The sequence below is a fragment of the Ostrinia furnacalis genome, unplaced genomic scaffold (genome assembly GCF_004193835.3).
Source record: "Ostrinia furnacalis isolate ACB-3 unplaced genomic scaffold, ASM419383v2 OfSCF7556, whole genome shotgun sequence".
NCBI lineage: Eukaryota > Metazoa > Arthropoda > Insecta > Lepidoptera > Crambidae > Ostrinia > Ostrinia furnacalis.
This window is the reverse complement of record NW_021137795.1, coordinates 122,078-239,378: the sequence shown is the minus strand read 5'-3', so window position 1 is coordinate 239,378 and position 117,301 is coordinate 122,078. Positions and strand designations below refer to the sequence as shown.

Below are 117,301 nucleotides of genomic sequence, written 5' to 3'. Positions count from 1 at the left end.
AAGGTAACACTAGTGTTGGTATTGGCAGATCTTCTTCAGAAGCAGACAGTAACTCTGAAGAAGATTCTGATATAGAGATTGAAAATGAAAATGGGTTTATAATTGATACTGACGACCGTGGAAGTATTCCCAAACCAGTCTACAAAGATTTAATAAATAAAGTGCGTAAAACAGTAAGATTTCTCAAATGCTCGCCTACACGAATGGATTTATTTAATTTATACCTAGAGACCAAATATAAAGACACCACATTGATTCTCGATTGCAAGACTCGTTGGAGCAGCCTAGCTGATATGGTTACAAGATTTTTGCAATTCAAAGACGCAATCCAAAAAACTTTAATTGATCTCAAAGAAAAAACTACTTTTTCTGATGCTGAAATTTTAGTATTGAATGATCTGTCTAGTTCTCTTAATATCATAAAGGCTACTGTTGAATTGATTTGCGAGCGTAAATCAAACTTATTATCAGCTGAAATAGCACTTCAATTTATGATGCAGAAGTTGGCATTGAAACCAGATAATTATAATCAGTAGCCAACTTATTGAAGCCCTAAATAGAAGAATTTTGCAGAGGAGAAACTCCACATTGATAAATACATTAAAATACTTACACGATCCAACAAAATATTACGAGGAAAGGGATACATATGCATTTCCAAAAGCATCTAATACAGAAATTATTGCCTTAGTAGTTAAAATTAATGAGAGGTATTTCTGCAAAGATAAAACTACTACACCAATTGAATTTGATTTTGAAGATAACCTGCCTTTGGGAGAAATACAAAGACAGCGGTTTGAAGATGAAAGAGCACAGGCGACGAAGACGTTTAAGGAACAGTTGATAACAAAAATTCATGAATCTCTGCAAGGTGCTGCTGAGGTATCAACCAAACATTTGGCCGATAACGATGACTTGGAAACGTCTGTTAGGGTGGAAATGGCGTTATTAGATCAAGGCGGTCCAAAAAGCATTCACCTACAGCGTGTTTATGATTTTCTACTAACAATTCCACCTACGAGTGTCGAAGCTGAACGTGTTTTTTCAGCGAATAGATTCTTTTGTAATCATTTGAGATGTTCAATGAATGATGATACGTTAGATTCAGTTTCTTACGTTCTTATTTTCTAAACACAAGAAAGTAATATTTTTCTTTTTTTATTTTCAAGTAGTTATTAAAGTTAGATGATTGTATTAAGCAAAAATTGTTCCTTATTAAAATTATTACAGACAAAAAAGTGTTTCTTTTAATTTACATTATATTGAAAAAAAACGGTATTCGAAAAAATCGTTTTATCCGAAGTATTCGGATACCATAAATTTTAGTATTCGAAATATTCGAATACCAATATCGAACGAATAATGCATACCCTAGGTACGTCCAATTTAATGGATATCATGGTACGTCCAATTTAATGGATATCAGGGTACATCCAAATTAATGAATATCAGAGTACATTTGATTAAATAGATATCAGGGGTACGTCCAATTTAATGAAAATCAGGGTACATACAATTTAATGGATATCGGGGGTACGTCCAATTTAATTGATATCATGTGTACATCAAATTTAATGGATATCAGTGTACATCAAATTTAATGGATATCAGTGAAACCTACCAAATCTATGTAAGACCACTTATGTGCCTGGAATTACGCAAATAAAGAAATTTGATTTGATTTGATCCAATTGAATGGATATCAGGGTACATCCAATTTAATAGATATCACGGGTACATCCAATTGAATGGATATCAGGGTACATTAAGTCCGCCACTGTACATATGCATTAGGGTGGAGCGAAAATTTTTTTTTCAGATAACTGTAATGTAATAGTCAAAATTTTGTGCCTTTAGGGCTTAAATGAAGTCATGCAAAATATTAATCAATTCGGTTTGGAGTAACTGCCTCCGCATCGACACTGAATTTATAAAAAAAGTTGGTTTTAGACCTCACTTAGGCGCCACATATCTGTGCAATATTTAAATAAAAATACTAATTTTTTTACCACAAATCATTTACTGATATGCTNAATCTTAAATAATAATACTTGGCTTGTTTGATTTCAAAAAGCATTTGATCCTTAGAATTCAAAAACTGTATTAACGAGTCATCTATCCCTGCATCAGGCATCTATCCTTTGAAGCAATCATACAGTGAGTCTTCTATCCCCCACATTAGGCGTCTATCCCACTTTTTAGAGGTCAATTAAAATGCTATTTACTCAGAATCGGTATAACTTAAACTAAAATAATTATAGTAATATCATAGACGAAAGACCAAAGTTTACAGATACTAAGATCAAATTGTTGATAAAAACTTACTGACTGAGTTACAGAGCTGTTTCAAAAAGTGGGGCATCTATCCTGGACTTACCCTACTGTAAAGTCTGATACCTTTGCTACCTTTATTGTTTACTAGTCAAATGCTTGGCGGAAAAAGTACTAAACAGATTTTGATGAAACAAAAAAGTTGACTGGAAGATAGTGATTAGTTTTTAAGCAATGTAAATTTTTAGGCAATGTATAAGTAATAATTTTAATAAAAGTAGTAATGATTCTGTTAATAAATATTCATTACAACAGCATTAAGCTCCCACTAGCTCCCACTAGGTGGACCGACGATCTGGTGAAGGTCGCGGGAGGTGCCTGGATGCAAGCGGCGCAGGACCGGTCTTTGTGGAGATCCTTGGGGGAGGCCTTTGTCCAGCAGTGGACGTCTTTCGGCTGAAACGAACGAACGAAAGAACGAACATGTCATTGTGTTTGTTTGTAACTTTTTCAAGCTTAAGGCTGAGTTGCACCATTAACTGTGACTTTAACCACACAAATCTTTTTAGGGACACATTGGCTAAATTTTGGTTCGACGGTTCATTAATTGCTTAGTGTAGATAGATCTTATCAGTTTTGTTACACATAAAATATGCGAATACCTGTAAATGGATGGTGTAGTTTCTTAAGCAGTTGTTATTTGTCTGTTATTGTTTCACTGTATGTTTTCCGAATAAATTATAATAATAAATAAAATAACCGGTGTTTTATAAGGCTGTGTTGCAACACCTTATTTTAAACGTGCCTATAACAGTGTTTTTGTATAGAGTTTGACAGACTTTTAGTGTTTGTTACAGTTAAAGTGCAACCCAGCCTTAATCACTGAAGTGTTTTGGTAAGTAAGTGACTCGAGTTTAGGGAAGGACACCTCGTTTCTTGTCACAACAAAACACTCTTGAAGAGGCTGAAACGGAGTAAAATTAAATATTGGTATAGGAAACCCATCTTGTCTGAAGTTTGAGATAGGTACGGATATTGATATTGGTTAGAAATAAGATTTTTTTGTGACAGACCAATTTCTGAGGTGGAAACTAGTTGAAACTGATAAGTAAATTAAAATAATTATTATTTAAGTTTTTTTATTTTTCTTAGGGTCCCGTACATATGGGTGGGTAACTATTACAGGTAACGACAGTTACCTACCAGCAGAACCATGCAATATGCATCTGCAAAGGATAAGACCTAGTGTGGGCAAGCCTCCCACTAGGTGGACCGACGATCTGGTGAAGGACGCGGGAGTTGCCTGGATGCGGGCTGCGCAGGACCGGTCTTTGTGGAAAACCTTGGGGAAGACCTTTGTCCAGCAGTGGACGTCATTTGGCTGAAACGATGACGACGATATAACAATAACCGGTGTTTTTGTATAGAGTTTGACAGATGTTTGACGTTTGTTAAAGTAAGATAAAGCAACACAAGTCCATCGCCATCAACAAATGAAGAAAAAGAAGAACTCATACTAAGTCCGATCCGAATTCGTCAAACTACGAATCTAAAAATTATCTAAAGAAATCGGATGACGGAAAACAGATCTATGCTAGATTTCTATTCGTTCGTTTGTTTCAGCCAAATGGCGTCCACTGTGCAGTGCTGGACAAAGGCCTCCTCCAAGGTTTTCCACAATGCACGGTCTGAATTCAATTTCTATATTATGAATAGATTTCTATATTCAATCCTAATCCAAATCCGTCCTTAACGGACAAATTTCAATATGTTTTTGGTCAAAATATACGGTTTTCGATGTTTTTACATTTTCATTGTTTATAAGACTACCTATTTCAACAATATTAAAGTGTTAACGTATACAAAAAATAAGGATATTTGATCGAAAACAGATTGGAAAGTTGCAATCCGGATTTGGACAAGGATTGATTATGGGAAACGGCCGCTAGTGCGTATACATTCTACCATACAAATATGTAGTTCTACGACTACAGTCTCTGGACCGTAATTTCACGGATTCGGTCACGTAGCGCGAAACCGCTCTTAGGCATTGTTCTTAGACCTGAGGGAAGGTCTGGGCTATAATAATATTAATTTATTATCAATTTGCTCTCACACAGGTGCTATAATGAAAAGAAATCGATTGAGCTATGATCTCGTAATTAAATTTTGGTTGATTTCATTGAGTTTCACTCTAAGATTCTAGAGCATATTTTTGTTGATTTGGTGTTGAGAACATTGTAGGAGGGCCCAGTTGTTGGAAGAAAAATATTTAAAATTCAATTCAGCGACTTGGCCCGTGGACCAAGCTAACAATGGGCCAAGTCACTGGAACAGAGGTAAAAGCGAGGTGAAGTGGTAAAAATACTGTTTATTTTGTTTGTAATAATTAATTTTGCTTTCTATCGCATAATATATTACTTAACTCATCCTTTAAATTAGGTACAAGAAATTAAGACAATATGTACTGCAATAAAATTTTCTGCTAGTCAATAGGTACCACTAAGATCGACATTATAACTATCAGAGGTGAAACAAAATAAATGGATTCAGTTTTAACTTAAATTATTTATTTATTAAACTTATAATACTATTTACAGATTCTTTATATGGCAGCTTTATTATAAAATATTTTTTTTTTATTTTGAACATACAATAAAATTTAACAATGATATTATCATAATTTCATTAAGCCTCTTTAACGGGTTTTTGTGTAGCCTCGGAAAATGTAAGTTGCCATTATCCACAATATCAATTCCATACTTAAACCAGTTTACATTTTAAAAATTACACAGTGTTTTATTTTGTCAGAAAAAAAGTGATGTCCCTATTCGATTTTTAAACTAGACGATGTTTGCTATGTGGTAAATTATTTACCACCTCTGTATATGGTAGCCGCTTCTCCCACTACTTGGATAGCTGGTTGTGCCTTCACGATGCCGTCTCGGATGTTCTGGCCAACTCGCTCCTGGAAAATAAAAAAAAATTATAAATAAGTTGTTTAATTGTAGCAGGAAGGCGCTGGATGCAGGCCGCTACCAACCGTGCTATGTGGAAGTCATTGGGGGAGGCTTATGTTCAGCAGTGGACGTCCTATGGCTGAAATGATGATGATGATGAAGTTGTTTAATCACGTCATTCATAGACTTCGTAGGTCTAACTAATCAGAGTTGGTTTATGGCTACCAAATAAAGGATAAATATACATAAATAGACTCTATTAATATCTAAGTTCAGGTATAAACGTAATAACATTCACTGTCACTTGCACCCTGTAGGATTTGAACCCAGTGGCGCTGTAATCCGACACGACAGCCGTCATTTAAAAGGACTACGAAGGACCAACCATTTTCTGTTTATATTAAGAATAATAAAAAATAATAAAATTATAATTGTATCGTTTTATCGAGCTGAGATGAGAATTTCTCCTTTAGTGGTGAAATTAAATATTATCTTACTAAATGAGAAATGAGAAAGTTTAGGTGTATAGATCATTATTTGTTGCTCTTTCACGCAGTAATAATGACACTTTACATTATTATGTTATCAGGTACCTATCAGAATAACTTATAGGTCATGTTTTAAAAACGATATTGAGTTAATTATAACGATACGCGTCAAGTAAAGTCAATATTTCTAAAGTAACTGAACTTCATGTGGGCTAAGCTGCGGTAAAAGTGAAATGTTATTATAAAACTATACATAATAAAGAAAATGTTATTAAAAAAACTTACAAGTTTCTTAAACGGGTTCCATCTTGGTTCAGGAGCAGCTGACACGGCGGCGAACGCCATGAAACAAGCGAAGATCGCGAAAAGAATTTTGGAGAAATTCATTTTTAAAATAAATTAATTCGATTTTCAAATTTGACGTTTACAACGCAAATGGCTGGAGATGACTGATGCTCTAAGTTCGCAGTCACTTGTTTTTATATGCGGTTGATAACAGTTAATTATAACTATTTGTTATGAACTTTAATGCTTACCAGATAAGAGTCATGCGTTTAAATATAGTTGGGAATCGGGGAGCTCCCTGGATTGGCGTGCGGTTTTGATATGAACATTTGTTTAGGGATAGGGTATTTTAGTAATTAACCGACATTATAAAATGTTGGTAATGTTTTTTGGGAAATAAGAAACAGGTGACCGTACTAAAATTACGGATTTTGATTAAGCCAATTGTTTTCCACGTTTTTAAAATACAAGTTTTTTTTATTTAAATTAGCCCGTAGCTTCAACGGCATACATTACACGGCTTGTATCTTTTTCGATCATTCAAGGTTACAATAAATCTTATTTATTACTATTTTCCTATGTATTTCTTACCAAAAGAACAAAGTAATATGTTTGGTCCCTGAATGACATTCATCATACTTCCTATTCCCAATTTTACGAATCATTTTCTTCCAAAGAGACAAATTTTTCGTAGATACCAAGACAAAACAAAGAAAGAATGTTTGAAATGAATCTGAAATGAAAGGGTATGCAGAGTGAATTTGACAAGTTCTTATTGATTTCGCGCCAATGGACTATGGTAAGTTAATAAAATATAAATAAAGCTGTCCACACAAAGAGCGCTATTTCAGAAATACATAATATACCGAATCGCAAATTTCAACAGACATAGTGTAAGGTTTATCTATCAAAATCTACCATATCATTTTCAACGTATGAAGTCTATAAAGCATTAAAAAGACTTGATCGTAACAAGGGTGCTGGAGCTGATGGACTACCGGCATTGTTTGTGGTCAATTGTGCTGACTCTCTAGCATATCCTCTGAGCATTATAATAAATAGATCACTAAAAGATGGCATTTTTTCCAATGGCTTGGAAACAATCTCTAATATTACCACTGCACAAGTCAGGTGACAATAGCTCGGTCAGGAACTATAGGCCCATTTCTATTATTCCAGTGTTTGCTAAAATTATTGAATCCCTCTTGTATCCTGTGATCACACATCAATTCAAGCAAATAATTGTATCCGAACAGCATGGCTTCGTCAAGGCGCGGTCAACCACGACTAATCTGGTATCTTTTGTCGAAGATCTAATTCAGGCTATGGACCGCGGTGAAACTGTGGACGCCCTGTATACTGATTTCAGCAAAGCGTTCGACAAGGTGAACCATGAGATGCTATTGCACAAATTGGAGAGTATTGGAGTGTCCGGATCACTCTTGAGTTGGTGTCGGTCATACCTAGCGAATAGAACATCTGTCGTTGTTGTGAGTGGCTATTCATCGTCTCCATTTTCTGTACCTTCAGGCGTTCCTCAAGGTTCCCATTTGGGTCCCTTACTGTTCAATATCTATATCAACGACATAGCTGGGTATCTTGTTGGCTCCAAACATTATCTCTTTGCCGATGACTTGAAGCTCTTCCGCTCCATTCGCACACCTGCTGATTCAGCGCTACTACAAAATGACCTGAACAACTTGAATTCATGGTGCTCTAGAAACGGCATGTGCTTAAACGTCGATAAGTGCTTTGTTGTTAGGTTTACCAGGAAGAAGAAGCTAACCCCCACTGCATATTTCCTCAATGGGAATCAGCTGTCGGAAGTGGAGCATGCGCGTGACCTAGGTGTTATTCTCGATAACAAATTACGCTTCCATAAGCACATAGAGAATATTGTGAATGCGAGTTTCAGGATGCTTGGTTTTGTCCTGAGAAATTGCAAAGAATTTAGAAATCCATCCACAAAAATAGCTATTTATTCAGCCCTGGTACGAAGTAAGCTAGAATACTGTAGCATCGTATGGAACCCCTACTATGACGTGTATCGGAAAAATATAGAAAGAGTTCAAAAGCGCTTCCTTTGGCATTTATCATACAGCTGTAACATGGCTAAAAAGCTCCCAAGCTACTCCGACAGGTTAAAGCATTTTAAGCTTCAGTCTTTGGAAGATCGAAGAAATCTGATGGATCACTTGTTTCTCCATAAGCTGGTTAATGGTGTCCTTGATGCGCCTAACCTTCTGTCGCAGATCAATATTCGTGCTCCCTCGCGTGGTATTCGTCTAGCTTCTTACATGCCCTTCGTTCAGAGAAATTCATCTTCGCGTCAGGGACTCCAGGCACCACTTAATAGGCTAGTGACTAATTATAATAAAGTACACAAACATGTCACAAACAACATGGGTTCGCTCAGTGACTCATCAAGCGAACTGATTAATGTGGATATATTTTCAAGCAATATATCAAAATTCCGTAAAGGACTAATTTTGCTGCCTTGATTGTCTTTTCTAATTTATATATTTAACGCACTATAGTATGATCATAATTTAATTTCATAAAAGTATTTTTTTTTGCAAAATTATTGTAAAATTACTAATTTATTGTTATTTAACTTATTTCAATTTAAAATTTACTAATGTTCTGTGCTACGTTAATTCAATTTCTTTTGTGTAACGCCTATAATTAAGATAGCACTTAACCTATTATATAAGCATGTATAATATTGTCTAAAATGGTGTATGTCTTGTTGGTGTTAATAAATAAATAAATAAATAAATAAATAAATAAATAAAATAATACCTAAATCCCAAATTTGATCATTTTTGAAGCAAGGGTTCAATGAGTGCCAATTTATGGGTTAAAGAAGAAGATGGCAGATGGCTGGATGAAAAAGTTCATCGTGCTTTATGACACTTCTTGAAGGCTTAATACGTACAATAGTCGTAGACTGCCATTGAAATAATGATGATACTAACTTGAAAAAATCGATTTGCTTAAGAGAAGGGAAGAAGGGAATAGAACCTATGCCTATGGCGCATCGCTTGCTGGGTGACTGCTCTTCTATTTTGAATCAGAAATTGGGTGAATCCGTCTAATTACATGTTACGGCCAGCGTTGATGATGATGATGGTTTAGAAATATTTATTTGCAATATTGTTTGGCAGTTTCTATGGGCGCAAACAAGATTGAACTGTCTAGATGTCTAGTCTAGCTCGGGCAGTTCATTCAACTCTTTTGCATAGCATAGATAATCTCCTCAATAGTTTTGAAACTTTTTATAGTTATACAAAAAAGATTAACGCTATTGCAGCCAGTTTTTACAATAAACATTAAATTAAACAATGTATAACCTTAAATTAAACATATTGCATGTTGAAGCAAGTTTAAGGCTGGGTTGCACCATCTTACTTTGAGTGTCATAAACGTCAAAAATCCATACAAAAACACCGTTTAGTGTCAAAGATACGGTCAAAGATTGGTGGTGCAACTCAGCCTAAAATGACCATACTAAAATGATTGACGAACTTTTTACCTTTTTAATTTAGGGGGTTTTTATCTTATTTCCTAAACGATATTTAACTTCTAAAAGAATCTAAAAGAGGTAGCTAATCTAAATTCCTGTTTACGTTTTGACAACCTGTCACTTACATTTCGTTAACCCTTGAGACTCAGGAAATTGAGTTAAAAGAAAAAAGGAAGAAAAGCTAATATACTTTTTATATTTTTTGCTTTCAATCTTACGCCCGTATTCACGAACAGAACTATGAGATCTTATTGCAGTGCTTGTAGATGCACGGGTGACACACGAACCAATCACAGAGCTCTATTCAACGCTATGCGTTCGATTTGCTGCTTCAAGCAAGCATCGTTTGTGAATACGAGCGTAAATCCCCACTGCAGGTACATGATTCTATATTTAATAATGTTATTCTAATATCAAAAGATATTATTTTTCCCTTTAAAGTCTCTTCAAGGTCTAGAGTGAATAGATAGGCATTTAGGAAGATAAAATGAAACCCTAGACACACTGACATCACATTCTCACTTAACGAAAAGTGTGATTGCGGTCAAACACCTTCCTACCTCGCATAAATATTTATAACTTTGTACATTTTAAAGCATGTAAACCTTTGAAAAAGAGGCTGACAATAGTGACTGAGTTTCTTGCGCTGCTTCTTCTCAGCACTGGCCCATTTATTGACCTGAAGCAGTGGTAGGGTTAATACTGGGACGTGTAAAAGTGCTTTTTTAAGCCTATTTACAGAAATAAATGAGTTTTAATGAGTTTTTTACCTTGTTTTGCATGAAAAACACAGTAAAAAAACCATTAAACACGGGTGGTATACGACTGTAAACATTACCCTCCTTTTTATCTCGGGAGAAAGGAAATGGGGTTTCCCATCTTCCGAAAGACTCATCGCTTACGGTTAGACACCTCTAACTTTACTTTCTCACGCACGCACGATCCCGGGGGTTCCCTTAAACCACACACAAAACTTCACTCTTATTTTAATACCGATAGAGTTTAAAATAAACAGTTAAACAGTTATCAATGAAGCGTATATAAGCGGGTTACTTCAAACTTAGCGTCAGTTAACTTCTAACTGTTGTTTGAACGTGAAGAAAGAAAGAAATAAGAAAAAACTCAAAAAATGAACTTCTCCAAAATTTTGTTCGCTGTGTTCGCTATCTTCATGGCTTTTGCCGCGGTATCCGCTGCACCCAACCCTAGATGGAACCCTTTTAAGAAACTGGTAAGTTATTTAACCTCTTATTAATGTAATTATACTAATAGGTTTAGGCAACACAATAGAATTAGAAAAAAAAAATAGGTTAAGTATTTAGAATCCTATTTTTTATGTTTCAGATAAGTAAAGATCATTTTGAACTTGTCATGTCCCAAAGGGTTAAATAATTTTAATTTTACATATCACTAAAAAGTTCTCAGGCAGTATTTTTTAGAGGATTTTCCTGAAAATGTACATAAGCATGCACAGTGCCAAATGTACAGTCGCGGAATGAAAAGGTTCGTCACCTTAGTGTCGGTTTTCGCTTGCACTAGGTACTGTAAGAGTCAAACCTGCCAACATAACCGTGCAAGAAACAGTGCTGCTAACATTTAAATAAATATGACGTTTGCTGACGAATAAGGTTTTGCTTGTTTATTTTTCTATCCCATCAGTGCAATGTTACAAAATTTAGTTTTTTTTATTTAATAGATAATGGCAGGTTGAACCAACAAGAAGGTTGTAGTTTATCAATCATAATAATCTTCTTGACAAGTTAAATCGTCAAACAACTTTGATCTGAATAATTTTGAACTTTACTGACGAACAGTTAAAGATTATTTTCTCTAATTCGAGATTATTCTGTAACATAGTTTCAAAAGGTAATATTATGTGCTCGCGATTCGTTGAAGGAATCAATTTGAAAACTGACGAACCTTTTCATTCCGTGACTGTACCTTGCCGTAATGTCGCCTCTAATTTCTTTTTTTATAGCTAAATTAAATTGAATGTTTTTAGCCGCGGTAGCTCGCGTACAATACCACTGCTGCGGTTTGAGTAGTAAAATGAATACGAGCTTTAAAATCCTTTAAAAGTGTAGTTAAGTAAATATTTTATAGCATCTACTATCAATATATTCAGCGCAAGTCCTGTTCAAGTTAGTTAAAAGTATGATAAGTGAATAGGCACTTACAGGGCAGATATGTACCATCCTAGACTGCATCTCACTTAACACCAGGTGCGATTGCGGTCAAATACCTGCCTTGTCTAGCATAAAAAAAAGATACAAAAACAACTAATTTATTTACTTCTTTTCCCAGGAGCGTGTGGGCCAGAACATCCGTGATGGAATCATCAAAGCAGCCCCAGCTGTTGCTGTAGTGGGCCAAGCTGCCACCATATACAAGGGCGGGAAATAAATAACTACATCATCATCATCGTCATCATCATCATCATCTGTGACGCCAAAAGATGTCTATAATCTGCTGGGATATGACTTCATGTGGACAGCATCTTTACTAACTTTTGTATAATAATTTTGTACCAAAAATGTATGTAAAGTTATGAAACGTGACGTGGACAAATGCTCTCTGCTAGAACTACATGATTAAGGACAAAGCACACATAACAATCTAAATAGGGATCGTAACCGTATCAACTCGAGGTGGTCAGTATTCTTTGTATGAAACTTCATACTGCAACGCATAGTTATCCGCACCGTACGTAAACGCCTCGCCTCGCGGTTGACAGCGGAAGGCGATGACAGTTCGCTAAAGGCGATGCGGTGGTGATCCCTTTCCAAGTTGACAAGTTTGCTATGACCTTTAGAATCATCGAAAATTATCCCAAATTATGTCCACTGCTGATCAGAATTCTGTCCAAAACATAGAAATATTTTATTATTTATTCGTATTGTGTATTAACAACGACTGATACTAATTTAAATGTGAATAACAATAATTAAAATTAAGTTTTTATAATAAATAAGTGTTCTAAACCATATTTTGTACTTATTTCATGAAAAATCCCCCTGAAAACTTTAATACACTTGTAAAAGGTAATAAAGGCAAGCTTTAGACCTCAAAGTATACACTTCCAGTCAACCTAGAGCTACTGAAAAATAAGTATACTAAATTGCCAGTTATTATTAAAAAAATCATAGGTAGGTATCCAATCCAATATCCATTTACTCTAAGAACTTTTAATGTAGGTAAGCAATAAGCATCAAACCTACGACTTAGCCTAGGCGCAGACCACCGACTTTTGGTTGGCCAATAGTTGGGCCCGATTCTAATTTGTATGAAGAATCGGCCGATATCAAATCGGTGTAATGTGCGCACTTTCATACATCTCCATACTGATCAACAGCCCGACCCAACTATCGGCCAACTAAAATGGGTGGTCTGCGTCTAGGCTTATCCTATAGTCAAAATTACCATTCTGGGATTGGGTAGTCAATGCGAAAAAACGCTCAACGGTTGGAATGTGCCGGTGTCAAAATGTCCATACGGATCGGCTGTTAGTGTGGCAAAAAGTATGAACGTCAAAAAGTCCCAGTGTCAAAATGTACATTATTACCATGGTTACAATGGTTTAGTGACAAATGGTACACATCACAAAATACAAGTACAACAAAAGGTGTGATAGATAAAATGATCAACTGATATATTGTGCTCATGATTAAATTAATAAAATTAAATGTCAAAATGTTCAATGTTCTTGTAGTCCAGTCAATAGAGATTTTTTGGTCAGATCATTTTAACCATTGCTCATTTCGACGTTCATACTTTTTTCCACACTAACAGCCGGTCCGTATGGACATTTTGACACCTGCACATTCCAACCGTTGAGCGTTTTTTCGCATTGACTACCCACTCCCAGAATGAAAATTACCAAGTAACAAAACACTTCGTCCTTTGTCAAATGGTCGGATATCGTCAAGCATAGCAAAGTCTACTTTGCAATACCATTATCCTATGAAAGCAAAACCAGGCTATCACTTAGGCAAATCTTGCCCTAGCCTAGGTCTAAGGGCCCTCGCCCACTGCGACTTTTTTTAGGCGACAGCATCGCTACTAATGCGCGTTAGTCGCATTTGCAACGCACTACAGAAGTGATGCCAACGCGCTACTAACGCGCTACAGCAGCGCAACTGCATCGCTACAAAAAGTCGCCGTGGGTGAGGGCCCTAACTAAACTAGCCATAGAGCCATGGAGTCATAGAGGTGAGGTTGATAGTGATGGAGAAGACGTACATTTATTTATTCAAACTTTTGCACATGAAATTAATGTACAGAGGTGGACTTAATGCCAGGTGACTGGTAGATAATGCCAGTCAACCACATTTTTACAAGTTCCGATAAAAACTGCCTTTATCAGAAAGAGCTATTTCGGTGTTTCTTTACGAGATCGAATCAGAAATGAGGAGATCAGTAACTAAAGTCGCTGACATAGCCCGATGGATTAGTAAGTTGAAGTGGCAATGGACAGGGCACATAGGTAGTATGCAAAACTGACGGCTAATGGGGCAGAAGGATCTGGAGTGGAGGCCACCACGTACCGGAAAACGCAGCGTGGGACGTCCATCCATAAGGTGGACCGACGACCTGATTATTTTATTGCATATATTAAATGATGACATTATTAAACCAAAGACTAGTATTTTACTTAAAAAATGCACATGAATATGGTCATGGTCACTTATTTGCGAGAAGGTTATCCATCAATAACTACTCCTTATGCACGATCGAAGAATATAGGTCGTCAATAATGACGTCACTGACGCGGCGGTGCGGCCATTATGCCTATGACGTCATCGGTATTCTAACTCTTTGAGATGGTAATTTTTCAGTCTGCGACACAATGTCTGATTTTGCATAGAATGCTATTTTTAGAATTTTATTATCGTTTTATGGTTTTTCAGTTGAAAAACATTTATTTTTTCCTCCTAATAAAAATATTTTTTATTTGAAATAAAACTATTTTCTTTTTCAGCATTTCAACTACAGTGTAGCCACAGGTTCTAACAGCTTTATAGCCTATTACAATTAATGTGTTCTTTTTAGGCCTTTTTAGGGCACCTAAACAGATCCAAAATATAGCTATGGTTGGGTTTTTATTGGCTTTCAAGATGTAGATCCAGGCTACACAGGAGTTGCAGCGGTGGGTACGAGAGGTAGGAATAGTCCCGTTTCCTCTAACTATTATCAGAGTAAATACAAATGAGTAGTAGACAAAATTCGGCGCAACTCCCCGCTAATCCACGCTAAGTTTTGTCAGCGTGTGCGTGCGCGCCGCATACGTATTGGCGCGCTCACATACAAACCGCACTCGGTGCGTTTCTATGAAGAAAACCTACTCATTTGTATTTGCTCTGGTAGGTACCTCTGTCTCGTTAGTGTCAATTTAATTAAAAAATAAAATCAAGACTTTTGTTTTCATGTTTTTATTACAAACAAAATACGGAATAATAAATGCATGACAATGTTCGCTTTATCTTACAAAAGAAGACTAAATCATTTTTATATTACAATTTATACAATATTTTGGCATCAGTGGTAACTCCTACGTACTGCTTAGGGTAAATGGTTCCCTAATCATCATCATCATCATCGCCCCCTTTGAAAATTTTCTGGGCTTCCAAGATGGTGTCCACGGCTGGGCGAGCGCTGATGATGCTGTCACGCACTCTCTGGCCTATTCCTTCCTGAAAAAGGAAACAAAATTAATTAGTAATAATTCCAGACCGTACCGGAAAACGCAGCGTGGGACGTCCACTCACAAGGTGGACCGACGACATTTTATAGTTAGCAGGAAGGCGCTGGACGCAGGCCGCTACCAACCGGGCAACATGGAAAGCATTGGGCGATGCCTATGTTTAGCAGAGCACGTCCTATGGCTGAGATGATGATGATGATGAATCCCAGACTGATTTCAGCTAGGTACATCATCATCATAATCATCATTTCAGCCACAGGACGTCCACTGCTGAACATAGGCCTCGCCCAATGCTTTCCATAATGACCAGTTGGTAGCGGCCTGCATCCAGCGCCTTCATGCTACCTTTATGAGCTACCATTCCTATTCAATTCTACAATTTCCTGACTGATACAGCTAATGGACATCTGATGTTATTATTTGTGATAGCCGCCATCATGGGTAATGTGTAATAATGTCGGATGCCTTTTTAATTATTATTAAAGGATACGGTAGAACTTTATTATTGCACTTAGGTAAGGAAATGTAGAGCTACGAATATTATTCGATATTATGCGTTACACAAATGATAGTAGGATTATTAGTTTTAGTTTTATTCGTATATTTTCAAGTCTTATAGCTTTTTCAAATGCCGTACATTATTTAAATTAAATGACTCATAATAAAGGATTTACGTAGATATATTACGCATCACAGCTTCACTTCACTGAAGTTTTGAAATAAACATAGAACCTCCTCCTTTTTTTGAAGTCAGTTAAAAATTTTGTCACTTCCATATATCTAGGTAAAAAAAACCTGTGTGAGATGAAACGATTAAATTGTCTGCAATTTTCCTCAAAAAATTACTCCCCGCGTCTTTATTTTCCCTGGTAGGAAATACACCCCATTTTTTAAATTGGATGGACTTGCAAGATTACAATCTCACCTGAGGGTAGCAGATTGTGATCTATGACAGAGCGAGTCACAAAGTTATATGACCTATTTAGCGTTTATACTATAGCTCTAGGACTATAAGGCTGAATAAAATTAGCAAAGAAATCCTAATTTATTTTTGTTGCTTCCACATTTCAAATAATAGTGTACTTTCCTTAATATAAGTTAACCTAAAGAATTAACCTAAATATTTTGTCTTTTTAAAGGCATTCCCGGTTGGTAGCGGCCTGCGTCCAGCGCCTTCCTGCTACCTTTACGATGTCGTTGGTCCACTTTGTGCATATATTGCACATGGAAAGCATTGGGGAGGCCTATGTTCGGGTTTCAACATAGACGTCGTGTGGCAGAGATGACGATGATGATGAAAGGCAAATCCCCTTAGTTTTTGCGCAGAAACTTGTTTTGTTTATTTAATTAAACTAAAGTGATAGTGATTAATATCAAGCCTTTCGTTTATCTTTCAAATAATACTGTTATACCTTTAGGACTTCTAACAGCTAGGGACTGATATTCGCTGCCTGCTACTGTCTTTCCTGAACACTAATCCGGGCCTTTTCAAGGCGAGAGTAAATAAGCACTTACAGGGCAGATCATATTATTATTATGTACCATGTATGAAACTGAATCTCACTAAACACCAGGTGCGATTGCGGTCAAATACGGGTGGTACCTATTTGTCTACTATATAAAAATAAGTCGGGTTTTCCTCCCTGACGCTATAACTCCAGAACGCACGAACTGATTTCCACGGTTTTGCATTCGTTGGAAAGGTCTCGGGCTCCGTGAGGTTTATAGCAAAGAAAATTCGGGAAAAGGGGGTAAAACGGGATCCACGCGTACGAAGTCGCGGGCGGCCGCTAGTTATGCATAAAAAAACTCATACTACAAAAATAAGGTTAATTCGATTGAGCAGTTCAGGCTTGTAACCGTGCCTGTTAAAGGACCTTCTTTTTTGAAGTCGGTTAAAAAACTCACCAGTTCCTTCCCCAGATTCCATGGGGTGGCCGAGACCGTAGCGAAAACCGCTACAAACACAACGACGACGAAGAAAATCGTAGTGTATTTCATTTTAACTTTTAATGTATTTACACCTTACGAACTTGCGTTCACTTAAAATGTTCCTTACAAAGTGATACTTGTACCCTTGTCTGTGTGTTTATATACGCAAAAAGCTACTCGACTGCTTAGATGGGTTGGCAAGAATGTTATCTTTTTGAACCTTAATTGCATAGCCTTAAGAGTGTCGATATCAGCCTTAATGCAATGGTACATTGACAGCTGTGCGTGTCGTTGATCGGATAGAGTTATTCCCCATTAAAATTGGCCAATAAAAACGGTATTCTAATTTCAAAATGATAAATATTCAAGTTATGATAAAACGTAAGGAAAAACTAACTTTGCAGTGATTGCTTAAGAGCGTTTACGCCGTTTGGCGCAAAAACAATACTTTTTCAACCCGTTACAATCATTAACTAGTTACATTACAAATATGTTATAGGCATTAATAATTAGGCAATTTCGTCGTCTAAATAGTTAGTTGAGAAAATATTTCGAGTATTTAAGAATTCTATCAAGATAAGTCCACACAGGTTTTCAAATTTCCACTTTAGCGTCAGTTTACAAGCTGATTTTTTTTATAAAAATACTGTGAAAACGATATAACAAACATTTATATCCTATAGCATAGGTCCTTAGGCAAATAGTTAGTTGAGCAAATTCTTAGATTTAAGCATTTTACAATAAGAAATCACAAATTCACAGAACGTGAAATACCCAAAAATCAAAGTGATTTTTACACCATTATTCTTCTTTAATTCAACATAAAAATAGCTTAATATAATAAAATAACATCTTCTTTAATATATTTACTTTGAAACGATATATAATTCATTGTTATTGTTTTGCTATAAACATTTGAAAACTATTAAAAAACGCCGCGCGCGAATCATTTCCAATGATGCCCCTTGAAACGCCGCGCTTCGCATAAACGCTCTTAATCAGTAAGAAAATCAGTGGTAAATATTAAAGTCTTTGTAACGAAGAAATTAGGTCAAACGCTTAACTCAGTCAGGTATGGGAGAGGCACGGGAGGGGTGGCATTGACATTATGACGTCATAGAGCATACAAATCTGAAGTCTCGCTGACATTTTGACATAAACAAAAAGGAGAAGGTTTCTCACAAAAAAAATTGATAACTAACAACAAATTTTTATTTATTTATTTCCAAACTTAAGTCTATTTTTAAAGAAATCCAATAATAGACAGGCGAAATATAACAATATTCTATTAATGCTTTTAGTCTTAGTTTTAACAGTCATCATCATCATCATCATTTCTGCCATACGTCCACTGCGTCCATACATAAGCCTCCCCTAATGATTTCCACAATGGCCGGTTAGTGCCTTCCAGCTACCTTTTTAGGGTTCCGTACCTCAAAAGAAAAAAACGAAACCCTTATAGGATCACTTTGTTGTCCGTCTGTCTGTCTTTCAAGACCCTTTATCTCAAGAACGCGTGAACGTATCAAGCTGAAATTCACATGAAATACTCAGGTCTATTGTCCCTTTAAGCTGTGAAAATATCAAACTTCTAAGCCAAGCCAATCAAAAGATACAGCCGATTATGTCGATATTTTTTACGGCTTTTAACAGTAAAATAAATATACCAACAAGGAAGAATTAGTAGCTTTACTAGGCACAGAAATCATCTACATATTCATAGTTTATGTCACAGTGTATGGCATCGTATTGCTTTGCAAGTTTTATGATTATTGGAAAATAATATTATAACATTACAACGATCGGTAATCTTAAATCGAGTCGTAATGTTACGCAACCCAGCCATACTGGTTTGTTTTTGTAAGTAAAATTTTAGTTTAGTCTAATTTTTAATTCTAAAAGAATACGTACCTATTGGCTATCAGCCTAGGCGCAGGCCACCGATTTTTCGTCGGCCGATAGTTTAGTCGGGCAGTTGATCAGTATGGGCATGTATGGAAGTGCGCACATTACGCCGATTCGATTTGGCCGATTCTTCATACAAATTAAAATCGGGCCCAACTATTGGCCAACTAAAAATCGGTGGTCTGCGCCTAGTCTTAGGATTGTAGAAAGCGCAGCGTTGGACGTCCACCCACAAGGTGAACCGACGACCTCATAAAGGTAGCAGGAAGGCGCTGGATGCCGGCCGCTACCAACCGGTCATGGAAATCATTGCGGGAGGCCTATATTCAGCAGTGGATGTCCTATGGCTGAAATGATGAGGTAGTAAAATTACCCATTTATCCGTCTCTTTGGCCTAGTGGTATGTACTTACGTACACCAGAGGTCCCGGGTTCGATTTCCAGTGGGTACAGATTTTTTGATTGGTGGTAGGGCTTGTTCTAAGTCCGCTTCGGTAGATACCATCCCGGGAACCTGAAAGTCTGTCACTATAACAACAGTGTTAACAGCATTGTTGTGTTCCGGCAGTTGGAGGTAAGATAGCCAGTTTCTCTGTGGTTGAGCCTGATCATCACTTTCCATTTGGTGAGATGCAGGCCAAGAACTTCCTCGTAGTAAATAAGAAAATGTTTTTACTGATAATAGGTAATAAACGTATGGTGAAAACGTCATATAAAATACTTTAGCCGAAGGTGGGCGGCAATATTAGTGATTTAAGCAGAACTCTTTTCAGAATTTCAAGATTGATGTTTGATTATTTTCCATGTAGGTATTATACCTGAGGTCCTAAGTAAATATTTTTCTTTCTTCTTTTTTAATACCTAGGCTTTTCACTCGAAGACCTTTAGAGTGGGCGCACACCGTTGATTTTTAGTTGGCCGATAGTTGTGCCCGATTTCAAATTGTATGAAGAATCGGCCAAATCGAATCGGCGTAGTGTGCGCACTCCCATACATGCCCATACTGATCAACTGCCCGACTAAACTATCGGCCGACGAAAAATCAACGGTGTGCGCCTACTCTAGACGCATTGTGCTTTCACAACCTTTCACGTTTTATGCTGAGTAGTTTGAAAGGTAAATCTTTTCAGTTTTTATAGCTACCTCCATGGCAGCAGACTACGTGAACAAAAGTCACACGAAGCCGTGGAAAGTGCGGTTTTACCCGAAAAGGTCGCTTTTCAGGAAGGCCGATCTGATTGATAAGGGATGTACTGTATTTATCAATGATTGTCCGCGTTCTTACAAGTAAGTTTTAATTCATCAAAAATTTTAACTATTTCTCGCAGCCTTGCACTGTCAGAAAGTTAAGGTTTAGGATGCACGCCGTGATTAGATTTTATCGTGCCATTTTATCGATTTAACGCGACGAGCCTATACATTTGTCATCTACAAGTAAAATCATCAATAATAATGTTATTAAGATTCAGTCAAACCAACGCGATCACACGCGATCAGCCGGAGTGCAGCGATGGCGATCAATGCATTTAAGGCTTGGTATTTCTTCTAAAGTAGGTATTTCGCGCTGTCAAAATCTGCGCGCGCAATTCTTCGCCGAAAACAGNATTATTATACTGTGACTCATCAAAGTCATCATTGTCAAAAATATTGACAAATCGAGAACTGTCACGACCAAAAAACTGGCACGCGTCCGTCCTCCGTAAGCGCCACCGCGCGACTGATTGAGATTGTCCAAGCCGTCATGGGCGATTTTTTCCACATTTTTTAACATAGTAACTAAATAAGACGCAATATAAAAATTTCATCCGTTAAAAGCCCTCAAGTTATTTCTGAACTTTAGTTTAGTAAAAGATTCAGAATCTCAAATCGCTTATCTATACTTATAATAAATCTGTAGAGAGGTCAATTCTGTACATGAAATATATATTCAAAATAACTATCAGGGGGTGATTAGTGATCGATACTGATGCCAAAAATGCAATCAGTAAAATTTTTGTCTGTCTGTCTGTCTGTCTGTCTGTCTGTCTGTTTTTAAAAATAAAACCATTATTAGAAAACGAATAGAGGTAACTTTGGGAATTTATTCTATCGAGTCAACTTCATCAAATCGTGTTTCCATCCGTTAATAGCCCTAGAAAATATCCTCACCTATGCCCAAAAAAAATCTTAGCCTTTTATTTTACTGTTTAGTACCTCAAAAATGAAAAATGAAAACCTCATTTTCGCCATTTTCTCTGTTACCCGGCCTTAAGTAGTAATATTTAACCTTTAGCCCGGCAGATTTCATGTACGAGGGAAATAATTAGAAAATGGGTATTTTACACCATTTATCAATAAATTCATTTTGATTTTACACTAAAATTTATTTAATTTTAATTTTTTAGGCAAAACCACATCTGCGCAAGGCATTACGACGGCCAATACAAAACATTCAACAACTACTGCGAAATGGAGTTTGAGAACTGCAATAGTTGGAGAAGTAAGTCATCGCCATCATCATCATCATCAACTGGTCATTTAGTCTCACTGCAGGAACACGACCCTCTCCAATTTAGCATAGTCAAATGGAGGATTTGACTACCTCATGAAGGTAGCAGGAAGGCGCTGGATGCAGGCCGCTACCAACTGGGCGATGTGGAAGTCATTGGGGGAGGCATATGTTCAGCAGTGGACGTCCTGTGGCTGAAATGATGATGATGATGAAATGGAGGGTTTGATTTGTTCCCACGCTGGCCAGAAGGGTTAGGGAGGCAAACTTTTTTTAATAATTTCAAATACATAGGTACATTATTATTATCTAAGTATGAAAACCACAGAACAACTATTGATCTTCTTTTGTTTTCTTTTTTTCAGAATGGAGTATGGTCAAAAGGGAAAGATGCTAACATTATTTTAATCCATTCAACTTTATTGATTTTTTTCATGTTTTACAAAAAAATATAATATTTTGCTAATTACAAGATGATCAATGGTATTTATCATAAAAAAAACTTTTTATTGAGTTTGTATGGTGAATTTTATTTATTTTGTACCCATGATTTCGTAACAGTCCCATGTATATTATTTATTATGGCCATTCAGTTGATTGGTAGGACTGTCATTATTTAGCATAACACTGGCAGCTGAGAAAATATTCATGCCATGTCAAAGTAAATAAAAATAAATCTGTCAAATCACTTTGCGCGGGAAAGTAAGAACTAATTTTCTCTTCCACCCATTAGTTAGTAAACTCATTTATTGTCATTATGGCATAATGAATACACAAGCCATTTGTAACCGTAATAGCAGTGACCAACGCTTATTATTCCTTAATTCTGTAATTAATGTCATTTTCTTGGCCAATGTTTATACAGGTGCTGAAAATTTAATGAAAACTATTAATAAAAAAAGTAAATTAAAATAGGAATGTTTTGCGAGTCATACATTATCAATTTGTCTGTTGTAAAAAACCTATTTGCAGAAAGTAAATAAATGTTCTTTTTAATCAATAACATGTCAAAGAATTAAAATTTAACAGATTTAATTATTGTTTTGCACTAAAAATTTTAGGTTCATATAATTGTATCAAATCATTAATTATTTTAGCTGGCCGATAGTTGGGTCGAGCTGTTCATCAGTATTGAGATATTGTAAAAAGTGCGCACATTACACCGATTTGTTATTGGCCGATTCTTCATACAAATTAAAATCGGGCCCAACTATTAGGCTAACTAAAAGTCGGTGGTCTGCTCCTAGGCTAAAAAAAGTTGATTTAAACTGGCCAGTCAAAACCGAAGACAAAAAATTGGTATCCTTCCGTTTGGCCAAATTACTTTTCGCCAAATTTCACTTCGCAAACAACTTATCGCCAAAGTTTCATTTCCCAAATGAACTTTTAGCAACTGTACTTTTCGCAACTAATTCATTTGGTCAAATTATCATTTGGCCAAATTTTACTTGGCAAATGTTTATATAGCAAATGTTTTATGTTGCCAAATATTATATCCCAAATAATTTGTTTGGTCAAATTGACACTTCACATACTTACCCACCGTTACCCACAAATCAAAGTATAAGGCACATGATCATGATTCTCACATTTCTCACATGGTTTTCACAAGAATTTTATGTAAAACATTGCAGGAAATAATATGTAGATATGGTTGCAAAAAGTAGGTAGGTATTACAGAAAAAAGTAGGTTAGGTTAGGTTAGAACAGTGACCCTTAATGCGCGAAGGCGAGCGAAGCGTGCCGCGGCAGCGGCCGCCGAGCGCTAGAATCACCTCTATTGTTACTTAATGAATCGTTTGGAAATTTCGATAAAAAGAATGAAATAAGGAAATTAATGTAGAACAAATTTTATATTAACTACCCACTAAACAAAATAATAACCACAAGCTAATTTGTATCCATTCTATGCACCAATCAAATTATTTTGTAAATAGTTTATCGTGAAATATTTTAGCCTAATGAAACATTTGGCAAACCATACTTTGCCAAACAATAATTTGCTTAACAATAATATGCCAAAAACAACATTTGCGAATTAAAAGTTTGCAATAAGTTGCTTTGCCAAATGAGAATTTGCCAAATGAAAATTTGCGAAACGTTGTTTGCGATGTGATAATGTGGGAAACGTTTTTTGGCCAAACATTAGTAATCCCAAAAAATTCGTACCTATCGTACATTATTCAAATTTGAATTCGAAAAATCGAACGCACGTTCAATTTTATTAGCTGTCAGAAACAAATGACTCACGATATATTTTTTGAACGTTTGCGATTCTCCTGCCAGTGTAATATCGGCTTTATGCCTTTAAAGATAAAGTATTGACCTGATGTCATGAACTTGCAACTGCGCGATAAAGAGTTCAAGAGGTTGTGAGGGACTCCCGCTTGTTAATCCCCTCCTGAGGGAAAACCACACATTATTATTAATATTATTGCTTTTAAATATTCATTGATAACGGAAGTGCAGTGGCCAATTAATTTACCGTTCTAATTATAATAAGACAAAGCTTGTGACTAATTTCATAATTGTGACTCTACCTACGTCTGTCATAGTTCCATGATGAGCCGATTTTGAATAGAGACGTGTTAGGAGCTTTTAGGACGCAGGAGAATCAAAGTGACCGACATAGCCCGCAGAATTGCTAAAATCAAGTGACAGTGGGCGGGACACATAGCTCGCAGAGCTGATGGCTGTTAGTGCAGAAAAGTTCTCGAGTGGCGACCATGGGCTGGAAGAAGTAGTGAGGGATAGGTCCACTAGGTGGACCGACGATCTGGTGAAGGTCGCGGGAGGTGCCTGGATGCGGGCGGCGCAGGACCGGTCTTTGTGGAAATTAAATCTTTGGGGGAGGCCTTTGTCCAGCAGTGGACGTCATTTGGCTCAGACGAACTATTAGTTTTTACGTTAATGCTAGAATTATTTGTGGATGAACAATAAAAAGTGTGTTTTATTAATCTCAGTGTAGTAAAAACTGCAGGAAAATAGTTACAGTTTTTTCTTGTTTTGCAAAAAATATGTGTGCCTGACATTTGTCATAGACAAATGATAGGGTTATAAAATACAAATTGCATTTCTGTTGACTTATTTCACAAATTAATGCTATAAAAAGATAGTGTGTGTCAATGTATGTATAGGCATAGAGTTCACTATTTTAGTAATAGTACAACATAGTTTTGAGATGTTATTCATCATAGTGCAAGTTCTACTAAATCTTCAGTTCTTACGTTGTGACCATATAATTGGAAGACGTAGTTTAGGCAGGCCTCCTACATAGTGGACATACGATCTTATGAAGGTCGCGGGAAGCACCTAATATAGCTGGGACCGGTCGTTGTGCCTTTGGCCAGCAGTGGACGTCTTTTGCTTGAAACAAACCAGTTACACTTCATAATAACTTACCTGGTATTCTACTTAACCAAAACAAATCGACTATAGTAGTAAAGAGTATGACGACAGCCTTAGAATTTGCTAAAAGAATGTCTTCATAATGAGTCACCATTTCGAAAAAATACTGAAATGCAATTTAAATATTTAAATTGTTTTTCTTTGTATCTCCGAGGGGAAGAACTCACTCACACGTTGGTACTGGCATATTTTCCTGTCCTTAACCACCTTGAAATAAAGTTCACAATACCTGACTTTATTACGTCGATAATGGTAGTGTTTCTAGTATATAAACTTGGTGCAAGTAGGTTCAAGCATCATACGCTTTTGAGCATTCTTCAAGAACACAACCAGAAGAAGAATAAAGAGTAAAAATGAAATTCTCAAAGGTTTTCTTCGTTTTCTTCGCATTCGTGGCTGCGTTTGCGACCGTCACCGCTTCGCCATTCAACTTAGGGAAGGAACTGGTAAGTGATTATAAACCTTACAATGATTCCCTTAAAGTTTAATTTTACGCGGTAACGTAGAGCTGTCAGAAGAATTTTTTTTCTATTTGCGATCGCTAGTTTGAATTACTGGCCAGTAGCAGCGCCTACTCGCTAGTGGCGGCAACTAGTCATAGATTAAAAAGAGTATTTCGAACGCCTAGTTTTTACCCATAGTTAAAATAAGCAATTGTCAAATTTTATATTCAATGTTTAATATTAACATCATATTGTAATCTAATATTAAAAATTGTACTAAAAGTCAATCTCTAAAACACAATTTTACTGATATTAATTTAACCTCTGTCATTAAACAGAATTGGTTATTTTAACTATGGATCATGAAACTGGGCCTTACATTGCCGCGAAAACGAATTTAGAAAATAAACAAAAGAAAGCCCAGCCTTTATGTTTTCTTTACCAAAGAGCTGGCCAGTTTAAATCTGTTTAAAAAGTAATATTAATATCAATCAACAAAAACGCCCATCCTTCGATTTTCAAATTTCAAACAAAACTTTTTTTTAAGTACTCACCAAAGACCATAGCCACTCAATGGCCAGTTTGTTTTATAATAAAAGAAATTAACATAAATTATTGTTTTTCTTTACAGGAAGGAATCGGCCAAAGAGTCAGAGACAGCATCATCAGTGCCCGACCGGCTGTTGACACCATCTTGGAAGCCCAGAAGATTTTCAAGGGAGGCGACAAAGACTGAACGAAATGATGTCATAATTTAAAGATCATTTTTTATACCTAAGTTTGTTTTACAACATAAAACGTTACGTACGTTCGAGGAAAAACTCATTAGATTATATTCATGTAAATTATGTAAATTAGCAAAAGAGAATTTCAAATTACCTTTTCTTGGAACTCGGATTCTGTGATATAATAAATGTTTATTTTAAAGTATTTAGTTGTGTCTATTTTCATTTTCACAGTCAGCACATTTCCTAAATAATTTTGAACTTAGAATTAGAGTTAGAAGGATCATAATCATCTGTACAATTTACTTATTTAAGGTTTCATGCCATACAAATTAGTGCCTATCTACATAAATTGAACTTAATGCCACGAGGCATTCTCTGCCAGTTACAAATTACTTGCAACGTTATTTTAGCTGTAGACAAGTAAATTATTTTTATTCATTGAGTTGTAGTTAACCCGGCGAGCGTAAGGTTGGGTGTGACACACCCAGACCTTGAAAAATCGATTAATATTTTAATAATGAATTGTTGTTATGCTTCGTGCGCTTGAGTAGCTGCGCGGAGGGACATACGGAAGCGTCCCTTGCCACTGTTTCAGGCGACCGCCGCCCGGGGTATGCTGAGGACGAGGTTGAAGCAGTCCGCGGGTGCGTGACACCCGCCTTACGCTACTTGTAACGAATTTCATCAAACACATTTTATTTTATTTTTATTATTTTATGGATTTTATTGGTTTTTCTTCAGGCTAAAGATCTAGAATGTCTTAAGAAGATAATCAAATAGATTATCAGGTCTTTTCAAACAAACTGAAGTCAGTTCTTCCGACAAGTCTGGTAGTGACCAAAATATTGATAATGTCAACGAAAGAAATTTTGAAAGTGACAGGAGTAGGAAATGTATGACGAAGGGCAGCATGAAGGATTGATAGAGAATAATGGCGAAGGCAATGGTAGTTATTTGTTGGGAAAACATGGAACAAATTGGTTCACGGTACCAAAAATTCGTCTGTAAAAACTGCACAATATCTCAAAACGAATTAAGTATTTTTTATTAGTTTTATTATCCATTTTTAGTGTTATTTTGTTCTTATGTTGAGTCTATTTTAAGAAAAAATAGTCTTTATTGTTTTTGTTTTCATATTTTTGCCAAAAAATCATAAACATGTGCCATTACTAATAATTGTAAGTTCAAATTGTTAATTTTCTTAATTTCTTAAATAAATAACATTGCTAAATTATTTACTGTAATTTGTTTCTTAAATAAGTTCAAAATATAACTAAATATCAGTTTAATATCAAAGAAAATAGATGTTTAAAATAATAGTGTATAATAACCACACAATCACGATCTGGGTGTGCTACACCCACCTAGCGCTTTTTGTTACTTTTTCCAACCTTACGCTCGGCGGGTTAACATTCCATAGTATCGTAATTATTTTCTCAATGAAATTAAGTTGGTAATGTTGGTATACCTAATTTAGTCTAAGAATTATGACAGTTTTTACAATCAATCACTAATTTTTAAGTGGCCCTTATGGTAACATTAGGCACTTTGTTTTCATAGGGGTCACTTAAAAATTAGGGATTGATGGTGAAAACGGGCATTAGACTCTAAACTGAAAGAAAACAGTGTATTTACGCGAGCGAAGTCGCAGGAAAAAACTAGTAACAATCAAAAATGGTTTCTTCTAATCTTTACAGTTGTAATTACAGTCCATTGTACTCTTCTAAGAGCTTTTGAGGGTAGATCTATTGTCCTGTGACTATTACGCGACTCGTTAAGTATCTACCCACCTATTATTATTAGGAAGGATTTTTTGGGAGGCGTTTAAAATGAAACAAAGGATAGAAGAGATTAAAAATCGTTTTAGCAATATTATTAAGTAAATCTTAATACGCAATGTAGACCTCCACGGGCTGGAAGACGTAGCGTGGGCAGGCCTCCTACTAGGTGGACCGACGATCTGGTAAAGGTCGCGGGAAGAGCCTGGATGCGGGCAGCGCAGGACCGTTCATTGTGGAAAACCTTGGGGGAGGCCTTTGTCCAGCAGTGGACGTCATTTGGCTGAAAAGAAAGAAAAGACCTCCCACTTGGTGCACCGACGAGTAAATTCTTCGAAATAACCAATATCACTTACCAAATCATAAGTTAAACAAATAAATAATTAAATATTTGAACTACGATTACCTAGTTGAATTAAAAATCACAAAATCGTCGGCCATTTAGGTTTAATGTGTTGGCGAATCAGGGAATTACAATCCCAATTCCTGGGGAATCGGTACCATGTGGCAACATCGGCCCAATCCGGCCCATCATGGCGGTTGTTTACTATTTTGTTTATTATGCAGTTAATTTCGTTTGAGATTGTTTACAGGAAATAATCATTGTTTTATCACAAGAAATGATGCAAAATTTTGTAGTGCGTGGTTGCGGTAGTACGTGGTGTCCTGGAAGTGACATAAGATTCCACGCGTAAGTGTTTATCTCGTGATTTCCGACATTGGATCATTGTAAACATTTTTCACATTTTTTACAGTAATTTCTTCTTAACGTTTTACCAGTATTTACACTTATCATTTTTAATGATACCTATGTCAAGAAATAAAGATTTTACATTGAGTTTCATTGAATTTGAACAAATTTATATTTTTTATTTATTTAGAAAGAGAGAGTCTGCCCACAGAGAGCGAGATAGTGATACTTAGTTTATACTTCAAGTAGGTATTCGGAGTGTGGCCTCCATTTTTATCTGTAGCTTCATGGTTTAAACTGAGTTACTTTGAAGAGCGCCTGTCAAATTAGTTCCATCGCGTATGCTCAGTTACGCAAGATTGCTTTTAAATAGATGAAGGGTTTTTTTTTATCCACAACTAACGAAGAAACTTGACCTGGAACTCATCTGATGGAAAGTGATGATCAGGTCAGGTGGAAGCGAGCTGCACCCGGAATAGACAGTTATTGCGACAGACTTATGTAAGATGGTGGTAACTAGTCAGGCGAACTTAGAACAAACCCTAACACCAACCAAACCGAGCAGAAAATTTTCTCCCCACTGGAAATTAATCCCAGGATCTCTAGAGATCTGAAGCAGGTGGTCTTACCATTACAACACAGACGTGGTTAACTATTATGCGGATACTTATTAAAACACTGCCTTATTCATCATCATCATCATCATTTCAGCCACAGGACGTCCACTGCTGAACATAGGCCTCTCCCAATGACTTTCACATCACTCGTTTGGTAGCGCTCTGCATCCAGCGCCTTTCTACCTTTATGAGGTCGTCAGTCCATCTTGTGGGTTCGCTATTAAGGTGAAATAAAATTCCAAAAACTATTCATCTTATTTATTTTTAAAACAGTAGCGTTTTAGATTCAGCAGAGCTTGTCACTGTGATAATGCCAATAATCTGAAAAAGATATGATACGGTTAGCTAAAATGATAAACTGGAACGTTTTAACAATGTAATTTGCTATGCAACTTCAGATAGAGGTGAGATACCCAACATTTTAATGCTGGAGTATGTTTCTAGACTATTCATTGATTAGATACTCGTTTCAGTCACCTATGATTAAACACACAAACATTACTATGAGGTCTCACAGTGCGCGTGAACGCACAGGGTGACATACGAATCAATCACAGAGCTCTATTCAACGCTGTGCGTTCGATTTGCTGCTTCACTTAAGCAAGCATCGTTTGTGAATACGGGCGTAAAGGTTTTACCTTCGTTGACAAGATACAAAGAAAAAGAAAAGTGATAGAATTTTAAAAATATCATTATCAATATTAATATCAAAAATCAATTTGCCTTTATTAATTTTGCAGTTGTCATAATTCATTTCGCACAGGCCGAGATACAATTTCTTGGTCCCCTCCCCGTTGATCGCACAAAATGGCCGCTCTCTGAAAATAATGAAAAATTAATTTAAACAATATTCAGGCAAGATGATATTCAGGCTGAGAGACTGTTTGATTACGATAAAAAGTTAAGAAAGTTGAGACACGAGTCCATTGACATACTTCTTTGAGCTGTCAAACAGTGACTTGCAGATTTTGTGTGGAAATCCAAGGGATTGACTTATGAGCTTTTACTCCATTGAAAACTTACTCGGATTTCAGGGCGATTTTGAAGTAGAGGAGAGTTCGGTATATTGTACCGCCGGGTAAATTGTACCACCCTTATATTTTATTTCGTAAAGTATTTATTGAATGTCTGTAATTGCATCACTCAGCGATACACAACTAAAATCAATTAATATCGGCCATGTGGTTTTTGCCGTGACAACAAACACATGTGTTTTATTTTGAAAAGTATTTTTTCATTGTTTTCAAGTAACTTTTGACAATACATGTTAAGTTTGTAATTTTGTTAAATTTAATCACAGGGTGTTTCTAATATATTATTTAGAAGCGTAAATTAGTGTGGATTACAATTATTTGAAACATTTTTGGGTATTTATAAGCTATATTTTTTACCGATTTTTTAAAAGCACTATCACCTAGTCGGCTAAATTGTACCACATCAAGTTGTATGGAACTTTACCAAAGGATTTTGAAATTTTTTTTAGTAAATCATATTTTGAAGATATAATAGCGTAGTTATGTTTGACTAACAATAAATGAAAGCAAAAGACTGGCAAAGTAGATTAGGTACAAGTGTGCGTTACGATAATTGGAATTACAAAACTTGTACTCAAAATCGTGATAACGTGTAAAACAATATCGATTGTCTATGTTATTAACTACTGTTCCTTTTCGTTTCCTAATTTGTTAAGAATGTATCGTATAATATTTTGCCATAGTTTTTTTATAGGCTTGAAATTTATTGGAATCCAATTTAGTAACCCTGTGGTACAAATTATCGAACCGGTTGGCTAAATTGGACCGAAGCTCTGAACTCGTACTTTGTTGATTTGTGCTAAATATACAACAATCATGTTAATTAATACTTATGAAATAGTAAGTTGAATAATGTATCTTTTATTATATACCATGGACATTAGCAAAAACAAAAGAAAACTATGTGTAAAATGGGATTGAAAAAAACTGGTCCAAATAAGCGGACTCTCCCTTATATTTAAAAAGAAGTTGTATCTTAAAATCTTTTATTATTGATGTCAGCTACGGTATTTTTTACATGTGCTAATTGTTGTGTCTTAAGCTCACTTGCACCATCTTACTTTAGCTTTAACAAACGTCAAAAATCTGTCAAACTCCATGCAAATAGCACCGGTTATTGTCATAGTTACAACAGTAGTTACCGTTAAAGTTAGTTGGTGCAACTCGGCCTTAATGTTATTACTTTACTTGTATTTGTGTAATGCCTTACTGTGTCTTTCTTTCAAGAAAAGAATTATCTGTAGAGTTAAGAGTTTAATGCCCGTTTTCACCATCAATCCCTATTTTTTAAGTGACCCCTGTGGTAACAAATAATAGGAATTTTGTTTACATAGGAGTCACCTAAAATTAGAGATTGATGGTGAAAACGGGCATAAGGTCTCTTGCATATACAGGGTGTTAGGTAAATGGGTATATGAGCCGACACTAGCCCATGTTAACATGGCTATATAAATGGTATGGTGAAGTCAGAAATTTGATATCATCGTTTGTTTTTTTATTTGTCATACAAAATAAATTTTATAAAATCCGATTTGTATGAAAATTTAAATAATTAAAATGAAAATATCAATCTTCTGACTTCACCATACCATTTATATGCCCATGTTAACATGGGCTAGTGTCGGCTCATATACCCATTTACCTAACACCCTGTAGATAGCCGAATAAAAAAAACTCAGTAAAACTCATTTATTTCTGTAAGTAGGCTTTAAAAAACACTTTTAAACGTCCTAGTATTAACCCTACCACTGCTTCAGGACAATAAATGGGCCAGTGCTGAGAAGCTATGTGATAGAATAGACTATGTGCCAGCTATAGGGATTAAAAGTCTAACTCTTCCGTTGTATACGAGTATTAATTATTTAATTAATTTCGAGATTATTTCGCATCCATTAATATAAAGAGGATTAAAACAAACACAAATATTTTCGTAGGACTTATCTAAACGGAAGTTCCAAAGCTTTAGAACTTTCCGATTCGAAACGGTTGGAAGTTCCCACTTCCTCTCCAAAAGTGTGAAATCCTTTTACTAAAATTTAACTACGGGAAGCTTGCATGCGGGTAAAATGGAATACTTAGGATGTGGGAAATGCTTGTAATAGAGAATAACCGCGAACTTGTAATGAGTATGAAAGGACAATGGAAAATGGAGGCACTATTTTGAAAGGGATGTTGTTCGTGTATTTAATATTAATTGTACAGTAGATCAGGCTACAGGTTTTTGTTGGAAAATGTCCTCTATTACAATTAAATAAGATGCTTGCAGCCTTAAGAAGCCGTGTGGTGACGGCAGAGTAGAATACATTTGTCACCAACCCCTACTCTTCCCGCGGGTGTCGTAAGAGGCGACTTAGGGACTGCACATCAAACAGAGAATGGGCAGCAGCGCTCTCTGAAAAACATCAATCTTTTAAACTGCGATCTCCAACCCGCCTGCCAAGCGTGGAGATTATGGCAAAACCCTCCACTATAGTGGAGGAGGCTCATAGTCCAGCAGTGGACTGTAAAGGGCTGTTGATGAAGATGCTTGAAGTACTATCGTCTCCACCTTTGGCCGTCTTTTTTGTCTTCTGTTTTTATTCTTTTTACGATAAAGGTGTATTATTAATGCGGGCTGAGCAAAAGCGAGTGTGTTTCTTATACTTAGCACTGCGTTATGCGTGGTACTAGTATGTATTAACTTCGTTGTACTATAGGCCTTATAACTAAGCCCAAAGTTGCATAGCGTGCTCAAAATTATAGAAATTATATTAACACCATGCTCCTTTTGATATTACACTAAACTTACCTGTTTTACCCGTTTACAGCAGTCCTACTAATATTATAAATCTGTCTAGATGTTAACATGTTTGTTACTCTTTCACGCAAAAACTACTGAACGGATTTGATGAAACTTTACAGTATTATTTTTTATAACCCAGAATTACATATAGGCTATACATTTATGACGATCTGTGACAAACTAAATTTCACGCGGGTGAAGCCGCGGGCAAAAGCTAGTCTATTATATTATTGTTTGTGTTTACGTAAGTTCCTCCGTAGCGCATCGGATTTTGATGATTATTAATATGATGTCGTGCCCTGCGTGTCAAAACAACGGCACGCAGGAAGATTCAGATTCAGTCAACGACACTCTTGTAGCGGAGTTTTGGGCCAACACTGTATAGGTTTGTAGTCGACACAACAATAAGAAGAAGAATATGACAAAAGTATATACCACAGATCACAGAAACTAATGGCAGATATGACAAGGGGGCGTGGCCGGTGTCGCAGCAATATGCCCAAAAACAGAACCTATGATCTGAGAACAGCCCCCCTAGACAAAACGCACTTTTTGATCGAATCGAAAATCGAATCCGTCAAAACTCCATACAAAAAAGGGGCTTTTCGACCACTTTTCGACTGGTTTGCGATTATAATTTGCACTTTGTCTAGACCCACAGAACACATTGCTCGTGTAAGCAATGATGACAGCAGCGACGTCATAATGTAAATAGTTTACATTGCGTTTACATTGCTTGCGCAGTACTAAAGATTATTCGAACGTTGAGTACACATACCGCAGTGGATAATGAGTACATATTTTGATTACTTTGTGTGTGTGAATTTCTAATGCGACATTGAGTTTCGAACTCAGATAGATGGAGTAATAGATGGATCATCTCTCTACATCTCTATGGTACATACCCATTGACATAAGTGGCGCAGTTGATGAACTCGTCCATACACTCCTCCATGTCCCGGTCGTACTCGGTCTTGTTCCCGGACAGCAGGTCCAGCGGCATCGGTCGCGCCGTTACGTCGGCGTATATAGCGTCGTCGTATATGCGCCCGATTTGAGCATAGCATGATGATAGTAGAATTATAATTGCTGTAATAATTCAAATTCAAACCGTTTATTCGGGAAGTCGAACCTTAGCTTAGATTTCCTCTTATGTTCTTCTGATTGATTTCGTTGCGGGTCCAATGACAGTTTAACCTTCTCACGGGACAAACTTGATCTTCGCTAGTTGGGTTTTTATTGGCGGTCAAGCTGTAGATCCTGGCTACACAGGAGTTGCAGTGGTGGGAACGAGAGGTGGGAATAGTCCCGAGTCAAAGCATAGACGTTTATTTTACACGAACTTTTCTTGAATTGAATTTGTCCACACGGAGCAGCCTATGCAGGCCAAATAAAAGGTAATGTCGGAGTACCCACACCTTCTTTTTAATTCATGATTTTTGGTCTTGATAGTTTTTGCCACTTAATTTTCATGATACTAATAAAATCCTTAATTCTGAACTCTAATTTCAGAAAAAAATTACTCACTTACTACTATTACTGAAAATGGCTTACCTGTTATTATACAATCTATTTTTGGGAGTATCCTTCTCATTGCAATCAAATATTTCTAAAAACAAAATTGAAGAAATAATAGTCTAACATTTTCAATATCACTAGTTAATTCTAATATTGGAAAAATGGCTTCTCATTATCACGAACACTGAAATCAAATCTATCTTTCTGTTTCATCTCATAGAGTATTCTCGAATACTTAATTATGTGGCTGAAATTGATTATGAAGACTTATTAAAACCTGACGCGCTTGAAATTTTAATTAGTTTTCTTCTATTATTTATACGTAGTTTAGATAGTTATATGTCCTCAAAGACTTGCCCATTATTTATTTCTAACAGCCTAGATGTTGATATATCGATAAAAATAACTATTTTCTGGAGTTTTATAAAAATAACCCTGCATTGTAGTCAACGTGCTCTCTACGTTACAAAATGTAGGTACCTATCATAATATTTTTATTATGAACTTTTTACTAAACTTTGAGAATGAAGTCTTCGCCGTGTGGTGACGGCAGAGTAGAATACATTTGTCACCAACCCCTACTCTTCCCGCGGGTGTCGTAAGAGGCGACTTAGGGACTACACAACAAACAGAGAATGGGCAGCAGCGCTCTCTGAAAAACATCAATCTTTTAAACTGCGATCTCCAACCCGCCTGCCAAGCGTGGAGATTATGGCAAATCCCTCCACCATAGTGGAGGAGGCTCATAGTCCAGCAGTGGACTGTAAAGGGCTGTTGATGATGAAAAATCTAAACCGCTTAAGTTAGACGCTTGAAATTTGGCATGCAGGTACCTTAGTGAACGTAAAGCTTAGTTACAACAGGATATTGCAAAATTCCCACGGGAACGGGAGTTAGCGGGAAAAAACATTTGTATGAAAAAATCTAAACCGCGTAAGATAGATGAAGGGGGTAAAACGGGATCCACGCGTACGAAGTCGCGGGCGGCCGCTAGTGTTTTATATAATGTTGATTGTACATAAACATAATACGTGACTGAAGATTAATTTTATCTTGAGATTACGACATGATCTCAGTGGACATTTCATTCTCAAAGTTTATATCGTTTCTTATCACCAAAATTGATTGTCTATCTTTTGTAGCCTGACTAAACAAAAACTCAATAAAATTCTTATAATTTGTAGTCAAATTGTTGACTTTTAGAACAATTTCGTGAATACTATGAATTTAATGGTAAATAATTCAATTTAAATCTATTGATGTTTGTCTCTTTCTTTATTGTTTAAATTTCAATGAATCAAAGTAAGGTGACTCTGATTTTAGGTTGATAACCTAAAACGTTTTAACTATAAGTTCTAATTAAACGGCTCTTTTATTGATCAAAGTAAAAAGATAATTACTCCGAATTCTCGTTGAGATTTCAAATCAATTATTGAAGATTTTCTTGAATGATAAAAAGCAAAGTGTAATTAGGTATTTAAAAAGGTATGTTTGCCCTAAAGCTACAACTCAGCGAAGAATTTAATTTCATGCGCCTTCCTTTAGGGTAACATTTTTAAGCAAATTTATTTAATCTCACTCAGATGTTGCACAGCTCAGTATTAGCGTTAGTAGGTCAAGACAAAAACCTTTCATTTCCATATTTCGTTTAATTAAAAAACCTACATCTATCTTACAATATATTACAGCAGTACTTCGCGTTTTGGGCTCAGAAAAACGCAAAGTACAAACTACAACTATCCTTATTCAAAACAGTTCGTAGAATTTACATTTACAATGATATCGTCAACATAGAAAACATAACAAAGGAACTTTATACACAGCACGGCGTCTTAACTAAAAGAGTCACTGGAATTGACACTGAGAGTTTCAAATATTGTGCATCTCGACACTGCTGGTCTCATGCTATTTGAAACATGTCTTTAGTCAGAAAATCTGAGAGCACTGGGACGTCTTCGTGTTCGCTGTCACCGTGTGTTCCAGTTGTGCCAACGCCGTTAGTTCTGTATCCATCTTTCTATTCTTTGCTCTTCCTATGTTCTTTTTCAATTGGCCTTTTTTTTGACAGCAGCAAAGAATCTCTTCAAACTCCTTTCTGAAGTTGTCGTTCAGCCATCCATATAACAGCGGATTCGAGACAGCACTGGACATGCCAAACATGTGGCAGATTGCGTATGTTATTGTCATGGCTTTCTCGTCTAGAAATGGTTCTGAACTAAAGTCTGCTACTATATTGAAGACGTTTAGCGGCAGCCAGCTGATCACATACGTAGCTGCTATAGCTATTAGGATTGCTGGTGTCTTCCTCGTGGTCCTTCTTCTCCCTCTTAATCTCCTGTGAATCTGTACATGTGCTAACACTACAACTAGAACGGGTAAAAGGTATTGGAAGATCAAACTTAATAATGAGTAGATTGCCCTGCCATTCTTGATGGGCCAGTCTTCTATGCAGAAGCTTAACGAGTCCATCCCGATTAAGCCCAGCTTGTGAGTCTTGAGGTTTCGGAATATGTACAGAGGGGAGGCGAGGGTGAAGGCGGTGGCCCAGATGAAGAACATCGTGATGAGTGCCCCCATGGTCTGGAGACCAGGCCGCGTTGGGTACACGATGAGCTGTGGACAAGAAAACACAGGTGAGTTACGTAGAATAAAAATACTCTGGTCTGCTCTGGACAGGTAATTTTAAGATGTAGCTCTTTCGTGAAGTAGTCAGGGTTTTGATATCCTTTAAATCATAAAATTATGGCTCTGATCATATTTATAAGGGTGTGAGCTTTTCTAAATTATTGTTAAAGAATTGTATTAGCAATCGTTTATGATCAAAAGGAAAAATTCTGAAAATATCGAAATTCGTGGGACTTTTCCTTGTTTGCTTCATCATAATATTTAGTTAATATTACTCACTATTCCACCACTCTATACCCTTTTTAATGCCATAAGCTTTTAGACTACCACTACAGCACTCAATTTAAAAATATTTCCATTGAAGTGCAAATATGCAGCTCTCACATAGTTTATTGATTTTGTGTTAACTCCATTATCTATGATTTTATCATTCGAGAGTAATGAACCAAGGGTACAGTCGACAACACTATAGTATCTTATGTCGTTGCAATAGACACTATTTTGCAACAAACATTTACAATTTGATGTGCGGTCGACTGTAGATACCACTACAAAATTGATAAAGCTACTTAATATATTGATAACAGATGCTATAAAACATAGATGAATTCAATATCTGTCTGTTTTGATAGTTGTGAATCATGTCGCTATAAATTATGTTAAGTATGAGTACCATACATACAACATACATGTGTATAGATATAGTATCTTCATAGATTATCATGCCGATAGAGATTAGAACAGATGAAATTGTTGTCCAAATATAGTGAAAAATTTATAATATTACACTGGTCAACAGTGGTTTTGGTGCCAATGAACTGTATATATTTTTTGATTAAGGACCTTATACTGGTTGCTTTAGTAGCAAATTTGTTGATTTCCTACGTGTGGTTTTCTAGATTTTGACGTGTATAGAAAAATACAAAATTTCACCAAAATCAGCGTTTTTAATATTTTGAAGTGCTTAAAAACTTTCTTTTCCACGACTTTTGTGAATGAGGTGTAATGGAACTATCACGTTACATCCTCCAGCAGTAATCAGCCATCATATAGCTATCCCATCTGCCTTGGTACCTCTCTTCCAATGGTTTTTAGGTCTTGATAGCATCGCTCTCCCTGTTCTTAGCTATAGCATGCTATAGTGACCCAAGATTCTCTGGGAATTGGTCAAGATGACTGTGGAGGTAGTGCCCTTTGATGAAAATTATTACATCCTGAGTTTTTAGGGCATGTCTCACAATTTCATAGTAGTTACTAGTCCTGTGATTTCCGAAAAAACTTTTAGTAACTTCAACGAAATAAGTCCACGTAAATCGTTCCAAACGTCCATCAAACTTAAGAAATCAGTATCTTTTATTAATATTCTTATTTGTGGGCCATAAAAAATTTACTGCTTTAACCTTTTTTTATGCTCAAACCAGGATTTTTTTTTGTTCTTTCCTCACTTTTTCCACTCTGAACTTCATGTTATGGCTTCTTTGACCATTAAAACATTGCCTCAGTGTTCACAGCAGATTATACAAACAATTTCGGGTATCCACGGCTTGAATACAACCACAATTTCCGACTTAAAGTAAGAAAAATAAGCACTTTTTATTAAAATTTTGTCTAAATTTTTGAAATTCTTAACTGTGTGCACATCACAAATGTAACAAATTACATTTGGATCGTTGAGGCAACTTCTTGGCAATGCAGACATGATATTAAAATAAATTTCGTTATAAAAATATACCGATAACATTACAAACTGTGCAACCAAAGTACCAATTAAAGCTAAAATTTAAAACTGAGGGTAGATCAAAAACTACACGTAGGAAAAAAAAAAGAAAAATGTTTTTATTATTACTAATACACACCTAATAATAAACTATCAACAGAATCTCGGCACCATTTTAATTTTGATTTTTTGTTGACCAGTGTTATAGTTTATCTATAATATTATAAATGCGAAAGTAACTCTGTCTCTCTGTCCGTCTGTCTGTCTGTCTGTCTGTCTCGCTTTCACGCCTAAACCACTAAACCGATTTTGATGAAATTTGGCATAAAGATAGGTTGAGTCCCGGGAAAGGACATAGGATAGTTTTTTATCCCGGTTTTTGAAACAGGGACGCGCGCGATAATGTTTTTCTGTGACAGACAAAATTCCACGCGGGCTAAAACGCGGGCGGAAAGCCAGTACAAAATAATGACACATTACATACACACATAAGCGCTGCTATAGGTGTAGGTAGAGTTTAACTAAGTTAGTGCCTGAGGTATGGGAGCGGCACGGGGAGTGTTTTTGTGATGTCAAACGTCAGCGAGATTTCAAATGTGCTTCAGTGGGTCTAGACCACAGATATGGATTAGAGTAGATACAGCAAGTTGCTAGTCAAAGCGTGCCATTCCGATATGTCCAAATGGACATACATGGTCGAGTGATGTTCATGTAATCCGATTACAACAATCGGATACGATGATTTTACGAGGACAGTAGTACGAACACGGTAGAGAGAAGAAATTATTTACGGATTGAGAATTGTAATTAACAGCAACGAGTAACAAATATGTAATTAATTAGAATAAAGTAGCAGTAGAAGAATTATAAAACAAGTTAGATCAGTGATCGCGGAAGACAGAGTGCACTGTATAACGTCGAAATATACAAATCGAGAAGTTAGGTCAGTGATCGCAGTATACACTATTACTAGTCTATGTATACGACGTCCGAGATTTTGTCGTTTAGAAATATCTTCAAAACTAGGTACCTGACTTAGCTTTATGAAAGAAAACGTATTGGCAAAACTACGCATTTTCACATTTATTAAAAATAAAAAGCTTGAGTAAAATAGTCTTTATTTTATGAAACTAGGTCATTTACTTACTAGGATATTTAAAAGTATGGAATTAAGTAAGAATTACTAGTAGTACTATTTAACATAATGGAATAACGATCATTACTTTCATAAACATTAGGCACAACAAAAATATTATTTGCAAATTAATAATGTAGAATTGTAGAATAACGTCTACCGCTACATAATTATTTTAATCCACAGTCAGACTAGCTATAAATTTAACAAAATATCAGTTTTATCGGAATTAATTAATTTTTGAATCGAGTCACACGATATCATTCGATGACTTTGCGAATGCAGTACGATGATACGATTACTTTTACGTTGCGGCAATCACTAAAATTCGCTAAAATGACACTAATGACGTTTAAAAAGTGGCACGCTCGGCTTCATACAATTTTTGACACATGCTGCATCTATCCATATCTGTGCGGCAATCACTAAAATTCGCTAAAATGACACTAATGACGTTTAAAAAGTGGCACGCTCGGCTTCATACAATTTTTGACACATGCTGCATCTATCCATATCTGTGGTCTAGACAAAGTGCAAATTATAATCGCAAACCAGTCGAAAAGTGGTCGAAAAGCCCCTTTTTTGTATGGAGTTTTGACGGATTCGATTTTCGATTCGATCAAAAATTGCGTTTTGTCTAGGGGGGCTGATTTGTATGCTCTGTCACGTCATAATATGTCAATATCACCCCTTCTGTGCTGCAAACCTCAGGCATTGACTCAGTTAAGCGCCAGACTTTGTACAACGACAGCACATTAACCGTACCAGTTGCTTATAAAAGTAGCCCTCATTTTGAGAAGATTAGAGGCTATGTCAAGGTCATGTCTAGGTTAGTGTAATAAAATATACAAGTACTTATGGGCCTCATAAGAAGGCTCAAGGTCACCCAAAGGGCGATGGAGCGGGCTATGCTCGGAGTTTCCCTGCGTGATCGAATCAGAAATGAGGAGATCCGCAGGAGAACCAAAGTGACCGACCATAGCTCGCAGAATTGCTAAATCAAGTGGCAGTGGGCGGGGCACATAGCTCGTAGAGACGATGGCCGTTGGGGTTGGAAAGTTCTCGAGTGGCGACCACGGACTGGAAGATGTATCGTGGACAGGCCTCCTACTAGGTGGACCGACGATCTGGTGAAGGTCGCGGGAAGAGCCTGGATGCGGGCAGTGCAGGACCGTTCATTATGGCCTTATATGGATAACGAACGACCGTTATTTGGCATTAGGCCTTTGTCCAGCAGTGGACGTCATTTGGCTGAAACAACGACGACGACTTAGACCTAGTTCTCGTGACAAACAATTAATTTTGTATTGATTTTTTTCTTAAAATTGTAATTATCGATGAAAATTTCACAGCAAGTTTTGATTTCAAAGGTTTTGTTTAACAGAAACTTTATATAGAAACACAAAATTTCTAAGATTATATTGGGAGTTTGGGATTTAAATAACTTTGGTTTGTGTACTTTGTTAATTGGACTACGACTGGCGTTATAATTGAAATTAATTATTTTGCTAGAAAATTCTTGTTAGAAGTTTTTTGTTTTAAAAAGTCCAGTGTCTTTGGAAGACAATTAGGTAATGCTATAAAGCTGATTTCAAAACCATAATTTATGGATTAACATTATGCACCATAATACAGTTGAAACTTAAGTATTTTGTGTAAGAAAAAGCCAAATTATATTTCTTTCATCATCATCAACAGCCTTTTACAGTCCACTGCTGGACTGGAGTGGAGGGTTTTGCCATAATCCCCACGCTTGGCAGGCGGGTTGGAGATCGCAGTTTAAAAGATTGATGTTTTTCAGAGAGCGCTGCTGCCCGTTCTCCGTATTTCTTTACAATCATCATTTTATTTCTTCATGTTTTTTTATCATCCGTTGATAAAGCAACAATGGAAATATGCTTTTATTAACACTAGAGTACACGCGCGGACTACTATAGTAGACCAGGGTAACATTTTACGCTATAACTTTTTGAAAACTTGCGCCAGAGAGCTGGCATTCCAGGAAAGCCTCGTTTACTAAATTTGTCAGTAAGCCAGTAAAGCTTGGGTCGCTAGAGTCTGCGCACTTTTTTAAAATTGGCCGTCAAAACTGCGGGTCTGCTCAAAAGCCCGAAATCACTCGACAAAAAAATTATGTAAGACTTGCAACAAATGGATTTACATCGTGTACCAGGCATTAGAAAGTCATAAATACTATGACAGATAAAAAACTAATCATATTTTGTCAGTCAATTTTTTTTTGTTAACATTGGTCTCAGAGTGCAATTTTGGTCCAAAAAATTTACAACTTTTAAATCTGTTTATAATGTTTGATCCCAAATAGTTATATAAAGAAACTTTGTTTATAAAATAACTATAATAAACACTTTTATCATTTACACAATAATTCTATTCATAAATTGCTTACAAACTGATTTACAGTGATTTTAAATTGGCTTACCAGAGTAGGCCGCGCGTGTATTCGTGTAAAAAAAGGGGCGCGTGTACTGCAGTGTTAAATGAATTTTAAAAGTATAAACTGCCTGTAAATTACCAACCCGATGACAGATAGGACAAATAAAATAAAAATAGAGTTCCTTTGCACAATAATAACCCACAGAACCTAAAGTAAACCGACCTTAATTATTATATTTAACTAGCTGACCCGGCGAACTTCGTACCGCCTTAGCGTAGAGATTTTCTTAATATTTTTTTCCGTAAGAACCATCCTTGGACTTCCACAAACATTTAAAAAAAAGAATTATCGAAATCGGTTCAGCCGTTCACACGTGATGCCGTGACAACGCGAAACGGGTTTCATTTTTATATATATAGATAATTGTTTGCGTGTTCAGAGTGTGTTCCTAGGCTTCTAATTTCTAGCTATTGTCTGTGACTCCTAATCTTCTTGTGTGTATGGATCAACACGGGTAAATCAGGCGACTTTGAAGATATACTGGGATTTATTACTTTACAATAAAGCGTTTACAATATTTCAGTTGAAAGTTCAAATGAGAATGAGAGACGTTAAGCGTCCGTGCAATCGTTTTTATAGGTGTGCTTCAGCGCCATCTGTTGTGGTTTCTTGACATCGCGTGACGTAATCGATGCGGTGTGCTCGGTGATAGTATTGCCATTGATCTTTGGTTGGAGCTTCTCACGCGCTCCAATAGATGGCTCTTCTTAACAATAATAATCATTAACAATAACTTTCAATTATATCCGACACGAGTGTCCTAAAATAACAAAGTCAAATCAATAATCCTTTCACGGACCCAATTAACAGTTTCGCCGATACAAAAGGCATTGTTACTCCGAAATTAACTGAGTTTACTCAATAAACAACTAAATAAGCCCTTCGACCTTCGTTTGAGGGGACACATTGGTTCTAGTCTCGTGTTGCCGGTTACCTAACTGCAAAATGCTTGCTTGAAAATACAAATAGTTAAAATAAGCTCCTTTTTTGTCAGGACAATCGTTCGTTCGTTCAGCCAAATGACGTCCATGGCTGGACAAAGGCCTCCCCCAAGGTTTTCCACAATGAACGGTCCTGCGCTGCCCGCATCCAGGCTCTTCCTGCGACCTTTACCAGATCGTCGGTCCACCTAGTAATAGGAGGCCTGCCCACGCTACGTCTTCCAGCCCGTCAGGACAATGCATGAATTGATATATCCACTACCTACATCCTACTTCATGGGGCCAAGCCTGATGTTTTTGGAGCCTATTGAGCCATCCTGTTCGACTTGTAATATCACTGTGATTGTAGTTCCATAACTCTGTGTGCTTAGGCGGCCTGTACATTTTTTCATAGCTTCACCTCATAGAACATTGTTTAAGTAAAATATTTTATATTGAATCAAGATACCAAAAATAACGCAAGTTTTGAATTTGCTGTAATTTTTGTAATAAGTTTTTGGTAATCCTGAAAAAAAAAAGAACAATATGACAGATAAGAGCTTGGGGTTTACAAAAATGGAGCGTTTCACGATACTAAAACGTAAAAAAGATTAGTCATCTACTTTGAGATAATGTCTGGTTTTGCTTTTTTATTTTTGTCATTGTATTGCTTGGATATTGTCCTGTTTCGTATACGTAATAAATAAATAAATTAGTCAAAAAGAGAACCCACTGGATTTGCCTGTATTTTGGTCCAGCCCAGAGCTCTTGAAACCGCTGAGATCGGAGAATACTCGTATGATTTAACCAATACCGTTGTCAGCAATTAGATTGTACAATTAAACGTGAGAATATTCAACTATAGGTACCTATAATGTAATTGTTTTAATTTAAATATTATATTTTCAGTGGTATTTAACAATAAAGTGTTTACTAATTTGACTTTTGTTTGCTTATTTCTACTTCTAGACATCATTTATTACATACATATTACTACTACTAGAAGTTACATTACTAGAAGTAAGCTAAACTTATAAAACTTATAAGATTAACTATTTGACACTTTTAGCAAAAAAGAATCTTAATCTTACTATTCTTTGAATACCTACCGTCTCAAGTGATGCCTATTGAGACATTTAAGTACCCCAATAGCTACAAGCAAGGTTACTCCGACAAACGTTATCAGTGTGCCTACCATGAGTTTACGTTAGGTGTGCTCGCTAGCGACTTCGTAAAAAAATGACATTTAAATGTATGATATATTGTGCAGCGCTCCTAGCGGCTACTTTCAAGAAATAAAATCTTCATAGAATTTTTTGACGTATTCGCTAGCGAGCTCACCTAACGTTAACTCATGGTAGGCACACTGACGTTTCAAATTCTGCCATCGCTCACTCGCAAAGCGAGTTCTAGAATAAGCGAAGTACGGGACTATTCCCACCTCTCGTTCCCACCGCTGCAACTCCTGTGTAGCCAAGATTTACAGCTTGACCACCAATAAACACCCATCCAGTGAAGTTAAAGTTCGTCCCAAGGGAAAGTTATACGGTTATTGGCCCGAAATTAAATTAATCAGAAGAACTTTGAGGAGTTCGAAGTTAGGGTTCGACTTCCCTCCAGTGCAAAGCCAAAGAAAGGATGTCAAGTGACAAAACAAAGGTTTAATGAATGAACGACAGTGACAGATAGACCCAAAGCGTTTCGGAGCACCCCTGAAGGTGACAATGTTTATTTTCAATTCCCAGTCGTCCCTTGTGGTAGAGTCACTTAAGGCGGCAACTGGGAAACCCATCCAATCCAGGAGTACCCTAACCAAACATGTCCCATACCCTCTAAATATACATGTTGCAGTCAAAACTCATAGTCGGTCAAAACCACTTTTGACTGATTTTTCCAGTTCCATCTTTTACCAGAAGAATACTTAAATGTCTTAAAATTTTAAATCAGTCAAAAATGGTTTAGCCTGATTTAAAATGTTACCAATCTGTAGCCTTTGGTCAAAACCACTCTTAATTTATTTTTTAAGTCAAAAGTGGTTTTGACTGATTATCAGTTTTGACTGTAACATACAAATCCCTTTGCTTAGAAGTCGAGCGCGTTTCGATTAGAATCTGACGTCAAGCTCCTTTATTTATAGAAATTATTGATAATACATATTATTATAAACATGTTAACGCTAGTATAAATTTATTTGCAGGCTAACTATATCCAGGAAGTTTGTAAGTTTGTACATCAAAGGGAGTTTGCGGGAATTGAGAACGTGAGGGCTTCTGCATGAGTTAGATAACAGCTTCTTAAAGATACATTTCGAGATATTAGATTTTAACGAAAAGTACGTTACTACGTACAGAAGGTTTTCTTCGCAAAGGTATGTACAAAAAAATTTATGAGTTGTAGTATTCAACGCTGTGCGTTCGATTTGCTGCTTTACTTGAGCAAGCATCGTTTGTGAATACGGGCGTGAGTTTTGTCAGATATTTACCGTTGCAGTGATTTAGTTAGTTTTTGACTTTTACTTGTATAAAGGTACAAATTAATTGGGGGATGCCTTTGTCTAGCAATGGAGGTCATTATTTTAGCTGAAACGAATGAACAAACTTTCTACTTAGGTTTTAGGATTTGCTAGTACTTAAGTTATTTACAGTTAAATGGTTAAGTGGTCGGTTAGACGAAAATGGCCTAAGTTTGGACTAAGTGACGTAATATACGATAAGGGAGGCCTGTATTTTTCAACTTTGTGTGATTTTTACTTGAAAGGACAATGGGCAAAATGGTACCCGGCTCCAATAGATATGTGTCTAGTATCGTTTGAGAGGTCTTACCAAGATGAACAACTTTTACTATGACCACCAGCCTCAGATCTGGTTGTGTACGAAGATATACATACTTTTTTGCAGAATGGTACCCGGCTCCAATAGTTATGTTTGTAGTGTCATTTGAAAGGTCTTACCAAGACGAACAACATTTACTATGGCCACCAGCCTCAGATCTGGTTGCGTTCGAAGATAAAGATACTTTTTGTGTAACCTAAGTATCATACAGTATGAAGGGGGACGCGCTCGGGGCAGGGCACCGACGAGATGGTCGGACGCGGTGAGGAAGACGGTGGGCGGGAGTTTGCATCGTGCGGTCCACACAGGTTATGACCGCAGTCTGTGGAGGAACACTATCTGTGGTCGCGATCCTCATCAGTGAGGGACCGAGGAAGAAGAAGAAGAAGTATCATACGTGTCCATCGTATGGTACTTAGGTTATGCGAAGCAGGAAGGGTTTACTGCTCCAGCATCCTTCCTTAACTCTATAATTATTGATAGGGATAATTGTGAAATAAATATTTTTATTTAAAGAAGTACTACCCCCTTATTAATAAAAAGTTACACCTAGGAAGAACCTTGGATTAAAATGACATTTCCATACCAAATGACAATTTAAGCCAGAGTTCAACTAGGGTGTAACTTTTATTAATAAAGGGGTTAAAGTTTTATTACTTCTTAAGGGTTTTATTATGGGTTGCTAAAGCGAATAAACCCACAAGACCCAATAAGTCCACCCACAAGATGGACCGACGACCTCATAAAGGTAGCGGGAAGGCGCTGGATGCAGGCCGCCACCAACCGGCCATTGTGGAAATCATTGGGGGAGGCCTATGTTCAACTGGACGTCCTATGGCTAAAATGATCATGATGATGATGATGAAAGCGAATAAAGGGCTAATAGCTTGGGTAGTTCATCGTAGGTATAATCCTTTCCTTTTCAATGCTTCTTTTAGTTATATTAATAGATTGTAGTCATAATACATACTCGTATACATGGATGATTGTGTTATACTTTCATTATAATACTTAGTGGAATTACTGCTTTCAAAACGTGAATTAGAACTGGCCCCATAGCAGACATTTTCCTACATCTAAAGGCCTTTTAAAATATATATTGGTTATGGCTATTGGAGCGGGTACCACTTTCCATACATTTGTGCCCATCATCCTTTTCACTTTATATTAAGAAACTGGGGTCTTTGTGCTTTAAATAAGGTTTGGAAATCTAAGGGTATAAAGTAGTGAGGAATTAATTAATTACAAGCTTAAACGAAGTATATTTTTTATGTTAAAAATAATAAACTTTACATTATAGAAAAAGTATTTTTACTTTTCTAGGCTTTAAGTCTATTTTATGAAAGAAAACGTATTTAATACTAGCGGTCGCCCGCGACTTCGAATGCGTGGATCCCGTTTTACCCCCTTCATCTATGTTACGCGGTTAAGATTTTTTCATACAAATGTTTTTGTCCCGCTAACTCCCGTTCCCGTGGGAATTTTGCAATATCCTGTTGTAACTAAGCTTTAAGTTTACTAAGGTGCCAAATTTCAAGCGTCTAACAGCTTAAGCGGTTTAAATTTTTCATACAAAAGGATTTTCCTGCTAATTCCCGTTCCCGTGGGAATTCCTAAGTATACTATAACCTGCCCAGGAGTATAAAGAATAATTGTACCAAGTTTCGTTAAAATAGTTTTCGTTAGAGTAGTTTTTTTTTCCATAAGGAACATACAGACAGACAGACAAAAAATTTACTGATTGCATTTTTGCCATCAGTATTGATCACTAAAATCACCCCCTGATAGTTATTTTGAAAATATATTTCATGTACAGAATTGACCTCTCTACAGATTTATTATAAGTACCTACAGATGAAATATTGTTTTACAAACGTACACGTGTGTTTAACTTTTCGTAATATTAAATTCTTTATCAAAACATAATCGCTTGTTTGTTTGCGAATGAATAGCTGTTTTTCATTTATCACAATAGAATACCGTTTTATAAGCAGCCGTATTGTATTTCCAAGATTATTTTTCCAAGAAAAAACAAGACAATAAGATCTGCAAACGTTGACCCTACTGGGAGTTGAACTGAGACTTAAATACATTATGTTAACGAGCGAGCTTTGTGTCCTATTGATTCATTTAGGCTGAGCTGAAAAAGCAAAAGATTGCAAAAGGTTTGAGTAATTTTACCCGACTGTCGAGAGGAGGGTAATGTGTTTATCAGCATATAAGTATGTGTATAAGTTAGTTTCTTTTGAGGTAATCTAGCTAGAGACTAAACGTGGGCCGATTTAATTATGATAATCACCAGACTCCATAGGATCTATTTATAATTTACAAAAGTTCAGCAACCGTGTTTCTAACTAAAAAGTGTAAAATGAAAAAGGTATCTTTTTTTTTTGAGTCATCGGTTATTTTTAAATGTTAATTGCTAATAATTTCTTTTCCCTTTTCGTTCTATTATTTTTATGTAATGCATGGGTCTTACTTTTTGGCAACCGTAAAAAAAATTCTAAAATAAAATAAAATCGACTTCACAATCACAAATAAGGCGCAAAGCTTCTCAATGTAAACTCACCCTTAAACAAACATAAACCACTCAAACTAATCTCTACATTCAAACCACTAATCCCTTTATCAATAGAGTTTATTTTACCTGGTATCTGTCCAGGGTAATAGCGGTGATAAAGATCGTGGCGACGAATATCGGGATGGCCTGGATGGCCCCACAGGCCTTGCAGAGGCTAGGCCAGTGCTTGGTGAAGAGTTCCATGAGGGTTAAAGGGGTGCTACGTCGGAAGCAATAAATTCTAAACACTAATTCAAAATTCATAGAGTACACTTTACCTGGTATCTGTCCAGAGCAATAGCGGTGAGCGATATGGTTGAGACAAAAATCGAGATGACATGGATGGTCCCATAGGCCTTGCAGAGGCTAGGCCAGTGTTTGGTCAGCAGTTCCACGAGGATTAAGCTAATTTCTACATACAGACCTCTACTTCTTTATCAATAGAGTTCACTTTACCTGATATCTGTCCAGGGCAATAGCGGTGATGGAGATCGTGGAGACAAATATCGAGATGGCCTGGATGGCCCCACAGGCCTTGCAGAGGCTAGGCCAGTGCTTGGTGAAGAGTTCCATGAGGGTTAAAGGGGTGCCAACGCAACCATTCAAGCAAATTTCTACATTCAAAACACTAATCTAAAATTAATAGAGTCCACTTTACCTGGTATCTGTCCAGGGCAATAGCTGTGATGGAGATCGTGGAGACGAATATAGAGATGGCCTGGATGGCCCCACAGGCCTTGCAGAGGCTAGGCCAGTCGGGCAGCGGCCAGTGCTTGGTCAGCAGTTCCATGAGGGTCAGAGGAGTACCGACGCAGCAGACCAGGGCATCGGAGACGGCAAGGTTGACTATGAACATGTTGCGGGCTGTTCGCATTACCGGTTTTCTGACTACCTGGAAGAAATTTGCGGTTATCAGGGTATGCTGGTGTTATTTAGTTAAACCTAGTGAAACATTCAAGAGATCTAACCCATCAAAAATTTCTTAAGTTAAAAATGCCTCAAGTCTCATAATAATTCGTTATTAAAATTTGTGGGGTCATATGAAAAGCCACGTTGATTATTTTAGATATCTTTCACACTTCGTCAACACAAAAGTTTTTTATCTGACTTTATTTAATAATTTTAATAACAATGATACTTTGTGACTTGTGGCAATGAATGAGGTGAGCTTGTAAGTTTATCAACAATAATGAAGCAAACAAAATTATTCGAGATTAGGGGGTCGAAAATGTCCTAAGTTGCTCCGAGAGAGGTTATCCAATTTGACCATAGCTCGAAAATGAGGGGTTGAAAATCTTAATTTGCTTCATGAAAATAATATAAGTACTACAACTGTGCCTTTTTGCTCAACTTGGGGAAAGCACTGCCATGTACCCGAATTCAAGACGCTCACTTAAGACCACTTGAGTGAGCGCCACTTTATTTATTCGATTGTAATGTAAATAGTATAAAGATACGAGTAAATCTACTAAGAGTGCTATGCTCGAAGTTTCCCTGCGTGATCGAATCAGAAATGAGGAGATCAGCAGGAGAACCAAAGTAACTGACAGCCCACAGAATCGCTAAAATCAAGTGGCAGTGGGCGGGGCACATATCTCGTAAAGCTGATGGCCGCTGGGGCAGAGAAGTTCTTGAGTGGCGACCACGAGCCGGAAGACGTAGCATGGGCAGGCTTCCCACTATGTGGACCGACGATCTGGAGAAGGTCGCGGGAGGTGCCTGGATGCGAGCGGCGCAAGACCGGTCTTTGTGGAAATCCTTGGGGGAGGCCTTTGTCCAGCAGTGGACGTCTTTCGGCTGAAACGAACGAACGAGTAAAATGAAGTTAAAAAGCAAATTCACTTACGGAAATAACAACCAGCGCATTGCCAACAGCTCCAATAACTACCAGGATGCCATAAAACGCCAGCAGGAGGGATCTGGTCGGGTCATCAACCTTTCTGTTTTGGGAGAACTTTTCAAGGAGCACGTTTGGGTCCTGTATGCCTCGGGAAGCTTCGATTATCCATTTTGCGGACGCATTGAAGGTCAGGTTCATACTGGCGTCCGGGGTCTGGAACAAACAAATGAACGTTAATAGGGTTAGGGTTCCGTTGTTTATACACCAATAATTTTTTATCACCGAAAAAAAAATCTGGATAATGAGTTATTGATACTGATCCCATTTGTGCAAAAAAAAGTTAAATAAAGTGACTCAAAATTTCCTCCTAAAATTGGTAATTTATGGACACACGCGTCGCTAGCACTATTTACGTACGGTAATGTAACACTTATTAGAATTAAAAATGGTCTAAGTTAGCTAAGTATGTAATAATAACACTGGAAGCGTGGTCGAGGCATGAGCGAGATAGACAGATCGATGCAACGTGCGAGCGCGTACGACTACTCTAGCGAGCAGCGGAGTGACAAAGCTGTGACGCGTAAAAAACGGACTAAAGAAAATTTAATAAAAAAAATAACTTTATGACATTTCTTTTTCTTTTGCTTTAAATTTTTCACACGTTTCTACATAACCTGTTAAAATTTTTTCGGTGATACAAATTTAGTGGTGTATAGAATATGAACCTTTTAGAGGCCTTCCGGCGGCCACCAACTCTAGTGGTGGCCACGGGAAGGGCTTACAAAAGACAGTATAGTTTTAGGGTTCCGATATTTGTGCAGAAAAGGAACCTTTTAGTGGCCTTATAGGGTTGGTGGTCGCCGGAAGGGTTTATAAAAGTGATTAATATCTAAGTAGGTCGTTTCCTGGTAATAACAGTATAAGCTTTGCTTAGTTTGTAACTTAAAACAAATGAGCGTTAATAGGTTTAGGGGTCCGTTATTTGTACAGAAAAGGAAGCTTTTAGGACCCTAGTAGGGTCACCGGAAGGGTTTAAAAAGGATCTAAGTACGTCGTTGTGTGGTACTGCCGGAAGCTTAGTTTGGGACTAAAAAATAAAAAAATCATCACAATAATATCTCTTCGTTGACTATCCGTTTGATAAGACCCTTCTTTCAGGAAGGTGAAGAGTAAATTTATCATCAAAAAACTTCATGGTTCTAGTATCTCTTGAAAATATCAGAAATCAAACTTCTTACGCAAAGAGAAGAATTCAAAAAGCCAGTTTAAATCACATATTTAGAAGGATAATATCAATTCTAAAATAGTAAGACACGGGTCTTAATGCGACGTTTATTAATGAGTTACGTTATGTACTCACGGCTTGACGTTTCGGCTGCGATGCTGCAGCTGTGGTCACAATGCATAATGTAACTCATTAATAAACGTCGCGTTAAGACCCGTGTCTTACTATTTTAGTTGAAATGGTACGCGAAAGTTTAAAATCTTATAATATCAATTCTTTTGATAGGTTTCTTTTGTAATGCTAATCATGAAAGGTAAGAACTAAAACCATCATAAAAAACAAGACCATCAATCAGTGCGTCGCCGCGTCGTCCATCTATTGGCCCCTGCCAATATGATAACACACAAGGAAATGAGTTTGACATTTAAAGCAGAAGGATCTTTCACTTGCCTTTTGCATTAAAAATATTTTTACCTCTTTTGTTGATCTGGCTATGAACAAAATAAGAAGAGACTCAATAACCTCCCTTCAAAGGTAATATAAAGAATTTCTTAACCCTTTGGTTTATCTAGAACCATACCAGACTCTAATAAGTAAAACTACCGTTTCAGCTTAATTACTAGCACTAAAGAAATCTTAAGGCTTTGTAAGGTTAACGCGTAGGCTGCTAAGCCAGGGCTTGTAATTAAAATAGACAATGCTTTATTAAACAAATTATAGGTCAAAACTTTAACTCAGTCAGTGCTTGAGGTATATAAACGGTACGGGAGGGTGACATTAACATTATTATTTATTTTATTTATTTATACTGCAATGCCAAAAATATTAACACTAGGCGAACTTAATGCCATAAGGCATTCTCATCCAGTTTACCTTTGGGTTATGCAGAAAAATTACACTCGCGAGCAAAACTATGGAATCACTTACATGAAGTTTTTTCCACGCGATCTTGTGTACTAACGAATTTGTTAGTAACAAAAAAAGTGGCACCATTTTAAAGATTAAACTTTTACCTTTAAATTGATACCAAATTCATTTAAATCACACCAGTATTTAAAAAGATATCGCGGCTGATGTGAAGAAGTAAGGAAAAAGACATGTATCAACTGTTTGATACGTCGCGAGTTGCAGCCCATTTACCCCCTATAAAAGCACGTGTTTTCGGATTTTTGCTTTCACACGTTGATCCATACACATCTCAGCTTCTTTTGACACTTTACCTGGGATTCTACACCTTCAGAAGCAGCACAAATCCTTGCACTATTGCAAGCAGGGCTCAACCAGCGGGCTGTCGCATGTCAGCTGCACATAAGCCAGTCCTGGGTTTCGAAAGTTTTAAGACGCTTTCGGGAGACTAGTGGCTTTATCCCGAGACCAAGTTCTGAACAGCGCCAGTGCACATCGCAGAAGGATGACCGTTTTTTCATGTCAACCTCTCTATGAAATCGTCATTTGACTGGTATCGACGTCCAGCAAGAGCTCAGAAATGTTCGTAGGATAGCTGTTAGCGTGTGGACAGTTCGTCTAAGATATAAGCAATAGAATTTGACTCCAAAAAGGCCTGCTACAGGCTCAAAACTGACGGCAGGTCACCGATAAGCACGCTTTCAATTTGCTCGTACACATCTCGATGGGAAGTCGAGCAAGCCACCCCCATAAGCCACTGTTTCAGCGAACCAGCACTGCACAAATCGCTCCCCAGGCTGCCTATAGACCCGACCTCTTCAACTGCTGCACTGCAAACACAGTCTGCATTCATCGGAGAACAAAACTCGCCTCCATTACTCGCCTACCCATCAAAATAAGTGCGAGTTAATTGAAAGCGTGCTTGTCGGTGACCTACCGTCAGTTTCGAGCCTGTGGCAGGCCTTTTTGGAGTCAAATTCTATTGCTTATATCTTAGACGATCTGTCCACACGCTAACAGCTATCCTACGAACATTTCTGAGCTCTTGCTGGACGTCGATACCAGTCAAATGACGATTTCATAGAGAGGTTGACATGAAAAAACGGTCATCCTTCTGCGATGTGCACTGGCGCTGTTCAGAACTTGGTCTCGGGATAAAGCCACTAGTCTCCCGAAAGCGTCTTAAAACTTTCGAAACCCAGGACTGGCTTATGTGGAGCTGACGTGCGACAGCCCGCTGGCTGAGCCCTTCTTGCAATAGTGCAACGATTTGTGCTGCTTCTGTAGGTGTAGAATCCCAGGTAAAGTGTCAAAAAAAGCTGAGATGTGTATGGATCAACGTGTGAAAGCAAAAATCCGAAAACACGTGTTTTTATAGAGGGTAAATGGGCCGCAACTCGCGACGTATCAAACAGTTGATACATGTCTTTTTCCTTACTTCTTCACATCAGTCGGGATATCTTTTTAAATACCGGTGTGATTTAAATGAATTTGGTATCAATTAAAAGGTAAAAGTTTAATCTTTAAAATGGTGCCACTTTTTTTGTTACTAACAAATTCGTTAGTACACAAGATCGCGTGGAAACAACTTCATGTAAGTGATTCCATAGTTTTGCTCGCGAGTGTAGTTTGGCGGTATAACAAATTTTTTTTTTAAATAAAACAAAGCGACGGCAAAACAAATATGCTACATATACTCATACATAAATAATATAAAATATATAATAAATAAATACATACTAAGATGATAGATATAATGATGGATGACGATAAGTTAAAACAGAAACCATTCATGAAGATGATAACATTTGGAGAAAGTGGTTATGGACAGATTTTTTGAACGAAAACTTGCTAGAGGCTTGCTTGATATCTTCAGGCAGAGAATTCCAGAGCCTTATGGCCTGGAGACGGAAGAAGTCGGAGAGAAAACCAGTTCGGTGAAGAGGAGTGGAAAGGACAGACTTATTAGAAGAACGTAGCTGACGTGAGTGCGTTGAACTGAGAAGAGTGAACTGTGACTTGAGATAAGACGGGGAATTTGGATCATTCAGGATTACATATTATGACGTGACAGAGCATACAAATCTGAAAGAAAGCTCGATTCACACATTAGTGAAGTCACAGTTCCGTCACAGTGTCCGCTCAGTTCAGTATCAGTGCTACAGTGTTGAGTCAGTGAAATATTTTGAATATTTTAAAATGTCAGAGAGCTGTTTCAATATTCTTGTTCAGACACTATGAAGTAAGTTATTTGGTTTTGATGCCGCGGCGGCGTCCGTGATCCGACAAAAATATCGTCGTCAACGAATACGTCCGTGATTGCCGGTGTCGGTACTGACACTGAGAGCACTGTGTCGTCACTGACACTGACAAGTGGGGATGCGTTCATAGAAACTGTAAAAGAATATTTCGCACTGTGCCGGTATTGTGTGAATCGGCCTGAAACCTAAAGTCTCACTGACGTTTTACGTCCCACCCGTGCCGCTCCCGGGTTAACTACGCCATATCGAATGACAAATGATCGAAAATCAAAATATCGAATACGTTTCATCGAACGATCAAAATATCGAATGATCAAAATATCGAATGCTCAAAATATCGAACGTTCAGAATATCGAACGATCAAAATATCGAACGATCAAAATATCGAACGACCAAAATATCGAAAGTCGATATAGACGTTTTTATTTAATTCATCTACCTTGCTCGGCTCCGGTGCATGGTTGTGTTTGGTCGTACAGTTTTGTTTTGCCAGTTAATGTGTGCCTTAAGTATTTTTGTGCCTGAAAAGTTTATAAATTTGGAGAATAATGTCCGTAGGGACCTATTATAAGCCTAGCCTATCCCAAAAAGGAAAAACAGTCCTTATTTTGGAGGGCTTTGTAATGGCAATGAACAAAAATGTTGATGAAACATTCTATTGGTATTGTACACAAAAATATAAATTTAATTGTAGCAGTACGGCAATAACAACGCTTCAGCAAGGAGCCGAGGAAGGTAGATGAAAAATAAAAACGTCTATATCGACTTTCGATATTTTGATCGTTCGCTATTTTGATCGTTCGATATTTTGATCGTTCGATATTCTGAACGTTCGATATTTTGAGCATTCGATATTTTGATCGTTCGATATTTTGATCGTTCGATGAAACGTATTCGATATTTTGATTTTCGATCATTTGTCATTCGATATGGCGTAGGTAACCCGCCGCTCCCATACCTCAGACACTGACTGAGTTAAGCGCTAGACCTTAGATACAACTTAGATCTTAGATCCAACGCGATTTGAAACTTAATTTGGCGCTAAATCTGAACAAAATTCCAAGCAAAGAAAATTTCTGTGTATATTTATTAGGGAGATGTAGAACTAGCTTTTGCTCCTGACATCATCCGCCTTATTACCGCCCTGTCACAGAAAGACTATCGGCCGCTTCATCCTCTCTACAACCGGGATAAATTTTTTTTCTTGACAAATTTTACACCTTAACCTTCCCCATGAATGACTGTATCTATCGACGAAAACCGTACAAAAATCTATAGAGTATTTTCTGAGTTTATCATGAACAAACAAACGTGGCGGACTTGATTTTATATAGTGAAAAAGGCGGTAAGCTTCGAATAAGCCGTGTTTTTCCATAATTCGAGGAAACGCCCGTCTATTTTCAGGCGGGAGTCATCCAGTGATCAATCAATCATGGCGACACACGCCACCCAAGCACTTGGGTTTATTCTAAAAAATGACGGCCTGAATTGTCTCCATAAAAGGACTTTTTATTACCGCACGATGGGCTCATTTTTAACGCGAGATGTTGTTTACACTTGTGATGGACCCGGCAAATTAATGTACTCTCGCACATTACAATGTGGTTTCACAGTGTGCGTGGACGCACAGGTTACACACGAATCAATCACAGAGCTCTATTCAACGCTGTGCGTTTGATTTACTGCTTCATGGTTCATGCACTTAAGCAAGCATCGTTTGTGAATATGGGTTTAAGGCCTCAGCCTCGAGTTTAGCGGGCAGCGGGGCGGGAGCGGCGGCGGCGCGGGAGCTGGGCGGGTAACGCAGACCCGTTCTCGAAACAAGCGGGCAGCTCGCGCGGCGCTTTAGCGGCGAAGTGTTGTGTTCGGGGTTGTGTTGTCGAGATATTTGTTTTTATTCGCAAACGAAATGTTTGAACAACGGCGACAATTTTATTTCGATTCTATTCCTAACGCTCGATTTATTGTGGGCAAAAGAAGGAGTGCGGTGCCCGCTCGTTGCCCGCTCTCGCGCCGCTGTTTTCGAGAACCGGTCTATTTGATTTTACGCATAAGATCCTGCCGCTCCCGCGCCGCCGCCGCTCCCGCCCCGCTGCCCGCTAAGTTCGAGGCTGAGGCGAGGCCTAAGAGTCAAATCACACGACGCGTGGCAGCGCCTAACCGCAAATATTTTGCCGTTTCGTGCGACGTGGCGCCGCACAGCTCGTGAGCCCGCCGCAGATATTTCTATGTAAGACGACGCAGCGACACCGCTCCGTAACAGATATTCCTGTCATTGATTCAATAACACTGACGTCTTATATAGATCGACAAAATCGATTATTAGCGCAAGTATCCTTATCTTGGAACGTACGTTAAATTTTGCATTTTTTAAAGGTACTAATAATCTATCTTATCTGTACTTTAGGTAATCAGTAAAGAAGTTTTACAAAAGTAAAGTTGAAAAAGGAGGATTTATAAAAGTAGCGTGGAATTCTAAAAGAAAAAGAAAAAAAGAAAGCCATTTCCATGATGCTGATTAAAATAGTCTATAGGTGGTTCGTTTTACGCAATACTTAATTCAATTCACTCTTCGCTCATTTGTAAGAGAAACCCACTTAAAGTAAGCACCTAATTAGTTTTTTAGCTAAAGCCTTACTTTTTCATCCAGAATTTCAAGCCTCTAAGGCTCTATAGTATACTAGATTTTTCGGTTTTTTATATAACCTATGAGCTATGACACTCAGCAATAATGTGGCTTTAAAATTGGTGAAATAATTTTTAAAATCGGTTCAGTAGATCCCGAGATTACCCCTTACAATTTAACAAATATACATATAAACACAGAAACTTTACTATTGCGTGCGTGATAGCTACGCGACTGAATAGTGATTCTTTGGTTCGTTTCAACCAAAAGAAATTACTGCTAGATAAAGGCCTCCCCCAAAAATTTCCGCAATAGACCGGTCCTGCGCTCTCCGCATCCAGATTCTTCCCGTGGCCCTGACCAGATCGTCGGTGTACCGAAGGAAGCCTGACTACACTGTGTCTTCTAGTTAGTAGTAGTTAGCTGGCGCTGTGTGAAATTGTCCAAAGATTTATTTATTTATTTATTAGTTGTCGCCACTGGAGAAATTTTCAGCCTCAATGGCCATCAGTTCTTTGAGCTATGCGCACTACCCACTGCCACTCGAGTTTGTAAATTCTATGGCCTGCCAAGCTAGGTTGCGCGCCATGATATAATCTTATCGATGTTAGACGTCAAATATTTGTGCGCGTAAAATCGATATAATGGCGCGATAAACGCTTATCGTGCCGAGCACCCAGGCCTACTGGTATAGCGATTACTTACGCCACTGCTTTAGTAGTGTATCTATAAAGGTAGATGATTCGCTACTGTATCATAAAAAAAACTCATAAAACTCATATATTTTTGCAAATAGACTTTTAAAAAGCTTTTCCAAATATCCTAGCTATATTGAGACTGAACTGAATATTCCCTTGAATCGCTACAAAAATCGCAATGTATAAAGGGCCTTAACATAGTGGTTTACTTAAGTCAGAAGATGTGCAAGCACTTAGTGTGAGCGGGGTCAGGTTTCCATGGAATTGACAGCCATAAAGGTAAAAAAAATAATTAAAACCGACTCCATGAATCCACGAATTATTAATATTTATGTAGGTATACCATGATTGATACTTTTGGAGTCGGTGCAGGCAAACTTTACATGTTTCATAATCTTGGCACCGACTCCAGAAGTATCAATCATGGTATACCTACATAAATATTAATAATTCGTCCTAATAAATAAGTAGGTAATTAGTAATTATTTTTCTACGTTTTAGTGTAGGTTTTTTGGAGTCGGTTTTAATTTTTTTTATAAAATTTTACTTATTTCTTGCTTTTTAGTTAACTAATTATTACCTTGATGTTACTACTGAAGGTAGGCAGTACACTGAGACCAAAAAAAAATGGTTCATAATCGGCGGAGATATTGCGTATAAAAAAGTTCATCCCCAATTTTCCACCCTTGGGGGTAAAATATTTTCTTCAAATTCGCATGAAACCACCCTTTTGATAATACCTATTCAACAAAAAAATAATCGTTCAAATTGGTTTATAATCGGCGGAGATATTGCGTATAAAAAAGTTCATCCCCAATTTTCCACCCTTGGGGGTTGTTTCTTTTATTATTAAATTTAAATGGGACCATCCTTGAGGTATTACCTATACGCCGAAAAAAGATTTGTTCAAATCGGTTCATAATTGGCGGAGTTATCGCGTAACAAACATAGAAAAACTCCTCCTTTTTTTGAAGTCGGTTGAAAATCGCTCCAATATATATTGTCAGGTTTTGGTTGTTTCTAGAAGCCAAGGTGCTGACCACAACGAAGTATGGTTGTTGCGATTCACGAGGGCGAGTGAGCTATATGCTATATGTGTGGTGGCTCGCTACTGTTCGTTTTTCAAAAGTTTTGATATTCATTACACCATCGTCACGGTAACCGTGCCATCGTTATGTGAATGTACACGTACTCGTACACACACAAGTAAAGCTCACTCACCTTCGTGAGTTGCAAGAACTTTAGCAGAGAACACCTTAGGTCGTTAGGGGTTCGCGACTCGGTGTCATGTATGACTTAGCCATTTTCTTGGGTTAGGATCTGTGTTATGAGTGAACTTATTTTTTATAAGAAAGTGAGTCCCAAAAATGTCGCTGAAAACCATTTTACCAACTAATGGATCCTATTATTTCACATCATTGACCTTATTGAGTCGATACTTTTCATACAATTGACTCTATTTGCATGGAACAAAAGCTACCGTGCATCGCAGCCATTATATCCAAAAAACATGTGCTAATACAGTACCCATATAAAAATGTATGGTGCCGCTTCCCTGGGTGCCACGGAAGCGGCCAATAAATGCATTAAGGTGTATTCATACCTAAACTTACGTGACATACGCAGGGTATAGTCAAAAGCTTATGAGGGCTCTTTCCCATGGCGATATCCCGTTTCTTTTTCAAGACTGTTTTATGCAAGATCTCACTAAGTAAATGAACAACCTGTTTGCAGTGTCCTGACAAAAACTGATCCTTTGGAATTTTAAGCACACACTTGTATCCCTGCATTACTGAATCCTGCAATGCTGGATTGCTGTAGGAAAGGCCCTAAGACTTCTCACTCTTCTCGTGGATGGTCATCAGTAGACCTAGGATGCGCGCCGCGATAAGCGTTTATCACGCCATCTTATCTATTTTACGCGATTGGCCTATACATTTGTCGTCCATAATGGTCGATAAGATTTTATCACGTGCATCCTAGCCCGGTAGGTCTCCCTACTGGCCGGTCGTGGGTAAAATTCAAATCCACACTCTTGAATTTGATAATGAATTACACCCGTATTCACAAACGATGCTTGCTTAAGTGAAGTAGCAAATCGAACGCTCAGCCCTTATAGAGCTCTGTGATTGGTTCGTGTGTCACCCTGTGCGTCCACGCGCACTGTGAGACCTCATAGTAATGTTTGTAAATACAGGCGCTAGAGAGCGACCTCTTGAATAGTAATGAATTAGAGAATGGACCTCCTGCAGTAAAGGCTAAACGACTTCATAATAATAAAACTTTAAAAGTAATTAAACGGTGACCAACTGTTTATTTGCTAACAAAAAAGCTTAAAGTTTCTCGTCACGTTATCTACTTAAGTACGTCTTACGTAATTAGTAGCTAAGCTGTAATTAACGACTTAAATTACGTATTCTAAGCAAGGAGCTGGCACATTTTATCACTTGCTAGTTTTATCGTTGAAGTTCTTTTGTTTGTACAGTCAGCAACACATTAGACTGTGTATATTTTTAATGGAAAATTACTATTATTACAACTGCCTACGAGGGTATCCTTCCGTTTGGCCAAATTACTTTTCGCCAAATTTCACTTCGCAAACAACTTATCGCCAAAGTTTCATTTCCCAAATTAACTTTTAGCAACTGTACTTTTCGCAACTAATTCATTTGGTCAAATTATCATTTGGCCAAATTTTACTTGGCAAATGTTTATATAGCAAATGTTTTATTTTGCCAAATATTATATCCCAAATAATTTGTTTGGTCAAATTGACACTTCACATACTTACCCACCGTTACCCACAAATCAAACCATAAGGCAGATGATCATGGTTTTCACAAGAATTTTATGTAAAACAAAGAGATTGCAGAAAATAGTATGGTTGCAGAAAGTAGGTATTGCATAAAGTAGTAGGTTAGGTTAGGTTAGAACAGTGACCCTTAACGCGCGAAGGCGAGCGAAGCAGCCGCCGAGCGCTAGAATCACCTCTATTGTTAATGAATCATTTGGAAATTTCGATAAAAAGAATGAAATATGAAAATTAATTTAGAACAAATTTTATATTAACTGCCCACTAAACAAAATAATAACCACAAGTTAATTTGTATTCCATTCTATGCACCAATCAAATTGTTTTGTAAATAGTGTATCGTGAAATATTTTTGCCAAATGAAACATTTGCCAAAACATACTTTGCCAAACAATAATTTGCTAAACAATAATATGCCAAAAACGGCATTTGCGAATTAAAAGTTTGCTGTAAGTTGTTTTGCCAAATGAGAATTTGCCAAATGAAAATTTGCGAAACGTTGTTTGCGATGTGATAATTTGGGAAACGTTTTTTGGCCAAACATTAGTAATCCGCCTACGAGCCAAAGCACACGATGCGTTGCGGCGCCACTCTGCAAGCCATTTCGCAGCCCCCCTCCGGTGTCGTGTGGCTACAAAACGAAATGTATTGTATGTAGAAAACCGAAGCGGTAACGCTCTGGCGCCGTACCACACCGTGTGATTTAGTTCTAAGAGTCAAAGCACACGACGCGTTGCGGCGCCGCACCGCAAAGATTTCGCCGTATCGCATGACGCGGCGCCGCACCGCTCGTGGGCACACGACACAGATATTTCTATGTAACGGCCGGTTCACACATGTCTCCATTTTACTGTTCCGTTTTATCGTGTAAGTTTTTTTTCGTCGATGGCGTATGTAGTTGTATGAGCGACTTCACACATGACACAGTATTCTGTATACAGTAATACATAAATCGACGAAAAAAAAACGTACACGATAAAACGGAGACATGTGTGAACCGGCGGCCGTAAGACGACGCAGCGACACCGCTCCGGCGTCGCACTACAACAGCAACGCATCGTGTGCACATACTAAAATATAAGATACCGCAGTATGTATCTGGATTTGGTGTCAAATGTACTTAATCTTGGCGCTTGCTTTCATTGAAGATGAGGTTGATGTCAACTGATTAACTTTACAAGGCTGTATCCCGTTTCTCGGAACTGTTTGCTAGTTAGACTTATGTAACAAGAGCGTCCAGAAAATATTACATTTAGTTTCTTGAGAAATTAAAAGAAAATATGATGTAAAACTTTCTTTCAGTAAAGACAAAATATTTTGCACATTTATTTTTAGAAATATAATTTTTACAGAAGAAAAAAGTTAAGTATAATTTACATATCTCAGTGTTTGCCCGAATTAGAAAGACCCGCACATGCCCCGGAGTAATTTAATGTGATTAGTAATTAATTAGGTAAGTAGTGTGTGCGGTACATGGCTTGTAGAACTGATGACCGTTGCGACAGAAAAATTCTCGAGTGGCGACCACGGGCCAGAGTGTGGGCATGCCTCCCGTTCAGTGGACCGAGGATCTGGTGAAGATCAAGGAATGTACCAGGATGCAAGCAGCGCAATTACGTCGTTATGAAAATCATTGTACAGCAGTGGACGTCATTTGCCTGGAACGGACGAACTCCTTAACGCCTCTATATGTAGTTAAATTTATCTGCAGCTAGAATTTCAATTTGCTGGAAACACTTGAAACTTCGTTTAACGTTGTAAGAATTAGCCCCGCTGCACCAGATCCGAATTCGATGAAACGCGAAAGCGAATATTGTGCTGATAACTTGGAATATTGCTCTAAGGCTTCTAAGCTATGGAATGTAATTGAATTTACATCCAAGTAGTGCAAACGTAGTTTCACAACTTAGATTGCCTAACTGAAAGTTATTATTCAGCTCTCATACTACTGGAAATAGTTTGATAAACGGTTAAAACATAGATTAATTTCCGTTTCCATAAGTTCATATATTCATAACTTGATTGGTCAAATCGTATGACTAGATTCGTTCGATCGTGGCTACCTATTCAAACGAAGGCGTTACGTTACTTAACTTTGGTGAACACCAAAAAACATTACTGTCGCGTGCGTGACACTGGCCACCGAGAAAAGTGTATCCGCGAAAAAAAAATTGCATTCTTTTTTCCATCGACGATTAACGTTTTTCTTTTATTTTTCTCTTGATGCTATTTTTCTCACGTAATTTTCTCCACAACTCGTAATATTAACTTTTTTTACCACATACAAACCTGCGTGGTTTCAATTTTTAGAAAATACACACAAAATTTTGGTTCTACGCGAGCCACTACAGAAGTGATCGCCTTACTTTTTATTGCTTATTTCTTATAAGACACTAGACAATCAGCACTTTCCATTTTCATGGTTTGGTTTCGTAAGCCACACAAAAAAGCCTTTGTTTCTACCCTCATGTACCTCCTCAATGACAACGAGTAACCAAAGAAGGCCTCTTACAAAATAGTTATCCGTGAAAAAGGAAATTTTCCATCTTCGTCAAATCAAACCCTCGTAAGGATGTCTCGAGAAACGCAAGGTTTGCTCTTTATGAAAGGAACTTGAGTGTCATCAGCCCCCGAATATAATAGTAAGTGCCAGAAGTGGCCGGTGCTTTTATGAGTTGCCAATTTTGGCACATAGTACCTAGATCGGGGAATTTGATACGCATTGAGTGTGTTAGCATGGAAATAGGTAATATTGGATAGTTGACCTGGAAATGTTCAACAAATTTTGTATAGTAACAGAACCTGCGGTAATATTCGGGGTCCGAAAATAAGGAGACCTAAAAAGAGCTTATGGGCGACCTTTTTTATTTCTTGACTTTCATTCTTATGTGCCAAATCTAGGTCAAAATTGAATTTTCAGCTTACTATGACCTACTTATTTTGTTATTTCCACAACATCTCTTCGCTCAGATTCGATTTGAAAATCTAACCAAGATAGATAAGGATTAGGATTTATCCTTTCTAGAGAAGAATCTCTGCACTTTGGTGAAAACAGGATAATATTTTTTATCATGCTAAGAAGAAATGAACTAAGAGCCAAAACACACAATACGTTACCGCGCCATACCGCAAAGATGTGTGGCAGCTACAGATTTCTATACACCGTGAAAATTTAGTGGTTGTTTTCCCGCAGTAAAATGATTTTATCTTAGTGGTACAATAGATTAAGGAAGTTTTTTTTTAATTCAAATCAATAAATAGCCTGTACGGAGCGTGTGCGATTCAGTCTATGCGGTAGGTATTATGGTATTACTTGGTGCGGGTGCTTCTTTTACTTTAAAAATTGATTTCTTGAGGCAGCCAGTACCCTACGTTACATTTTGTAAAAAAAAAACTAGGTACCATTTCTTACGCCTTCGAGTAGATGATTATTTTTTTGATTAGTTGACTCTATTTTTTTTGTCTAAAATAACTCTCGAGATTCGGTAAGTAGTACTACTAAAGATAAATCGTTCTGCCGCGGGAAAACAACCACTAAAATTTCACGGTGTATAAGACGACGCTCCGGCGTCGCACCGCCACCGCAACGTATCGTGTGCTTTGGCTCTACCTAATGAATGCCTCTAAAACGGTATCCTTCCGTTTGGCCAAATTACTTTTCGCCAAATTTCACTTCGCAAACAACTTATCGCCAAAGTTTCATTTCCCAAATGAACTTTTAGCAACTGTACTTTTCGCAAGTAATTCATTTGGTCCAATTATCATTTGGCCAAATTTTACTTGGCAAATGTTTATATAGCAAATGTTTTATGTTGCCAAATATTATATCCCAAATAATTTGTTTGGTCAAATTGACACTTCACATACTTACCCACCGTTACCCACAAAATAAAATTATAAGGCACATGATCATGGTTTTCACAAGAATTTTATGTAAAACATTGCAGGAAATAGTATGGTTGCAAAAAGTAGGTATTACAGAAAAAAGTAGGTTAGGTTAGGTTAGAACAGTGACCCTTAATGCGCGAAGGCGAGCGAAGCGTGCCGCGGCAGCGGCCGCCGAGCGCTAGAATCACCTCTATTGTTAATTAATCGTTTGGAAATTTCGATAAAAAGAATGAAATAAGGAAATTAATGTAGAACAAATTTTATATTAACTACCCACTAAACAAAATAATAACCACAAGCTAATTTGTATCCATTCTATGCACCAATCAAATTATTTTGTAAATAGTTTATCGTGAAATATTTTTGCCTAATGAAACATTTGGCAAACCATACTTTACCAAACAATAATTTGCTAAACAATAATATGCCAAAAACAACATTTGCGAATTAAAAGTTTGCAATAAGTTGCTTTGCCAAATGAGAATTTGCCAAATGAAAATTTGCGAAACGTTGTTTGCGATGTGATAATTTGGGAAACGTTTTTTGGCCAAACATTAGTAATCCCTCTAAAACTGCATTCAGATCCACGTGTGCATATGCCCTTACGTGTCAAGTAAAAGCAAAACAAAAGCGCTACTTACGAGAGCTGTCATTTTTATTCTTGACATGACAAACAGTAATAAATAGCCGTCATTTATACAGGGTTATGGCAACCCCACGCGTGTCGTATCCTGCATAATGACATCCACTTTGTGTTGTGGCAACCCGCCATGCTTCTCTTGAAGCGTAATGAAATAAGCTAGAAGCATCTATTGCCTTTATAAATTAAAGTAATTTGTATTTCTAGCCTAGCTTTTATTAAGAGCATATAAGGTATCCACGTATTATTGTATTAAAATTCCTAAAAATATTGAAGGTTTCTTCTCAAAATATTTCATATTAAAACTGTTACGAGAATTGGATTACGAAGGACCAAAAGATTCCAAAAATATAGTCTAAATATATGTATAATATTTATCTTAAAGGTGACTGACTGACTGACTGACATAGTGATCTATCAACGCACAGCCCAAACCACTGGACGGATCGGGCTGAAATGTGGCATGCAGATAAAGCCTGGTCCGTGAGCACGTAGAATCCCGTCCAATGATCCCAAGCTGCCCATCCTTATCGCTCGCACGTAATTATGTTGCTGTCGCGCTCGCACACTCACTGCGGGCGCGCGTCGCACAGTCGCGACAGCAATATAATTACGCGCGAGCGATAAGGATGGGTAGCTTGGGGTCATTGGACGGGATTCTACGTGCTCACGGACCAGGCTTTAGATGTTATGACGTAGGCATCCGCTAAGAAAGGATTTTACGAAATACACCCCTAAGGGGTAAAACGGGATCCACGCGTACGAAGTCGCGGGCGGCCGCTTGTACTAAATATAATATCAGCAGACTACATTTGTGTAGCAAAATATTAATTTCCAGAAAAATATAGTACGTATTGTAATTATTAGGTCTGGCACTTAATTAGGTATGGCAGCGGTACGGGAGGGGTGACATTGACAAATTATGACGTGACTGAGCATACAAAATCTTATTTATTTAGTAGGTGGATTCTTACTCACTACACCTAGTCACACCTACCTAGTCCTGACTGAGTAAATGATAGTTAGTTTGAGGGCCATTATTTCTGTGTCAACGGAGTTGCAGATCTGATGTTTACTTATTCGAAATAATGTTAATAATTATTTATGTACCTACATTATTTTTTGTTTGTGGGCTTTGCGCATGCTTCGTCACAAGACAATTATTGTAAATTATTATAATCTCATGTAAGTGAACTACCCTGTTCATATGAGAATAAAGATTCTTTAAACCGAAACGCAGAAGAGCGTTATTGAAGTCTCGCTGTTTGACGCCCCAAAAACACCATCCTGGTTGCCAGGTTAAAAAAAAACTTTGTGCTTCATTTGGCCGCACATATTTTTACCCTAAAAGCCGGACATGTCACGGCCCCGCAATTATTAGTGTCATAGCTCACTCACGAGTGCGTACTGTCATCGTCGGTTGCTGAAGCGCGCGTTTTATTCTGTGGCTCGACTTTCAAATGCACATAAAAAGTCTAACAAAAGCCAGACTGGCCGGACAAGACCGTAAAAAGCCGTGTGAACACCTGGCAACCAAAAAAAAATGTACCCCTACTCCTCTGCCACTCCTATATCTCAGGCACTGACCGAGTTAAGACAGCTTTAGACCCCGTGTCTATTTTATTTATTTTATTTATTTATTTATACTTCAGCACAAAAAGTAACAAATGCACTGTGGCGGACTTAATGCCGGATGGCATTCTCTGCCAGTCAACCACGGGTCATGCAGAAAGAGTAAGGCGGTGCAAAAAATTTACATTTTTTGATAATAAACCTACTTACATAAGATTACATAAATATTTAACATAATACAAATAAATATAATAGACATACACATAAATACATAAACATAATAATAATATAGATGTACACATCACTCATGTCTGAGATAGCGAGAAAATGGAGAAAAAAAGGTCATTCCTTGAAATGTTTGCGCAGAGCCTTTTTGAAAGTAAATTTGGAAGAAGGTTTGCGTAATTTGGCCGGAAGGCCGTTCCAGAGCCGTACAGCGGAGACTAAGAAAGAGTTGGACATGAAGCCAGTGCTATGATGAGGGGTGGCAAGCTGAAGAGACTGACTAGAGCGAAGATTTCTATTGTGAGTGGAGTGGAGGTACTGAAATTTATCTTTTAAATAAGATGGAGAGTCGGGATTGAAAAGAATTGAATGAAGCATACAAAGTGAACGAAGATATCTACGCTGTCTGATGGGAAGCCAACCAAGCTGCGAGCGAAAAGGTGAGATGTGGTCAAACTTGCGGAGACCGAAGATAAATCTGATGCAGTTGTTCAAAAGGCGGTCCAGCTTGTTTAAAAGTTCCTGTGAGATGTCCGTACAGCATACATCACCATAGTCGAGGATAGGCAGGATCAGAGACTGAGCAAGTCTAACATCTATTATGGATCTTAGACCAAATCCAAAAGAAATTAGTATAGCCAATTTAAGCGCTTCAGGCTAAGAACTCTTGGCGCGATTTTCTCCCGCGCCCGCGGCGGTTGCGGGCCCGCAGATTCTGTAGAATGCAGATACTTATGTAAAAACTAATGCATAACTCACGACGCGGTTTTCGCCCGCAGCTTTTGATTGTATGCGGGTCCCGCATGCAGGCAGGCGACTATTTTGTACCAGTGACTTAGCGCGCGTGAGTTCTTAGAATAACCGCGCAAATAACCGCTCCCGTGAGTTTTGAAATAAAACCGCAATTCCGCAACCGCCGCGGGTGCGGGTGAAAATCGCGCCGTGAGTTCTTAGCCTAACCCAACTCCTGAAGGTTGTCTGGGACAGATCGCATAGCGATAAGAACTCAAATTAGGTTTTGTAACTGTACGCGGACAATAAAGTGTGGTTATCTATATACAAATCTGATGGGGCAATCATGGCGCGTTTTCTTAGAATGTTTGTTTGTATGTAAACCCATTATCCATACGTTTTGTGGAGATAAGTCTGTTTAAATAATACTTACAGAACTGTTTTAATTTATCTTTAAGTCGTGATATCACTATCACTGATATTAGGAGCTAGTTTCGATTGTTACTTCTTCTTACTGGACCGATTTTGATGAAAGTTACAATTATAGCGTAGTATCACAGACAAAATTAGAACCAAAATCCTTCCTACTAACTATAAATGTAAAAGTTTGTAAGGTTCACTTTTTTGCCCAAAAACTAAACTAAATGCATCAGAATTACATTAAAATTTATAATACAGCAGGCAAAGCCACGGACAAAAGCTAGTCTAAATAAATTAAAATGCTAAAATGCACCCCAATTTGTACCATCGTTTTGTCATCCAAACTTTTTAATAGCGCCATTCAGAATTAATTACACCATACTCATAGCGAAATTCATAACTTTCTACCAACAACATAATGCGTTTACATTCGTTACTTATAAATAGGATGAGACCTAAAACACTTATTAAATTCTCGTCTATTTTAACTTTAAAACTTTTGGTTATTTTTTTAGCTCAAAAATTCTCATTGAAATTTCGACTCTATTCACGAACTTTTCAGTGGGCTTCGGACAAAAACTGAATGGAGCGGGCTGGTAGCTCATTTTTCAGTTTACAACAATCATTTCCCGCTCGGCCGCTGGATGTACTAAATGCTAGCTATATTCGGCTGGAGGCACACTGGGAGATATTTTGGGAAAAAGTTGAAAAAAATGCTTATTGTTATTCTATTTTTTTTTTGTTATAAAATTTGCGTTAATCTTCTAAACATGTTCTAATCCTATCGTACTCTATTACAGTGTACCCATGCTTCACTGAGTGACAGACATTGGTGACTGGGTTTGTTGCGACGCTTCTTCTATTAATATAGCTATTTGGGGCATAGACGTATCCCACAAATCATAGATCGTCAAAATTGTGTAGCTAAAACAATTTATATTTAAATATTTGGTATGATTTTGTGGCTGAAGGGATGTTTGTTACTCTCAAATTACTTAAAACCGATTCTGTCGATCTCATACCAGTCCATCATTTCATCAAACTCTCCTAAATAATAATATTGTCACTAACATTCATGTATAAAATTTGGTAGATATAGAGATATTTTAAAATAGCAGCAGGCTTACAAAAACTCCATTTAGCGATTGTAAAATAAGATGCAAAACTTAGGATGTGGTTTGAGATAAATATCTTATTTAAAAGACCCCTAAATCTAAACAGCGCTAGTGTGTCCCGCACCTAACCTTTTAAGTAGTCCGTACAGGCTCGTTGGCTGTTTGACCCAGTTATTACTATGAAAGTCGAATCAGAAGCCTTCTGCAGTTTTTCGGTCATACAAGTTGCAAAAAAGAAAACTGAAGCGAGTCGAGAGGTTAAACAAAAAGATCCAGGTTTAACTGCTCCGGTCGGTTTAAGTTAAAAAACATGTGAGCTTTTTGCATATTTTCGCTCATTTTTGCAACTTTTTTGTATATTGCTGTAAAAATTACAACCTAAATCTTTAGGTGTTTTTTCCCTCTCTTCCAGTTGAAGATTCATGATGAGATATTGACCTGACTTTATGTTTTATTCATCATCAGGGTCTTAAGAATTACAGGAGCCCTTATCTAATTTACCAGAGGCAAAATGAGGATCTGATTCTGGACTACATACTCTTCCCAAGCTGAGCTCGGGTATGCAATTGAATGCATTTACTGACGAAAACTTCGAGAAAGAGGTCAATCGTCGAATCCAACTCGGCTGGGCAGCGTTCGGGAAGCTTCGCGATATTCTCACGTCCGAAATACCGCAGTGTCTCAAGACAAAAGTCTTTGACCAGTGTGTTGCTAGTGATGGTATACGGATCTGAGACGTGGTCGCTTACTATGTCCTGAATCTACGGGTTCCAAAATCTACCTTCAGGCTCCATTATGTCATCGAACACCGATAATATCAGGTCGTTTCACAAACGACTGACAGTCCTTTCTTGTAAATCGTAGGTAATGTAGCTGATTGCTGGCCATCAAGATGAAGGTGATACCTACTTCGTTTTTTGGTGAGCGGCAATATTACTCGTAAATAACCTTCTTTTTTTGAAGTCGGCTAAAAAAGCTTGGTCGCTAAAAACTACAAACTTAGATACCTGGTGTAATTTATTATTTTTATACTATGACCTTATTATGAAGGTCATGTTTTTTATTTCTACGAAGCGACGTAATAAGTGAAGCTGATATTAAACGGTGCTAAAAAAAATCTCGAATTTAGAGGTAGATTTCAATGTTAATTAAAATTCTTCTTTACAGATTTAACATTAACAAAAATTAAGTTTGTGGACTTTTTTATGTCGGAATTAGTTAGTCCAATTAAAGCATCACTTTAACTGTACCTAAAACTGTAAAAAACCCCTAGGTAACAAAAAGAGATCTTACGCAGTTAAGTTTAACTTTTTTCTTACGTGTATTTACTGAATTCCATACTAACCCTGTCTAAATCATTTGCGGTCTCAAACCAGTGTGCGGACATTATCTCGACGTGCTAATTACTGTCTTAGGGAGGGACTCACGAACGTTAGAGTGGGGTGTTCCTCAAAATGGGCTGTGGATACAGATTACGGCAATTTGGGATGAAACATCATATTTTATTGTTGAGTCGTCGACGTTGAGTTGCAGCTAAAACATAACTATCGTAAAATAACTTAAAGTAGGAGCTATAATTTGATGTTTTTTACCATTATTACCATGCCTTTTTGTTTCCACTGGTTTTAACCAAAAAGTCTTTCTGAAGGATTACCCCAACGATCAGTCCTGCGTTGCTTGTATCCAGGTACTGCCCGCGACCATCACCAGATCGTCGGTCTGCCCATACTAGTATGAACTCTGTTATTTACTAGAGGCAAATGGAAGACTACAGTCCTGACGCTGGTCATCCGAATTCGAGTACCTGACTGAAAATTTTGAACAGGCAAAATTATGACCTTCAATCTCATACTAACCCTGTATAGTTCCTTTGCGGTTACGCAAGTCCTTTTAGATTTATCCGCGCTAATTACTTGGTAGGAAGGGACTCATACTTCCCAAGACACGAACTGCTTAATAGTGTGCCCAAGGGAATGTCGGGAATGGACCTGAGGGAATATGGTGCGAAACGATGCCATAAAAGCTGGTCTGAATTTAATGCACAGTTGGCTCATGAAAGTAAGACCTTTATCACAGAAATCCAGTTTTCGGGATCTAGTAATGTAGGATTACGCAAAAACTGGACTGTCGTATGATGAACACACAAGCGTGTTTGAAATTCGAATTCCAAAATTGAACTGATCGGTTTTGCAGGACACTGTAACCGGGATGTTCGTGTCTCCGTGGCAACAAGTCCTTGACGAATACGGCCCTTTCTTACGGCAATCCAGTTTGAGAGATCCATTAATGCAGAACCAAACCCAGGTATGTTGTTAGCAAATCACCATGACTTTGAAGTCCTTACCTTAATCACTCTTTAATCAAAAGCTTAAATATGAATGGAATAATTTTCATATTATTAATGTCTCTAATTTACGTGCCATACACGCTTTCATCCCTGCTTAACCCCTTTTGAATTTTATTTTTGCTAAAAAAGGAAAACATGGCTTAAACTTTACTGTCTTTCTTTCTACCCTAAACATTCTAAGTTTCTCCTATTATCTCTATCAAAATTAATTTTTGGTCCAGTGAATTTGTCACCGTGTAATAGATAAGAGATACAAATGCGAAAGTAATTTAAAGATTTTTCATATTTTTCAGAACCAACATCAATATTTTGTAAACAAACGTCTATCATAGTAACCCCTATTTACTCCATCTCAACTGATCTGATCTTATGAATTAAATACCAGCTTTCAAAAGGTTTTGCGAACTCAATTACACCTTGTAGTTATAATCATCCTCATTTTCCTCATCGTCGGAGGTGGCCGGATGAGATGAAGATCCTGGGTTTTTCTGGGAAGATTAATCTTCCCGATAATATCAAAAAGTGCGAGTCGGACTCACGCACGACGGGATCCGTGCGTCAATTTTGTTGTTTTAACATTTGAAAACTCATAAAAAATTCATAAAACTCATTTATTATTGCAAATATACTTTTAAAAAGCACTTTTACACGTCCCAATATTACCCTACCACTGCTTCGGGACAATAAATGGGCCAGTGCTGAGAAGAAGCAGCGCAAGAAACTCAGTCGTTTAGTCGTTCGTTCGTTTCAGCCAAATGACGTCCACTGCTGGACATAGGCCTCCCCCAAGGTTTTCCACAATGAACGGTCCTGCGCTGCCTGCATCCAGGTTCTTCCCGCGACCATTACCAGATCGTCGGTCCACCTAGAGGCCTGCCCACGCTACGTTTTCCAGCCCGTGGTCGCCACTCGAGAACTTTTCTGCCCTTTTTTGCAACTTTTAACATTTATTTTATTTTAATATTTTTTGTAGTGCTATTACTAAATTCTGTATTTCAAGCGTCTACGTTTCTTTTTTCTAGTAATTGTTATAATGTATAGCAGCAACATAAATAATACACTTTGAAAATTTCATGTGTCACGCTTCTGCCTGCCTGGTGACAGACAGACAGCGAAATCTTAGTAATAGGGTCCCGTTTTTACTCTTTGGGTACGGAACTCTAATAAAAGGGTCCAGTTTTTACTAAATAGGGTCCCTATTTCTAAATAGGGTCCGTTTTTACCCTTCGGATACGGAACCCTGAAATACTTTTTCCCGCGTCTTGGGGCGGGTGTGACCCTTTCTACAAGTGGCTGGGGACTGGGGAGTAATTAGTACATGCAGGGTGGCACCAGAGGGACTTCTTTGAGGTCACACTGTTGTTGATAAAAATAAAGGAATACTGTTAAAGAATATATTTTATTCTGTTCTTAATCTCGTGTGCCTTTCTAGACGAAGTAACATCAAAGATTTCATTTATTTATTTCAACTTTAACATCATGCGAACTTTCAATAATAATATCCTTCGTAGCGCGGGACGTCTACCCACGAGGTGGACCGACGACATCATAAAATATAAACAGTAACTGCTAGTTAATGTTAAGATAGATGAAATTTTGGAATCGCCTCGCTACTAATTTTTACCCAACTGCGACAGACGGAGGGTTATGTTTTTATACTCCGTGAAGCATCTGAAATCACTGATCCAGACAAATTCCCCTTTTCCATTTATTTCCCAAATCTACAAACTGTAATAGTTAAATTAATCAGGAACATAATATCTCAAATTAGTAATGACTTAGCTAGATAATCCGAAGGCATCAATACTTACCTAAGTATCGATTAGAAGAAACCCAACGATTAGTAAGGTACCTGAAAACGACTCCGGAATTCTAAACTAGAACTGAACAAATGGCTGTAATTTAAATGAAAATCAGATAACGTTTTTGTAGTAGGATTTCTTCGTTTGAAACCTGAGTGTGCTAGACTATAGGGATAATTGGTACTAAGTACTTTGTTTTAAAAGTCAATTTAGCTTGAATTTAAGGTCTGTGGTCGGGGTGGAGTGCATTAAAAATTTACATTATGAGAGAAATGGGGAAATAAGGTAAAGAAGATTGGAAGAACAGTTTTAATAAAAATAGCTTTCAATGTATACTTACGACTAACCAACGTTTCAAATTAAATGGGCTGAGTTGCACCACCTAACTTTGACCGTAACCATAACGATAACCGGAGTATTTTGTATGGAGTTTTACATTTCAAAAATTGACTATATTGAACTAGGAAAAATATTTAGTTAAGGTTATTGTGGTATATTTACATTATTATCCGTCTTTTAGGTTAAATCTACCTTTGACTGTGATGAAAGTGTCGCCTACAATAAATCGAGATAGTCAAAACAATTTGAGTACAAACCCTTCATTAAGTTGCTCACTAAAAAAAGAAGTGCTCTCACTTCCTTAATAGCTGCACGCGATGGCAACCACCCTGTATAATTATACCACAAACAACTTTTTAAGTAACTCATAAATTCTTAGTGGCTATAGAAAAGTCCATAATAACTTTTATGGTTTTATAGTACCTACAGTTTATAACAGGAAATGCATTTAATAACAGCGATGCGATAAAGCTGAATTACAACACGCCGTTGTAAAATAGGCTTTATTGCGGTGACGTCATTGGTCACGATATAGAAAATGGGTGTGCAAAATAATGTACGTAACAGAATACTTCCGTCCGATGACAATGGTAAGGAATACTTCCGTCCGGTGAAAATGGAACGTCAAAGCATTTCCTATAGGCCATGGAACTGACAATCTTGCAAACAAACAAAGTGATACTTTTACCGGACTATGTGTCTCTAGTCTTTGCAATGCGTAGAATAAATCGGCATTTTTTCAAGTTTATTATATTCCATGTCAGTGTTGTTTAGACATTAATAGTTTAGTATCCACATAGTATATCTCATAAATAAGGACTTTGATAGGAGACATTTTTTTAAGGCTGAGTTGCACCACCAAACTTTAACGGTAGCTATAACGATAACCGGGGTTTTTGTATGGAGTTTGACAGATTTTTGACGTTTGTCAAAGTTAAAAAGTAAGATGATGCAACTCAGCCTAAGAACTTTACCCTTCAGAAGAAGGGAAAAGGGTTTATATTCATGAAATTCATGAATATAAACTGAAAAATCTTAGTCGTTAAAGAGCCAATTAATTCTAAACTTCATCTTACACAACATCGGAATACTCTTGAGAGCTTTTCTACAAAATATAAGATAGTTAATTGCTTCAATTCCGAAATCTCTGAATGGAATATAATTTAGCAGTTCTTTGCCTAATTGGCCATTCTGTTTCGCAAGACTGTCTAGGCATAATATTTTAAAACGACATTCAAGTATGAGTCCTAACTCAAGAATAGATTCAGGCCTGTGATTTTTAACTTTGTTTTATCTTACACTAGCGGCCGCCCGCGACTTTGTACGCTTGGATCCCGTTCTACCCCCTTAGTGATTGAATTTTGAAAAATTCCGTCTTAATGAGCACCCACTTTCTAAATGGAACCCCCATGAAAAAATTGAGACTCCTAGTACTTTAGTAAGATTACGTGATGAGTGAGTGAGTCAGTCAGTGATCTTTCGCTTTTATAGATAAATATATAGATAACCAGTAATATATGGGCCATAGACTAGGTTTTTGGAGCCACCAATTCCGTATCTATTTCTCTAGCAATAAAATACGAGTAGAAGTAATACAGTTCTTATATCACTTGTTTATGACCGCCAAATATGACTAGAATGGGTTACATAAAGTCTTATGTAACACCCACCATAATATTACTAGATCCAGTGGTATAACAGCTGTATTTCACCCTTATCACAACATGGCGTTCATATCTCTGTCGTTACCGCGACATATTTTATGGTGTGGGCTTGAACTTTTATTAGCTACAGTATTTTGTTATGTTTATCGCTAGGGAATAGGCTAAAATATTGCCTAAGGCTTAATGGGTATACCTAGCCATGAATAAGGCCCTTATTTGGGCAATTTAGTGCCATAATACGGTACTCGACGCAGCCTTTCGTGGATGTATGAAAAATAAATCGCTGCGTAGATTGCAGATACGTACCTAAGGCTCAATTTCCACCAAAGCGGAGCGAAACTGTGCGGAGCAGTTAAATCTGATTGGTTATTCTAAACCAGCGGTTCCCAAACTTATTTAGTCTACTGCCCACTTTGAGAATAAATTATTTTTTAGCGCCCCCCATTTTTGTAGTCAAGAGTCGAGCTCAGTCGGTGTCTAAGAGTCCTAGTAGATGACGCATCCCAAGCCTCTACACAACGTCCCGTTTTTTTTTTCTGGGTCTCTTACCGCCCGCTCCCCTTTTAAGACTGCAGCGCCCACAAGGGGGCGTTATCGCCCACTTTGGGAAAGACTGTCTAAACCGTTATAAGCCACGATAGCCGAACGGTGAAGTGGTCGGACTGGCGCGACTCGTGATCCAGGGAACGCGTGTTCGGGTCCCGCCGCCGCTCGACTATTGTGGTGAGCTCACTCTCGTGACACAAGCTTTATACTTAGTACGAGGGGCTAAGGGGCGCTCTGTCTTGGTGGAAACCGGGTCTAATGGGTTTTGCTACATTTTAAATATTCTATGTAGGTATGTACATGGTTATGTATTCGGCGTCATGCCGTCCTTTCACTAAATTAGTGATAGCTATCACAACCGCATTTAGTTGATTGCGAGGGAGGTTAGTCCGCAAACTAACACGGTGGGATCGAGGGAGATGGGAATAGTCCCATTCGTCTATACCGCAGGTTTTTAATTGTTCCAGTATGGCATCTAGGTACTTATCGCGACCTTAAGCTTCTTTCCTCTTTTATCATACCAAAAACGTCTCACCAGAGCTTCTAGCGACTTGACTTTTATCTTGGTTAAAGGTGGGCCCAGTTGATAACTTGGCCTGGGCCGTGGACTAAGCTATAAGTGGGCGAAATCACTGGAAGATTCTGTCCCTTTCTCTCCTTCTAAGATTCAACAAGATTTATAGAAGAGCCATTTCAAATCATAATACCAACAACGTAACATCAAGATTATTAAATTACATAATTAGAGTAGTTACTTAAGCGCTATCAAGTGTTGATTAATGAAGATTAGATTACCTTTGTGACAATCTGTAGTTCTCTCACAAGGTCCTTTACTACATTTGCCCACGGCTTTACCCGCGTAAATTTCGGTCTATCACAGAAAAAAAATTGAAAAGCACATGACAGTAGTTTTTGCGGGAAAGAAAAACAAACAGGGTTTGACTCAGACCGTCCCATTCGCGCGTCTCATTCGCAAAATGGTTACACTTTTGAAACAGTTGTTAAACTTGTAGGTTGAAAAAGTGTGGCCATTTTGCGAATACTAAATACAAATGGACAGAATGCGAATGGGACCGTTTTTACTTCGTGACGGAAAGCGAATGGGACAGTCTGCGCAAAACCCAACAAAAATTCATCAACTCACAAACTTTCACCTTAATGCGAGAATGAGAATTTTAACGAGAATTATTTTGCCGACATCGTAAACATTTATCATCGAAACGGTCCGTAATAAAATAAAATTTAGTCTATATACCTTGTTTACTACCAATCCCGTAGATTTACTGTGCAACATTTTGCAAACATTGACGTATTTATTGACGTTTAAATCGTCCTCCATGGCCGAAGTGGGATTTATACCTGATTTGTTGTCTGTGGCGGTATTGAGCTGGGGCAGTAAATTTCCATTTACAGTGAGCAGGATCTAGTTTAAGGGCCAACTCACGTTGAAGTTTCGTTGGAACTTAGAATTCAAGCTGTTGTTGGCTACAACTATTCTATTCTGATTAATTTCGTTACGGACCCAATAACAGTTCAACTTTCTCCTGGGTCAGTCTTGGCCTTCACTGGTTGTGTTTTTATTGGCGGTCAAGCTGTAGATTCTGGCTACACAAGAGTTGTAGCGATGGAAACGAGAGTTGAGAATAGTCCCACACACTATTCTTTACACTTTATAATGGGTAACAAACGTATGTCGGAAGGTCTCACACTCGATATACTGACGATCTTGTGAAGGACTCAAAAAGTATCTGAATGCGGGCAGCGCAGGATCCGTTTTGAAAACTTTTGTCTAGAAATCCTTTGGTTGAAATTAATAATGTAACAGGCGGGCAATATTTTGTGGAACCGTCACTAAAACGTGCAAGATTGCACGGAAGCTAATTTGAAACTAAGTTGAAACAAATCTAAAGTAATAAAATATGAACCTTTTAATAGTATCTGTGCGATTTTTGAGTCTTATTATTTTCTCGTTTCAAAACAAAATTCATAAAAAATAGCAATATACTTACGAATAAACTAAAATTATTTTCAAATCCATCCTACTTCTTCAATTCTAGTAGCTAAAACACCTGCCTCAGTAAGTCGTTAAAACGCGATACGGCATTGTAAAACGAATTTTTACTGCGTTCAAACGCAACCGTCTTACGAGCGCTTAACGTGGCTACAAAGTCTGCTATGGCCCTAAGAATGACGTCATGAAATCCCTGCTGGTTTAAGAAAATAAACAACGGATGTTTGAGTAACTGAGTAACGCGATGTTCAAGAGAGATTTTCAATTGTTCCTGGAAATAAAACTTCACACGTGCGAAAGAAACGATGATCAATGAACGTCATAGAGAAAATGCCTTTCATTATTATCTTTTTTAAAAGTGTTTGAAAGATTGATCAATTTATAGCTGTAGGTACTTTATCATCAATAATAATTTAGACTGCAGACATTTTGTCGCCCGATAGTTGGGTCGGGCTGTTAATCAGTATGGACATAAGTGCGCACATTGGATCGGCCGATTCTTCATTCAAATGAAAATTTTTGAGCCCAACTATTGGACCGACTAAAAGTCTGTGGATAGCGCCTAGGCTTAGAGTAGGCGCACACCGTTGATTTTTTATCGGCCGATAGTTTAGTCGGGCAGTTGATCAGTATGGGCATGTATGGGAGTGCGCACACTACGCCGATTCCATTTGGCCGATTCTTCATACAAATTAAAATCGGGCACAACTATCGGCCAACTAAAAATCAACGGTGTGCTACCCTACCCTTACTCTTAATGTTACGATCTAGCGCTATTCACATTTTTTTATGCATAACAAGGCAGATATTTTATCACTCTCAACTAAAATTAAATTAGTGATAGGTAGTGTATTTGATGTATTAAAAAAAAAACGAATTTGTAAAAACCTTCTTAATATAAAATCCATCACTGTAAGTTCAAAATACAGTTTCACAAATTTCTAACAAAACTCCAAAATTGCAAATAATGGTTAAAACGTCTACAGCCAGAACCATGATTCTTTTCTTTTTCCACACTATCTGAAGGACTTCCAACTTTGAGCTTTCATTAAAAAACTTGGCAAACTCAAGTGAATCAGCAAAAGCAAAGTTTTGTGTAGAAAAGGGTTTTAAGAAGCTTTTCGAAGCTTTTGTTCGGGCTTATTACATCTTTGGTCAGATAAAGACGAGTTAGGAGTCATTGAATGAGGTTTTGTTATAATCTTTCAGTCTGTAATGTAAAGGCATCAAAATGATTATTTTTGAACGCTGTTTTGGAAGGTTTTCTTCCGTATTCTTCTATCAGAGTAAAAATTCAAGATGAATTTCTTTGAAGCTAAATCAGCTTAAAATATGACAAAAACTTATTCACTATCATTCATTTGGTATCTGAGTTTATTTAGTAGTGACAAATTTTATGTGTTCCTTCATACGGCACGCTACGGTACGTTTAATTTGCCCGATGTATGAACTTCAAGTTCACTGACTAGTTTTGTTCCGATGTTTCTCCAATAAGTTTGTCTCGAAGAACTGGTAAGGCTAAAAATATTATGGAGACTTGAAAGAGCTCCTTGCTATTTTTTTGGCGTTCAAAAATGCAAATTGTATGCTAATAAATACAATATTTATTGTATTTTAATTCAGTTTACAATATAATAAACTTCATTAATTTAAGTTTAATTATCTTTGCATTCAACAAATTGCCAACCATTTAGATAGTGTTCCAGATAAACACTGAAATCACTAAACACCTGCTTAATTGCCTTACTTTAATGATGTGCTGATACCAAACTTCAAACTTAAGTAGTTTCACTGAACTATCAACGTAATTACTGTTAACGCCAGTTTGATGCTATAAATTGTAGCAACCGGCAATTTGTATCCGAGCAAAGAGTAAGCGCCACAAATGACGACGCAGAAGTGCCACCACCTGAAACAATAGGTTTATGACTACCTCTGGTTCCTGTCTATTATTAAGATCTAGATTTTTCGGGCATTAAAACAATCAATTATAAGTCCCATGTGAAATAAACCTAGTCATTGTATCCGGAACAAAATTAATCAGACGAAAAAAGTTTAAAGCTGAGCAAATAAATACTAATAAACGAAGATTAGGTTCTGTCTCAACCAAAACTTACGCCCTCTCCGATTTACTAGAGGCAAGTGGAGGATTTGACTTACACTCTCACCCTGGCCAGGTGGATTAAAGAAGTCTGATATCAGCATACTCGCATTTCTTCCTTAGACTCCTCTAACAAATTCCACGCAAGAGTGAGGATGGTACTATTCTACTTTAACGGAACTGTTGGAAACCCAACAACGCGCGGGAGGAGACGTGCGGGCGGCGTACAATGACTAACGTCACCTCGGGCCGACAGCGTCATCATCGGCTGCGCTCGGGTCAGACACTCGCCTTTGGACACCACCGTCGTCGCACGAATACCGCGTACTCTCAGAATTAATTGTAAATTAGGCTGGCGAGAATACAGCACCTATTTTTATACAGTCCGCTATTTCATTTATTTATTACTAATATTCGTTAGGACCCTAACAGAACCAACAAAGTATTGACATAGTAGTGTAGGCCAAAACCTCAATTTGCTATAACTATTGTGGAGAGTCATATTTCTATGCAGCAAAGATGACGATGAACACAATTTTGATAATGATGGTGATGATAGGAAGAATAAAAAAAACCATGGAAATGTGGATACAACCGACATGGAAATTCAATCTTCCTCGGCTTTTCTGCCTAAATATTTCGTCGCTTATTCATTGCCGCAGTAATAAAGTCGGAAAGCTTATCTGTCCACACGCTGTTCATACGATCATTACAGCCGTATAACGTACTTGAGCTCATATTATGTGAGTTGAGTAGCACCATTATCTCTTGCAAAATCGCTCTTAATACAACTCCGTAGATGCTATAGCGTTTGCTTGATGCGTTGTCTTTCGTACCACAAATAAGACATTATGGTGCGTTTTTGAACAAATGAAAGTAATTTAAAAGGGAAGTGAAAAGAGCTAAGTTCTTTAGATTGGCTTAACCTTAACCGTAACAAAAGTCAAAAATCTGTCATACAAAACACCGGTTAATTATAGTTATGGGTAATGTTATGTTGGTGCAATGCAACACAGACTTCATAATCATCATCTCAGCCATAGGACGTCCACTGCTGAACATAGACCTCCCCCAATGCTTTCCATGTTGCCCGGTTGGTAGCGGCCTGCGTCCAGCGCCTTCCTGCTACCCTTATGATGTCGTCGATCCACCTTGTGGGTGGTCCCACGCTGCGTTTTTCGGTACGCGGCCTCCACTCCAGAACCTTGCTGTCCCATGCAACACAGCCTTAGATTTTTAAAATATTATCAAAGCAAACGCCTCCAAAAGAAGTTCATACATTTTGATGAAGTTGTTTATTTTATCTTCCATAAACTTGTAGGTGTGAACACAATTTCCTTTACCAGATTCTGGAGGCATATTTGTAATATTTTTTCCTCATATTTTGTAGAGAAAAGATTGTAAGAGCATATTGCTCCACTGAAAACGTTTTGAGTGATAGGTTTGTTGTAGGCTTTATAAGACTTTTTTGCTTTAGAAGTATAGCGAAAGAAAATATACTTACCCGGATTTATAGTTATAATGTAATTTATTGATGTGACTTTTATAAATACCATAAAATAAAAAATACATTTCTGGCCTATTACAATAATAATTAAATTGAATCCAATAATTAAAATGAAATTAAATCAAAATTAAATATGAAATCGAAATCAAAATAAAAAAATTAAGTTGAATATGAAGAAGTTGAAGAATAATAATTAAATATTATTTTCATTTAGTTACCTAAAAATCAGTTTAACTCAAAAACTAACTTTTAAAAACAATTTAACTAAATAAATAAATTAATTAACTTAATGACATTAGTTTTGTATTCTAACCTAAATTTTAGTGCCTTAAAAGATACCACAGCTACAGTTTCGTAGGACTTACTTTATTTCGACTTCTAAGCATATTGGTTATTTAAACATTATTTGTGCCAAATTAAGTAATTATATTCTAATCTATACTTTTTCGCCTTACGCGGTTAAATTGAGTGCCATAAAATTTTTAACAATTTTCTCTACCCTTTTCCACCTCCTCCATAATATCCCATTGGATGTAACCTCTCACACGCAATGCCATTTACGCCAATTCGCCATCGGTGTTTATATCCCGCAACTTGGCCTATCATCTGCCGTGCTCCCGAAATGGCTCGTTCCGCGACAGTCTCGCTATCAGGTACAAGTATATTGCGTACTTCGTTTTCGGTGAAATGTGTTTCGGGAAATACCCTCAGATTTCACTGATACCTCGAGATTGTTCGCGGAAATGAATTTTGTTCTTTTTGGCAGACCGATACTTTTATTTGGAGTAAAAGTTAGGCAGTAAATACGAATTTTGTGTGTCAGTGCTCACTGTTAGCCACATAGAAAGACTGACAAAGTTTTGTTACGTTATAACTAATTGTTATGATAATATAGTGCCAATAAATACTCTATTACTTTTGCTCTAGTACCTATTATCAACCCATTCACAAGATGGACCGACGACCTTATAAAGGTAATAGGAAGGCGCTGGAAGCAGGCCGCCACCAACCGGCCATTGTGGAAATCATTGGGGGAGGCCTATGTTCAGCAATGGACGTCCTGTGGCTGATATTATGATGATGATTTTGATGACCTATTATCAAAGGAAGCTTAATATGAATATGAAAAGAAGAATATATAGGTCTGTCATAGGCTATACGATTTACTGTACGTACCTACTGTTAACCAAAATGAGTTACATAACAAAGTGATTACTCAACCATTTTGGTACCCTATCTGACTCGGTTAAGGCTTTTATTTACTTGGATTTGCTGTATGAATAAGACAATGTTACATAATATAACAAATTATGGGGTAACTGTTGATTATCAGACTGTATAGGTTCGATACTCTATTGAATTTAATCTGTTAAATCTACATAGATTACTGGGATACATATCCCAGAGAAAATTATGGTATAAGTGTAAATACTAAGGATCCAAGCCGTTAGTAATAAAAATAACCACAGTTTTTTTTATTCTTATGCTGGCAAAATGTAAAGCAATCTATGAAACAATGACACTTAGTTTTTATTCATAACGAGGAATCTCGTGGCCTGCATTCCAACTGATGGAAAGTGATGATCAGAGGTGGAATTGTGTAAAGCAATCGTAATCATTTGACAGTTCATAACGTACGATTATTCTGTCAAACGCTTTGTTTAACTGACTTTATCGTACGTTATGAACTGTCAAATGATAACGATTGCTTTACACAATTCCACCTCAGATTGCAAAAGCGTGCTTTACCCGGTTATCAAAATGTCTACAATTATGACCTGTAGAATCTTCCCTTTCAAGGGAAGACTACTGATATTCCTACAAAAGACCATACAGTCAGCGTCAAATAAATCGTATCACCCATAGTGGCCAAAAAGTTGACAACGCAATCGTAACAAAGACGTGTTGCCAGGCCTGTTCATCTCCGCGAGTTGACATCGAAAACAAAACACGCACACCGCCCACCTACAGAATACTATTCGACAAGGCCTCACATACGAGCGAACATTGACTCACGCACGCGTATTCTTGTGTATGATGGAAGAAAATAAAGAAAATGGTGTACTAAATACTGTGCAGTATTTAACTGCCTAAATAATAATAAAAACACAAAATGTACTTTTTTAAGTTGCCTCAAGACACTGAGAGGTAAATAAGTAGTTAATATTATTCATGATAATTCATGCTAAATCATGTATTTCCTCCGCCATTTTCCGCAGTTTGGCACCTCACGTCACATCATTTTACCAAAGTCAGCCCTATAGCTTCGGCGCAGTGCCGATCACTGACGTTTGTCAACAAAATGGTGCTTGACTCTTGAGACAGGCTAAATTACACCATATTGTTAATGACATTGAGCATACATTTTTTTAAATACTTTCGCGAAGTAGAACTTCTGTACGTAGTACTTATTATTATTCTGTGGTGTTGCGAACTTTTTGGCTACTTTGGTTGTCACGAACTATTTGACGCTGACTGCACAAAGGTTTTAAGAAACCCTGCATAAAGGTTCTATGCATTTTGAAACCTCAGCTAACCTTTAAACCTTTTTGCTCGAACGTAACTCGTCAGAACCGTTGACCGGCACTCTAGGGCTCTTACAACAAGAGCCGATTGACCTAGTTCCCGGCATAATGTAGAGTGCTATAATGTTGGCGATTTATTGATAAATAGCATTTGTTTAACACTGACGAAAAAGCAGATTTGAATCTATATTTATAAAAGCGAAAGGTCACTGATTGACTGACTCACTCATCACGAAATCTTAGAAACTACAAGTGCTAGGAGTCTTAAATTTTGCTTGGGGGTTCCTTTTAGAACGTAGGTGCTCACTAAGAACGGATTTTACGAAACTCCACCCTAAGGGGATAAAACGGGATCCACGCGTACGAAGTCGCGGGCGGCCGCTAGTACATTATTTAAGGCAAAGATAATAATTAATTAAATAAACATCTAAAAATAATAGAGTCGCATTTCTTCTTAGTATATTCGATCAACCGAAATGCTTTCACTCCGAAGCCTTTGATAGTAATGCAATGAATTAGCTTAATGGTTTTCTTCAAGCATTAATTACATTCTTCGAATTGTTATTGAAACATCTTGTTTCAAGGAATTTAGATGTCTGTTGGAATAATCTATTCAGAGGAAAGTGTTTTGCGTACTTTTAGTTAGGCACAGTCAGCGTCACATAGTTCGTGACACCTAAAGTGGGCAAAAAGTTGACATCTTAACCTTATTCCAATAATATTACAAAGACGCATTGCGAACTTTTTGGCCACTTTGGGTGTCACGAACTGTTTTGGGTTGACTGTACTGTTGACACAAAAAAATGGGATGACACAAAACAAAACAGAAATTGAGCAATAACGAATTTTAATCTGAACCTCTATTTTCAGTGTGCTTTTCTGCAATAAATCTAGGTGTCTAATAGAAATTAAGATTAAAAAGTAGAACGCAAGAAAATATGACTTTTAAATTCAATATAAGTTTGTAAATTAGATCCTATATTTCATTGTTTTGAAAGAAACTAAATAACAACGAATTTCAAACTAGGTACTAGAAAACTAATTCATTATACAAAATAAACTCTTTAATAAAAAACTGTTTGGTATTTAACTCACACTGTTAAAGCACAATTTACAAGAAAATTAACATTTCGTTAAGTTTACCGAAAACAAATAATATTTCACAGGCCATCTGTATAATGTAGATTTGTTTACAAATCTGACAAAATTTTAATCAACTTCATGAATATTTAGAATAATCAGCTATTTTTGCTTTCAAGCTTATTAATAAGTTTAGACGATTGTTTACTAAATATTTTGAGATGGCCTGCTTTATGTAAAATTATAATAATTATAATAATGAGCTCGGTAGCGGATGTAGCCAAGCTTTGTCTGGGTGTGCTTAAAATAATCGCCTCAATTCTTGAGTAATACGTATTTTATTATTTTCAGCAGTTAATCCGAATCCACCCACAAGGTGGACCGACGACTTCATAAAGATGGCAGGAAGGCGCAAGATGCAAGCCGCTACCAACCGAACAATGTGGAAATCATTAGGGGAGGCCTATGTTCAGCAGTGGACGTCCTGTGGCTGAAATGATTATGATAATTCATCCCGAAAACTAAGCAAAGTTTGGTGGCTACAATTTTACAGCTCAGAAGAAAAATAAGTCGCTTTGTAAGTTATCTCTTTACTTCAAAACGAATTCCAAACAAAATACACATTTCGTTCTGAATTTAGCGAATTTACGACTGTTTTGAAACAAAAATCTAGGTTGTTGTTAAAACCCCGCTGTTTTCGACGTGAGTGGTTTAAAATGAGATTATGTACGATGATATGTATTCTGTCATACATTTCTTCGCCCACGGTATATGAATTAAGGTGTAACAATAACAGATATGTACCATCCTAGACTGCATCCCACTTAACATCAGGTGCGATTGTGGTCAAATACCTGCCTTGTTTTGCATAAAAAAAAATTCTTTATATCTAAAAATAAACATAAATCTATCAAAATGTGTTCAAGTGAGATTATAAAGATGACATTATCAGATTTCAAATCTTACTTCTACATAGTAACTACCATAGATTTGTAATGTATTATAAAATATTATTTGTATCTTCACCAAGATACATTTCTGAAACTCTATCAAATTCAAACAAGTAGACAGCTTTTAAAACAACAGCTAAGATAAACTAAGCGGGGTTATACCTTACCCTAGACTGTATCTCTACTTTACATCGTTGGACATTTTAAGCTTACTTTGGTAAAACGTTTCGTGAGTCATCATCATAATCATCACTTTCGCGGCCTCTCGCTATAGGCCTCATAAAGAAGCTCAAAGTTGCACAGCATACTAAGGAAAGGGCTATGCTCATTGCTTGGTGATGAGTGTGTCTTGTTAGCTGTCCATAAATAGATAAATAATAATAATAATCATCATCATTTCAGCCATAGGACGTACACTGCTGAACATAGGCCTCCCCCAATGCTTTCCATGTTGATCGATTGGTAGCGGCCTGCGTCCAGCGCTTCCCTGCTACCTAGCTTTACGATGTCGTCGGTTCACCTCAAAGCTGAAGCTCAAAGTTGCACAGCGTGCTATGGAGAGGGCTATGCTTGGTGTTTCTTTGCAAGATCGAATCAGAAATGAGGAGATCCTTAAACGAACCAAAGTCGCTGACATAGCCCGACGGATTAGCTAGCTGAAGTGGCAATGGGCAGGGCACATAGTACGCAGAACTGACGGCCGATGGGGCAGAAAGGTTCTGGAATGGAGGCCGCGTACCGGAAAACGCAGCGTGTGACGTCCACCTACAAGATAAATAATAAAACACCCTAACTATGAAAAAATAGAATCACTTAAGCTGCACATTAAAAGTCAATGGTGTACGCTCAAAGTTCTGTCCCCAGATGTCGCTCTCTTGGGTCGGGTTGCCATTGTTTTAATTCGGTCCACAAGGAAAAGGACAAGTCATAAATCATACTGCCCCATTTCCGAGCAACTGGGAAAAAATACTTGGGGTAATGAGCTCCCCAGTGCTCTTGGTGCAGTACAGAGTACATATTATCTATACTAATATTTTAAATGTGAAAGTAACTCTGTCTGTCTGTCTGTCTTGCTTTCACGCTTCAAAATTTGGCATAGAGATAGTTTGAGTCCCTGGAAACGACAAAGGATAGTTTTTATCCCGAATTTTAAAACAGGGACGCGAGCGTTAAAGGTTTTCTGTGACAGACAAAATTCCAGGCGGGCGAAGCCGCGGGTGGAAAGCTAGTTTAAAATAAATAAATAACCTTGACTACGCGGGCAAACATTCGGCGAGTGAATATCGACGAAAAGCAATTTTAGATTCGCTTCAACAACTTCGCAATAAACGATGTTTCTTTGTAATTATTAGTCAGTATAATTATCATTATTTATACAGTCCACTCGCTATTTTATTTCTACACTTCCACTATAAGTACATACTTACTATCGAAGCAACAATCCTTAAATTATCTCTCATTTAAGAATAGCAAAGCGTGCACGTACCAATATTCATCATCATAATTTAGAAAGAAAGAAAAAATATTTATTTGGTACTAAATGATACACATTGACATTAAAAAGTAAAATAATACAATTGTTGTACCAAATTGGTCTCTGCTCAGTAGTAATTTAAGCCAGAGGATGTGCACTGCTTAATACCTATAGTACCTTTTTTTTTCGACTGGAAAATGCATGAAACTNGGCAAGCACAATGATTTCTAAAGTAGCGGCCTGCATCCTGTGGCTTTCTGCATGCAACCTTTATAATAATGTCCTGTCTCTACCTTTTTACGCTGCTTACAACCTGTAAAGTCTCTCAGAACATTTATTATTATTATTATATTTATTAAGAATATCTTGAATAATCTAATTACTGCGTGTGTGGATATGGACTTAGCCCATTTTCATTTAAGCTTTTTAATTAGTTTGACTAAAAGCACCAATTTTCATCCTACGTTATTAATATTAATAAAAATCTTTTTGAACAATAATGTGAACCTACGTTATAAAGTTATGTAAACGTGACTTCGTACCTACAACAAAACATAAGTTTCGTCTGAATATTCAGAACGTACAAAATGTTAGTGAAATGAACCGAGGGATTTCATAGTGTTGGGGTTACATCGATGTTTGATCATCTTTCATATCGATATTCTTGAAAATATGTTTGGAACATTGCAGCACCTGAAAAAGCATTATTTTTTATGATTATTTTTTATTTAAAACCTGTTATTGATTTCAGCGATACGTCTACCTACTTATTATAATTGACTCTTTAAAGTAGGTACAAGCTTTGCTTAGTCCGGGACTAGAACTAAGAAGCGTAGTGTAAACTGTCCAAGGATAATATTTATTTATTATTTATATATTTTTCTCTCTTAAAATTAAATTACATAGGCAAAAAGTAAAATTTCCTTACTAAGCTCGTTATATTGATGGCATGGATGGATGATGAGGCAGTAAAGTTTTCAAGTGAAAAAGCATCTGGATGCGTGCATTGCAAGTCTGGTCGTTTTGGAAATATATGATAGAGCCTTTTCAGCAGTTAGAAACATTAAGTTGAAACGAGAACGATAGAGTTAATCTTTGACTATGGTTATTTCTTTTATCGTTATCGATAAAAATAACCACTGGGCACAGCTCTATTTATAGGTTTTACAACGGAGTGAAACATGTTCAAAGCTGAACTGGGAAAAACAAGCTTTGCTTATTATTTTAATATACTTTCCATTTTGCTTTCATATTTGAGCTTTATTAAATAGAACGAGAAAGAGGTGAATTTTGCTATCTTTAACAATATTTGCTGATGCTGTGATAATTAACAAAATTTAATGTTAAAAGTAATGTAGAAAGGTGGGTAATGATTGTAAGGGAGAAGTGGGTATAATTATTGTTCAGGTGGTACAATTCCACCTGAATATTTCCCTACTCAATGCGTTAATTACAGTAGAATTATGATTTATTATTAACTGGCGACCCCTGTTCGCACAGGTACAATTTTGATGGATTCTACTTAAAAATCTTCTTCTTGAATGATTCTTAAAAAAAACCGCATCAAAATCTATTGCGTGACTATAAAGATTTAAACATACATAGGGACAGACAGAGCGAAGCGACTTTATTGCTATGTATGTATTGATTGAAAGTAGATTTTGTCCACGTGGAACTGAAATTGTTTTGCACACAGAAAATCTCGTTGAAAAAAAGGTGGGTGATTGAATCGGGATTCACCTTTTTTTCTACGATATTTTCTGTCGTTTTAATGTATGGCCAAGGAGTATACCCCCTGTTTTTGCTTCGAGATTTTAGTTTGCTCATTTTAAACGTAAGAACTGTTAACGTGTTACATAAGTACAAGTACTTTGGTAGAAAATGATAATGCTTAAGCTAAAAATCTTAATCCAGAAATGGGGCCATAATGTTGTTGTCGTATTAATTTCGCCTTTGAAATATTAGTATTGATGGCATGTCACTTTCTTCACGTCACTGGCCCACTTTAGTTGATTGTTTCGGCCTTGGCTTCGGTCCAAGTGATCCAATGTCTATACCAAAATTTATCAACATCGGTATAGCAAAGTATAGAAACTAAATTAACAAACTATTGTTATTGTTACTATGTCCTAATAAGCAAATGAAGCTACTTTTGCATTTATAGATTAATAGTAGATTATAAATAATTGTCTACATCTTCACCTATTGTGAATTAAATAAGGTTGACCTATAGTCAATTACAAGTAAAAACCTACTCAATGGATGTTTGTTACTCTTTCACACAAAAATTACTGAACGGATTTTGATGAAACTTTACAGTATTATTGCCCATCAATCCTCAAGCGGTCGCATAATTATGACCGACCGATGATACTCGTAGGTAATCTTAATTCGTGGGGCTTGAATAGATTAGTGATTGGATTGGTGGAATATTACGCATGTTCTGTTACTTGAACTTGGCTGGATACGCTACCGTGTGTAGATACATCAGAATAACATAATAGAGTCAGACAAAATGAAATTCACGCGGAAAAAAGCTAGTAATTAATTATTTGCTACATAACAGTCTAGCCTCTCTAAATTGTTCGACCAATTAAGCAAAACGTTCCCATGTTATCTATGAATTAATTACCCTGAAATTATTTAATCTCGCTAATTCTATAAAGAGCTCTCCCCTAATATCCTTTATCTACTGAACCTTCAATCCCTCGCCCAAATAATGTAATTCCCAGAGCTCATAAAATGGCACCCAAAATTTGGGTTAAACGTTTACACGGACAGATACATTAATAGGCTGAGTAGAACCGCCAGGTTATAAAACCCACTAGTTTATTCCCGTGGCTTCTCTCTCGTGTAGATTCTCTGCTTAGCACTGGCCCATTTATTGTCCTGAAGCAGTGGTAGGGCTCAGTATCAGTAGGACGTGTAAAAGTGCTTTTTAAAAGCCTACTTGACTAAATGAATGAGTTTTAAGATTTTGATCTGACACATCAGTCTGTTCATAATATAGAGATCTAAAGAGATGCCAACTAATGCGCTGAGTTCGAAACTCAGTGTCGCATTAGAAATTCACACACACAAAGTAGGCCCAGAACAGACGGTGAAACGCAACTGCAACGAAACTGCAAATTTCTGATGATTCTAATGAATGAAACTGAAACTGAAAGTTTCAAACTGGTCGCGTCATGTGTGTGGTCTCTCAACGGACGCTATGGCAGAAACTTATATGCAACTCAAAAGTAACTAGCAGTTACAGTTGCGTTTCACCGTCGGTTCTGGGCCGTAATGAAAATAAAAACAATACGTAGCGAAGAGTGTGTGTCATGCACACATCCCATTCAGAGCTACTATTCGTTCGCATTGAATACTATAGGTTGCAAGTAATATACGTTACATTATACGTATGTAAATGTGAGAAAAAAACCAATCAAGTTAAGAACCTCGTTATTTTTGAAGTCGGCTAAAAATAAAATTAGGTAACCTAACGATTTTAACCTTTTTTGAAATATTAATTACTAATCAATTTTAAACTTATTAGGACTGGTTGTTTTAATAATACCTGTGGCCATACCGCAGAGAAAGCATGGAATATTCAAGAAAAACGCAAAATGTTTGGGTTTTATCGTAAAGTTTTATGTTTTGGCATTAACGTTTTGGAGTCATGCGAGATTGTGGGTGGCAACACTGAGAACCTGGCTGTTTTGATTTCATTTCCTGATTATGGCAACACTTTGGCAGTAAGTTAGTGAATTTACGATTACGACTGGACCAATTTGTTTCTTTTACAAATATTTGTAGGAATATCGCTGGAAAACTTTCTTAGAAATATTTTTGTACAAAAATGGAGAGAAAAGTTGGAAAAGGTCTTGTAAATATTAGGGAACTTAGGCCCTTTTCAGGGCGCATATAGACGTCCCAAATATAGTTTCAAGTTTGCCCTACCAACATCTAGAGACAATGGTTACTTAGTTATTTTTAGTATATAAAAATGACTCTTAATTTTTATGGTAACCATTAGTAACTGGTAGTTATAGGTTGACACGAATTAGATATTAATTAAAATTAGATTTTTATAAGGTCAAAATATTTATCTGAATCGTGAATTGACGTCATAGATAGTACAGTCAGCATCAAATATTATAGTTCGTGACACACAAAGTGGCCAAAAAGTTGACAACACAATCTTATAACAATTGAAACAAAGACGTGTTACGAACTTTTTGGCTACTTTGGGTGTTACGAACTTTTGATGCTGACTGTACTTTAATAAGGTTACTCAAGTAGGTACACATTAGTACTGTCTGTTAATAAGTAAAGTGAAACGACCAATGTATGGCAATTGTATAAAATATACCAATAAAAAAAATGTAGGTGGAAGTCTTTACGTCAGTGTGTACTTTATCTTCCTACGCTGTAATCTTAAAAATATCCCAAGTAAAGAGAATTGGATTTGTTTCTATGAATAATAATTAGCTTGTTGCTAGGCTATTCAAAGGTACATTGAGAATGCTACGACTTGACTTGAAAAGCTTCTTATGGTATTTTGGGAAAGCGCTTTTTAAAGCCTTCCAAAAATTCCTTTTCAACAAATTTTCAGTAGTGTTTTCTACTGGATATAGGTAGGTCTTCCAAGAAGAGCTAACAGCTCTTTTATACAAGGAGCCTTTTGAGGTCATCAGTCCGTCGAGCACAAGAACAAGGGTGTTCTAAACTTTGTTTGACGAGGTGTTGTGAATCAAGAGTCCCCGTACTCGATTACGAATAGATACCCCGATTCACATCATCTTTCATCTACGTGATGCGAGATCTGCGTGGCAGACCATACCACACCACTAACCATCCCATACCCACTTTGTGGCTTGAAATCTCGTTAAAGTATAAAAATTTCCATAGCCTACGAAATGATATACCACGTGGGCTAGGTTTTGGCTAAATTGGTCATCCAATAAAAGAAACATCCTGAACTTTATTACCTTTTACCAACGTGCTATATTTCCTTGAGATCAAAAATCGCGTTTCTCATAGGTGTCACCCCTAACACACACCTATGTCAATATACCTTAAAAGTAACACCCGACTGATACCGCTTCGTAAAAAGTCGTTAAGCTAAGTCAGCGGCCTTCGGGTGGCTTAATGACATGTGCCAATAAGGTCGGGCGCTTATCTCGCGCGTACTGGTGCACACAATAAGCGACCCATCTTAAAAATGAAGGTTTAGGCCCTAGCCATGGGATGCCATGGAGTTGGATGTATTAAAATTTTGGTATACATTATGAGTCCACCCACAAGGTGGACCGACGACCTCATAAAGGTAGTGGGAAGGCGCTGGATGCAGGCCGCCACCAACCGGTCATTGTGGAAATCATTAGGGGACATTGAGTTATAATAATATTATTACTTCAATGTTGGGGATGATGATGATACATTATGAGAGGCTATTTTTTTCGGTGGTAAAAATGCATTGACTTGCATACCCACCGTTGTGGTCAGGCGAAGGTTATATGGGGCTCTCCCCTCCAAAAAAGTGAGGGGCCTACCCACTAATAAATCCACCATCTCCGTCCTTTCTTTCCCGACATGTTCCACCTATGCGTTGACCGTCCGCTATGAGTGCAGACTCCATCTTTAACCACGCCATTTTTTACAGTGACAGCTTATTGCGCTGACACTGACACTGAGATAATCTTGAGAGGCCCTAGCCATTGAGTGCAATGAATTAAGCCCGGTTACCACAAAAGGTGAGAGGAGAAATGGTGTTTGAATAACCAATCAGAATAAATTTCCGAACCGAAGCCGAACCGAGAGGTGAAGTGGAAATAACGAAGTCTGATTGGTTAATCAGACATAATTTGTTCTCTCCTCTTTGCCTTTTGATAGAATGAAGCTGAGACTCTATCCATAGAGTATCATAGAGTAGGATTGGTAAAAATTTTTTGTTGTCAGTTACTAATTATCACAAAACACATCTCCTCTCGTCTCTTTACCTCTACACTATGGTAGAAATCGGGCCTAACGCTTATTCTAAAAATACCGTCTTAGATGTCACTCGCAAATAGGCCTACACAATCGTAATTGAATTACATCGTACTTTCTTTAGCTAACTTAGTTGTATAATACTCGTAGTAGATACTAGCACTCCGCCCCGACTTTGCATGGGTGCCAAACTGCCAACTATACATATAAACTTCCCTCTTCCCTGCCCTTTTGTCACTATTTCCAAGAGTCTTCCACCTGGACATGAGCTCCCCTGGCTGACCTGGAAGTCTTTAAATAGACTTCAGACGTGGGTCGGCCGTAGTTAGGACAGATATGTTCAGGTGGAGATGGATGGCTCAAACTTGGAGTGCAAGTGCGGTTTTGTTCCCCAGTCGATGAAGCACAGGGTTTCGTGCCCTGCGTGCCCAAACAACTGCACGCAGGAAGATTAAATGAATGCTATGGACAACGCCACTCTTGTAGCGGAGTTTTGGGCTGACACTGTATGGATTTGTTGTCGAAACGACAAGAAGAACTTTCCTCTAGAATCATTTTGCCTATTTAAAAAAACCGCTTCAAATAGCGTAGTCTTAAAGATTTAAGCATACAGGGACAGACAGACAGGAAAGCGACTTTGTTTAATACTATGTTGTGATAATTAGGGAAATCGTCGTCTGTTCTGTACGAGATGTCATTCCGTGTAAGAACGACCCATCTCAATGTCACTGAGTCTGTTCAAAAAGAAACCACGTTCCTTCAAGATAATCCCTACAGTATACACCACAACTGAGTAAACAAGTTTGTTACAAAATCGCTCTTATTACCTCTACATAAGATGCTGTGGAGTTGAACTTGAAGTGGAGACTGTACCTCCCAAGTAAGGTCCAATTTGGCTAGAAAAATCCCAATTTCATTTTTGCGAATTAGAATAAGCGGCGCACGAATTTATGGAACACCCTTGTCATGGCAAATTATTGAGGAAAAGTTGCTAAAAACATTAAACTCGAAGGTTCTGATAAGGAGGCATCTGTGGACGGAATAAATTACTAAAGTTAAACATTAAACATTGTTGTGTGCGGTTCAGGAACGGATGGGTGACCGGCGCGGTTGATTAATTATGGTTTCCGTTAGTACAAGGTCAGGTAAAGATCAAAATGTAAAATTTTCCCAATGGGCTGCATAATGGAATTTTGTAAAAACCAAAATTTTTCATAAAGTGTTCAATTTTAGTTTTGTATTCTCTCTGGAATTGATGGCAACAGTAAGTACCTACTTGGCTTGAAACGCTACCGCGAAGAACTAACATTGAAGTTGGATGAAAAAAACATGGAGAAAGGTTACGTCCAGCTCCTGCTGGACGTAACCTCATTTAACCGTCATTTAAGCCTATGATAGTCACCTGACTATCATAGGCTTAAATGATGACGATTATAAACGGCTAGGTTCAAATTTTCATAGACTTTTGACCGTGTAGGGGTTCACATTCATTCACATTCGTTCTCATTCATTCATGTCATTCTGTTGGTACAATAAACAGTCGCATTTAGATCGCACTCGAAAACGGTTGTTTCGTTCCGCCTCCTCACACTGGCTAATCACACACACACACGCCCGCTCCTATAACCGCTATTTCGATGTAACCTTCAAAGGGCCATAGATTTCTTGAAATGATTATTTATTAATCTTAGTTTTAGGGGATCTGCGACTGCGAAAATAACTGACGCCTAATCGCTTCATCATCATCATCATTTCAGCCATAGGACGTCCACTTGACTGCTGAACATAGGCCTCCCCCAATGTTTTCCACAATGACCGGTTAGTGGCAGCCTGCATCCCGCGCCTTCCTGCTGCCTTTATGAGGTCGTCAGTCCACCTTCTGGGCCTACCTAATCACTTGTTGTAGTTTTAGAACAACTATGTAAGGCAAATCCTTATCAGAAACTCCTTGGCGCCATTCAGAGTATTGAACCATATCTCAAGATCTTCTTATCAGTTATCAGCAATGTGCATCAGTTCTTGTAATGATGTAGTCGCGTCAAGTGTTTGTGTTGGACACTGATTAGATTTGTTATTTCTTGTTTTGCTGGATAAAGGACACATCTAGATTGAGTAGGTGTTTATCAAACTTTGTCTCACTTATTTCAGTACCAGATACATTAATGTGATTTGTATTCATAATTTATTTGTAAGTAACTAGGATGTATACGGCTATATGAGCTAATTTAACATAGTACTTAATCAACCCATTAAATACACATTTCTAGGTAAAAGCAAACCAAAAGTACTTCCACAAAGAAAAATAGTTCATCATCATCCTCAGATCATTTGATCGCCAGTAAAGTATCTCGACGCGATCCAATCAAATCCTTCATTTGCTTCTGTTATAAGATAATCTATATCCCAGAAATGAACGAACACCTTCCTGATGGACGAATGACCTGAATAAAATGTAGAAAGTCGTTATTCGTGTTCATTCGTAGAAGGTTTTACCACCAATTTCAACAAAATCAATATCCTCGATCAATTTATGAGTCATATGATTATTAAAAATCATTTATATTGAAAATCGACCGTGGATTGGGACTCATTCAAACGTCATTACTTTCTATCGTACGATAGGGTAAAATAAAAACGATATGAAACATCCAACAAAGTGTTCCTAAAGAAAATATCACAAATTGCTCCCAAAGGCAACATTTGTCGACTCCAGTTCTACTTATCTCCCACTCAACGTAAATACGAGTCTGATACACGTTTTTCTTCGCAAGTTTAAAAGGAACTCTTTGGCGAAATTAGTTCAGAATGCAAATTGTTATATTTCATAAGCTTTAGGCATAATGAAATTAGGAATAGTAAGCTTACATTTTTGTTTACACTAAATTATGAAGAGGAAAGATTTGATTGTTTGTTTGCGTAGAACAAACTCCAAAACTACTAAACTGATTTGGAAAATTCTTTCACTATTAGAATCCTACATTATGCTTGACGAACATGGGTTGGTCTCAAAAAGTTAAGGATCTTATACGAAAACTACGAAGGTGAAAATTAAACGTTCAAATAATTCCGCCATTTTCCGCAATTGACACCAAATGTTCCACATTAATGCCCGTATTCACAAACGATGCTTGCTTCTGAAGCAGCAAATCGAACGCACAGCGTTGAATGATTGGTTCGTGTGTCACGCGCACTGTGAGACCTCATAGTAATGTTTGTAAATACGGCTTAGGTGACTGGCATGACGTTATGAAGTAGGTACTCAATAATGTTATTGCATTCCATACATAGATTACAAAAGGTGTATCATAATTTTATGATATCTCTATGGACTTTTTTGGTTAAGAGCAAGAGTACGCAGTAGGTAAGGAAGCCCGGATATCATTTGTATAATATTATGACACCGCTTGGGTTATATGTGCGCGTTATGATAAAATGTTAATGAGATTTTTAGACAATAAATGTATGAGCTTATTATGCAAAATCGACAAAATATATCGTGGCGCGCATCCTAGACCTACAGATTATACCAATCAAACAGTGAAGGTTGACTTTTAAAGTAAGGTATACACAAACTAATGTCAGTAAAATTTTCTATCTACAGTATTATGAGTACTTTCCCTTCAGTTGGCAATAAACAATTCCAGCCTGTTCGTTCGTTCGTTCGTTTGTTTCAGCCAAATGACGTCCACTTCTGGACAAAGGTCTTCTCCAAGATTTTCCACAATGCACGGTCCTGCGCTGCCCGCATCCAGGCTCTTCCCGCGACCTTTACCAGATCGTCGGTCCACCTAGTAGGAAGCCTGCCCACGCTACGTCTTCCAGCCCGTGGTCACCACTCGTGAACTTTTCTGCCCCAATGGCCATCGTCTCTACGAGTTATGTGCTCTTCATCCTGCTATTCCAGCCTTTCAATTCCAATATACATAAATATATATATTTTTTTGTATTCTACGAGTATCTCCTTAACACTGATTCACTTGAGATCTATAAACAAACATCTCACGCAATATAAATGTAAGTAGCATAACCTAATAAGAATACTGCATGTAATTTTATTAGGTTACAGTCGAACGAAGAGAATATCTAATGTGTTTCGCTTTGTCTCAGTTTCTTTTGCCCAGTTATTTTATTAATTTACTTGGCTCTTTGCAGCTTTGTTACGAGTTTAATGGGATAGAAAAAAATTATGATGGTTTTGATGTGTTAATTTTCTGAACTTTTGGAAGTAGTAACCTTCGCAGAGATTTCAAGTAATTTTGAGGAATCTCAAACTCGAGTCGGTGTCTCCTTTTCCGAGTCGCCACTCTTTGAAATTTCTTGGAAGTACCAGCAATTAATTTCGAGAATTCTTATATCCTTAACATTGAAATTATGACGTGTACAAGTCTGTCTAATGATGACCTAATAAATGGTAGGTCGTAAGATACTTCTTTTGATTTTTTTTCTTCTTCTCTTCTCTTAACACAGATCACAGAAACTAAAGGGAGATGTGACAAGGGGGCGGGGCCAGTGTCGCAGCAATATGCCCAAAAACAGAACACATTGCTCGTAACAGCAATGACGACAGCAGCGACGTCATAATGTAAACAGCTTACATTGCTTGCGTAGTACTAAAGTTTATTCGAATAGTGAGTACTGATACCGCAGTGGATAACGAGCAAATATTTTGATTACTTTGTGTGTGTGAATTTCTAATGCGACGAGTTTCGAACTCAGCGCATTAGTTGGCATCTCTCCATATCTCTATGTAATATACTAAACTGAAACTGTAAGATGTGACAATGTCCATGGCCCATATTATGAAAGTGTGAATTATAATTTATTATTCATAGTCAGTCCATCGAGCAAGGGACACACCCTACATTTTATGAGACGTATCACCATAATAATTTTACATCTTTCATAAAATATTAATTAATTCAAAACGATGGTTTAAGCAATGCTCACCTGCAATGAGAATTTTACCAGCAGAATGAACATTGTACAGGTAAACAGGTAATTCAGTCAGCAAAATCGCTCTGTAAACATATCAGCGATTTTTATGGGTTTGCTCCAGACATGTAGAGTCGGCTGCAGAAAAACAGGAACTCTTTTGATGTAGCTACACGTTCCAGGTTTGTAACAAATATCCGTGTTTGCTCGTGTAAAAGGAATTTCGTGAGTCGTTGTCGTACTAAAGTTGGGGATGGTTTTTTTTTTATGTGACAGGAGGCAAACGAGCAGACGGATCACCTGATGGTATATTTTTGTTTTCTATGATTCCTATGATTTATTAAATACACGTAATTTTGAATGGTCATTATTGTTAGATAACTGCAATATTATATTACAGATTGTGTAGTTGTTATATTGATAGTGAAACTATTACTTTTATTGTTCCGTTTTTATTAAGTTAAATATTTTGCAAAATATATTGAATACCGAAATCAAACTTCGATTGGAGAACCTTTTATAGCTTTCAGTTATATTTCATTTTTGACTTCAGAAACCGTCCAAAATAATAAAATATTTTTTTTACAATTTAAAAAAAATAATATTTGAAGAAAAAAGACTTATTATATAAAGTAAGTAGTTACTTTTGTCCCAAAGCTTTGCTACCAAAGCTATTGAGGTAATATTAAAAGAGCAAATTGCTGCAAAAGTCAAAGACTATTGCATTTTTCAAGTGAACTGTACATTTTGTACCCAAATATTTTCTCCAATTCGTTTGATGTTGTTTGATGGTTTTAAACTCACAAAAGCTGTTCTGCCGAAAATGCTATTTCAAGATTTCTTTCTTTGGTGTTGAGAGCGTAAAAATCTTTTGATGGAGACTCTGAAGGTTAGGTAGGATTTGTTCGCAGAATCCGGTGGATATAAAATTTTATTGCGGTAACACTTTTTAAGAATTTAGAGACGGCTTTTTCTTGAATCGAAACGTAAAATGAGTATATTATGTAATAGGATTACCCTGCTATCCAAGATAAACGTTGTTTTAATATCATTGGTATAAAAGATAAAACAGTCCAAACAATAATCATTAGCATTTTTGAATTCATCATTGAATCATTGAAACCTAAACTAAAACTGACCTTTTTTTCACACAGTTCTTTTTACAAAAACAATTTTTTGTTTTATGTATTTTTATGTGCAATAAGTTAATTTTTATTTCATATTGATTTCTGTTCAGTGTCATAATGTCTCTACATTAGATCCATCGACTTGAATCTAAATTCATTTACGTAGTTTTTACACTTATGATGATAATACATACAATTTACCATGTCCACCGAACTACAACTTTGTTTTTTACATCTATCCAAATAATTTATACAATAATGTGGAAATCCTTGGGGGAGACCTTTGTCCAGCAGTGGACGTCATTCGGCTGAAGCGAATGAAGTGAACATAACTAATTATAATCAATATTAATAAATGTGCACAAATATTTGCATTGTGCCAAGCAAATACGCTCTCAATGACGCAAAATTGTCTTCAAATTACTAACTGTTTAATTAAATTAATTCCTGCTAATATTTCTAATGAGTTCGTCGATGAAAACTTCTGCGTCTCATTGAAAGTGAAAATCAAAAGTTGAGCCAATTCATTAATTGATTTTAATTATTTTGATTGCGAAGAAAACATCAGAAGATGGAGTATCTTCGCAACGCTCTAAAATGTTTGTCAAAACAATTTTTGAGTTAAGCCTTTGACCTATTTAAAGGTGACATTGATAGGAAGTACGTTGGTAAAGTCGTCACTTTGACAAACTTCTGTCTGAAACAGAAACGATTCCTTTTCTTAATTATTTTAGTTTCACCTGTAGAATCACGACACTAAAATTACCATAAGCAAATGGAGGATTTGGCTTACACTTCCCACGCTGGCCAGACGGGATCTGAAGGACTATGTTCGCATATTCCATACTGTAGCGACAGCTCATACAACTCATTTATTTTTGCAAATAGGCTTTTGAAAATCACTTTTACACGTCCCAGTATTAACCCTACCACTGCTTCGGGATAATAAATGGGCCAGTGCTGAGAAGTTGCACTGCAATAAACTCAGTCACTATTGTCAGCCTCCTTTTCAAGGGTCTATAAAATATACATAGTCATAAATATTGATGCGAGCTATGCAGTAAACAATTCAAACATTTAATTTTTTTAAACTCTTGAAGACGTTATAATAAGTAGACAATTTTTTACTTCTGAACCGGAAAAGGGTAATCAAGCTATTTTTTATTGAACGCGGAAGAAGCCAAGGGCAAAGACTAGTCCTCAATAAAACATCATTTGCCTGTCTCTAACTTTCCTAGTTACAGATTCTTGGTGTGTACCCTTAACTGCATTAGATGTTATGCATCTTGCATACCGTATCGTTTGAAAATCAACCTTATATTCCGAACATAAAGTTCAGTTTAGTTTATCATACATTTCGCATATGCACTTCGAGAGGGCACCATACAAAGATAAACCCTATTTCAGAAGCATAAGGTTCAGAATAGTACGCTTTGTCAAACGTTCTTGTATTAGTATTCAAAAGGTGGTACAGTACGGTGCAAATGACGATATTACATTGATCTGAGTAGCATTTATATGTCCCAATGGGGGATGAATATTAAGTTAATATTCTTCTTATTTCTACCCTCAAGTAGCTATGAGATTTTCCGAGTTATTTTATACCTACATAAACTTTTACTGAAAAAATATGGCACTAAAATGAAAAAACTTCACCTAGATTAAATCTAAGATATAGATGACCCACGCTGAACACTCAATGACAGGGGGGCGCTACCATCGTTCAACTGTATGGTTTCCAACATGGCAAAAATCGGAATCAGCGATCCGGTATTGACGGTGGCGCCCCGCTGTCAATGTCATGCATAGGACAGTTCAGTATTTTGGAACTATACGTGTACACAATCGGCATCAAATATGTAGTTCGTGTCACCCAAAGTACCCAAAAAGTTCGCAACACGTTAATAAGGTTTTTTTCTTCTTCTGACTTATGCCACATATCAATCGTTCAATTTATTCACAGCGAATAAAATATACATTCCTTGGATTTATTTTTAGTTCCCCAAATGTGTCCACGGTATTTTAGTGGTTATAAAAATTTCAAACTTATAGCTATTTCACTAAGGCCAATACCATCAATAAAACTTATTTTCAGTATTATTATTTCCTGATATACTGAATTAAAATAACTTTTATATGACGAACTAGCGGCCGCCCGTGAATTCGTACGCGTGGATCCCGTTTTACCCCCTTAGGGGTGGAGTTTCGTAAAATTCTTTCTTAGCGGATGCCTACGTCATAACATTGCTTAGTTTGGGGCTAGCGGCGCAGTGTAAAATGTCCAAGGATATTAAAAAAAAAACAAATATTATATCTACCTTGGGGGAGGCCTTTGTCCAGCAGTGGACGTCATTTGGCTGAAACGGACGAACGAACGAACGAACCTGCATGCCAAACAGCCCGATCCGTCCACGGGTTTGGGCTGTGCGTTGATAGATCACTATGTCAGTTAGTCAGTCAGCCAGTCAGTCAGTCACCTTTGAGTTATATATTTAGATGTACGTCGACAGCATATAGAGCCAAAGCACACGATGCGTTGCGGCGCCGGCGCCGCACGGCAAAGATTTCGCCGTATCGCGTGGCGCGGCGCCACACCGCTCGTGTGCCCGCCACAGTTATTTCTATGTAAGAGGACGCAGCGACATCGCTCCGGCATCGCACCGCCACCGCAATGCATCGTGTGCTTTGGCTCATACTTTTAAAGCAAACTCGTTCTTATTACAACACTGTGTAAGATACCGTAATTTTTAGCTTGATGTGCTGTCACACTGAAACAAACTAAGCCGACATTATTTAAGAGGATCTTTGCCTTAAAAATCTATTCAAGAGAAACTCTTACATGCAAGAACTACTGTACTATTGTTGTAATATTGATGAAACTTTACAGTCAGCATTTTAGGTTAAAATTTAGTACGCGGACGCAAACAGGGGCAAAGTCTACTCAAATAATTTTACTCGCATGTCTACATTGGCCCCCAAACAGCAATTTTCGGGGACTAAATAACTAGTTCCAAGGATAGTCTACCCGAAAGTCTAGTAAACAAAATACTTATATTTGCAGAAGCGAAACTAAAACAAAATAGCCTGTGAGCCCATCTGCTGAAAAGGCGCTCTTTCAGCACTATTCTGGGATTTCAGCACTATTTGGGAGCATTGGGACGCAGATTTTCAGTGGGAAATATTCTGTACTTTTCAACCGACTTCAAAAAAGGAGGAGGTTCTCAATTCGACCCGTATGTTTTTTTTTTTTTCTATGTTTGTTACGCGATAACTCCGCCAATTATGAACCGATTTGAACAAATCTTTTTTCGGCGTATAGGTAATACCTCAAGGGTGGTCCCATTTAAATTTAATAATAAAAAAAACAACCCCCAAGGGTGGAAAATTGGGGATGAACTTTTTTATACGCAATATCTCCGCCGATTATAAACCAATTTGAACGATTATTTTTTTGTTGAATAGGTATTATCAAAAGGGTGGTTTCATGCGAATTTGAAGAAAATATTTCACCCCCAAGGGTGGAAAATTGGGGATGAACTTTTTTATACGCAATATCTCCGCCGATTATGAACCAATTTTTTTTGGTCTCAGTGTACTGCCTACCTTCAGTGGTAACATCAAGGTAATAATTAGTTAACTAAAAAGCAAGAAATAAGTAAAATTTTATAAAAAAAAATAAAACCGACTCCAAAAAACCTACACTAAAACGTAGAAAAATAATTACTAATTACCTACTTATTTATTAGGACGAATTATTAATATTTATGTAGGTATACCATGATTGATACTTTTGGAGTCGGTGCAGGCAAACTTTACATGTTTCATAATCTTGGCACCGACTCCAGAAGTATCAATCATGGTATACCTACATAAATATTAATAATTCGTCCTAATAAATAAGTAGGTAATTAGTAATTATTTTTCTACGTTTTAGTGTAGGTTTTTTGGAGTCGGTTTTATTTTTTTTTTGTAAAACCGTTTGTCCTTCTTAGTGTCAAAATGAATGACAATGGGCTAGTTATATTGAATCCAAATTTCTGACGACAGATGAAAGTTATTCTGAGAAACTAGCCTTGATTTTTTTTTTACGTAACATCTGCTATTCTTTAAAAGAGTAGCTTTAGCCTAGGCGCAGACCACCGATTTTTCGTCGGCCGATGGTTTAGTTGGGCAGTTAATCAGTATGGGCATGTATGGGAGTGCGTACACTGCACCGATTGATTCTTCATACAAATTAAAATCGGGCCCAACTATCGGCCGACTAAAAATAGGTGGTCTGCGCCTAGGCTAATAGAGCCATGCTCTATTAGCCTAGGCGCATCGCTGAATCGTAAAATCTTAAACTTAACATTAAACTGCTTAGACTCGTTTAGTATAAAATATAGACCGCTAATAATTTTTATTTTATTTCATTTTATAACGCGAAAGACACGTGTATTTGCAACATATGAGTCTTATTAATTAAGTCAGCTGTTATCTTTATGTGCGTACCTATTAGTTTTCCACGCTTTCCCGACATAGATATCACTGATTTATTTTTTTCAAACAACAAAACACAATAAATTGTTGAGGGGGCGTATCCAATCACTGATAAAGCTATGTCCGAATCCAATATACAATATTGTCATTTGAACCTATTCCACACGCCATGTGGACTCACAATGTGATATGCCTTATCCCAGTGGTGTTAGACTCAAATTTCAACGACAAATTGGGTTAGGAGAGATTGTTTTTTTAAGGGCTTCTTACGGCATCCTGCATCCTGGATCCAGTATCCCGCAAAACTGGACTCTCATGTTCTCAATTCAACCTCTCAAAAACATAATTCTCATCTGCACAGTCGATTAGAGGCGGTCAGTATTCTTTGTATGAAACTCCATGTATGAAGCCTAGGCGCACACCAGCAGCGACTTTTAATTGGCCGATAGTTGACTCGGGCTGTTAATCAGTATGGAGTTGTACGAAAGTGCGCACATTACACCAATTTGGTATCGGCCGATTCTTCATACAAATTAAAATCGCCTATGCAAACGCCTCGCGTTGCGGTAGACAGCTCGCAAAAGGCGATACGGTGTTCATCCCTTTCCGAGTAGACAAGTCTGCTATGACCTTTAAAAGTAACATAAATGCTTTCAATTAAAAGTAAAAGGCCTTATTATAACTGCTTTAAAAGTCAAGTTCACGGAAACTTTCAGTTAAGTCAGTGTCATTAAAAATAACAACTGCCATAAAGACGCTTTGCTTGTAAATCCTTTACTTAGGTGAGTGAAACGGTTGGTAGAGTTTAGATGGTTGCGGTAATATCATTATCTCCCATTTTTGAGTTGGTGACTTTTTGTGACTATATTATGACGTATTTTATGGTATATTTACTTATTCACCTGGATATTGTGCACAGTAACATTAATTAGTTTTATTTATGTAAATCTATATATATAAAAGAAAGTCGTGTTAGTTACTCCACTTATAACTCAAGAACGGCTGAACCGATTTAGCTGAAAATTGTCAGGGAGGTAGTTTAGAGCCAGGAGAAGGACATAGGATACTTTTTATCCCGTTATTTATTGCCATTAAGGCGGAACAAAGTTCGCCGGGTCAGCTAGTACTTTATAATTTGAAAGTGAACATAGAGTGACTGACATTTCCAATTAGAAATTACACTGAAAATCTGAGGTTTTTTTTCTTAAAAATGGCTTTAAAATTTTTATTTTGTGCGGTGATGGCTTCAGCGACATTTGGTATAGTAGTATAGTCCAGCAAGGCTAGGATACGAGCCGTGATAAAATTTTATCGATGATGACAAATGTATGGACTTATCGCGTATAATCGATAAAAGTTTGACTCGACCTGCTGGCAATCGTTGAACCCGGAAAATTGATAAATCTATCTACATAATCTATCTTTATTCTATCAATAAACCAGATTTCAGCGAGCAAATGTGTAACGTTTTGCGTGTCTCCCAACTTTCATGGGTGTAACTTCAGTTTCCGTATTAGAATACTTTTATTTTATGCGTTCGCGTGACTAACTTTTTATTTTATTTCCTGGAGCTTATGTAACTTGTCAAGAATTGATTCGTGACACATAAAGTGTTGGCACGACAGTCAACTGTCGCTGAACGCGGGCTTTATTAGAAACAGTTGAACGCACGTTGAACATTAGTTTATTATTTTGACATACACACCCGTATTTACAAACGATGCTTGTACCTCGTAAGCCCGGATGTGCCTCAGAAGGAACTGAAACTTTGTAGTCAGTAACGCCGAGACATTTTCGGAGGTGATTTCGAAGTATCGCCGGATGTGCCTTCAGAGGAACTAAAACTTTAGCGATAAATTTAAGTACAAAAATTCGCGCCTATCGAAAAAAAATGGTGATAGTCTATGGCTCAAAGTATTCAAAAATAGGTATCCGAACTTATTAATATAAAAAAAACAAAATGTCACTGTCAAATTATCATTTTTCTTTGACAAGGTTGTTCGTCCGAGAAGACGTGATGTGCGATTAATTTTTTTTCTTCACGTAAACGTAGTTTAATTGCAAAACTGACCAGTATAATTTAAGTTAAAATACTGCTAAACAAGCAAAAAAAATATTTTTCCCAATTTGAAGTAGTTTTGTAAGATTTTTTTTCGTTTGAAAATAATAGTTCTTTGCAAGGAACATTCGGTCTTGATGGTGTAAGTTTTATTTTTGTATATTTTTTCTATTGAGATGGGGTAGAGTATTGACTTTTAAAATTATGATATGATTGGGAAAATTTACCATGAGAACATTCTTATTTTTAGTTTAGTAAATATTATAATTAACATGAATATTCACTTTACTTCTTGTACATTCCAACCTATTATTAGTGTATGTTATAAAACCGATAGTACTTTTAAAAGTACTAATTATGAAACATTAAATAAAATTAAAACCGTTGTTCCTTTTCAGTTACATTTATTAATATAATTATTGTATCTTTATGTAGTATTAATTTATTAAGAAGGTTACATTTATGTTTTACTTTAAATTATAAAATACAATTTATTTACTTTTCCTTTTTAAAGTCTGTAATACCGAATGTTCTTTTAAGAGAAAACATTTTTTTATTATTTTTCACCTAAAATAAGCTCTATGCACTATTATTATAGGGCCCCTGAAAATATGGATGCAAAAGAAAATCTCTAACATAGAAATTTTTTTACTCGAAGTGCTCGGCGTTTACTACTACAAATTATTCGTTCCTCTGAAAGCACATTCGGCGATACTTAGAAGTCGATAAAATTTACTCTTCGGTCTTACGAGGTTAAGGGAAGCAGCAAATCGAATGCATAGCGTTAATAAAGCTCTGTAGTTGGTTTGTGTGTCACCCTGTGCGTCCACGCGCACTGTGCGACCTCATAGTAACGTTTGTTAATACGGGCGTTAGTATGGCAATTACCTTTTAAACAGGTGTCCAACGTGTGTTTAACATTTTTTGTAATAATGTTATGTTTAGATAATATTATTATTACGTTTATTGTCTAATGTTTTAATAAAAAATACACATAAAACTTTACTAAAATTCAATTAAGCTGAGTAAGTGGCGTTTTAGCACTTTTGATCTATGATATTGTTTAAATGTTCCTTTGTAAATAATGTTGGAACTATTGACTATATACATTATTAAAATTGAATAGATTTTCAGACTTAAAACTTCTTAAAAAAAACGTATAACTATTTTCAGTTAAGATTGAAGATGCCAACCTAATCGTCAGAGTATTTTCAATTTCGTCCACAAAAATTTAATAAAATCGAAATTAAATCAAGCTCTAATAAAACGTTCCGCCCACTTGTTCATAGAATTCCATTGTATCTATAAAAGTGCCTGGATTTAGACTTAAACTTTTGAGCCTAGAATGTACGAAAGCTATTTCAGATTACTTTTGTAAAACATCAAAAAGCACTTTTTGTACATAACAAAAACAAGCTTTACATTCCGTTTTGAGATCGAGTAAAAAAATCTTTAAGCTTCGTGATAAGTGAGCTTTTGACATCAAAGCAATGTCTTTGTTAAGATACGTTAATTGAATTTGGACTTTGTATTGACAATGACAACATATTTTTAATCAAAGGTTATTTTTGACCGACAACAAAAAGGAAGATAATGTTTTCAAATTTATTTATTTATGCAAATTTTAAAAGAGAAAGTCTGGTATTATGGAATAAAAGAAAGGATTACCCTTTCTTTGAAGTAGGTATTTGTGAAAGCCTAATGAAGTACCTAATGTGCTAAATATCAAAAAGTTTTAACGGCATTATGGCCCAGTTAAAATAACCAACTGTCATTTTTTAACTTATATTAATACACTTTATTAACTTATAGCTAAAAATGATATTGATAAAATTGTCAAGCTAACCATATCGTTCGTTATATCGAATTTTAGTTATTACTTAGGTATTGACTTTTCATCATTACAAAAAGATTCCAAAGGACATTGTCAGAAACCGCCTAAAAACCGCCCAAAAACATTAACCCATCATAATTATTTTCTATTTTTTTAAATACATTAAGCACCCATTCATTCTAATGGACACTTAAGCATTGAAAAATTAAATAAATAAGTCTTTTAACGTTTATTCTATAATACTATTACAACTTCCGGACGTTTTGGTGCGTGGCATGGTCTAAAACCTATCAAGTTCCATAATTTTTGCCGATAAAATCTGTACGAGGCATTACCGTACTTTATTGCTGGGAGTCCATGTATAGTGATGTTCCTGCGGCCATCATAGACAATAAAATATCGATTTTGAAAATAAAACGATTCATGTTGTTTATTTACGTTGTTTATTTACGTGCAATTTGTGGGCATATTATAAAAGTGGAATGCCGCGTTGTATTTCTAAAACTTGTACTATTTGGCTGCGACTCGGCGTGACGACAATACAAAACATTTTTCGCGATTCTGTGTTCATACATTCACACAATACATTAGACGCCATGTTGTCATAAACGACATATTATAAAATCGCTGTGATTTAATATTCTTAATCATTAATTTTATGGCAAGTGTCCATCAGGAATCATTGTTCTTACACACAGAATCGTATTATTTCGCTTTCGGGTAGTAATATGTCAAAATTGTTGGTTCTTAGGCGAACAATGTATGGAGAACGAACATTGTCCTTTGACAATCCCAAATTTGAATTTAAAATTAAAAGCAAAACCTGCCAGTCCCTAAAAACAAGATAAAACGTATGGTGAAAAAAGAACCGAAAAAAAGTTTTTAATGTGCTTTATCGTGCCTGAAAGTCTAAACTTGGAGTGTCGTGTCGTTAAATAACACTTAAAAACTCATTTTGCGTAGAAAACTCACAGACTGAAGAGTTATCAATTTTAGTCTCAAATTAGACCTTATTTACTCTAAATGTAAGCTGTGGCCTTAACTTCCTTAGGGTGAAAATTATTTTCCAGCCAGCATCCAGTTTAGTAGGACCCTTGATTAATAAAGAATGAATCGCTGTAGAGAATTCGAATAAGTCTCAAGGTCAACAATACTTATCGAAATAAAGTTTACTTCAGTTTAAGTTATGTAATCTTCTATTTATTATTGTAAATAAAATAAAATGTACACTGTGAAATGCAATAAAGAATTGAGTATTGAGTATTGAAAAAAATTCAACTAAATACTTTTCAAAAACTTAAGAAAGAAACATACGTAAAAGTAACATTCTAAACAATATTTCATCTTCTTTCTTTCTTTCTTTAAATTCCAAAGCTAAAATATTCCACGTCACAGTACGCAATATCCACAAAATCTGGGTTAATAATGAAAAGAGGGAAACATGGCAACTTGACATTATTTTTAATGATCCCATCGTTGTTGGTTTAAGCGTTGTCAGTTGAAGAATAACGAGTGACAGAATTTTGCTATTTTCAAGTGTTTTTACTGACTTTATGAAGAAATAATTAGGTTATTATGTTTTCATAAACCTCTTTCAATATAGAAAAACCGTATTATTATAAAACAAATGACGAAAGATTCAAATTCAGATGTCAAGCCAAGTAGAATACGTAATATAAATTATTCATCTCTATCACAGAACAGACTTGAATATATTCTTGCCTCTACTCTTATTTGAGTATTCATCGGTAGACATTACGTTTTACATTATCATATGGACCTTCAGAGTCTAGACTGGGTTTCAAATTTTCGTTTTTGAAAGGCCATTTATGGCGAATTAGCGACTGCCCGCGACTTCATACGCGTGGATCCCGTTTTACCCCCTTTATCTATCTTACGCGGTTTAGATTTTTTCATACATTTTTTTTCCCGTTAACTCCCGTTCCCGTGGGATTTTAAGGAATTCCTTTCTTAGTGCACCTCTACGGTACCTAAGCTACGTCCCTTCCAAATTTCAAGTGCCTAGGTACGTTTAGCCGTTTAGGCTTTGCGTTGATATGTCAGTCAGTCAGTTTCTCCTTTTATAAAGGACTAGCGGCCGCCCGCGACTTCGTACGCGTGAATCCCGTTTTTCCCGGTAATTCCCGTTCCCGTGGTAATTTCGGAAATTCCTTTCTTAGTGCACCTCTACGGTACCTAAGCTACGTCCCTTCCAAATTTCAAGTGCCTACGTTTAGCCGTTTAGGCTGTGCGTTGATCTGTCAGTCAGTCAGTCAGTTTCTCCTTTTATATATTTAGATGTTAGGTAAATGGGTATATGAGCCGACACTAGCCCATGTTAACATGGTCATATAAATGGTATGGTGAAGTCAGGAAATTGATATCTCCACTTTAAATATTTTATTTTTCATACAAATCGGATTTTATAACATTTATTTTGTATGAAAATTAAAAAATTAAAATGACGATATCAATTTCCTGACTTCACCATACAATTTATATGACCATGTTAACATGGGCTGGTGTCGGCTCATATACCCATTTACCTAACACCCTGTATATTTAGATATTAAGAACGCAAAGGTATAATGACCAACTTGATCTTCACTGGTTGGGTTTTTAATTTCGGTCAATTGATCCTGGCTACACAGGAGTTGCAGCGGTGGGAACGAGAGTTGGGAATAGTCCCGTTATCTTGATTTGGCCAACTACAAATAATAAAACAAAAAAATTACACAATCTTCTTAGCGTTAATATTTTCAGTAGGTAGTCTGTGACTGTGTCAAAAAATGTAAGCCTACTTTTATTTTGCATAAAATAAATTGGGTATTCTCAATTACGTGACAACAGCTTCAGTACCTTTATTGATACAATTTTATCATTTTGATATAATTAATGCTATCTATTGTACCTTTTAAGGGACTATGTCATCTCATCTCTAAACAGCAAATCTTATGTTTTTTTTTTTGAATAATCTGTCACGACTAAGTACATAAGATGACCAAACATTTTAACTGTACTTTCGTCTCTACAATTTCCAAAGTACTTAAATATTTAAGTAATTAAATGAAGAGGCATTTTCCTCCTTTTTCCTACTTTTCCCATGGCCGAATTACTTTGCGGTAACTAAAATGTGAAAAAATACTCGTACTATTTTCATTGTCATACCGGGCAGCATGGAAAGCATTGGGGGAGGCCTATGTTCAGCAGTGGACGTCCTATGGCTGATGATGATGATGATGATGATTTTCATGATACTTTGCCATAATAAAATTATATTTGAGCTTTTAATAGATTACAATACGTAAAGTATTTAGATAAGTTACTAAATTATATGTAGCATAAAGAAAACCATAGAATACTTTAGTGTAAATTTCGGTTTATTACACCGAATTTAGATTTTTAACGCTTTACTTTGTAATCATGTGACATTTTCTTTATAATTCGTTATTTTATAAGACAATGTCGTGAATTAGCATAGAAAGTTTCTTTTTATTTTAATTGTATACTGATAAAAACTTGTTAATTAAAATAATTACTAATTAAGAAAGTGTAAGTTTAATCTAGTCACATAATTTTGCTAAGGATGAAAAATTTCCACTAAGTAAATAATGTAGTTTGAGTTCAGTTCATTTTTTGAATTATATTGTTATATAATGTATGGGTTTTTGATTTAATTTTCGAAATTATTTTGAGCCTAAATTATTAATTATACTTATAATTTATAGCCAATATTCAGCATACTGGTGAAAAGTTTGCGATAGCAGAGAAATTCTGTAATAAAACCGATAGTACAATCACAAAACTCGGAATTTGGCCTCCAAAATCATCTAAACTCGTGATAAAGATATCAAAAAATGACAGTGGACTTACCATATCATCATAAAAAGGCATCAGGGCAGTCAGTATCCGCCTTATGTGTAAGAAACATAACGTCCAGTTTACGTTGACACCGCTACACGATGGTTGACTGTTTGCCCAGAGCTCATTTTGAATGGTTTCTTCTAGTCCACCTATTTTGACTGATCACCACATTAACAATCATTTAAGAAAAAACACTGGCCACTTAGTTGTAAAATTAAAAAAAAGTTTCAAACTCACTGTTCTGAATAAAAACAAAACAAAACGTCACGAATTTTAAATTTGAATAGCGAATGATTTACTTTTAAATTGAAATATGGATCGGCTTTGGTTTGAAGAAAAGAGGTTCGTAGCGAAACTTTTCGACGTTTCGGGAGGATTCAGTGGAAATTGGCGCGCGTCCGTTCCCGCCAACGTTTCGGTTCTAACTGACGAATCCTAGCACCGCTGGTTATCGTTTTCAGTAGTGAGAATTTTCTTTTACTTTTACGTTGACAAGATAAGTTCTTGTATCTGCACTCTGACAGTACATTTGTAAAGGGCTAAAGAACAAGATTGTTGGAGAAAACGAAAATGTAATAAAACGTTTTCGGTCTGGTAATTGCGTGAGTGAGTTAAGAAACAAATAAAGTGAATTTAACTGTCTCGTTCATTAACATTTAATTTTAATTTACATTATTTACTAATGCATTAAGAATTGCCTTTGACGTTTCATTAGAAGCTTGAAGATACATTCACAACTGTAATGAAAACTGAATAATACAATACTCTTTGTAAAGAAGGACTTACTTTTTTATCTGTGTCTATTGTCTAAGAAAAATAATAACTTTAAAATACTTTATCAACCTTCTTTTATTCACTTCTTACGTTTCTGTGCTTTAGTAGCCATCTGGCTGGAAATATAACGCTGTTAATTAAAAAGAACGAAGAACCAGTCTTTAGTAAAACGTTTTTGAACATTGTGTGCGTTTGACGCATTCAAAATAAAACAAAAGGCTATCGTTGCACATTAAAAATAATTTAATACATTTTATGCATAGATGAATAGTATTATTTCTGTAAGCATTTTATGTCATTTCAACCCAATTTACTGACTTTTTTATTGCTGCAAAATAGTGCGTTACTCGTACATACAGTGTATAGATTGATTTGATGTCGAAGGTAGCAGGAAAGCGCTGGACGCAGGCCGTTACCAACTGGGTAACATGGAAAGCATTGGGGGAGGCCTATGTTCAGCAGTGGACGTCCTATGGCTGAGATGATGATGATGTCGATCGTACTGTCAACATTTGCATACGTTGATTAACTTGGAATGCAAGTTTGGTTATTATCTCCAGTCGACGAAGCACATGATGTCGTGCCCTGCGTGCCCAAACAACTGCACGCAGGAAGACTTAATGAATGCTACTGACAACGCCACTCTTGTGGCGGAGTTTTGGGCTGACACTGTGTAGGTTTGTTGTCGACACGACAAGAAGAAGAATCAGAGAGGGTTTGTACCTACTCCTATAGTGGAGTCGAAATGATCTGATGATTATGATGATGGTGATGATGGTGTTACCCGGGGTAAAACGTAGCCTATGTGTTAGTCCAGGGTGTCAGCTAACTCCATACCAAATTTTATTAAAATCGCTCCAGTCATTTAGACGTGAAGAAGTAACAAACATACACACTCACAAACATTCGCCTTTGTAATATTAGTGTGATTTATAGAAATACCTGTACCCCCAGTGAAAACGGAGTTAAGTCGAAAATGGTGATTTTTGGGAAATCGCATTTGAAGTTAAAAAAAATCCTGCTTCGTCGCTATTAGAGATAACTTGGTCAAATATTTTTTAGGTGAAAGGTAATGTTAGATATAATTAGGCAGTGTGCCAGTTTGGGAAATTTAGCATGTAGTTTTTTCGTAATTAAATAAAAACCCAGTTATATCGCCATGCACGGCAACTTTACATTCGTGTAAAGTGATGTAATGGGACATAAATCATTTTACACCACACTGAATTGACCACCCGCTAACAAGTGTAAAGTGATACATGTCTGTCACAGAAAAACTTTATCGCGCGCGTCTCTGTTTCAAAAACAGGGATAAAAACTATCCTATGTCCTTTCCCGGGACTCAAACCATCTCGATGCCAAATTTCATTAAAATCGGTTCAGTGGTTTAGGCGTGAAAGAGAGACAGACAGACAGAGGTACTTTCGCATTTATAATATTAGAATCCCAACTAATATTATAAATGCGAAAGTAACTCTGTCTGTCTGTCTGTCTGTCTGTCTGTCTGTCTGTCTGTCTGTCTGTTACGCTTTCCCGCTTAAACCTCGCAACCGATTTTGATGAAATTTGGCATAGAGATAGTTTGAGTCCCGGGAAAGAACATAGGATAGTTTTTATCCCGGTTTTTGAAACAGGGACGCGCGCGATAAAGTTTTTCTGTGACAGACAAAATTCCACGCGGGCGAAGCCGCGGGCGGAAAGCTAGTAGATCATAAATAAGATATTATTTTTATTCTCATGTCAATCGTGATATAAATTGCGATACAATGGCAAAGGAAACGGGTCCAATAAGTCATTCAAGATTACAATAGTGACTATTTCTAGCACTACTTCTTCAAGCACCGGCCCAAATTCATGGACTATATTGGTCGTATAGGTATACTCGTAGGTAGGTAAGTGTGACGTAGTCGTAACTACTATGGATGAGCTAATTTTTAGTTTATATTATTGTGATTTGTTTTTGATTTTCAGACATTTCAACTCTCACTATTCTTCTAAATAATGAAATTCTATGTTCTTCTGATTAATTTCGTTGCGGGTCCAATGACAGTTCACAAACCCCAGGACATACTTGGCCTTCACTGGTTGGGTTTTTAATGGTCAAGCTGTAGATCCTGGCTACACAGGAGTTGTAGATTTTAAGGAATTCCTTTCTTAGTGCACCTCTACGGTACCTAAGCTACGTCCCTTCCAAATTTCAAGTGCCTAGGTACGTTTAGCCGTTTAGGCTTTGCGTTGATATGTCAGTCAGTCAGTTTCTCCTTTTATAAAGGACTAGCGGCCGCCCGCGACTTCGTACGCGTGAATCCCGTTTTTCCCGGTAATTCCCGTTCCCGTGGTAATTTCGGAAATTCCTTTCTTAGTGCACCTCTACGGTACCTAAGCTACGTCCCTTCCAAATTTCAAGTGCCTACGTTTAGCCGTTTAGGCTGTGCGTTGATCTGTCAGTCAGTCAGTCAGTTTCTCCTTTTATATATTTAGATGTTAGGTAAATGGGTATATGAGCCGACACTTCACTGGTTGGGTTTTTAATGGTCAAGCTGTAGATCCTGGCTACACAGGAGTTGTAGCGGTGGGAACGAGAGGTGGGTGGGAATAGTCCTGATTATTCTTCTAAATGACGACAATTATTTTAATTTTAGAAGATTGCTAGCTCTTGTTTGCATCTTTGACTGGGTCAAATTCAGTTTTTCACAGAAGTATCGTACTGAAGTTTCATCAAAATCCATTCAAAAGTTTTTGCGTGAAAGTAAACATATCAATCCGTCCATCCACTCTTTCATCATTAAATATTAGTAGGATCACCTTGTTTGAAGATAATTATTTTAAAATAAAAAGCCGCTATAAAATTCAGAATGCCCATTGATTTTTTACCACATTCTCTAACCTATACCACCTAAATACCACATTCTTTAACCTATACGAATGTTGTAACTAGGTACAGTCAGCGCCAAATAGTTCGTGACACCCAAAGTAGCCAAAAAGTTTGTAACACGTATTTGTTACAATTGGAATAAGATTTTTGTCAACTTTTTGGTCACTTTTAGTATGATGAATTTGATGCTGACTGTACGAGTTTTGTAGCGTAAATTATCAAGAAAACATTCCACAAACTTCCTGCAACAATGATAGTGTCTTTATAGCTTCCTTATGATATACCTTGAATTATTTACGAAGGGCCTACTATGGTGGTTTATTGTCGGTGAGAATACGCCCTAAAACGATCGACAGAGGGTGTTTTACTTTAGCTAACTCTATACAGTTAGTTTTCGCTGTTTTTCTTTTCACGGATTTTTTCAGTGGTCATACTTTTTATCGGTTATTATCTAAACTGTAGTTAAGCATTGCGTTGTATGTTTAATTATTTAGGTATGAAATAAAAATACCGAAAAAAAAACTATTGTAGAGATCCGTACAAATTTTGCAACAGCTGAATCTTCATAGGATAATCATGAGAAAAATTATCAATTTATGGTCAGTATAGTTATGTAAAAGTGGCGCCATATACCTAAGTTACTCTTATTGCGACAAAATTTCTTATGTACTAATGAACGATACTAGCCCTTGCGAAAGAACTCTTGAAAAAGAGGCTGACAATAGTGAATGAGTTTCTTACGCTGCTTCTTCTCAGCACTGATCCAGTGCTGTTGGCCAGTTAGTTGTACCGAAGCAGTGGTAGAGTGGTGAGTGGCTAGGACGTGTAAAATAAGTTTTTATGAGCCTACTTGCAAATTATAACCTCCTCCTTTTTTGAATTCGGTGAAAAAGAATGATTAATTTGAGCGTTGAAGTGATTTTATTGTAGGCTATCGTAAAATATTACTTCGTACTATCGGCAACAGCGTTAACTGCCCATTACCGGTCGTGTCGTCTCGTTCTATCGCAAAGAATCGCCATTTAATGAAAGCGAGAGCAAAAACGGAAATGTATAGTTAACACTGTGGCAGATAGTACATTATTCAATTTCTGATTTTGACCATCAACTTTGCTGTTATATGATACGCTATGAAAATAAAAGGAATTTTCTGCACAATTTCATAACTCTTGGGTTTTTGCAAATATTGGACGTATGAAAGAGACTCGCGTGAGCATAACACATTGCAGGTTCGAATCCCAGTACGTGTCGTAAATTGCATTGCTATTCGATGTTCATGG

The 117,301-nt window shown here is 37.0% G+C and overlaps 6 protein-coding genes across 6 annotated transcripts; 3 read left to right on the top strand and 3 right to left on the bottom strand.

Moving 5' to 3' along the window:
• Positions 1-4,819: 4,819 nt before the first annotated feature.
• LOC114365132 (cecropin) lies at positions 4,820-6,192 on the bottom strand. The gene is made up of 2 exons (XM_028321622.1): positions 6,005-6,192; positions 4,820-5,239 (listed from the first exon to the last, which is right to left on the bottom strand). The coding sequence occupies exons 1-2, from the start codon at positions 6,104-6,106 to the stop codon at positions 5,141-5,143; spliced, it is 201 nt and encodes a 66-aa protein (XP_028177423.1). The 5' UTR covers positions 6,107-6,192; the 3' UTR covers positions 4,820-5,140.
• A 4,405-nt stretch (positions 6,193-10,597) lies between these two features.
• Positions 10,598-12,215, top strand: LOC114365129 (cecropin-like). Its single transcript, XM_028321618.1, has 2 exons — positions 10,598-10,761; positions 11,835-12,215. The coding sequence occupies exons 1-2, from the start codon at positions 10,660-10,662 to the stop codon at positions 11,931-11,933; spliced, it is 201 nt and encodes a 66-aa protein (XP_028177419.1). The 5' UTR covers positions 10,598-10,659; the 3' UTR covers positions 11,934-12,215.
• Positions 12,216-14,943: 2,728 nt separating this feature from the next.
• On the bottom strand, positions 14,944-17,318 carry LOC114365127 (cecropin-D-like peptide). The gene is made up of 2 exons (XM_028321617.1): positions 17,140-17,318; positions 14,944-15,220 (listed from the first exon to the last, which is right to left on the bottom strand). Exons 1-2 carry the CDS (start codon positions 17,230-17,232, stop codon positions 15,107-15,109), a joined length of 207 nt encoding a protein of 68 aa, XP_028177418.1. The 5' UTR covers positions 17,233-17,318; the 3' UTR covers positions 14,944-15,106.
• A 2,884-nt stretch (positions 17,319-20,202) lies between these two features.
• LOC114365113 (uncharacterized) lies at positions 20,203-21,971 on the top strand. Its single transcript, XM_028321586.1, has 3 exons — positions 20,203-20,354; positions 21,452-21,546; positions 21,921-21,971. The coding sequence occupies exons 1-3, from the start codon at positions 20,215-20,217 to the stop codon at positions 21,950-21,952; spliced, it is 267 nt and encodes an 88-aa protein (XP_028177387.1). The 5' UTR covers positions 20,203-20,214; the 3' UTR covers positions 21,953-21,971.
• Positions 21,972-25,246: 3,275 nt separating this feature from the next.
• LOC114365165 (cecropin-D-like peptide) lies at positions 25,247-26,336 on the top strand. The gene is made up of 2 exons (XM_028321664.1): positions 25,247-25,409; positions 26,038-26,336. The coding sequence occupies exons 1-2, from the start codon at positions 25,317-25,319 to the stop codon at positions 26,140-26,142; spliced, it is 198 nt and encodes a 65-aa protein (XP_028177465.1). The 5' UTR covers positions 25,247-25,316; the 3' UTR covers positions 26,143-26,336.
• Positions 26,337-36,201: 9,865 nt separating this feature from the next.
• NPFR (Neuropeptide F receptor) lies at positions 36,202-112,806 on the bottom strand. The gene is made up of 4 exons (XM_028321656.1): positions 112,382-112,806; positions 50,644-50,850; positions 49,456-49,689; positions 36,202-37,167 (listed from the first exon to the last, which is right to left on the bottom strand). Exons 1-4 carry the CDS (start codon positions 112,400-112,402, stop codon positions 36,481-36,483), a joined length of 1,149 nt encoding a protein of 382 aa, XP_028177457.1. The 5' UTR covers positions 112,403-112,806; the 3' UTR covers positions 36,202-36,480.
• Positions 112,807-117,301: the final 4,495 nt, after the last annotated feature.

What these genes read in the sequence shown, in the direction of transcription:
- LOC114365165 (XM_028321664.1), top strand. Translation starts at nt 25,317, where the DNA reads ATGAAATTCTCAAAGGTTTTCTTCGTTTTCTTCGCATTCGTGGCTGCG. An exon ending in TCAACTTAGGGAAGGAACTG is followed by an intron (nt 25,410 to 26,037) that starts GTAAGTGATTAT and finishes TTTTCTTTACAG; the next exon opens with GAAGGAATCGGCCAAAGAGT.
- NPFR (XM_028321656.1), bottom strand. Translation starts at nt 112,402, where the DNA reads ATGCCTTTTTATGATGATATG. An exon ending in TGCCTTTTTATGATGATATG is followed by an intron (nt 50,851 to 112,381) that starts GTAAGTCCACTG and finishes TGTTTGTTCCAG; the next exon opens with ACCCCGGACGCCAGTATGAA. An exon ending in ATGCGCTGGTTGTTATTTCC is followed by an intron (nt 49,690 to 50,643) that starts GTAAGTGAATTT and finishes AATTTCTTCCAG; the next exon opens with GTAGTCAGAAAACCGGTAAT.
- LOC114365132 (XM_028321622.1), bottom strand. Translation starts at nt 6,106, where the DNA reads ATGAATTTCTCCAAAATTCTTTTCGCGATCTTCGCTTGTTTCATGGCG. An exon ending in GGAACCCGTTTAAGAAACTT is followed by an intron (nt 5,240 to 6,004) that starts GTAAGTTTTTTT and finishes TTTATTTTCCAG; the next exon opens with GAGCGAGTTGGCCAGAACAT.
- LOC114365127 (XM_028321617.1), bottom strand. Translation starts at nt 17,232, where the DNA reads ATGAAATACACTACGATTTTCTTCGTCGTCGTTGTGTTTGTAGCGGTT. An exon ending in GGAATCTGGGGAAGGAACTG is followed by an intron (nt 15,221 to 17,139) that starts GTGAGTTTTTTA and finishes TTCCTTTTTCAG; the next exon opens with GAAGGAATAGGCCAGAGAGT.
- LOC114365113 (XM_028321586.1), top strand. Translation starts at nt 20,215, where the DNA reads ATGGCAGCAGACTACGTGAACAAAAGTCACACGAAGCCGTGGAAAGTG. An exon ending in GATTGTCCGCGTTCTTACAA is followed by an intron (nt 20,355 to 21,451) that starts GTAAGTTTTAAT and finishes TTAATTTTTTAG; the next exon opens with GCAAAACCACATCTGCGCAA. An exon ending in GAACTGCAATAGTTGGAGAA is followed by an intron (nt 21,547 to 21,920) that starts GTAAGTCATCGC and finishes TCTTTTTTTCAG; the next exon opens with AATGGAGTATGGTCAAAAGG.
- LOC114365129 (XM_028321618.1), top strand. Translation starts at nt 10,660, where the DNA reads ATGAACTTCTCCAAAATTTTGTTCGCTGTGTTCGCTATCTTCATGGCT. An exon ending in GGAACCCTTTTAAGAAACTG is followed by an intron (nt 10,762 to 11,834) that starts GTAAGTTATTTA and finishes TTCTTTTCCCAG; the next exon opens with GAGCGTGTGGGCCAGAACAT.